General features: G+C 38.0%; 7 protein-coding genes and 1 pseudogene across 8 annotated transcripts; 2 read left to right on the forward strand and 6 right to left on the reverse strand.

Annotated features, from left to right (window-relative positions):
- Positions 1–7,075: 7,075 nt before the first annotated feature.
- Positions 7,076–11,100, forward strand: LOC103938007 (THUMP domain-containing protein 1 homolog). Its single transcript, XM_009347999.3, has 7 exons — positions 7,076–7,191; positions 7,308–7,427; positions 8,287–8,778; positions 9,778–9,917; positions 10,006–10,126; positions 10,443–10,583; positions 10,725–11,100. The coding sequence occupies exons 1-7, from the start codon at positions 7,129–7,131 to the stop codon at positions 10,806–10,808; spliced, it is 1,161 nt and encodes a 386-aa protein (XP_009346274.2). The 5' UTR covers positions 7,076–7,128; the 3' UTR covers positions 10,809–11,100.
- A 1,519-nt stretch (positions 11,101–12,619) lies between these two features.
- Positions 12,620–14,311, forward strand: LOC103964183 (ubiquitin-conjugating enzyme E2 20). Its single transcript, XM_009377082.3, has 6 exons — positions 12,620–12,850; positions 13,149–13,176; positions 13,303–13,530; positions 13,638–13,701; positions 13,809–13,868; positions 13,994–14,311. The coding sequence occupies exons 1-6, from the start codon at positions 12,735–12,737 to the stop codon at positions 14,038–14,040; spliced, it is 543 nt and encodes a 180-aa protein (XP_009375357.2). The 5' UTR covers positions 12,620–12,734; the 3' UTR covers positions 14,041–14,311.
- A 3,553-nt stretch (positions 14,312–17,864) lies between these two features.
- LOC103964184 lies at positions 17,865–21,827 on the reverse strand. Its single transcript, XM_009377083.3, has 9 exons — positions 21,516–21,827; positions 21,379–21,426; positions 20,957–21,026; positions 20,708–20,798; positions 20,542–20,603; positions 19,234–19,472; positions 19,119–19,149; positions 18,899–19,027; positions 17,865–18,230 (listed from the first exon to the last, which is right to left on the reverse strand). Exons 1-9 carry the CDS (start codon positions 21,522–21,524, stop codon positions 18,040–18,042), a joined length of 870 nt encoding a protein of 289 aa, XP_009375358.2. The 5' UTR covers positions 21,525–21,827; the 3' UTR covers positions 17,865–18,039.
- Positions 21,828–23,619: 1,792 nt separating this feature from the next.
- Positions 23,620–31,625, reverse strand: LOC103930877 (annotated as a pseudogene).
- Positions 31,626–34,362: 2,737 nt separating this feature from the next.
- On the reverse strand, positions 34,363–45,029 carry LOC103946970 (DDT domain-containing protein PTM). Its single transcript, XM_009357799.3, has 11 exons — positions 43,088–45,029; positions 42,368–42,982; positions 40,534–41,542; positions 39,995–40,259; positions 39,757–39,881; positions 38,326–38,786; positions 37,855–37,883; positions 36,487–37,137; positions 36,080–36,291; positions 35,210–35,475; positions 34,363–34,761 (listed from the first exon to the last, which is right to left on the reverse strand). Exons 1-10 carry the CDS (start codon positions 44,707–44,709, stop codon positions 35,461–35,463), a joined length of 5,004 nt encoding a protein of 1,667 aa, XP_009356074.2. The 5' UTR covers positions 44,710–45,029; the 3' UTR covers positions 34,363–34,761; positions 35,210–35,460.
- Positions 45,030–48,319: 3,290 nt separating this feature from the next.
- LOC103930869 (nuclear cap-binding protein subunit 1) lies at positions 48,320–71,095 on the reverse strand. Its single transcript, XM_048574805.1, has 19 exons — positions 70,839–71,095; positions 70,647–70,706; positions 70,092–70,148; positions 69,180–69,251; positions 60,725–60,787; positions 59,706–59,882; positions 58,729–58,860; positions 57,678–57,744; positions 57,349–57,548; positions 55,981–56,051; positions 54,982–55,066; positions 53,898–53,966; positions 53,676–53,794; positions 52,635–52,773; positions 51,966–52,466; positions 49,649–49,948; positions 49,303–49,481; positions 48,910–49,021; positions 48,320–48,728 (listed from the first exon to the last, which is right to left on the reverse strand). The coding sequence occupies exons 1-19, from the start codon at positions 70,920–70,922 to the stop codon at positions 48,621–48,623; spliced, it is 2,595 nt and encodes an 864-aa protein (XP_048430762.1). The 5' UTR covers positions 70,923–71,095; the 3' UTR covers positions 48,320–48,620.
- Positions 71,096–76,221: 5,126 nt separating this feature from the next.
- LOC103930868 (scarecrow-like protein 3) lies at positions 76,222–77,943 on the reverse strand. The gene has a single exon (XM_009340264.3). It carries the CDS (start codon positions 77,764–77,766, stop codon positions 76,411–76,413), a length of 1,356 nt encoding a protein of 451 aa, XP_009338539.2. The 5' UTR covers positions 77,767–77,943; the 3' UTR covers positions 76,222–76,410.
- A 3,607-nt stretch (positions 77,944–81,550) lies between these two features.
- LOC103946974 (pseudouridine-5'-phosphate glycosidase) lies at positions 81,551–88,294 on the reverse strand. Of its 2 annotated transcripts, XM_009357804.3 has the most exons (14): positions 87,765–88,293; positions 87,527–87,623; positions 86,887–86,997; positions 86,264–86,346; positions 85,666–85,725; positions 85,499–85,559; positions 84,453–84,559; positions 84,281–84,358; positions 83,618–83,663; positions 83,395–83,515; positions 83,228–83,313; positions 82,960–83,043; positions 81,975–82,044; positions 81,551–81,674 (listed from the first exon to the last, which is right to left on the reverse strand). In XM_009357804.3, exons 1-13 carry the CDS (start codon positions 87,849–87,851, stop codon positions 82,022–82,024), a joined length of 1,044 nt encoding a protein of 347 aa, XP_009356079.2. In that variant the 5' UTR covers positions 87,852–88,293; the 3' UTR covers positions 81,551–81,674; positions 81,975–82,021. The 2 variants fall into 2 exon arrangements, with proteins under 2 accessions (XP_009356079.2, XP_048430751.1); XM_048574794.1 differs by lacking the exon at positions 81,551–81,674 and having other exon boundaries at positions 81,722–82,044; positions 87,527–87,658; positions 87,765–88,294.
- Positions 88,295–144,179: the final 55,885 nt, after the last annotated feature.

Genomic DNA, 144,179 nt, shown 5'->3' on the forward strand with positions numbered 1-144,179 from the left:
CATATAGTTCCAAATGCTAGAACTCATGCCCATTTCATTCAAAGCATGTTAAATTGATTTACATAACACATATTCAAGAAGAAGTTGTGTAGTGACCACCACCTAAGCCAAATTGCCGTGTATCCTACTTCATTATATGTTTAAGTTAACCCCGTTGAGCCTTGTTTAGACTTTATTCTTTGTTAACCCACATTATCCTCACCTAGCCTAGTTTAGGACAGTCCACACCCTTATTCTTAAAAGATAGTGAGCATGACTTAAATGAATTCCTTTTGAGTTACATTATGAAAGAAAATGAGTGTGGGGGAGAGAATGTTTTGTTCTTAAGTGTTTATGTATGTTTTGAGATTCAAAAGAAAAGAAAAAAATTGTGAAAAACGTATGAAAAAGAAAAAACAGAAAAGAAAAGAAAGAAAGAAAGGGTCCAAAACACCAAATATGGCCCTAAATTGTCTAAATTCTCCCTTTTTGTTCAAAAGTTGAGCTTTCATTCAAAAGTGAATTCTAAATTGATTCAAGTGCTTTGCTCACTATTTCTTTAAGAACCTTTGTTTTCCATATCCCTTCTTTGTTATCCACACACCCCAAGCCCCAGTACAACCCGTGACTTCAATCTTGAGTGTTATGTGTTTCAATTTGTGGAGTTTGAACTTGGTATGAGCATATGGTGTCACTGGTTCTCGCATCTAAGTAGTAGCATTCCATTCATGAGATCATACCTAAACATGCTTATTAACTCCAGAAATTACTTTCTTTTTTATACATATATGTGAGTGTTCGTTTTCATGTTTACATCAATCTTCTCACATGTAACTAGATTAGGGTGTGTAGTTAGAAAATCTGAGTGAAGATTGAATGCATATCTTGTAAGAAATTGAGCAAATTCTCTAAGGCATGTTACTACATTCAAAACATGGTTTTAAATGCTTAATTGTGAACTAATATGTGGTGACTATGATTAAGTATGTACTTAAGTGTAAGGATGATTAAAATCTATGTGAGTAATGTTCTTGAACATGTCATGTGCATTAAGAACCCCTGAGACCATTGTTGGAAGGTTTAGGTTTTGTTTTGTTTTTCTGTTTTGCTCGAGGACTAGCAAAAGCTAAGTGTGGGGGAATTTGATAGGAGCATATTTATGCGACTTAATTGGCTTGTTCTCATGCATTTACGTTGTGTTTCTTTAGTTATTTTAGTCCTTTATGCCATTTTCGTGTGTTTCTAGGTTCATATGGCTAAGGAAGAAAAAAGGTGCATTTTGGAGCATTTTGGAGCAAAATTGGGCTTGGAATGGATAGCATATGCTTGGAGCAAAAGGAATGGACGAAATTGAAGACCTAAAGATCTTATGTTTGAGCAATATCAAGGACTCCTACATATTCTAGGCCACAGAACAATGTCCCTTGCAACATTAAAACTCTTGCCGTGTGTCCCTTGGTGTTTCCCTTCCTTGCCGTGCAAGGAATGACCTTGTTTCCTGTTTTAAACCATTTAAACACGTTCATTCATCAAACCATCTCAGCCATTCACACAAAATCACAAAACATTTCCCAACCATTGCCGTGCAAATCCATTCCATTTTCTACACCATATTCTCATTCATTCACTTCATCATTGCACCACATTTCAGCCACCATGACATTATTCCTTCATCATTGCACCACATTTCAGCCACCATGACATTATTCCTTCATCATTGCACCACATTCTAGCCTTGCCATGCATAACCCACAACATTTCCCAATCCTTGCCGTGGCCTCCCCTTGCATTTCCAGCTTTTCCCCTTCTATCATTTCAGCACATTCACTTCCATGTGCCCTCTTTAATCCACATGCATTCATCATCATTCACCCTAGCTTGCAGCCACATGCTTTCCCATTCAATAATTCAGCCACATGCACCCAAACAACATTGTGTCGTGCCTCCCATCCCATTTCCAGCATTCCCCTTTGCATTTCCAGCTTTCCACCAACCAACCTAGTTGTCATTCCACATGCATTCCCTCTTTAATCATTCCCTCCTAGTTGCCATTCACATGCTCTTCCATCCATCCTCTCCCTATAAAACCATGCAATGCATTCATACACACAATTCCCATTCACCACAGAAATTCAATCACAAAACAACACAAAACAGCCATCCTTTGTGCCGTGCATCCCCTTCCATTTTCTGCACCTTTTCTCCTCCATTGCAGCCACTCCAACCACTCTCCATCCCTCCAAAACACTACCTTACCATCACACAACCATTCCTCCATACAAATACCACCCCAAAACCTATCCTTAGACCTTGTGCCGCAACAAAGAGGAAGAGAAGAGGGCCTAAACGTTCATACAATTCAAGTTTGAGTTGTTGGAATGTTTAGGTGTTTCTTTTCCTTTGATTTCAATGTTTAATTTCAATTCTCTTTGTCTTGTACGTATGAGGAACTAAACCCCCTTTAGCTAGGGGGTGATTCGAAACCATGTTTATGCTTGCAATATGAATTGATTACCTTTGGTTGGAATTTAATAAGTTGTGGATTCAATTTGTTTAACTGTTTGATTGATAACTTATTTATGTATGTTTATTGAGAGTGCACGCTTAATTTTCATGCATGAATATGACGCTAGAATATAAGTGAGTTTCACCTAATCGTTATGAACTTATATTCACAAGTAGTGGAGGTTGCTTATAAACAATCGCGTTAAATGAATTCCTGGCAAGAGTATCATGCTTTTCATAGTTACAAATGCCTTGTCGATGCTTATGATTTCCAAAGAACGTAATGATTCTAACTTGTATCTTTATCATGCTGTTCATATAGAGAACTTGTTAGGAATAATTTGATTGCGATGCATATTCATCCAATTCAATGATTCTAGGGAAATTTGAAGGTTAATTTAAGCGGACCTAATTAACTTGGAGCGTTGAGTTTCATAATTTATCGAAAGACCAACTGAAAATCAATCTTGTATGCAAGTGTAACATGTGTGGAGAAGAACCCCTTAGCTAGCATTCATCCATATTTTCATCACATTCATCTTTACTATCTGTTTTAAATTAGAATCTGTGCATTTTAGTTAATTTCGTCAAAAACCAAATCCCCCCCCCCCCATATTTTGTTAAGTCTTAGTTTTTGTGTTTTTGAGTCATAGTAGTATTGTTAAGAGTCTTTAAGTTTAGTTTTGTGTTTTTGAGTCAATTCAAAGTAGATTAGCACCCCTAGTTAATCCCCGGATAGAACGATCCCTACTTACATCATTACTACAATTGTCACAAATAGGGTTTAATTTGTGTGTCACATAAGTTTCGCACCATAAGTCTTCCAAGTGTTAGCATTGATCATGTACTTGAAGAAACAGTCGCGTAGGCCTGCCGTGAAGGCTTTAAGGGCGGTCTTGTCATTTGCCTCAGCACAGCGAGAATACTCATGGCTGAAGCGGACGGCATACTTTCGTAGTGACTCATCCGGCTTCTGGCGAATAGTGTACAAGTCATCTGCGGAATGCAAGCGATCTGTCTGGAAGATGTGTTGAGAAACAAATAGTTTCCTCAGTTCCTCAAATGAGTCTACTGTCTCAGGTAGAAGATGGCAATACCAATTCAGAGCTCCGCCAGAGAGGGTAGAGGGGAAAAGAAGACATCGTTCTTCGTCAGTGTGCATCCGGTATGCCATGGTGGACTTAAAGAGGTTAAGGTGTTCAATCGGGTCCTCCCTTCCAGTGTAGAGTTGTAAGCCAAGTTTCTGCTTTGTCTTTGCTTGGAGGGGGGTGTCGATGATCCTCCTTGTAAGAGGGCCAGGCCTAGATTGGTTCCAGTCGGGTATTTCGGCCTGACGTTTGACCTTCAACTTGTTTACTTCCTTAAGGAGTTGTAGGACTAAGGGGTCCTGAATGAAGTCAGGTACTGCTGGATCCTTTTTCCGTAAGTCTCCATCTCCTCTTGGAAGTAGGAAAGAATGGTCAAGGGTATGGGATTTTTCTTTGGACTCACCGTACTGACTTCCAGGGCGAGCCTGTCGAAACGCCCCCGAGTCCCCTGTACTTTCATATTCTTCTAGGATATGTCGCTCATTCCTTAAATTGGCAATTGGCTTGGGGCATGGAAGAGGACCGAACCTTTCAGAAACCCTTGGATCATTGACCTTCGAGCTTATGTGGATACAGTTCTCTCGACGTTGCCTCAAGAAGTTCCGACAGTCGCAATAAACGGCTTTTGATCCTTCTACTCCTTCTGCAAGAAGGTGCCTTCCTCCACTTCTCCTACTTCGGGTTGAAGCAGCTGGGTCGAGAGAGGTCTCATGTTGATCAACACCTTGAGTAACTCACTCCCCATTAGGGATATCCATGTTGAAGGCAGGTGATCCCCCGTGTTGGGGGGCACCCAGGTGGTGGTTGACTTCCCCGGGGACGATGAGTTCGTGTGTTTGAGTATGCCTAGCTTCATGGAGCATTCCGAAGAGCTTCTCATACTGCTCCTGGAGGATCTCATTCTTTATCGCTATCTTGTTGTTCTGAGCCTCTAGCTCATCGACTTTAGCCTGAAGAGCAAACCTCTTTCATTCTTTCTTTTGTTGCTTTGCACTAAGTGCGATGGGGGTATCGTTCTGCGTGCTGTGGCTCCCTTCACTCCCCATGTTGGAGAGGGGTGCATGGTCGAAGGAAAGTGTGCGAATGGTGGAAACCAGCTTGACAAAGCTGGAGAGAGTAGGAATAAGTACGATTCCCACAGGCGACGCCAAATGTTGATGCACAAAATCGGCGAGGACTTTGGTACAACAGAAAGTGTCAAGTTTGTGACCTTCGCTAGGTTGCTCTGGTCATTAATGTGGATAAGTATGTAAATGAATAGAGACAGGGAAGCAAACAACACAAGATGTACGTGGTTCACCCAGATTGGCTACGTCCACGGAGTAGAAGAGTTCTCATTAGTTGTGAAGGGTATACACAAATACATAGGTTCAAGCTCTCTTTTAGTAAGTTCTAGTGAATAATTTAGTACAAATAACATTAGGGATTATTGTGGGAGAATGATCCTCTTTTATATAAGAGAGTTTCTAGCTTTGTTCTGACATTGACACATGTCGTGTTGTGATTAGCCTCTAATATCGACACGTGTCGCGCTGTGATTGGCTTCTGATACCGACATGTGTCGTGTTGTGATTGGCCTCCTGGTTGGAGGAAAAGTCTTGTGGGTCCTTGACGGTATGTTGTTGACCGGTGCTTAGTAGTTTCGGGATTGGTCAAGTATGGTACAAACAGACAACAACAAAGGAGACAACAGGAAAGAACTAGTTTAGAGCAAAAGACATTTGTAAGACTTCATGTTAGGAGAGAGGAAATAAATCGTATCACGCAATTAAGTGATACTAACTGTTTGTGGGAGCTGCAAATGGATAGGAATGCATTTACAGTTTTATGTGATTTACTACAAATTCGTGGTGGATTGGTAGATGATGGTCATGTTACAATAGAGGAGCAAGTAGCAACTTTTGTTAACATATTAGCCCACCACAATAAAAACAGGTCAATGCAAGTTAGATTCATTAGGTCTGGTGAAACTATTAGTCAGTATATCCGCAGAGTATTGTGTGCGTTGCTCAATTTGCAAGATGTGTTGTTTGCAAAACCAACCCCTATCCCAGAGGATTGTACGGAACCGAGATGGAAATGCTTTAAGGTAAGCATCATAGTAAAATCAGTAATAACAAAATTATTTGTAGTTGGTAATTAATATAAGTTTTTCTTTTGTCTAGGGTTGCTTAGGAGCGCTAGATGGAACATACATAAAGGTCATTGTGCCTGAGGTCGATAGACCAAGATATAGAACAAGGAAGGGTCATATAGCAACTAATGTGTTAGATGTATGCACACATGACCTCAAATTCATATATGTGTTATCCGGTTGGGAGGGATCAGCTATTGATTCGAGAGTTCTTGGTGACGCTGTTACTAAAGCTAATGGCCTCAAGGTCCCAATCGGTAAGATAGACAAGTACCTAGTATTCTTCCTTACCTTTGTTGGCCAACAACTAAAATTTATTATCAACTAATATAGGTACATACTATTTGGTTGATTCCGAATATACGAATGATGAGGGTTTTCTGGCACCGTATAGAGGCACTAGATGCCATTTGCAAGAATGGGAAGACAATTCACGTGCACCTAGGAATCATGAAGAATATTTTAATATGAAACACTCACGTACTAGGAATGTCATTGAGAGATGTTTTGGCCTCCTCAAAAGACGTTGGGCTATCTTGCGAAGTCCTTCCTACTATCCAATCAAGATTCAGGGACGAATGATCACCGCATGTAGTTTACTTCATAATTTTATCAGAATGTATGTGGTGGTTGATCCTAAGGAAAATGCAAGGCTTGCATTTGATGAATTGCCTGAAGATTTATCATAAGTATTAGCCTACATTGAAACCGTTGAGTTAAGCCAAACATAGACTCAATGGAGGGATGATCTTGCAAGAGAAATATATGATGAGTGGAAAGGAATGAGGGCTTGAAAATTGGTTGACATGGTAGTTGTTGTAATTGTCTTTTATTGTTTGATGACATTTTACTGAGATGATTGCTGTAATTGTTTTTTATTGTTTGAAGACTATTGAGATGTTTGTTTTTATTGCTCAAATTATCAGCAAGAAGAAAATACTAACAATAAAGTAAAAGACAGAGAATAAACATTTAGCAAAATAACTTGCAGCAAACCGATTGCAATGGCCTTTTCATGTCTTCATATTGTAGAATCAAGCATATGAATATAAAAGACAAAAAAACGCTGGTTATAATGGCCTTTTCATTTCTTCGTTTTAGTCCCTTTTTACTTGCCCTAAGTTGTCTTACTAGCTAATACTGATGTTTCACCTACTGATGCTTTCAGCCTATGATGCTGCATATGAAAACCAAAGAGTTGCAATACTGCCCAAAACAACAGTGAAAAGAAAACATATATATTGTTCATTAAATTTGCTTTTTAATTGATCATATATATTGTTCACTAGATTACTTTTTCCACTAAGAAGTAATTTAGCTTTGTAAAAAGTTGTAGGCATATATTAACTTAATTGCATCTTAAGGCCCAGCGTACTCGTCTTCTTCCTTCGTCTTCTCTCAAACTGCAACTGAAACTCACCTATGGCGACGGACAACAAACCCACCAAGTCCAAGAAGGGGAAGCAGCGCTATCTCCCTCACAACGTCAGCTCTCTCTCTCTCTCTCTCTCTCTCTGTGTGAGATAATTAGACAGAGTCTAATTGTTAGTTAAGTGAGAAGTTAATTTAGTTAATTGCTGTTAAATTGTAACGATGTTCAGAAAGCGGTGAAGAAGAAAGGGGCGTACCCATTACACCCAGGAGTGGAAGGATTCTTCATCACTTGCGATGGCGGAAGGGAACGCCAAGCCTCTCAGGAAGCCATTAACGTTATTGACTCTGTAAGCTCTCTCTTTTTCTCTTTTCTTCATATCCCATAATCTTTTTCCCCAATTTTCTATCTGGGTTTTTACTTTATCTAGCTATTTCATACTCAGCTTGCTATTATGTGAGGTTTTTTTCCCCAAATTTCTGCTCTTTTTGCTACTAATTTATGTGGGGTTTCTCTTTTGTTGCTACTTTTCTGCTTTCGGGTTGGATTTCTCGTCTTACTTAATTGTGATTGTACATAGATTGGCCTGACTTCGGCGTAACCGTCTTTTTAAACTGCTTCTTAGAGGCCTATTATTATCTGTGTTTCATTTTGATTGCCAAAGGGTGAATAATAATATTAATACCATGTAATGAACCGTTCTTCCACATAGCCGCAAGATTTGCGGTGGTTCCTGGAGTAGTATCTCCACATCCACTCATGGACTATCCCAGTTCATCCCTTTGGGAGAAGTAAGAGTGCAAACTGAATATGGGGAACTGATAGTGACAAGGCCAAGAGGATATCGTTTAAAATCCATTGGTTCCCCCCTATTAATTTTGTTTTCATCTTTAAATGTGCACCACCAAGTTTGAAGAATTAAAAGTTAAGGGCCATAGAAAACTCTTTGCATACGTATTGGTGCAGATAAATAAATAAGATTACAATTTTCATACGTCTTGGTTTGTGTGTATATGTATCTTCTTTTAAGAGAACTCATAACATATGGAGAAATGTATCTTAGTTTCTGCTTTTTGTTCTTCTTTCGCATAAAATCAAAACGCTGAGTGCTCTTAAACTTATGAGATGATGTTATGGACTGTTTATTTATCTCTTGGCTGTTTTAGGTGAGAAACTGATGTCTTAGGTTGTTTTGGTTTGTATTGCAGTTTTATGAAGAGCTAGTCAGTGGAAAGGGTTTGGGATTGAAGCTTTCTGAGGCACCCTGTAAACCTTCAAATAAGAAAATAGTGTTCTCATATTCTGATTCTTCCAGTGGTGAGGGTGATGACGATGATGACGATGAAAAGAAACAAGAAGGAGAGGACAAGGAAGCAGAAGAAGAGGGCGAAGTGGGTGAAGAGAGTAAAGGTGATTCTCGTAGTGATGATGCCAGTCATGATAATGCAACAAGTGAGAAATCAGAACACCAGAAGAAGGATGATGCGTGTGACGAAAATAAAACTGAGGAAAACACTGAAGACGAGAAAGAGGATAATATAAGTAGGGAAACTTGTGCAAATGAAGCTGAGGAGCCACCAGCAAAGAAACAATGTCTAGGAACAGATTCATCAAAATTTGCAATCCCATACAAAGTGGAAGAGAAGTCCATCGATAAGCTAATTGAAGCTGAGCTTCAAGAACTGGGAGATAAGAACAAGGTGAACTTCTATGATATGATAATATATAAGTTGATTGTACACACTTGTGTGTGTCACATTCTTTCCCTTTTATTTATCAAGATTGTTTGGGTACATTGTCTAAGAGAAGATTATGTGAAATTGTGGATGCTGAACCTCATTTTGTCTGAATAACAAATTTAGCTAGCAAGCTCTGCTCCTTCAGAGTTTTTTATTTTTCTGCGTCACACCTCTAATGCAGGCTTAAGATTAAATAAGCTTGCAGTTGATATGGCTATGAATCATTTTGTTTAGTAGTCATCTCGTTTGCATTACATTTGCATGTTCCGTATTTTTTTTAATAGTTTAAAAATAGATGAGTATATTGTATATAATGCCCTTGCTATTTAATTGTTTACGCATCTATTTGTTTTCTGCAAGTCGTATGTCTTGCACTACCCTATTTTCGTGTTTAGGTTTCTAATTTAGATTGTGTTTTTACCTTCTTGTGCTTGCCTTAGTTTCATCCAGTGATGCCTATTTTTGTTTTTCGTACTAGCATTACCATACTGAATTTTGACTAGCTTTAACTAGTATGACCATCTCCTCCTTCATTTCGTAGGTTTATGAATGGATACTGGAAATTTCTCACTTAAGGTTTGGTTCTTTTAAAGGGCACAAACACGTTCTTAATTAATTGAATTGAATGTCTAAGGAGTAATGTTCGGTCCCAACCCTGTCTTACAATCCCAGTTTTCTTCCCATGTCCCTCATGTTTTTTAGTAGTAACTTTAGCATACGGAATTTTAATTGTTCATTATCTTTAGTTAGCATGACCATCTCTTCCTTCATTTCCCGGTGGTTTTGAATGCGGAATAATCTTTTTCTAGCCTGTTTTAAGTTAGTTGCAGATGGGTTTTCATTAATTTTTCTTAGCGTATCTCTTCAGATATCATGGTGTGTGCGCTTTATAATCCTTTTAACTTTTGCAATCAATTTTGAGGAAATGATTTCTCATGCTGATGTTGGATTAATTTATAGAGACGCTTTTTCACCCTTGAATCGGGTTGCAACGGTGTCGTCTTTGTTCAAATGCGGAAAAGAGAGGGAGATCCTAGCCCTAGCTCAATTGTGCAGCATATGATGACATCTGCAGCTGCAACAAAGAAACACATGTCAAGGTTCATATATTACATGTTAGGTTATTTTTACAAAGAATGAGTATGGAAGAGAGATCTCAAACTGGCTGTTCTTACTTGCATATTATAGGTTTATCTTAAGAGTATTACCCATTGAAGTAGCATGCTATTCTTCAGAAGAGGAAATTTCAAGAGCAATCAAACCACTTCTTGAACAGCACTTTCCAGTGGAAACTCCGAATCCTCAGAAGGTAAGATATGCCACTAATCCTCGTCTGCCTTTTGTTCTTATTAACAAAAAGAAATCCACATCTCTCTTATCATTACAAACTGATTTTTTTTTTAATTCTGTTTTGACTGCCATCGTTCACGATAAGACACAAGGCGTTCTGTGATGGAATAGCTATCTCTATTAATGAACAGGAAATAAATCTGATGAGCTTTTCTTTATTTTTGACATAAACCTATATTTATGAGGTTACAAGTTGTTTGAGTTGAGAATAAACAAAACTTCAAACTATTAGATATCTCGAGATGGTTTCTGATTTTACTAAATCTTCCATTCAGTTTGCGGTCCTGTATGAAGCCCGTGCAAATACCGGTATAGACAGGATGAAAATCATAAATGCAGTGGCAAAATCTGTGCCTGCACCTCACAAAGTTGACCTCAACAATCCCGATAAGACCATTGTTGTTGAAATTTGCAGGGTACGAAAGTTTCCTTTCCTCATGCTCCAATTTCTCTTTCGTCACACCACCATTCAAAAGAAGAATTGTCGTAAAAAGATACTTGTGTTTGAACTGTTGATTCCTTTATAGCTTAAAATCTCATTCTTTTTTGATTGACAGACTATTTGCATGATCGGTGTTGTTGACAAGTACAAGCAGTTAGCAAAGTACAATTTGAGGCAGCTCACATCATCGAAGCCATAGGAGTTTTGTGCCTCCAATCGAGCTTGTATTTACTTTTTCTTCATATATGTAAACCCTGCCAATCTGATAGTTTTAACTCGAAGAAATAATCTGGGTTTACAAATTGAGAGCAGGCGGTGGTGGTAAAAATTTTGCGCGACACCTTAGAAGCTTAGACGCCAGTTACTTGTTGATTTCACATGGTATTTGAGATTTAGATTCCTGTTAATCATAATGACTACGTTACATGGTTTTATACATGTGATTTGTTCGATTATGGTTACTTCTATACGATTGAGAATCTTGATCGCCATAGTATTTGCTCGAATTAACGTTGGCTCTATTTTCTGCTCTGCTTCTTGACCCATAAACTTTGATATGCTGCTTGAAAAAATGTCAGGAAGCGGCGATCGGATGAAGGGAGCGAAGACGGTCCCTGTGTGTTCAGGTATACTATCACGGGTAACTTCCATCTGAGTTCTCATAGAAGTTTTATAATTGTTTCCAACTAGGAATAGGAAAATTGATACTTGGCGCCCAAGTTATAAAAATTGCAAAACCCCTACGTTTGGTATACTACGCCGGGCGGATCCAACTGTCTGGGCAGGTATGGTGGAGAAGTTGTTACCTCAATAGATACTCGAGAAGCCTTGCCTTTACCAATATCCCCAAATTAAATTTAAGAACTCCGAGCCCGGCCAAATCGCAAGACTCGCAACCTTCCAACTTTTTTTTTTTTTTTTTTTTTTTTTTTTTTGATGAACATGGGTAGGAAAAGCTCCAGTGATTGAGGACAAAAGCTCTCTAGAATCTTTAATAATAAGTCCAACATCGGGCAAATAATAAGAAGAATTTCAAAGAGCCGTCACAATCTGGAGTGAGTCGCTTTCAAGGATAATATTTTGAAATCTCCTCTGTGTCACCAAGAGCAAACCCGCACGGGCAGGGGAGAAAAACATAATCAAATTTTCTAGCAGTAGCTGCAACAAAACACACTGAGAGGGGTTTAGCTGAGTGGTCCAATTGGAGACCCACTCCAGCATCGATTGAAGACTGGATGAAGAGGGCGGGTGGCCAATAGGGGAAGCCAACCAAACACATTTGGCCTATCCTCAGGTTTTCTAAAGCTCAGCGGGAGGGAGAGAATGCAATAACTTGTATATCCGTGAAGAGGGAACGCAGCCATCTGTCTCCCCAAATGTTAACCGTCTCGCCACACCCAATCCGCCATCGAGAGCCCATTGTAATCACATTGCTAGCATTGCAGATGCTCTTCCAAGTTACCCAACCTTGATCACCACTTGCAGCGCTGCCGCCTTCAGTCGCCTAATTTTATTTTCTTTCAAATTCATATAGGTTTTTAATCCTACACTATAGTCCTAATTAATAACAACAGATGTTAAACATTTACATTGATGTGTATACAACATTGTCAAGAAAGTGGTTTGGTGGGTTTGTTAAGTTAAATGAAGAAAAGATGGTTGGTCATCTGCGTAAATATTGTGTCTTATTACTTCTTTATATTTCACTACATACATATTCTCAATTTTACAAAACAAAAAAAAAAAAAAAGTAAAAAGGTGGCTCCATTTTAGGAAAACCAAATAACTAGCCGTTGAAGAAAAATTTAAATAAGACACCAGTGGCAATTGCAACGTTCGACAATTTTTGAATACCTTACACCGCTCTGTCCGAGTCCCATCCCAACAGCGTTTTAAACCAATCTCTGCAGCCCCATCTACATCTTATACTCTCTCTCTCTCTCTCTCTCTCTCTCTCTCTCTCTCTCTCTCTCTCTCTCTCTCTTGTCATTCAGAAGAGGGAAGGAAGGAAGGAAGGAAAGCCCCCCTCTATCAACCTCTCCCTCTCTCTCTCTCAGAAAAGCGTTGGGTTTTGAGGATCCGTTGATCTCTGTTTTCGGTAAGGAAGAGAAAAAGAATTAGGATTATGGCTGCTGTGAACCAAGATAACAGTCTAGTAGTGGCCGGAGCCACTGCTCCCTCGAACTCAAAGCAATCTCGGCCTCGCACCAAGACCCTTGATTCTCAGTCCGTTCTCAAAAGGTACATCTTCATCCTAATCTACCGGTAAGAACAAATGTTATTTCTTTGGTATTTGGTTGGATTTATTTTCTTGATTTTCTGTATTCTTCTAATTCAAAGAAAACTGGTTTTTTTTTTTTCTGGGGATTTTCTTTTGCACATCAGGTATTTGATTTATTTCCTCTGAGATTCATGAAATTTATTTTATTTCTTTTGATGATTGGAAGAGATTAGGATTTAAATTCACTGAATTTGTATTGATAATTGGAGGTTTCAAGTTTTTTTTAATCTAACATTTTATTGTTGTTTAATTAAACAGGCTGCAATCTGAGTTGATGGCCTTAATGGTAAGACACCAAAGACCCAATCTTTTCTCCTTATTTTCTGTTTGAATTCTGAGAATCTTGATGTTTGTTTAATTAACATTGGATTGGATTGGATTGGATTGATTGAATTGGATTGGATTATTGTAGATGAGTGGGGATTCTGGGATATCCGCATTCCCCGAGGAAGACAACATTTTCTGCTGGAAAGGGACAATCATTGGAAGCAAAGAGACAGTGTTTGAAGGCACAGAATACAGACTCTCCCTCACCTTTCCCAATGACTATCCATTCAAACCCCCAAAGGTCAAGTTTGAGACTGTCCTCTTTCACCCCAATGTCGATCTTGTCGGCAACATTTGCCTGGATATTCTACAGGTAACTTCTCCAAACTTGTACTAGTCTCGCACTTTCTCAGTTATAATATCATTCAGAAACCAAGCACGATATCATTTGACCAATGTATCTCAATGAATTGATTGCAGGATAAATGGTCATCTGCTTATGATGTGAGAACCGTACTCTTATCCATCCAAAGTCTTCTTGGAGGTAATCACTTTTCTCTAACACTTTTACTTATCGAATTGAATAAACGCTGAATTGAAACGAATGTGGAGTGCGTATTGAATTTCAATTTTTGTTTATGTGAATTGCAGAACCAAACATCAGCTCTCCTTTGAATGCCCAAGCAGCACAATTGTGGAGCAACCAAGAAGGTAACGACACATTTGAATTGACTTCGCTTTTACTTATTATTTATTTTACTAATTTTTGGAAAATGAATTGTTACTATGAGAAATGTGTGACTGAGTAATGCTTCCTCTCTGTGTGTGTTTTGCAGAATATAGGAAGATGGTGGAGAAGTTGTACAAAGCTCCAAAGGCTTGATAATCGGGACGATGGCGACGAAGTTGTGTTAGATTAGGGGGGGTTGAGTGATTATTATAGATACCAAGCCTCTCTAACTTGGATTGGATTGGATCGGATCGGATTGGATCTGATCGGATTGGATTGTGTTCTTGTGTTTCTCTCTATTGTTTTCCCGAAGAGTATTTAGCCAATTGTCATCAAAACTCAGAGTTCAAAATTGTTCGTGTTTTTCATATTGTTGGAAATCCTACATCGGGAGTTTGACAAAACAACTTACAAGTTATAACTACATGATTTCATTTTTAATAACACTTCCAAACCTTTTTTCATATAAAATCCCACTTTTGCCACCTGAGCAAGTGATTAAGTTTTTTCGGATATGGGAAGAAACAGTAAATATTATTCAATTATGGCTTCAGATATGGTTACCGGGATATCGCGTTATTGGTGTAGTTGTGCTATGGAAGTTGCTCTTGATGTTGTGGCTTTTCTTGTGGGTAGTGAATGATAGTATAATTGCGGACAATTGTTAATGGTGACCGCAAGAACCCTAGTGTCTTTTTAAATTGATTTTCAAAACCGTTTTCTCTTAATTAGATTTTCCATTTGTCGAATCTTTTAAATTGTTTTTATTAAATTCGTTTTTATTATTTTGAAATATTTTCCAAAATCAACATTTTCCAAACTTTGTTTTAAATAATTAATTAAGAGTTGATTTTAAATACAAATTCAAACCCTGTGGAGAATGACTTTGTTTGAGCCTTGAAATTCAGGAATTTTGCCGAATATGAGAAAAAACTGTAAATATTATTCAGTTATGGCTTTGGATATGGTTATAGGGTTCTCGATTTATATTCGTCACCGAATGCACCCCGAATAATATATACTACATATAATATAATATTCATAAGTATTGAAATTATTTGATAATTTGTTTTGTTTTTCTTCCGAAGTGGTTGTTGTATTTGCTTTTGGCTTTTGTCGTCCCTCTCCTTTTTGCATGGACAAATTTGCCTTACTTTGCTATCATATTTGGCTTATCATGAACACTTCCAGAAAGTCTTGTTATGTTTTTTATGTGGATATTTAATGACAGAATTAGTATCTTGTGTTAGTTGAACAAATACTTGTTTTGTATTGACGAAGATGGATATAACCATTAAACTATGAAAAATCTGCTATTCGATGGTATGGTTATGGATAATCTCTGATGGTTAATTTGCAATTATGAATATGATTAATTTCCGTGATTATGGAGATGAAATGACATTTCTATCTCCGAACCGAACGGTTGCCAACCCTAGCTAAGTCTCAAGTTACCATGAGTTGAAAACTTGATACAGTTGCCCTAATCGCCGGTCCGGGTGAAAAAGAAGGTGACAAACAAGTTCCTCAAGATCTTAGTATGCAGTCTGTTGCTGCAAAGAAGAAGAGAAAGAAGAAGGATATGGTGAAGGAGAACAAAGCAACATCAGTAGGTGATGGTAAAGCGGCCGCGGACAAGAAAGTTCCAAAGTATGTGAGAGAGGAGCAAAAGGCCTTTGCTCGGCGGAAGGAGGAGGAAGAGAGGATGAAAAAGGAGCAAAAAGAGAGACAGAGGAAAGAAGAGGAGGAGAGGCTAAGGAAGGAGCAACTCGAGAGGAAAGAGGAGGTCAAACGTCACCAAAAGGAACAGGAAAAGCAGTTGTTTGCACCTAAAATATGCATAATTTTACTTATTTGGATTTAAAGCCAAAATATGACATATTGGGGATTAGTGTGAAAATAGACTAAAAGTTTTTACGTGGGTAAACGTCTGAAATAACTTTATTGTAAGTAAGGATATTGGCAAGCTTAGGAGATAGAGATGTGATGAAAAACCAACTTGCTTCTTTTAAATATTAATTCATTGCAAGTGAGATTAATACACATGTGGTGAAAATTCAACTTGCTTCTTTTATTATTATTTCATATGCAAGTTGGCATCTTTCCCTATTCTTGCAAGGGGAGTTGGCTATGGAACTTCTTTGCACAGATTCGATATCCTTAGCAAAGGAGCTCTCTCTCTCTCTCTCTCTCTCTCTCTCTCTCTCTCTCTCTCTCTCTCTCTCTCTCTCTCTCTCTCTCTCTCTCTCTCTCTCTCTCTCTCTCTCTCTCTCTCAGTTCTCTATATAAAGGAAACAGAGGCAAAGGACTCGAGACTCAACCAATCAATCAAACAATTCAACTCAATTCAAGCTATGCACCCTTTTTAATAATTCAATTCTGCAAAAACCTTGTATTTTCTTTTAAAACTCTACTATTCTTCCGAGCAGTATCGATTTCCTTGTATTCTCATTTACATTTCTGTTGCCATTGCATTTACTCATTTCACATATAGTATTTACATCTCCAATGCACTTGCACTTACTTTCTTTACTTTCCTCTGTCATCTACACTTCCAGCAAACTTGTCATTTACATATTGTTATATTTCTCCACATAAGTAAAATCCTTATCATTAAGGCAAAGAAAGAACCTTGATTTGAGCCACTCTCACTCAATGGCGCAATCTCTTGGTTAGAAGTCGAATTCAAACGCAATCTCAATCATTCAAATCCCGTCTACTAGTAGCAACTAGTAGTGGCACGCTCGCAATCACCAATCTCTTGTTCGAGTAAATCCTCGGCATGCCCACTGCCGCGCCCATGGCCAATTTAGGGGGCAAACAAATTGGCACGCTCGGTGGGATCCTTGTGTGGAGTTAGATCATGAACAATCTTTATGTTCATGGTTTTCCTCAACATGCTTTCGACCACTACATTCTAGATTATGAAGAGGATGACGGTGTTGAAGAACGCCCAAGCTACGGCTATGATGAAAATCACATGGAGCCAACCTATGAGCTGCCAACTTATTGGTACAAGGCTGGAGGGTTCTCAAGTCCCATGGAATATGATTGTTGGCCAACTAATGGCTATCAACTAAATAATAATAATCTTTAGGATTGGCCAACTTATGGCTACGATAAAAGTTATTATTCTTTTGATAATAATCTCATTCATGAAAACTATGATAGGCCAGGCCAACAAATGGTCTATCAAAGTTTTCATGAGGTAGCATTTTGATATTCCTGCCGGGAACATCTGCGAAAGAAGTAAGGCCAACTTATGGCTACGATAAAAGTTATTATTCTTTTGATAATAATCTCATTCATGAAAACTATGATAGGCCAGGCCAACAAATGGTCTATCAAAGTTTTCATGAGGCAGCATTTTGATATTCCTGCCGGGAACATCTGCGAAAGAAGTAAAGAATTGTGTGAAGGTCCCAGGTCCCAGGTCTATTGGTCATTGACATCCCGGGGCATAAAAGCCATTCGCTAATATCAACTCACGGGGTTCAGATTTATGTGATTTTGCAGTTTTGGTTGTTGGCATTATGGATGGCTTATAACCTCAAACAATAGAGTCGCATAATCTTTTGAAAACGAGGAATACCTCATTGTTGCACTGAATAAGGTGGACAAACTCTCTGGTGCCGTGATACACCAAGTGGACGGGAAAAACTATGTCTAAGGAGCTTGCTTACAGAGATAAAGTCAAGTGCAGGGACCTATCCTTCCTTCAATTCGAGCTTTGATGACGCCAAGACCAGGGAATGAACTTCGTATGAAGGGAACAGAATATCAAGATCGTAGTGTAATGAAGGCCCGCACGGTTCATCAAGATTGTAGTTGCGGAGGGTCTTGAACCTGTGCTATTGCCGGCACTTCTCTGTACGTGGAAGAGCCTCATGACGACTTGGAGTTTGGCTTCAACAGGTTTGACAAGAGCATTAGTGAGGTAGCACTGCTAGTGTTGGCTCATGCGGTTTGACCGTTTCTCAAATAAAATGTTCTTAATTTCAATTCAAATGCAAAGGATCGTGTTATCAATATCTGGTGTGAGACTTAGTTAAATTTCAACCGTTCACACAGAAAAAAACAAACAGAGGGAGAATTTTCAGTATACATAACCTACAATGATCCTTAAAAAGATGAATATGAGGGGCAGGGGGACTAGGAGTGCAGCTTGACAACACGAGATAACCTTTCAAAGAAGATAGGGCACATGTTTGTGCTTAAAACTATGTCATCCTTCATCCATTCTGGTGCTTCCCTCTCAAGCGTCCCCAAGGATGCGGTGCGATACAGAAGTTCTACTTCGTTACCAGCAGCTCTGTTGATCCATGTAAGATTGAAGGCGTAACCTGTTACAACCACAGATAATTATCTAATTCATAAGACGCATGAAATCCATATTAGTTGATACAGATATTAGCAAAAAATGGGATTCTGTTCTGAAAGTCCTAACAATTGAATAAGTATTAGTAATTTCCTTGTAATCATGTCTCAAGCCGAGTATTGACATATAGAGCCAAGGCCACATTCAGTGGATTAAGTTGTCAAACCCTAGAGTTTCAAGCTCAGAAACAGAAATGTAAACAGAAGTATTCAAAATTTAAACAAACTCCTGCAAAACCGAAATTAATGGGATGCAAACACCACAGGGCTGTAATTTTGATAGTGTAGGTCCGACTCCAGCCTAGCATTGACCTGTTGTTCAATTCAGTAATTTGGGCAAATGTATTAGCTAGCTCAGCATGTCAGAAATGGATTGCAATTTTAGTGCTTGCCTTGAATGTCTGACGTTTCAATTTTTTCCGATATATTTTGCATAATTTCATATGAGCTTAGGAGGCCATGCAAAAATTTGCAGCATACACATGGACCTTATCTACAAGCCTGCATCTGATACTCAACTGTAATTGTGTCAAATGACAAAAATTTCCACTTAATTGAGAAATTAAACCTACAATGTGACACATTGATGTTCATAAGTTATTAGGTTAGAATCCGCTCGAATTCTAAGAATTACCACTTGATTGATGCACAGCTGAGATGCATATTTCTTCAGCTTGACTAACAGTCGAGAACTTTAAATCCACCATATACTCAACAAGCACTTGAAACACGCAGTTAACTTGGCCAATTGGTTTTGCACAACCTGGAAACAACATACAACACATAAAATAACCCAATACCATGTGAACAAGTACCATAGCAGAAACCTCAGTTTCAGAAATGGAGATGCATACCTGGTCTTTCAATAGTTCTACACCATTGTGGCTGAAAGATTACATTAGTCAGAGAAGAAAGAGGAGCCAATAAGTTTCTGCTCAAATATATTTCTTATAGGATTATCAGAAATACCTCTTGAACAGTTACAAGAGCCACACTAGAAGGCATAACTAAATCCTCTGCCTCAGACTGGGAATTCTTTCTACGCTTACTTGTCCTTCTTCTCTTTGAGAGATTTCCTGCTTCTCCTGATACTTGACCACTAGCAGGTGTACACAGTCCATTGTCTGTGTTGCTACCTTTCGATCTGCTAAAATTTCCCTCCTGCTGCAGCTTTCGGAGCCTCTCTATTTCTTCAGAAAGTTTTTCATCTGTCAAAAATTTGAGTCATCAAAAAACAGAAAGAGGTATTAGATTACCACCACAGATTGAGCGGAGAAAAGTAAAGAAGTTCATAGTGGTAGCACATGCTAATCGCACTTGAATACTTTTAGCACGAATAGTTCCTAGTTAAAACTTGAACTGCAGGTAGCCATAGGAATTTCTTTTAATAATGCTAGTTAAGATTGTTACTGCCCGGGGGGTGGGGTGTGGGGTGTGGGCGTATGTGGGTGGGGTGTGGAATGAAGATAAAAATGAGATGTTTTTTACGTGTTGTACGTGTGTCAAAAATATACAGAAACCAGTCCCCTACTAGTTTGCATGTTCATAAAATACCCTAAAAGAGGACAAGGTAGGTTACATTTATCCCACATGGAACAATGGAAAATATATATACATATATTCAAACAATTGCCTCAGTCAATCTGAATGTTTCACAGAATCCACATTATCATATTAACCAAGGTCTTCCAAATTTAAGATCTCCTACACACAAGCGAAAAAGATTTTCCATTTTGTTTCTCTTTTAGGTGATTTGTCTTTCTTCCACATTTGATGTCCAACATCCTCTTCATTTTTATGGGATTTATAAAGACCATCGTGATTATATTCATTCCTATTGAAACATGCACTGACTTAAAATCCATGAAACTAAAAAAGGGACAGGTGAACTCTCACGATGTCACAGGAGATCTTTAAATCCATCCAGGTGATGGCAGCGTACCTGAACTAATTCGTAAGTTGCAACCACAACAAGAATTTCAGAACAATATTTCCACATGCTTAATGATAAAAATAACAAAAATCTTTATATATAACTTTTAGTAACAACATATGCAAAATCAGTCATTAAATTCCCGAAGACGTATAAATTAATTGACATTTTAGTTCCTATCAGAAAATAAATATGGAATTCACTGAGATCACAATCCATAGTGTACGTGAATAGAAAATTCCTACAAATCTCATTTAGAATAAAGAAAGAAACTCAGGATCCAGATACTTCCACATGGATAGTCGTTAAAAGCACCATAACTAAACAGAACAGTGTTCTCTTACTTTTCCTGTTCTCTTCCAACAAACGATTCTGGTACTCGGTACATTGTTCAGCTTTGGTGGACCTGCATTCAATTTGATATATGTTTCAAGAGCCCGTTACATAGGTTGTAGTAAAAATTGACTAATTGGAATTCCAATGGATCCAACAGAACTTAGAATTTCATGCCTAATAGAAGCAACTTCACTTCTCAGATCACCAACTTCCAAGTACAACCTCTCATTTTCATTTCGCAAATGTTGAATATACTCCTCCGCAACTGCAAAATAGAAAATAAACAACAAAGTTGGGTCAGAGAGAAGCAGTCAAGTCTGAGCCTCGGTCACAGTTACCACAAAAATCATGTTTTACTAAAAAAAATGCGAGAAATGAGCTCAAATACAATATTCAAACAAATCCTGACAGAGAAATAAATACCAGATACATAATGCTTGAACTTTCCTTCTTGATCTTTACCAATATCTTCCAACTCCGACCATTTCTTTGTCTGCCATGGCATAACAACCACCGCCGATTAGGAAAAACGGCCAACACAACGGGTTTAGATTATATAGAAATATCTAATTCAGAGTATTGGCGGCACGTAGGTCCTTACGAATACATTTACAATACACCCAAAATTCAGAAATACAAAAAGACAATTACTTTCTATTTCCCTAACCTTCAATTTTTTCTCGACAAATTTAACATACAATTAACTATAACAACAACAAAGCCGTATCCCACTAAGTGAGCTCTGATGTATGAATCCTAGAACGCCAGTAACACACAATTAACTGATTAAGCAAAAATTAATGCACAAATAAAATATAAAAGAAATGGGAAAGAGCAAAGAACACCTTGATTTTCGAGTACTTATCGTAGAGTTTGGAGTAGAGCGCTTCTGTCTGTGAACGAACAAAATTTCAGAAAAATGAAAATACAGAAGAAATAGTAATCTGTAATCTGGAAATACAAAACGGAGGGGAAATCCTACGGTTGACATTTGTCAGAAGCCCTGACCAACTCTTCCTTTCGATGACGAGTACGATCGCTGAGCCCTGAGGCCTCCCCCAGGTGAAAACCCTAACCCTAACCCTAATCGCCCTGCTACTTGTAAACTGAGGAGGACGACGACTCTGTGAGAGTCGGAGACTGAGTGGAGACAAGGCGGGAAAATTGGAGATTTCAAAAAGGAGAGGGAGGGGAAGAGGTTTTGCCAGTCTCCGATCGAGAAAGAAACAGAGGAACGGGAGAGACAACAAACAGGATGGCGCAGCTCCACAAGTAATGCGACGTCGTACGCGGGGATTAGCTTTTCTACAACTGAGAATATCGAACTTAAAACCTCTACTTACAACAAAAGAATATCATCAGGCTGCAAAGTACTGACTTTTAAAATTACATAAACATCCGCTGATGTTTTCAAATTGTCTCGCACGTATATGAACGCCAGCTACTTGGCTAGCAACATATATAACATCCCACGTTTCCATATTAATTTATAGAAAAGAAATGTCAAGGAGACTCTCGAAAGTATAACTCTTCGCCACTTTATGTTTTGGCATATTTTTTATGTCAATATTATAAAATATCATTCCAAAAACATAAGGGGGTGAAGAGTGCATGGAGAGTCTCACTTTTGAAAAAGTCTCTGCTCAACACCATAACTATGGTCAATGCTCATCATACGTCTAACCATTTGCCACATATCCTTTCACCTAACTCTAGTTAACTTTCACATTAAATGTTACATTTTGAATTTTGAACAAAATTAACTAAGGTTAAGTGAAAGGACACATAGCAAATAATAAGGTGTATGATAAGTATACACTATAACTTATGATGGTGAGCAAAAATGTTTCCTTTCTCTTCGTGGAAATAAATAAGTACGTTAATCAAATTTGCAAACTAAATGATGCGTCACCAATAAGAAATAAGCACATTAATTAACACTTAAGAAATAAACCAATCACTAACAACTACATCAGTTGGTTTACAAAATTTAGTTTAAAATTTGGTCTTTCTAGCATTACACAAATTCAAATTGCTATTACGACATTCCCCCTCAAGCTAAAGCAAAGATGTCGTGCTAGTCAAGTTTGGACATAATTTTGAAAGAGATGCCTTTGATTAATATGTTCGTCAACTACGTACTTCTTCAAATGAATGACATTCTAATGATATTGGAGAATATTTTTTGGCTCTAACAAAATGACAATCCACTTTAATGTGCTTTATTCTCTCATGAAATATTGGATTAGCCGCAATGTACATAGCAGCTTGATTGTCACAGAACATTTTCATAGGATGTGAAGTGTTGAACCCCAAATCATTTAAGTAGTGCTTTCAACCAAATCAATTCACTAGTTGTTGATGTCATAGCATTATATTCAGCTTTGGCACTAATGAGCCGCAACATTTTGTTTTTTTCCTTTTTAGGTCACCAAGTTTCAACCAACAAACACACGATCTCCAGTGGTGATTTGCGATCAACTTGATATCCCGCCCAACCAGCATTCGTATTTACAACTTACAGAGATAAAGTGTGTGTGTACTGTGTTGGAGATTAAGAACATTTCTCTAGAGTTGTTTGGGACAGTACTTTATTTTTTTAAGTTGATGGCATGTATTTGAGCTTGCAGGTACGTCATACCTTGTCAACATGGGCACCTTCTTGTTAAAGCCAAATTGTTTCAAGCTTCTTATGCATGTTTTCGACTTCTTGACATGAAACCTTTAGTATGTTTAGAGATTAGTTGCCTCTCTTTTTCCAATGTTACATCTTGAAAATTGACATGATCCACTACCGATGTAGTTCTTTGTATCCATATGACTTTCATTAAGCATAATAAAGTCAAAAAATAATATTCTTTAGGTAATAACTGCCTTAGAATAATAAAATTGATTGGGTCCTAATATTGTGACTATATAGAGATTTTATTTTGTCTGATGTAAGACTTTCATGACATGAGTACACCGCCACTGTGGCATTCCCTGCCAATCATATAACGATATGTGTAAGTTTTTCTCTACATTCGTTGTACGGTTGGCAGGGGATGCTACATGACAGCAGGTACATGCTACAAAAGTTGCTCTCATTGAGGTGAATTTAATTCGTTTTTCTTGTGATCTTTTTCATCCTTTGCTGCATATCAAAGAACAAATGACACCAAACTCAAGAAATATACTTTTACAGGAAACTAAGCTGTTCTCAGAGTCAAATTAGCCGAATAGAACAATATAAACAACAATTTCTAATGCTTCATGTGCTTTTCAGTGCCGATAAAGCGTCCTTCGTTGCAGCTGAGATTACAGCATCTGAGGCATTCGGCAAGTAGTAATATTTTTCTGCAGGGCAAATGTTACGATGAGATTATGATAGTCTTCACAGATGAAGAAGAACAGGCGATATACGATACAAGTTGGACAACGAACCTTGAGCAACTCTGGCAATCTCCTTAGCAAAACCAGTTGAAACAAACTTATTTTCGGTGTCAATGACGAGGAGAGACATCCCTGCTTTGTAGATTTTACCAGCAACCTCGAGAATCTCGTCCTTCATTGAGAAGCACCAGTAAGAAATACCACAAGTTAATGCAATAGAAAAAAGCCGAGGGGTAACATGTGCAACTACATAAGAAATAAGAGTGTCTGAAAAATACGTGGGTCTTGCATAAAAACCTTAGATACTAACGTATTTTTTGGAACCAAGTCTTATGCAATCTCAGACCAGGTGGTCCAGGCTACAACTAATATGCCAACAACAGCACTCAAGATTTACCTTCAACTCTTGTGACGAAGGTTTTGGAACGTCATTAGCAGCAGCAGCTTCAGGGTCAGTGGATCTCTTTAGAGGGATATTGGCTCTACCATCCGTTATTGCTACGTCCAACATCACCACTCTTCTCTGCATTTATTCCAACCGTAACAGCTAAGCAGTATAAATTTCAGAATACAGTCAGTTACGTGGGGGTGGAGATGCCAGTACTCAGGAGGGAAGCTAACATACCATGGTCAGACCATGAGCAAGGGGAGAACCTCCTCCGCATGGAAGTCTCTCAAGATGGTTTCGTGCCATTGAAATTGATCTAGAAGGAGGCAGAAGAACTTCTGCTGAATCTCCCCGGAAAGGAATGATAGAAACTTAAACGACATTACCAGTCAAACTGTTACAAGAATAATCACCAGGATCTTCTTCCATGGTTTGCTGATCAGAAGCACACATTAATCCCCTTAATTAAATTCTTATAGAAATTTGGGGAAGGATTCATGACATGTCAGAAGTAAAAATGGAAATCAGTATGTCCTTTCTGAAGTGCAATCCCCAGAATATGGTTTTGTACTATATCCTACGGAGTATCATGTCTATCATTTATTTTGATGAATATGTTCATGCAGGCGAAGAGAACAGCTCAGTTTCATGTGAAAAATAACTGTTCAATGTATTACTTTCCGTGACGTGCATATGCCATGCTAAATAAATACAAGCTCTTATACGAACAGCTCTTTTAACAATCATAACTTTTCCCTTCTCAATTCTACTTTCCGGTTGAGTTATGTTTCTTTACCACCATTGTTAAGATCTTCCATAATGCAAGCCAATCGAATATATACCAAGTTGATAACCAGCCCTATGAATGTTCTGCACTTTGGATCTGATGATTCCATACTGAAAAAACACTCTCCTTTGACACTTAAAATGACTTCGAACTTGCTGTTATTTGATTACCGATGTTTCGCACCTATTAAGTTGAATTTATTTTTTTTCCGGGTCAATGAATAAAACATTTAATTCAACACAATTACGTTTCACCATTTACTTGGCGCATACTGCTTCTCTTCTACTTTGTTTTTTCTCATTTTCTTGCCAAGAAAATGACAGAAGAAATCTTCTTGAGACTTAACCAGTGGTAGTCACATCTTTTAAATTTAGAATGAAATTTTTTGTCACCTGATATCTGCTTGTATAACTTTCTGCTAGTAACTTGAGGGCTGCACCTTTTGCATTCTGCATTCTATTCAAGGCCATGCTTCCACTTGCATCAACAACAAATATAACCTGCCATGAAGCAAATTGAAAACCGTTCAACTACTTTAAGTATTTGCATGAGCACATGAATAATTTAAGATGTCAATAGAAAAGGGTCACTATATTGGTCAAAGTTCCTCAGATTCTAAGGAAAGCTGATTATCGAATTATATGGACTATGAGCATGGCAACCTATGTCACAACTGGGGCTAAAAAATTCTTATATGAAAAATAGTGAGAGCACTTTTGCATCATCAGCCATCATGACGGCGAGAATGAATGCATGTAATTAAACCAGGGTGTTAATACCAGTGCTCCTGCTTTTCGTGCCATTCTCTTCGCCCTCATATCAGATCTTTCAACAAAAACTTTCCTACTGCTTTGAGTGTTCTTTTCCCTACGCAACTTTTGATATGGTGCAGCAGCTCTAAGAGTTGCATCAACAGCTAATCCCCTTATCGGGCCCTTTTACAAACAAAGCTTGTTCAGAAATGTCAACCACCCATTTTTAAAAAGCAAACATAATTTTTTTTAAACTTCTGAAAGTCTACAAGATGGGGTGATTAAACATTTGGTAGCATTGGTTTAATATATCGACCACTATCTTCTGAAAATATCACATTCTTTGCTCTCCCAGCCTTCCCTTTGCGTCTCTGTGCTTGTTGTTCAAAAAAAGAGAAGCTTCTCATCCACCAAACCCCCTTTCTGCATCAAAGATAAACTCTTCAGGTATTTGGTCCTGCTCTTGTTCATTTTCTTCATCATTTTCTTCATCATTTTCATCCTGGTTACATCGGGAAGTTTGCAGAATAGTTAAACATGTGATGTTTTTCCCTCTGTAAACAAAGGAATCCCTCTGCACTGATTTCTATGAGAAGATTAAATTTTAATCAATGTTAACAAACCTCTTTTTCTTCCTCTGCATTTTGCTCCTCCCCAGATTGTTCATTTTGTGGAGGAGGTGGTGGAGGTGGAGGCTGCTGATTTTTCTGTTCTGGTGGGTTCTCATTGATGATTGAACGAGGAAGAATGACCAGTTCTACCTGAAGTAGGTACTACCTCAGAACTATAATTCAAGGTATATTCCGGCAAATTGAAAAATATCATGATGTAAGTACTGATGAATGACAAAACTATTACGATGCAAAGTGCAAAAGTCCTTTCATTATTTGAGTTGGCTGATAATTCACGAAAAATGATGAACAAATCAAGTTACAATGAACAACTGCTACTTTTCTTCAACATTCTTACTGTTCTCCACAAAATCATAGCAACTTCAACTCCTGCTGTTTTTATGGGAAAATCATATGGTTCAAAGAGAATTGTGGGTGATTTGCTCCTTTTTATCAGTTGTAAGCATCTCTACTCATAACATAATAAGCAGTAGTACATAGGGTTAGCATGGTCATGAAACAAAAATTATTTAAGATTAGTACTGCCTGTGCTTATGCAGACAAAGATTTGTTTTGAATAACAATATTTTGCAACATGCAAAAATACTAGTGCATGCGCGGATGCAGGCAAAGATTTGCACAGCCTTTCAGAAGATACTTGACAACTTTATTTTCCTGTTTTTACAAGAGAGAAATATACTTAACAGCTTTTTTGAGGTTATCAACATTAACTTTTTCTCGTCCATCTAGCGCAGCTAAGCTTTTTGCAAAACGAGCAGCATATAACTCAGCTCCATGCCCCTGATATTTCACAAGGAAATTTGAAGGTTAATTTCTGGCCCAGTTATGGCAAAAAAGATAACATGTTAAAATCAGAAGCATAAGAAAAGAAACAAATATTAAGAGTTGGTCAAGTTAAGAGTTAGGAATAAAAAAATTTCTTTACTCCTTAAGTCCACATCAATAAAATGAAGAGATGAAATAGAACAGGTAAAAAAAATAGGATGGTCCCCTAGGCTCTTGAAAATACTAGGTCTGGTGATGATGACAAAACGGATGCAGCCCTACCCCGGTTTTCAAAGAGGTCTTTTATCTGACTTTATATGATCCATGGTGGCCTAGGGCAATAAATATCATGGAAACCAAATTCTGTTTCCATTGTGTTTCCCAAGTTGTAAGAATCGACACTGGTTTTTAGTTTTACTCTCGATTGTTACAGATCTCACATAAATACATTATGTCTTTGGCAATACAATTTATCACTGCAACTATTCAGCCAAGTTTCAAGTTTGACCCCCAAAATTCTGAGCCTAACAAGTTTCTTAAATGCCATTGCCAAATATGGGCACTGATAGGACATCAACAAGGACATAATAATTGTTCCCAGACTCCAAAAAGCATTTGGGTGAAAGAAGCACATTAATGTGGGGATCCAAGTTAACAAAACTGAACTCAAGCTAAGAACATGCGAACCAGAAAAATCCACAAGGGCATAACGAAAAAGCTTCCCGCAATAGTCCTTCAAACTGGCTGCATTCATCGAACAGAGTGCATACAAAAGTAAAAGTTGGGAGATTACGCAAAAATAGGTAAAGAAATTCATATGAAAACTCTATCTTCTAAAAAGCTAACGATCGTAGTTCACAATTCACTACTGCATAATAGCCAATGCTAAATGTTAATCTAGTCCCAGGTAATTTAGGTTCAGGGCTGCAATGAGGGGCAGGGAGCGCCTTAGTACACTATAAATCTTCAATTCAGTTGGAAGCTCAAGTGTCAATGCAATGGAAGCATAATCCATGGTTTCACCTGATATTGGTTAACCTAAGAGGAGAGAAAAACTCAGGCAAAATCTTTCTGATCTTAATGAGGAGTTCCACAGAAAATACCTGGCAACCACCTCGAAGAGCTTCCAAAACCAGGTTCTTTAATTGTTCTCTGCTTATAGTGACATCCTTTAGATACTCTCTTGCTAAAATGATCTGCAACATGTAAATAAAATGTAAAAAAATCAATTAAATTTCATCTCCCAACATCACAAAGTTCTGCAAGAGCAACTATCATATATATCATGATATATTCAATGAAAAAAATCTATTGCCCACAAGTTATGGGTGCACATTTTACCAAATGCCCTTGAACATATCTAAAGAGTAAAGTTAGTAATCCAGTTTCATCAACATAGTTTCTTGCCTCCTTTTTACAACATCCTTCTCATTTCTCAAATAAATAAAACTTATCAATCATATAGGGTGCAAATAAATGATGTTCAAATCTTAGTGACATTCTTCTATACTATGAGTATATGATAGTAATGTCAATACACCCAATGTCTCTCTATCTCATGAGAATAACAATGTAGCATGCAAAAAAAAACCACTAACTTTTTCCTGCCTATGTACCTGAGTTTTCACAGATTCCCTTTCTTCTTCAACCATTATAAAGACTTCAGGACTGTGCTCCTGAAATTGTGTTGCAATCGCCACAGCTGCAACACGATCATCGAAACCATTTCAAAATCTGCACTGCCAAAGAAGTGTGCATCATTAGTAGAATAAGAAGCTTATAAAAAGAGAGAACTTGTTTCACTAGGTAAATACAAGATTTGTACCTCAAATTAATTGCAATGCGATCTAGTAAGTGTTCACGAACAGCTCCCTCTTCCGGGTTATAAGTAGCAATCAAGAGAGGCTTGCATGGGTGTCTAAAGCTGATTCCCTCTCTTTCCACAATATTAACTCTATCAGTTAGTACGTTAAGAAGCAAATTACTTATACCCTCGTCCAAAAGATTAATTTGATCAACGTATAATACACCTCGATGAGCTTTGCCTGGCTGGAAAACAGTGGTTCCTGTTTTCACAGACTCTTCAACCTCAACTTAACCAATAAGTCTGTCCTCTGTGACTCCAAGTGGCTACAATGTGAAAGTAGGGTATTTACATAAACGAAAATCATATGAATATGAAAAGATCTTTCCATGAAAAGTACCTGAACAAAATGAGACCGGAAAATCTGAGTCTTGATATTACCAACTCCATGCAGTCAGATAAAGTACTTTCCCACCTTTAAGAATTACAACCGAACCCTTATCATTGAAAGAGACTTGCACAAAATCAACTGGATAGTGAAAATAGAACATCTGATCAAAAGTTCTTGCATTGGAATTTCTAGGGCATTAAAAGAGAAGTAAATATTTAAGCTTCAAATCAACAGCCACTACCCACTATTTCCGTCAAAACTGCACATGGTACTGACTGGAAGAGGATTGTTACAGGAAAGAAGGGTATGGGTCATCATAATCACATTGTGAGAAGAAATGGACTAAACGGATCTAAGCGTCATGAAAGAAAAATAATTAACATGTCCATTCTAATTTCAATTATTAACAGAAAAATTCTTGCGGACAAACTTCTTCCATTGCCGATCCAATTTAATTTTCCAAAAAGAACCTAAAGTGAACCTGCAGATGTTTCTGAAAGTCCATTATGGAACCTAATAAGCATGCATTTTTTTTTCTTTTGTGGGGGGGGGGGGGGGGGGGGGGGGGGCGGCGGGGGGTGTGGAAATATAGAAAGAAAAATGACCTGTTGTGGGAAAATTGAGATGCAAGTTGTAAATTTGTTCCATTGATGTGTTTCTGGCTCAAATCATATCAATTGTATCAAACACTCCAAAAAAAAGTTCCATACCAAAAAGTTTGCAAACTGCATTAGCAAAAATTCATTTTGCTTTAGTCAAGAAAACCAAGCGAATCATGCCAATGAACCAACGACTACTTCAAAATAACCTGTAAGCTTTCAGTACCCTTACTCTTCAGGACAGGCGGGATCAGCATTTGCCAATGAACCAACGACTACTTCAATGGGTGGTAAAATAGCATGCAACCCACTTGCCATTACTGTCTTCGCTGTTCCTCGCCTTCCAGAGATAGCAATACCTCCAATTTCACAGTCTATAGACCCAAGCAACAAAGCAGTTTTGATAGCATCCTAAAAATAAAAGAAGTATTCACAAAAATGTGCATAGATGCAGTAATTAGCCAATAGTAGAAGTTGATAGTTATCCAAGGATTTACTATATACTAAACCCTGCAAAAGTTTTATTCAGCCAGCTGATTTGGAATAGAAAAAAAAAAAGAAAAAAAGAATTCAATTGACACACTCAAAATCTGTACAGTATCTCTCAATCCACCCCTACCGTCTTATCCTGAAAATTTGGACACGCAACTAAACTCGTTATAAATGCAATTAAAAACGAATGTTTATAAATGCATAGTAATGGAAGAAAAATATATATTGAAAATAATTAACAATTACCAGTCCAAAAGATGTAAAGAGTTTCAGCGGACATGAGTGCGCAATTCCATCTATATTTTGGTCAACACTCTAAGCTACGGAAGCATCACTCTGTTTGCATCACTTTGGTTAAACATTTTAGCAATCTCACACTGAAGAAGTTATCGTTCTATAAGCTTAAAAGGTTGATAGGACACTGATCGTAGAGTCTCCGGAACAATTCATTGTTGGATGACAAGAACACTATCCATCATTTGTCAACATTTTAAACCCACCCCCACCCCTATTTTAAGACAAGACGGTATTTTAAGGTACTGTAATAAAGTAGGGGTGGAACTTGGGTGCAAAGGGGCGGGCACAATGCCGTGGCAACTGGCTAATCCACATATGCAACAGTTTAACCAAAAATACCCCCATTTATGGAAAATTCAGCTACAAGATTATTCCTGACCAAATGTATACCAAGCGCATAGCGTCCAATCCAAAAAACACCACATTTATGAAAAAAACCATCCCAACATCATAATATTAACACTTAAAAGGGGGGGAAAATATTCCTTGAAGAAATTCCGAAACCCCAATTCACATTTGATCAAGAAAATGCAGAATAAAAAATCCAATGCAGCATTATTTGGAGAGAAAGAAAGATGGGAAATAATGTGTTTTGTTCACCTGGCCAACAACAGCAGCTAAAGGAAAGAAGTGTCTTCCATAGGAAATGGAGTCGAAGCTCTTTTCTGGAGAGAGTAAGGCGCCGTTTCCAGACTCAACAGTGGTGGCAGCTGCAGAAGCAGTAATGCGAATGCGAGTAGGACGGCTCTCGAAACGTTTTGCACTGAAAGCCGTTGAATTGGAGGTGTGGGAGAGATGTACATGGTGAAGATGTTAGCGAGAAAGCCGTTGAATTGAAACTGGAGAGAAGAGAGGAGACAGCTGATGTGAGTGTGATGAACAGGTTACAGGTGTGTGTTGCTCTCTTATCTTCCTACATAATCTGATGTGAGTGTGATGAACAGGTTACAGCTGATGTGAGTATTGATTAACGTCCTTATTTTTTTATTGGTAACACATCATTTAATTTACAAGTTTAATCTAACATGATAACTTATTATCATGATAACTTGTATTTTGTTCTACATCTCCATGAATCTAGGAACTTTTGCTTGCATTGTGCCATTTGTCTACATACCATAACTGATAACATTCGAGATTATGCAAGATTATACACAAATGATCCTTTTTTAGCTCTCTCTTTAGCGCTATGTCTCTTATCCTTAGGAGGTGTTCCTCCACTAGCAAGTTCTTTCAGAAAACTTCATTTATTCTAGTGTGGACTCTCGGGAAAGGGTAGAAGAATGGGAACTATTATGGGACTTATAAGCATTACAAATGTACGATCATTACACTTCAACCGAGTTATTCTATTCCACCTCTTAGAAAGAAAAGAACTTATATCAAATTACTTAATAGCATGGCGATGCAATTTATACAAAACTTCTACCTGAGCAAACTAAATGGAGGACATTATGCACTTGTTACACAACAAACCCTTAGAGGAAGGACCAAGCAAGGGTGACAACAAGTAGGAGAAATAAAAGTTTGGGCTATAGAGGGATTTGGTGTTGCTCATATTTTACAAGAGATGATTGCTTATAAATCTGATCATATTAGAGCTCGCTAAAAAGTACTTGGTATTACAATCATTGGGAGGAACAATACCTAAACCCGAAGATGCTAATCATAATTAACCGTTTTGCGCGAAGGGGGGAGGGAGATGTTAGACTGTAATTAATCACTTGGGAATCTGCTCTGTAGTTTCCTTCTTGTAAATCAAAAATGTAATTATTGTGGACTGGAGAGGGGAAAGGGGATATTAGATAAATAAAGGGCAAATTATATTTTGCCTCCTTATATTTGAGTGTAATTGCAATCTCATATAATATCTTTAAAATATTTTAATTTAATACATTACTTGTACACTTGAATATAAATGATATTCATTCCTTGCAATTAAACATGCTTAGAGTAAGAAGATTGAGCTAAGACATACAATCGATCCAACCATAACTAGGTATTAAACTCAATACAAATATTACATGTTCTTGCCATTCATATGAGCCAAATCTCATACTACTCACTTACAAGTAAACGAAAATACAACTAACTCGTAGTACTAATTATTAAACAAAAAACCACTAACTAGCTAAGAATATGTTCACTTTTTTTTCTCATGTTCACACATTTAACCACCTCTAATAAAATAACCAAATTCCACGTGTCCGATACTTATCTTAATCCTCAAACTAAACTGGATTAATTAGCATTACAACTTTACCAAACCTCATTAAGCCATTTAAAACACGGGCCTTAATAAGGCTAAAGACTATCCAAACCAATCCTTACAATTAGTCCATGCCAATTCTGTTCAACAAGCGCCAGGTAATAAAAAAATTTCAAATGATGGGAATGAAGGATGGGAAGGTTGTGGGTGGTAGTGGCGAAGATTGTGGGTGTGGTTATAGCCATGGGAAGGTTGTGGGTGGTAGTGGCGAAGATGATGATAGTGAGATGGTGGCGGCGATGGGATTGTTCTGGAGTTGAGGAGGTGGCGGTGACGATCATGGCAGCAATGGTGGTTGTGCACAGTGAGGATTGGTTTTAGGCTAAAACTGAAACCAAACCAATCTTGTTGGTTGGGTCAAAATTGCAAACTGAAACCAACCAAACTGGGTCCAAAACCGATCAAATTGGTTAACCAACAGTGGCGGGTTGGTTTGGATTAGTTTTCGGTTTGTGTGAAGACGAAAATACATAACAAATTTCTCTCCCAAAAGCTACATAACGTAACACCAATATGAGTGATTGCTCAGAAAAGCACAAATGAAGCAGCCCAAGGAGAGCACTAGAGCAACAACTGTTGCCTTCTCCAAATGGTGCCCCTTGTTCTTCTCCAAAGAGACTTTTAAACTAATCAGGTTTTGTTTTCATGTGGTGGAAACACGGTAACTCATAACACAACTAACCATTTATAGGGAAAATTTTTGAAATGTCATATGAACTTGTTCGTATTTTTCAATTTGTCATATAAACTAAAATTTTAAGCAATTTCTCGTACCAACTTTACAAAATCATCAATTTGTCATCTCACCCTAACTCCGTTAAGTTTTCCATCCAATATATGTCATGTGCCTAGCACATGACTTGTGTTCAGGGTTATTTAAGTCATTTTAACACATTTTCACAAGTTTTTTACTTTTCTTTCGTACAAACACTTAATGTTTTTTACTTTTATTTAACACGTATGCATCTACAACTCCATTTATGGCACAAAAAATCAACATGTTTCTCATTTATAGAGCTCGTATGAAATTATGTCTTCATGACATGTTTTACTCAAAAAAATCACTCATTGTACTATTTACTTACAACACCTTTTTATCATTTTTATTAAAACTCAAAAGTTTTCAAACCCTTTTCATTAATTTTCCTCTAAGAATGTTGAGAATAGCCAAACCGATTAAGATGTGGCCGGTTTGGCCAGTTTAGTCCCTTTTTTTTTTTTTTTTTTTTTTTTTTTTTTTTTAATGCACAGGCCTAATTTCTACCACGAAAAACAGAAATCTTATGTACTTACCTGTACAATATCATTGCAAGTTGTAAGAATACAATCAAGCGGACTTGAAAATCTCAAACTTGGGAAGCTGTCTGTCACGTTCCAAGTAAGAACAATCTAAAATCTAAATGCTGTTTCTCTCGGTTACTTTGACTGAAAGAATAAATAGCATCTGCTGTCTATGAAATTAATTCTCTTCGGTCTCTACTCAAATCCAATTGAAATCTCATTAATAATTTGTTAGTATCACCTAATCATCCTGCCTCACAAATGACGGAAAATGCAGGACCTCCTACGATCAAATCTAAACATCGTCAGGAAGTAACTCCACCAGGAACGCAGCCTCGGGTGTTCCACCCGTCGTCCTCAATCGCTACAAGCAGATCACCTATAAAGATAATTAGAAACCTGCAACAAGAGAAACATTACACATGAGTATCCAGAACATATGCCCTCCCCCCTTCTATGATGAGATAAAGCAAAACCAATAGCTTTGAGATATCGAAAAACAGAACTTGGTTATGGGAATAGGCCCAACTGATTAGTACTCTAAAATGAAGATGGGAATGCTAAAAAATGATATCTTGATACAAGAAAAACAAAAAGTAACCACCGTAAGCAAAATCACATTTGCTTAAGTCCTTGCACAAGCGTTAAATGCTCACCCTAGCACTCAACCAAACCAGAGATGCGAGGTGTGGGTGCGTCTGAAGAGAGAGAAATGTGATTGTGGGTGCGGGTGTGTCTCTGAAGAGAGCAAGAGTTGAAAAATAAAAAAGTAAGCCATCATAAAGTGCACAGAACAAACATATAGAGATCTTGTAGCAAGAAAAAGACATTCTTTTCTATTTTGTACCACTTCAGCCTCTTTTGTTGGTTCATTTGCTTTTTGTAATGGTTCTTGATATATGGCACCGCTGCCACAACTTCACCACACAAGAAAGTAACTTGCCTCACGATATTCCTCTTCACCTAACTGAAAAATCTCGAGTGGAGGATCCTGAAACCCATCTGTTCTCACAACTCTGCCTTTAATAATATCAATGAAGTACCTCAAAGAACAGATAACACAATGAAGTACCCATCTTCGAATAACGCCAAAAGTGTTCAATTGCATGTGATCTGCAAATCGTAGGTAGGTAATTGGTAAGCATATCACACACTTAGAACTACCAACGACAAATATTTTCACTACTCCATCATTAACTCAAAAGTCAAAACTTCATCTTAATGACCTTTTTCATTTTTATATGAAACATAAACTTTACTTAAAAAATAAGTTGTACGAAACCATAAGATAGATAAGGGGCCCATCAGTAACTAACCAACCTCAAAACCCAAACAGATTATAACCACAAGTACAAACCCCTCCCAAACAAAAAAAAAAAGGAATAAAAGAAATAAAAGTTGCACTAGAAGGGACACCTTTTAAAATCTTTGACACAGAAGAAGCTCAAAATTTAATACCAAAGAACTTGTCAATGCTTGGAGGTTAATGTTCTTTATTATTATTATTATTTCTAAAACAAGCCAATTCTTTACAAGAATCGCCAAGGGTTAAGTGCACTGTTGACATATTAACTGTTAGAGTTAAGGAAACTGAACCAATCACAATAATACCATACAAGCCTAAATTGACAAGAGACAGATATTTGCTGTATGGATGCTATTGCATCAACACAACTGGCACAATTTATTAGAGCCAAAGTTTGACATGCATATATACCTCACTTAAAGGTGGGACGGAGTTGGGTACTTCCTCAGAACAATCAATGGTACCATCAATTTGAGCTTCGGCCAATTGGGGGACATCAGTTTTCACATCTTCCAAGTGGGGGCAGACAGGAGGGTTCCCTTCACGACACATGTGGCACTTAAATCCAATAAGCTTACCAATGTTCTCTGAATTCAGTCCAAAAGCCTCACCGTGAAACCACACTGCATGGTACAAAAGGTAATGAAGGATATGTTAAAATATGTAAATTGAAGAGGAATTGGTACAATCTGTGGAGATTAATAGCATTATGACATACTAAATCAGAGCACAATAATTCAGCTAAAACTTGCTGAATTAACAATAATGACATAAAAAGAGTTACGTTTAAAACTACAGTTGCATAACTTGTCATTTACCTCCACAGATTTCACAAGAAATATAATTTAAAGAAGACGTATATCTTGCTTCACAACAAAGGTGGCATTTGGGTTGATCAAGAATGGTCAACGCACATTCTGGATGCACAAGGAGTTTCTTATCCCTAAAATGCGTAACACATTCATCACTTGGCTTTCTAGACAATAGCAGACCATTAAGCCAGTAACTGTGATAGACTTGCGTTCTCTTCTTCTGCCAAGTAACTGTATTTGGTTCCTTATAAGTGCCCTTATTGGATTTGCCTTTCTTCCCCTTCTTGCGTTTGCTATGCTTTTTATTTTGCACTGGTAAGCTTTTAGTTTTTCTAGGAGAACGACGTAGGGGTACACTTGCTGGAACTGTTTTGCTATTTTTCAATCTTACTTGTCGTCCTCCAGCCAAAGCTTTTTTTTTGTTTTTCAAACGCATTGATCTGCGACCTGTTTGAGAATTTGTACATTTTTGTGACTGTACTTTCCCTCCTTTCGGTTTACATTTCTGTGGCTTTACTTTCCCTCCTTTTGTTTCAACTTTCCTTCTTTTTGTGTCAATCTTAGGACGCAATCCATTCTGGCATCGGTGGCATGTATATTTACACTGAGCAACCACTGCCCCAGCAGACTTTCTGGCATGCCTTTTGTGGAAAAATCCTGAAATTTATACAATAACAATCAGATACTAATGCTAAGACAACAAATGAAATCTGTATCAAGCATAAAGTTTTAGGGGCACCAATTATTCATTAGAAAGTAACAAAAAGAGCATGCTGTGTGTCAATAGGTAATGCTAGCTCCTAATGGGTCTAACTTCTATATACATTGTACACCAAAAGTCAAAATGAAAAATAACGGAAAGAAAAGATATTACTACTTCAATATAGTTGCCAAAATGCAATGGAAAGAATGCGGAATGAACCATCCCACAGAAAAAAGCTCTAACAATAAAATTCAGAACATTAACAGGAGTGTGATGTCAACCAAATAAGGTTGTCCTAGGGTCATAAATAGTTCCCATCAATGGTACATAATACATAGTTACCTTCAAGCATGAAATATAACTACAGGGTTCAGTGGAGAAGCCTGGAGCAGGGCCAAGAGGAAAGCAAAAGACCACTAATGGATAATTAAAAGACTGGGATTATAAGGCATTCATTTGTGAGGTTAATGTTAATGAGTTGATAAAATAAATACAAGCTTCAAGACTTCACAAAATATTGATACTATGTGTTCCACCAGCAATGTTTCAGAACCGCATACCAAAGGGAAAAGGGCAAAAAAAAAAAAAAAAAAAAAAACCGAGAGAGAGAGAGAGAGAGAGAGAGAGAGAGAGAGAGAGAGAGAGAGAGAGAGAGAGGAGGAAACCCACACCTTTGCAATACTGGCAGCTCACAGCTTCCCTATTATATTGAAAATAATATACAAGATGATCAGTAAAAACATAAACAATACAACATTTAACACGTAGCAGGACAATATAATCTCAAGAATTGGTCCTTTAACAAGACTAGGAAGACACAAGAGATGCCCATCTTTTCATATCATGGAACTTAATCCTCAAACATCACAGCTATTGATGTTCCCAATCCCTCCTAATTTTTCTTAACAGGAACCTCAATGTTTTGACAGATGAACCTAAGTGAAAGGCTTTAATGTCTATTTCTATCCAATATCAGGAGTAATATTTCTGAAACTGACTTAAAAAAGCAACAGTTCCAGAACAAGGATTTCCTCAGTTTACTTTAATCGAAAGAAAACAAGCTATTATGGGAAGTATAAGCAATGACAAGCACAAAAAAATACGAGATGGCAATTACATGCAGAAGAACAAATTTTTGTTACCTTATCAGGACATCTTTGTTGCAGTGTGCACATTTATAATACTCAGATCTTTCAGCTTTCGAAAACAAATACATAAATCCCTTTTCTTCCCGGGGCCTCTTTGTTACTCTGGCAACCTCAAGAACTTTCCCAGATTTCACATCAGTAGACTTTCGGGCAATCCTTCTCTCCTCAAAACTTTTCAGTAGATGCAAGGGAAGATATGATTCATCCAGCCAATACTTTTTCTTCTCACTGGACGGTTCTTCAACCAGAGAACCCCATCTCTTCACAATGTCAGGGATAGCTCTTCTCTTACCAAAATCAAGAAGATACTTAACCGTCCCCCCTTCAGAGCACTTCCTGCGGACAATAACTTTCTTGAACAACTTGATTGATTTTCTCGACTCTTTGTCCAACATGGGCAGAGGGTGTGAATTCTCAATATCATCCCATTTAATGTTTGAATCAAGCTCTCTAACCTGAAACAATAACAAATTTTAGGGACCCAAATTTCTAGACAGTAACTATTCAAGACCATGAATTATAACGGCAACCAAAAAAATGTTAAAATCACACAGTTTTGAGACCAATCAACAAAAGATAAAAACAATTGATGTAGGACAGAGATCCAGAGTCACTCTGGTCTTGGCATCACACCAAAGGTGTAATGGAATCACTCCAATACAGAAATTAGAAAAATTCCGGCATCACAAAGGCCTTCAGCTTCATACCGAAGGTGCCTTGGAAACATTCTGATGTTGTGCTTCACACACAAGCAGGAAACCCAAAATTTCTTTCACTAATAATCTTATTTCAAAAGCTTACAAAGTAGCCCCTTTTATAGGCTAATTGGTAGGGTGCATTTTTGCTCACCACCCTCAAGTAGTGGTAATGCTCACCACCATATTTATCACCGTTGGATGAGTTCAAATTTTGAGATTTGGGTCTATCTACTACACAGATCTCGAAATTTAAACTCGTTTAACGGTGATGAATAGGATAGTGAGCATAAATCACTTAAAGGCGGTGAGCAAAAATATTCCCCTAATTGGTACATGAATCTGGAAGGGTCCGCATTAATATCCTTAGGAATTCTAAAGACTAATTTATGACACCTAATGTAGAGAATGAATCCCACATTCATGGGAGGGGGGACCTTGCATTGGCTTATAACTAAGTTGGGCTACACCACAAAATGCCAATTGGTTTTATGGTGAAACCTCAACTTTCTTCACCTAATACGTTAAAACTGTAACATAGAGAGGCTCAAAACAATCAACTTGCGGACTACATGCATAAATTGCATTTATTACATAGGAAAGTACAAAGACTCTATTTATTGAAGTTTGAACTTGGCTGCCGCATCAGCTATTATTTATACCACAGCAAGCAAGAAGCCAGTAAAACATCTGAACATCACCATTTAAATGAAAAATGTATGGACAATACCTGTAAAGCAAGCTGTTCTGCACTAGTTGAGGCCTCAACAGCAGCTCGCCAGGCAATAGATTTGCTTCTCTTGGCATATTCTGAATTCTCAGGATATAAAATACCCAGTATCTTTGTACACCCAGCTGCAGAATATTACAACTTTGAATGAATTCAGAATAATTATTCAGTTGATTTAACTGTAAAAGAACTCCACAATGTAAAATTACACATAATAAATAGTAAATAATTAGCAGACCTTGTCTGGCACCCTTGGAAGTCAAGGAACGAGGCAAAACCTTCCAACTGAAAACCTGACGAGAAAGCGTACCACCCCTCCACCAAAACATTCCCAACCCACTGGCAGCATTTAAAGAGGGGTTGGACTCACTATCTGAACACTTGAGCCTTCTTCTGCTACGTAATGAAGTCACAACATGAGAAGCTGAACCCAAAGTATTAACAGAATCTACATGTTTCAACCAGTCTGCTGAAAGTGCACGATGACGCAGATTTGCCTCCAACTGTATCATGTGCGTCCACCAATGTTAAGAGATGAAATCAATGAGATACATTACAATAAAAATAAATACACACACATAAAAGCAATGATTTTTATATGAACATGGTGCAGGCAGAGATTTCCAAATGATGGCTAAAGAGTATTTTGAGAAAAAACCAGAAAAGCAGAGCATAATTAAAACAAAAGGTTGACAGGAACACCAGCTTAAAGGTTTAGCATATGTAAACTAACAAACTCTATACTACAGACAGATTAAAAATAAATAAAATCCTTACCATAAGAAGTAAATATTTAATGGAGGCAATGCCAGATGCCTGAATAAGGGTTTTACGCCACAGTTCTACGTGAAGTGGATTCAACCATGGGCCCAACAGAAGTCCCTGCAGACGATCATGAATAGATAGGATTTGACAGCTGACATCATTAAGATGACCTTTCCCATTCTTTTTCGATTGAAGGCCAACTCTATCACTATAAGAAGCATCCTGAATAGACCCCATACTCATGATAAACAAGCAATCCTTGTCATCAGCGGGAGCTTTGCAAGAAAAGCACCAACCACATTTCTCTTTCTGTGCACCTGTATTTCGGTTCTCAATATTTGGCCAGAAAAATTTGGACGATTTTTTTAAAATGGTCTTCATCTGTGCTGATATTATTTCCTCTTCTGTTATTATTTTATCTTCTTTAATTTTTTCTGATGACTTACGAGTCAACTCCTCGGTAATCGATGAAGCAATTTGGCCAAAACTGTAATAGTTCATATAACCAAATCTACAATACACTTCTGAAGTGCCCCCTTTTCTAGCAGTTATTGAAGACAAAGCATTGCCAAGATCCATATTATCTTTATTAATTCCCCTTCTAACATGTGAGCTAGTGGATGGTAAAGAAAAGTCTTCAGGCTGAAGTTTTTTCACAAAGTCAGGTCTATCTAAATCGCACGGCATGACTGACCTTTCCACTTGCATGGTTTCAGCTGGCACTTCAGAAGTTACATTTGGAATTGCTGTCACAGTCACTGAATTCTCTTGCAGTTTTTTATCTTCATCAGTCTCATTCTTAGCAGCACATGTTTCTGAAAATGCTGAAGGGTCCAGGGGTGTCAAGCAACCAATGTTACCATCTGCTTCTTTGAAACTAACAGGAATGTCCCAGTGCTTGCAGATTGCCACTAATATCCCACCATAGGAAAAACCTGAAGACCTTAGCACTTCAATAACTTTATTCAGATCATTTCTGTCATAATAGTTGAATGTGGACTCACGATCAAAAGAGTCTGATCTGCAAGAGCAACAGCCATAACAGATGAAGCCAAACACATACGAAATATGATGAGAAGTGGAACATAACCTAGAGAAATAAATACAACATTTAAATATACATTTAATCAACGAATTATTATCTCAATAAAAAAATTTTGAACATATCAATGCGCATAAGAAACTGAGAATAGCTCAATCACTAAGGGCCCATTTGGTTTTTATTTTATTTTCATTAATCATTTTTTATGCTACAATATAGCAAAGTATGTATAAGAAAGGAGGAATAAAAAAGGGTGGAGGAAGGGTGCTGCAAAGAATGTATACGGTATGCATGTGTAATGGCGCACAAAATGAAAACTAAAAACCAAGAATTGAAAACAATTTTAAGATGTTGAGATTTTAAGGAATGATAAATATACAACTTGTGCAGGGGAGGAATCAAAGGAGAAAAGATTACCTATGCTAATTGACTAGGCAAAATGGAAATAGAGCTGATTGGTCCAGCAATTAATTAATTAAGATTTAAGAACTTGTTCGGTTAGATATCCGGGTATGATGCATCTTAAAATGACTGTTTATTATAAATTCACTTGGATATGAATATGGGACAACCAACAGACTTCATGCTTCTTGATAGGTTTTTTAATATATATCAATGTAACTCAGCACAAGATTAATGTTTGTTTCTCATGAATAATGATTTTAAGCAAGATGCTTGTGTAGGCCAAAATTAAGAGCAAATTGACCTATGAATAACAAAACTAGTCATCTTGGCAATTTAAAAGAGTAACACCAGCAGTGATATAATACAAAGCCATGTAAAGATTAAAAAAGATAAACTTACACCAAAAGGTACCCACAACTTTTAAAATATAGCCGGCCACAAGGATCAATCCCTAATAACTCTGCACCTCGGAGTGACTTCTGCAATTTCATCCAAGGTCTATGCCGGTCAATCAAACACTCAGGGCAGTACCAGTCACCCTCCGGCAAAAGATCACTAGAAACTCCAACACATTTTGAATGATATGCAGCAGGACAACCATCACAGCATATTAAATTTCCATCCATCTTACAGAGGCAGCACTCATCACTATTCCAGTCGTTGGTGTCATCATCAACCTCATCATTCAAATTCGAGGTACCAGCGACCTCCACTGGAGCCTTCCTTTTCTTGCCAACCTCATAGTTCAAATTCCGGTCATTCACCATGTCAGGCTCAGCTGCCAAAGACCTTCTATTAATCTCTGACCTTATGGCTTCCACTTCTATCAAATCATCACAAAGACACCGTAGTATTTCAACTTTTACAGAAGCAGGTTGTGTGTAGTAGTCAGTTTTGTATAGCTTGAAGCAACTGAGATCAAAACCCAGTTTTAGTCCTGAACCATGGATCAAGAAATACTCCACCATAAAAATTGGCCACGTAATCAAGTCAAGAAAATCCCAATTGAGACTCCTACATTGAAGATTAACACAAAATGTTCAAAATCAATATAGGAAGTTCAAGTAACCCAAGGGGTGACATCAGATTAATCTAGTAAAAGGGGGGCAAAGAATATACCTCAGACAATTAGAAGCAGATTCGTCACCTTCATTTGCAAGCCACTCCAAGTGTTTTCTCAGTGTTTGTAAAATAGAAACATGAACATGGTCGAATAACGAGCTAGGAGTCTTGCACGTTAGTGAGGCCACAAAATCCTCCAACTTGAAGGGACTCAGAAATAATAGAGTGCTAAATGATCTTAAACAAGCATAAATAGAAAAAAGGTCAAGTACAGGAATTCCATCTAGATTTAAATGTTGTGATGAAGGAGGTAATTCCAGCTCCTGAGGAAGAACACTAGGCTTTTCAGTCTCTTTACAACCAGAAATCGCTGGTTTTTCCTCAGAAGAGGACAATGGATCACTGACAGAAACATGATTTAGAGCAGAACCTCTACGAGCACTTCTCCTCAAAACTGTCTCTGTAGTCGTAGATTTCAAATTATCCAGTAGTTTTCTCCTCTTTCTACGGCTACTTTTTTTAATGCATGGACTTCTTGAATCGCCTAGGTTTCCATGAATCCTTGGAGTGCGAGCCTCAGAGAGACTATCTTTTACCAGAACTTCCACCAATCCACTATCTTTAATGCAGCCAGTGTCAAAAATCCCAAGCGAATTATCAGCCTTCAAATCTCCACTAGAACAACGATTTTTATCATCAAGTCGTTCACCAGCTGCACAGTCAATGGGGTCATCAACGTTCATCATGGGAACATCTTCATTAATATCAATATACACTTCCTTACACGTCCCATTAGAATTACCATCTTCGGTAATCTTTTCTTCAGCATCTCCACTCCTCTCTTTTTCTAGACTTCCTTCAATCATCTCAAACTTGGGATTAACCTTAAATTTTTCTTCACAGTCACATTCTGTATCCTTAAATTCCTCATTAACTTCTAAATTGAGATCGAAATCACAGCCCCTCTTCTGGGTTCCATGGATAACCAAAGTTGAACCGCCCAAACTAATATCCCCATTCCGATTCTCAACACAGTCATCATTTGCATCCAAATTCAAATCAATACAATCTCTTTTCTCCACAACTCCCTTCATGCCAACATTTGAATTAACATTCAAGTCACATCCATCATTCAAATTCAAATTCAAATTAAACCCAGCATTCAAATCAATCCCATTTTTCAAATTATCTACTCGATTCACATCCCCATTAGTAATCAACCTAGTTCCCTGTTCTAGGGTCTTATTCACTACATTTCTAGAATCAACATTTTCATTCAAATTCCCACTAACCGCCACATTTTCCCTCAAATTCCCTCCAAACCTCTGTTCAACTTCCAATTTTCCCTCAGACCCATCACTCAAATTACAATTTTCATTCAAATCCCCATCAAACCCAGAAGCATTTCCAAGAGCAGCATTACCTCGAATTTCTAGCTTCCTTTCAATTCGCCGCCGTTTTTTGGGCTTTCGGCCCGGTTTGGCGGCGGCCTCCACGAGGTCAACCTCAGCACCGCAACCAAGGAGCAAAGAGACCTCATCGAAGCTCAACTCCTCAGTATTTCCATCTTCATAGACGACCTCGAACAACCCAGATGTGGCGGCGTACGATTTCACAGTTCCGGCGGAAAAACCGTGGCCTTTGAGCTCCTTCTTCACACTTCTTCCCACGAACTCCATTTCCTGTGATCCGCAGCCCGAACCCGGTTCAAAAATAGGAAGAAGACCCTCTGCTTTTCTCTCTCTCTCTCTCTCTCTCTCTAACTGCCTTTTCTTTTGGGGTTGGAGAGAGAGAAGTGAGAGGGAAATTTGGTAAACTTTCTCTCTCTAGAAACGCCTTCAACGTGCATAGAGATAGAGGGAGACAAAATGGATTTGGGTTCCTTTCTTCCCCCTCTATCTAAAACTCCTTGACTCTGACTCCAATTTCCGAAGAGCAGAGAGAGAGGGGAGAGAAAGTAAGCGCAACTACTCTCTATATCTCTCTAGAAAAATAAGGTTGGTGAGAAACATCGGAAATTCGTCTTCCTTTTTCAGGGTGGCATTTCCCCCTTTTTTTTTTCTTTTTTTTTTTTTTCTTTTTTTTCTTTTTTGATTGGGAATTCTTAAGAATATAAAAATTAAAACAAAAAAGTAGATGCCTTGCTCTAAAGTTTACTGTGAAATATAGTTTTAATCATGTTTGGAGACGGGTTTGATGCTTTTGGTTTCGTAAAAGGTAATTATTATCCGAGGTTTCCACTTTATAGTCTTTTTATAATTAAGTTAGAATTAAAGATAAAAATGAATGAATGAGATGAAAATGAATAATTAAGTCGAGACACGATGAGCTAAAGAAAAATGTCTTAACTATTATATTCACGTATTTCTACTTGCTTCATCTTCTTTAATAAGAGCCGTACCTAGTAGACTTGGCTCTTACATCTTACAGAAGGTTGTTAGTTGTGAGTGATTATCAAGTTTGAACTCCACAGCCTTTTACAGGAGCAGTGTATTAAGATTTAGATGGATTTTTGTTGAGTTTTTTATTGATAAACTTTTATAGATTTAAGTAGATTTTTCTGGACTATTATAAACTCCATCAAATTTCATAGACTTTGTGATATACTGTTGTGGAAAGAAAATAGTTATATGATAGACTTTTACAGAATTTTAGAGAGTTTAATTGCTAGAATTTTTTAGAATTCTATGGATTGTCAGACTTTTTAATGACCAATTTATTAATAAGCATTATTATTTTTATGTCTTTACTATTGAAATTGTGATGATGTGGCAACGTTAGTTGGTAGAAGTATCATGCGATGATTGTCAGCAAGATGGTGGTAGTAAAGTTAGTGTCTTTAGTGGCGGTGATAATAGTAGGGGTAATGATTGTAGTGGCAGGGGTGTGGTTGGGGTGGTGGAGCAGTAAGGATGGGGGCAATGGTGATGACATGGTAGAGGTGGCGGTCATGGTGATGGTGGTGTCGATGGTGATCATAGTAAATTTGGAGATGATGCTCATGGCAGTGACGATGGTGGTAGTGGTGGTTGTGGGGTGGAGGAGTGGTCATGGTAAGACGGTGTTGACGACATGATGGTAGAAGTGATAATAATAATAGTCATTACACTATGGTGGGTAGTAGAGTTTATCATTAGAGAATTGAGAAACAACGAAATCCATCAAAATCCATGACTTATTAAAATCCTTTAAAATCAATGAAAATTTGAATACACTTGGATTTTTGCAAAATCACAAAAAATTATAATTGAATACCACAATCGTCTCAAAAAATTCGTGTATATTACTTTTACAATGTAGAAAGGCAATCAAAGTCTGTTATGTGTACGTGTTGTTTGTTCATATATAAAAGAGGAGCAGAGCCTAGCACACAAACAAATTAGATAACATAACTTGCATAAAAATTAACACGAGAAACAAGATCTTCTCAAACCGATGCAGCAAGGTGATGGCGTTGGTCTCCAGGATATGAAGTTGAGCTGAACTCTTCTGAGGAACTCAATACGCACAAAATTATGTCGAGAAGCCGTGTATCTACTCCCACCCTTTTGTTGATTTATATACCATTCCAAGATGACTATGCCCTTGGTCATTTATTTAAAGAAATAAAAACAAATAATTGATATCAAAGGAACACTGCTATAAATTGACACACTGGCTTCTGGGTTTGCAGCGAGACGATACGGCGCATAGCTTCTGTGTTCCGTTGCTCGTAAACGATAATCTAGTAAAGAATAAAGGCGAAGAGATTTGCTTGCACATGCCGCTTTGTAGAATCATCCTCGTATTTGGAATCTTCATCTGCATTATTGATCACGTGAAGCTCCTCAAGCGTTAAGCCTCTAAGGGTATCCACACTAATAAACTAACAACAAATGATGGAGCGATTGATCTGAATGTGCTTTTGGCTTAGAGTATTTCTCTTTTTACTATGATGGACAAAACTGATTGCATTAACAAGGGGCATATATAGATAGACTCCTTTGCCACTTAAGATGGTCAATGTCAGGATGAATTTCCAAACGACTATGACCTTTGTCACCTCAATAAATCCTTGTATGATCTCAAATAGGCATTTCGTCAATTTCTTAAATTTACTGAGGCCATTTAGGCCACTCTCCTTCGCATGCAACTATGCAAGTGAAGTACCCTTTTTAATGTTCTCTTGATATATGCAGGTGACATACTAATTACTGGGAATGATGACAAGGTCATTTACCCATCTCAACAACTTTCGAATTGAAAAGCTCGGGAACCTGAAATTCTTATTTGGGATTGAAGTTTCTCGTTCCAAAAAAGATGGAAAACAGTTTCACAAGCAAACCTCACGTAGTTTGCTGCGCCTTCTCGAACTTCCACATCCAAAAGATACAAAAATTTATCGAGACAACAAAGCCGCTTGAGACAATTGTTAATCCTGTCTTTCACAAGCAAACCTAATGTACTCAACAAATTTTTATTTTATCCGAGACAAAATACAAGGTAGTTCAGTTGTTACAAAATATGTTCCTTCTTCTCCCACCAAAACCCCTTGGTAAAGATTTATTCTTATCTATGTTGCACGAGTTGGGAGATCTCAATCTTCGCTCTCCGACTTGTTGGAAAGAAATTAATCAACAATTTAGAAAATAGAATGAAAACGTTTATTATTTACCTTTATTTAACAGCTTAACCGTAGGATGAACGTTGAACCAAGTTGTCATACCAAGTTCAATGAAATGTGTACAGCCGTATTCTATTTTACCAGTCGCTTCACTTACTAATACTACTCTAGCAAATAGCAATGCTCTATATTTTTAACCAACATTTAGTATTTTATTTTATTTCAGATGAGATTGAAGCATTAAGAGAGAGGTGAGAATTCAATCCAAAACCGTTTGTCTAATTAATTATTACAATGAGATTTCAATGTTTCTTAGAGAACAAAGTGTTCGTTAATTTCTTGGAACTTAGTTAAATGTCTCAAATATTTCCAATTGGGCTAATATTTTGCAAGAATAATCTATGAGATGCAACTTAATAAACAGATGGTTCAGATCGTTAAAGTTCGATGCAATGTGAGCTTTTGGGAAAGTTTCAGCCAACTCTGAAATTTGATGTATTTTACACAAACCTTGGTGGTAAGCTTGCAACCAATATTCACAAAGGACTAAAAGGCTAACGTGGGACGTTTTTTGTCCATACGACACCTTTTACACGGTCGGAACTACGATTCTAAGCACCAACACTTGAACGCGGTATGAGACGTCCAACGAAAACATCCAACGCATCAACATACCGAGCGGAAAATTATCGGAGGCAAAGACAGTCCATTTCATATATGCAAAACCCAGGACAACGGGAGAAGCAGCTGAATTGTAACAAAGTGCCCCAATCCATAAGAGTTTTCAGAATACTAAGCCTCTAATTAGTTGATTTGGTTACACATCTGCAACTAGCCAAACAAATCACCTAACACTCGTTATACATGCTGTAGCTAGTCTCATCTCCTTCGAATCTATAAGGTTCCCTCATCGACGTTAACATGCATTGTTGCTTGCTTGGAAAAAAAGAAAAGGGGGAACGGGAGGGGGATAAGTTAGAAGTTTCACTACCCATCAGTTGCTCGACGAAGACCACTATAAACTGATTTACGAATAAGAGGATGCACGTCTTCGGTTAGAACCTCTGCATCCAACTTCTCCATGTGAGGCCAAATCTGCCAGGTACATATACAAGGTCAGAGATTCAGTAGCAAAGAATATTAAGCATGCCTATAAAACTTCACCCAAAAATCCGGAGAAAACAGTCAATTATACCAGAAAAGGGCGGGGGAGGGCAGAAAGGAAAACAAACAAAAATGGGAAGTCGCAAAAAGAACGAGGAGCAACACTCTTTACCTCAGAAGCATATTGCCTCGAGAAGGCCTTGAGGTAGCCTAAAGTCGATAGACACCACTGCTCTTTTTCACCTACATTATAAACATTACTCGTCTTCCCACCATTCAGTTCACTGCAAAAGTTGAGAAAACTAGTTAAATACACTTGGATATCATGTCACACGATGTCAAAACAATTTATTGATTTATGATAAAAAAAAAACAAGATATCTTATGAAAATAAAGGAGACTACACGAAAATAAAGCTAGTCAACTATGAAGGATTACGATACATAATCCGTATCCCAATTTCTCCCCTCCATAACATGCTTCATCCGCTCTAACCTTCTAGTCAACATGTTTTTCATTTACATGTAATACATGATTTTTTATTTTAGTGAGGAGAAAGAAATACCTTTTCTTGGGTATTCCATTCTCATTGTCGACATCCATTGCGGATGATTCCTCAAGGTCAACGGCCATAGAATCTGCATGAATCCCCTTTAATCCCTGCAATGTAACACATTTGGATGCTTCTGGCAGCCGTTCCGTCAACGCATTGAGGAAGTTTTTGTACAAGGAGAAGAACAATGCCTGCATGTGAGCATCATGGTTAATACAATGAAATGATTAGGAGTGCCAACAGCCTGATTAATTAAAAGTTCAGATTATAACATGTGCCTACAAGACCAAAATATATACATCATTTTTACATCTATCGTAGGAAAACGATTCAACAGATGAAAAGGACTATTCCGTACCTCAAATTCATCAAGGGATCGGGCTAGAAGAGCCTCCTTAGCCTCTAAAGATTCATGTACAGACACGGCATCCTCCTTAGCCTTTTCAGCACGTGACTTCAAACGCTTCAGCCTCACAGGATTTTCCCCCATAACAGGTTCACCATCCATGAGTGAAAGCTTTGATTCAGACGCTTCTAACTCTGCTTTCACCGTTGCTGCAGCTTCTTCAGCTGATACAACACTCTTTTTCATAGATGAAATCTCCTTCCTTAGATCACATACACGGTTATATGTCTTGCTAACTGCATTTCTTAGTATCTGTTGAGAGGATAGGGACAAAATGGTATAAGCAATCAAGAAAAACGCGTATGAAGATATAAGCATAGAAAGGATAGTCTATATGGCAACAGCTCCAGGTCAAAAAGAATAAATACATTAGTAAACAACTAATATAAAAAATTAATTTCACATTCTTACGAAAAGGGAAGATGGGAAATTGGGAATGCAGCAGAGCATATGAAGAGTGCTCAACTGACAGAAAGCCAGTACAATATTGAAGTGATACGTCCCCAGTTAATATATACAAAACAATTTTTACAATACAAGAGCGGACAACAAGTCTGCAAAAGCGCAAACAAAGCCAGGATAAATAGTAACACCACCCTGACACTTAGAAACTATGATAACACCAGAAAACTAACTACTAGCAGCATTCCAACTACGCCAAACTTCTGAAAAAGAAAAATCTCTAGATTCTGAAGTAAAAGATGCCCAAGAGATGACAATAACCGAGTTTTGTCCCAAAGATAGCTGAAACTAATGGCCCAGAAGATAGCAGTAGTCCTAAAAAATCAGCCTGTTTCTTTCCATCCAAATGGCCCAGAAGATAGCTGAAACTATAAAACCCCATAAGACCTTGGCTTTCTTCCACTTTCCTGGTAATTTATGCTTCTCTACCATAAAAGGTAACAATCCATGGGTAAAACCCAGCTGATACCAAACTCCCTAAACAATCAAGTATATATTTAAAGCTACCAGGCAGTGAAGAAAACAAATGATCAATACACAACAAATACATACGTGTGTTTCAATGATCCGAACTGTATATTTTACTCTGTAGATGGTTCAGTGAAATTATTGGCATCTCAACCATCACACTTGACCGATCTGAGAAACAAAACCCCATTTGAAAACCTTAGACGAAAATTTATGTGACAAAATGTTCTTTTACCAAATATCTTGCATGTCATGTTGCCACTTTGTCAACCATTGATCATGGGGAATCATGCTGCGTCAAGTGTCAAAGAACATTTCATAAATTTGGTAAAAGAACGTTACCCTATATATCCCTGGTAAAAGAACGCTACCCTATATAAGTATTCTAAAAAAAAAAAAACTAAATGTTTACCAGTAATTTTGTTTTAAAAGAAAACAAATTGAATTACCATAAACAAGAAATTTACAAGGACACAAGATGGCCACAACTAGTAAATCTTTACTTTGTTCAATATTGTTTAAATGTTAACCAGTAAATGTAGGTTGGTTTTGAGTTCTAACTGATACCAGAAACATTCACAATTATTCTTGAAGCCAAGTTGATGAACACGTATGTTCATTTATTTGACCCTTAGCAGGGTAAATTCCCATTATGCAAACAAAGGCCATGTATACAATAAAAATGGTAAGAAAGGTGAAGTTTGGAAATATAGCAAAGATGAATCAATCTGGTTGACTAAATCCTTTACACAAATCAAGAAGGCCACAATAAGAGAAAACAATTGCAGTGTATTAGTTATAATATCCACCATACCAACATCATGCAAGCAAGAATATGGAAAGCTCTAAAATTTGGAAGATCTCACACAAAGTAAAATTACAACAGAAAAACATTCGAGAATATAAGAATGCAGGCCAAAACAAGGGAAAACCTGCAAAGCGCTATTTCCTTTTTCTTTCTTTTTTCATTTTGATAAGTCTCCTGTTTTAACAATCATCCACATTTGCCACTAGAGTGGCATTATCTTGAATTGCCTATCTTAGCATAATGATTTTGAGTGTGACCAAATTTAAAGCTTATACTATTTCAGTTTCCATTTGTTTGAGCAAGGTAGATGCCATATTAACTTTACCATCTTACATTAGAAGCAGCTGTATAGATTTGTACAACTCTGAAGTGTTCTGTTCATGTTGTTTTCAAGGTAGATGCCAATAAGGTAAAACATGACCTTACAACTACCAAGTACACCAAAACTCAATCATGCGTTCATAACGCAAATAGTTATAACAGCAGAAAGACAAGTTTAAGTTTAATGAAATAGAAATGCTGTAAGCATACCTCCCATGGACGATCTGATATATGAAATTGCTCAATGTTTGCAGGTAAAAAGACCCATCTGACAATGGCCAGATTAGACAAAAGTCGATAGCCCATCATCCTATCTATTGCAATAGCAGTCATTTGAGAATTATTCCTCCAGTAAGAATCAACCTCATTTATCAGCATGACCTGCTTATCCTGGTCAGCACATAGTTTTGCAATGACTTGGCCATATCTCTCCAATACGGTAATCAAATGAGTAAAACTTTTAGATCCAATGTCGAGGAGAGTTTGCACAACCACATTGAGGGTAACTTCCATCCCATGAACAGGAAACACACTTTCCTCTATCCATACTATCATTTCACGGGCAGATGCCCTAGCTTTCACCATGTTTCTGAGGTCAGAAGAAAGTGCATTTAGCTCATTTCCTTCGCTGGTTTCTTCAACACTAAATTTGAAATTCGGTGCTCCCTTGGGAGGAAGCAACTCTTCTAGACCAGGGGCATGCTCAATACTCTAAAAGGAATATAATTAAAGAACTATATTAGAAAAAGAATAACCAAGGAACAAATAGTGATTGCATAACATCCTTTAAACCGAGAGTTAATTTAGTTCAAGGTGTCAAGCCTTGTGCTGTAAAAACCTCAATTCTAGTTATCAATATCCTTAAGAATGGTTAAGTACCTGCTTCACTTTATCCCAGTAAGATAAACGGACTTCTCTCTCCAGCACCTCCTGAACAAAAACACGCTGTGGGGCCCATTTTGGAAGGTCTAAGACATGAGCCCACTCTTCCCATGGCCAGATGAACTGAAAGTTTGATCTGCATGGTCAGGAAGGCATAGTATATTAGGAATTATGAAGGTTAACAAATTCAGTATATTAACTAAAATCCAGATTCTATCCATGTCTACAGAGCTAGATAGCTCCGCAGCTACGTTGCATGGATACAGTTACGGGTAATGGGACACGATACATCAGGATACAGAGACACGGAAAATCTCCAAAAGCTAGGATATGGACAAAACATGAATACAACAGTAATAAAATGAGTTTATAGCATTCATATCTTTCTTACAGCTCTTCTCTTTCTCTATGTTGCAAAATATAGTCCTAGCCCCTTAATTTGCTTTGTCACACCAGAGCAAAAAAGATCTTCTTTCATTTCCGGTTATATATCACTTATCACTTCCAAATAATACAATAGCCCAAACTTCTTTTAAAATAAATGCAAATAATCATTATGTTGAATTTAGCATGTGTGGCCGTCATGTGGATACGGGTATCCAAAAGTCAAAAGTTGGCAAAAAGTCGATGGATACAGACTTGGAGTACCATCTATGTATTCTATCTCAGAATTATCCAGCTGGTACCGCATACAATAGGGAAAAAAATATCTATAATTTTTGGAGTATCCGTGCTTCATAGCTTGGTAGTAATTCCCCTACCAAAAATTCAGGAATGTCCTTGGCTGTTATGGGACATAGGATAGAATCCCACCTTCAAATGAGATAGGAGTTAACAAAAAAAGATGCTATTTCTGTAGTGCAAGGTCCAAACATGTGTACAGCAATGAGGCTAATAACTTTTCAAGCAGTCTATCCCCTTAAAGTAAATATACTTAACAAGGTAATGTAGCAAGGTCGCAAAATGGTAAGTTAGAAAGGAGATTTGAAATATTCATCACTTAAAAATGCTAGTGGTACTGCTTATGCTGGAACTTACAAGTGGTGTGAAAACCAAAGGATGAGTCGTGTTTGACATTCCATATCTAAATCAGCTATTTTGTCAAAAAGAGCTCGTACAGCACCGGCAACTACTGCGGGAAAGGCTCCGGGAAGAGCCTAAGAATTAAACTTCATAGTCAGATTGCTTTAAATTGATGTCTACTTAAATTCAATCGGACAAAAGACAAAGACATAGACAAAATAATCGCATTCATATTACCTTACAGAGGTCGATAATAACTAGTGTGTAATATATTGGCCTGAAAGGGGGTTGTGGTAGCATAAGCAACTGCGCAAATATAAAACACATCATTTTGCTTCACATAAGAAAGTTTAAACCATACAATTTTATAAAGATATAGTCAAGGAACAAATCTGTTAATAAAAAAATAATGTCCAAGAATAAGCAGGGAAAATATGGATCTAATCCTATCTTATTCCGTTAAGCTTGCTCAGTGGAGTTAAAGTTAATGAAATCTGTAGTCAAAGGAAAAATTTATAAACTTTTTCTACTTTGGGAAGTTCATTTGTTACTCTACTCAATGAAAAATATACTCACTAAAAATATATTGAATTCTAATATGAATCTCATTCTCAAACTCCATGTTAGACTATTATATACTTTGTGACAAAAATCCGTAATTAACATGTAATTGTAAAAGAATAGTTTGCATTTTAAGCTATTTCATCATCAATAAATTCATTTACAATCTTTATAACCCTATAACATGGTATTTCCCCATAAAATATCCTTAAAGATTTGAACAATAAATCAAGATGAATTTAAACAAAAGGTACCCATATTAATTTAGAAAACAATTCCATAACCTTAAATGAAAAAAATCTTCAAGAGTTATTAATCAGCTAGCAAATTGGGATTGAAAATTAAATTCAGACTGCCAATGTTTTATGTCCATATGGATGTATACAGACCATTTCTCCAAATAAAAGAAAAAACTCTCCTTGAAATATTTCCATTGAAATGAAGATAAACTGATTGTTCCAAAACCTAAAACCTAGGCAAACTATATGCAGCTTTGGAGAATCACCCTACAAAACGATTACTTGCAAATAACACTGGAAAAACTGTAGCAACCAAACTGAAGAAACAACTCCACCCATACAGCCCATTTAACTCTTAACTCATAACTAAGCCACCAAATATTGCTACAATGTGTTAAACTCATACGATTAACAAATCATATATATTTCACATATGGATAAAGTATGACTGGAACGAGAATAAAATACCTCATCAAAATATGAACTAAAAGACTGCAAAAATGCAAAGGTTAACAACTTACCTGGGAGAAAATTGTCTCTGCCATAAGATACTCATATCTAAAGGGCACAGGTAGGCCAGCCATATATGAAGCGCATTCTTTTCGACTAGCTTTGCATGAAAGAAGAACAAATAGAATAAATGTTAAGGCCAAAAATCAAATAAAAACAGAAATAACGAAGAATTCTAAGTACAAGGAATCAGAAAGTAAAACTGCATTGTTTAATATCAATCCACCTGCATACACATTAATGAATACAAGATAGTAAGATAACACCAAGTAATCCAGATTTCAAAACACCAGTAAAATTTCAACTAGGTATCTGCTTGTTTTTCTCTTCCACACATCGAGCTAGTTTAGAAAAATCTTATAACTAAAAGTCTAAAACCACTAAAAGGAAACACCCAAATTATGCTTCTCTGCCCACAATCAATGCTTTTGGTACCATTAGCAGGACAAGACTTAAAAGCAACAAACTTCTTTGTTCACATGAACAAACAAACACAACAAATATATCGCTGCAAGCCTCCAATAGAATATCCAAAATCACAACCTCTGCTCAACCCGCACTTACACATTATTTTGCAAAGACAGACACAAATTAAGCAATACGACATGCATCAAAATTTGACTATTAGGTTTGAATGTTTAAATGCCTCAAACCAGTTTGATTTTACATAGTATCTGACTAAATTATCTAACATTTTAAAATGAAGTTCATCCTTTCCAAGAAATGCATAAACTAAGCAGTTAGCCATCACACAATTCTGCTATCATATACATTATAAAACCTTTTTGCAACAATAAAAACACAAGACACCTAACAGAATCTTTTCAAGAGAAAAATGAGTTGGTCTATTGGTTTGAACTGGTAGCATATACTCAATTCCAAAAAGAAAAAGAAAAAAGCAGAATACAAAGTGATACTGCTCATCAGAAAGTCAACAAACTAATTAAAGTGAGCAAGCTATAAGAAATTTAGTTATGTCTTCTATTACGAGTTCATTGAGAGGTACAAACCAGCCATTTAAGTAAAATAGCACATCTAGCAGATACTCTTCCACGATGAAGCGATCCATGGGTTGCACGTCCTGTCATCAACAAAAACAAAAGATTTTCATGTCATCAATAACTAAAAGAACATATTTTACAACCAATCACCAATAAAATTGATGTGCAAAATTTATTGCAGAAATGCGTTCAAACAAGCAGAAAAAAAGTATGCAATGAACATGATATAAGCTAGTAACTCAAAATCGGTAAAATAAATAATAAAGTAAAAATGACAACATATGAAGAATCCATTAAGTTTATATTGAAATCAGAACTGTGGAAAACGGTACCAGTACCAGATGCAACCAAATTCTTCTGTTGCCTATAGAGAATCCATATTTATTAATTTATCCCATATTATCGTTCTCTTCTTAACTGTGCACTATTCAAAAACTTCTTGACATAATTGGACTACTTACTGAACAGAAACTATTGTAAAAACTCTAAGAATAAAATTTTCTTTTTGCCTTTGTAGTTTGTTTAAGTTAACATAAAGTATACATCATGTAAATGTGTTACAAAATAGTTTTACAAACATCAACTTGATCTGGAGCTTCATTCTATAAAAAATTCAAGAGTGATTGCACGAAGAAATTTCTTTTCACTCTTTACCAATACAATTCCATAAATAATCCCAGAAGGATTAAAATCCTAGAAAAATACTGCTTTGAATTGAAAATCATATCTAGAAGCAGATACCTGAACAAAGAGAAGCTTTTAAATCTGGGCCATTGGTTTAATCTCAAGGCCATAAACGACATTCACAACATATATGAATTCTTTTTAGGCTTAGGAGAGAAAAACAGCCTAAAAATTAGCAAATATTTGATCCAACAAACTTCAAGAATTATGATTTTATGGATGCTTCTTAATAAAAAATAACTAAATTCCCTGGTTGGACACCTAGGGACAGGACACTCTTGTTCACCCAATGCTGAATATCATTTGATAATAAAAAAAACTCATCTTCATATGGCTAAGTGCAGATTTACAGAAAAGATCTACACTATTGTCAAAAAAATACTACGCCTTGTTTCACTGTAACAATACAACCCACTGCAAACATACACTTAACCATACAACATACAATTGAGGAGGGAACATCGTTTATCCTTTTTGTGCCGAATAGAGTGTTACGAAACAAAAAATTTTAACTTTGGATATTTTAAGCTGGTCACAGCAGTGTGGCACTCAAGTCGTACAGAAAACATTAAAAGAAAGAAAATAAAAAGGGAAAATGTAATAAGAAATCACTAGCAAGCTTAAAATTAACAAACATTAAGAACGAGAAAGTTGGTTTAGACATAGGAATTTAGTTCTCAGATAGCAAACTACCTCAGTTTTGCTTTCAGGAAATATATTCAGCCTTCGTATCCTTTGTGGATAGATAAACTCGGCATCATGCTTTTGTTTACCATAAGTTATATTAGACATTGTTGAAGGCATTGCAGGTTGGTCAGGACAGCTGATGGGTCCCAACTCGTGAGACTTTCCGGCAACTAGCTGTGCTTCAAATGATAGGTGAGGTCTAGGAACTGCCAAGTGAGTGCATAGAATTTGATCAAACAATGAAATAAAATCATGAGAAAATATAGAATAAAGAAGACTGGCAAGCCAAATATAATGTTTAAGTTTAAATGAACTCTGGGATACTTGATCATTACCACTATCAAGTTTCCATCCATTGCTAGATAAAACTTGTATTCGGCCCCACAAATCTTCCAAGAAATCCTACCAAAGTTATAAAAAAAAAAAAAAGTGTGGTTAGGATAAAATTACAAGGCAGTGTAAAACAATGAAAAGGATAACAGTCTGACTAGATAATAGAGATATGAAGCAAATTAAATGTATAGGAAAAGAACATAATATTGGGATGATATGCACAATCCACAGAAGTAGGGAAGTTAATTAAAAGATGGGAAAATAAATATAAAGTTCAAGGACCACATAAAATAGCTGTATGAGTGTAAAAAACTCTTGAATACCCAAGAATTGAGTGGCTAACAAAATCATTTAACAAGACTTTAATTCAAGGTGCAATGGTGAATGAGATCAGTTGAGGAAATTACGAAGGAATTAAATTGATGAGTCACATTATGGAAGTATGGGATTAGGTCACAACTAGTAAGAATAGAAACAGTGTCAAATATCCATTCCACATTTTGCAAGGCAAATCCAAAATGTAGACAATCAACTCACTAAGACAATTCAAGGCGAGCATGATATTCAATAACTTAGAAGATGCCTATGATAAAAGATCAAGGGATATACTTAAGGGGGCCTACAAAGAAAATGTTTTCCAGTTCGTTATAATAAAGTGATTTGAGATATATAATAACACTAAAGTTCATTGCATGTGGAGAAACCAGAGACTTTAAAAAGGATCATTCCAAGCATCAATACTAAGTCCTAATCTGTTAAAGAGTAAAGTTGTAAGATGAAATATCATGGTTATGAAAGAAGAAATTCATGGTGAATGCTATTTCTAGATGACAGTTTTGACGGACACTAATAAATTGTCACTTGCAGAAAAAACTGGAAACAGGGGGAAACACAGAGAAGCAACAATAGTTAAACCAGCTACCACCTCTAACAATCAATACAATCTATGAAATTAAAAGGCCAATATTTCTGGTAGACTACAATATACGCGAATCACCTAATGATATTTTAATCTAAAGGGAAAAGCAAATATGATGTTCAAATAACTTATACCTTATCGCTAGGTTCTCTCGCATTCTCATCATCATCCTCAAAAAAGGACAACCCAGTGTCAGAAGAACGTTTTCTTATGCTCAAATAAGCTTCAACACCGACCATAACTCTCTCGATTTCCTCAGGGACTTGCTGCAGTGAGACAACAACAAATCATGACTGAAGCATTTAAACTCATAATGAAACAGAAAACAGGAAATGTAAGCCATAGTTGAGTCAAACAGTAAACAACGACAACAACAAAGCCTTATCCCACTATGTGGGTTCGGCTGTTGAATCCTACACCACTGCGCTCAGTTTTGCGCTAAGTCTTCCGTTAGCTCTAAGCACTCCATGTCTTTTCTTACTGTCTCTTTTCAAGTCTTCCTAGGCCTTCCTCTATCCCCTTTGCCCTGGGCCTCAATCTCATAATCACATTTTACTGGAGCATCTATAGGTCTTTGTTTCACATGTCCAAACCACCTAATGGGAAAATACAATGACCCATGCCACCAACTATACTCCCATGAAGCTTCACCACAACCAAAAGGGCCACTACATCTGTGCCAGACACAGAAGCCCTCGAACATAGCTACAACATGTGATAGCGTGCATCCATTAAACTTTTCAGGTCAGACGTGGAACAGAAACATCTTGGAGACGCCGCTTAAAGCCGGGCAATAATTTTTTTTTATTTTTAAATAGTTAGTGGCCGGAACAAAAGTGAGACACAAATTCTGGAGGTCTAAATTGCTTATAGTAAGAATGCAACAAACCAAGCCTTTTATGTAACGAGTTCTCAACAAAAAACCTAGACTCCACAGGAACAGTTAGTATCGTACTTTTAGTTTAAACAGACCGAAGACTAAAAGTTTTATGAGGTTCATAAGCAGACATAGAATATCGGAATATTTTGAAAAACAATAATCAAACAAATTAAACATTGATACCATAAAAGAGAAACTTTTTCTTTTTATCAAGCACCATTATAAAAGTACCTCAATGAGTTCTGCTCCTCCCCAAGGGAGACAAGATAAAATGCATGTTATGTAAAAGTCAGCTCGTGATTGCCAGGATGGATTGCCTTTCTCCTCATCAACTGTTGTTGCAGCTGACGATAACAATGTTTCGAACACAACCACAAGAGAACTGGGATGGATAACTTTACTGCACATCTATAGAAGGAGAAAGTTACTACAAGGGAAAAAAAATTATACCTTAGTAAAATTCACGCACTCGTGTAGAAAGATATGTATATAGTAGATAAAAAAGGCGATGTTCTTTTGCCAAGACTGGGAATCTGAAACATTGATCAAGTTGGATTTTATAAAAATGTATACTCCAATTCACAGTCTTGAAACTGATGCATTCGTTGGCAATATAAGTTGGACAAAAGAACATTACTCTATGCATACACATGTATATGGATTAAAAAACTTGTTTTCATGAATATTGAAGTCTATTTTGCGATATTTATGGTTCTAAGAGGAAGGGGAAAACCAAAACTTAATATTATGGGTAGAGATAACAAAAGATATGAATAGTGTTTTGGATAACATAATTTGGTTAGTAGTAGTAGGACTGCTTTTTGTTGTATATTAAACCTGGGTAGAAGTCCAATGTCATCATTGGTAAATGTGAAAGTAAAAATTTCTTATATATGTTCTTTATATTTAATGACATGCATTTCCTTTAAATTGTACTCCTGTCAGTAGGAGATGAAACTTTAGAACTTTGTACCTTGTACATGGTCTAAATAAAAAAGCTTCTAGAAATTGCTGCAGAGATACAAACTGTATTCATATGAACAGCCAAATGTGGTAAGATATGGCCTAAAGTTTAAGTTGATGGCATATGGATGACAACATTACATTCCCAGACTCCATTAACTAAAAGATTTCCTTGGTAAATTTGAGCGAACTAAAGCATATAATGAATAACATATATCTGATTGTATTCTTGTGTTCTCAATCTGTTCCTGAATTTCATCAGTCACCAATAGCAACATGATACATACCATAACAGTCAGGAACCTCATCAAAATACGAATCTTGTTACAATTTCCGGAAGCTAAAGCATCCTGAAAATCAAACACAAACAAAGAAAAAGAAGAGTGTCAATTTTAAATCCTCACTAAAAAGAATAAAGGATATATCAAAAGGAGATGAATAATTGCTTTTACTGGTGCGCCGCTGATAGTCATCGCAGAGATGTTTTTTTAAACTATAGTCATGAAGCAGTGGAGATCAATCCGACCCGGGTTCTCAATTGGTTTCGTCTGGGTTTTTTCCAATTTGTCTAAGCTCTGAGATTTGCTGGAGAATTCCATCTCCGATCGATTATCGCTGCCGTCGAGATTGATCGTATCCGATCTCCATCGTCCGTCGGTCTCTGATTCCCTCTTGTCTCAGCGGCGGTGGATCTCCGGTTAGGCTTCGCCGTCCGATTCATAATTTCGCGGTCTCTGACAACATTGATCTGTTGGAGAATTGAATCGATTTGGGTTTATTTTCAATTGGGTGTACTGGATTCGAAGAATTAGCGATAAAGATCGATTCTTTTGATCTTAAGGTGCTTAATCCAGATCTTGGGATAGTGGAGTGGAAAAAAGTTACTGCTCGGATCTTCTTTGCATGTCGATTGGAAATGCATCGCTAGGAAATTTGGTTTTCCTGGGATTGTGAGTGAGTAGGATACGGGATGAGTTGGCTGGGTTTCAGAGTCGCCGCGCTTCTGCTCTCTTCCTCCTCCATCTTCCGTAATCTCGGTCTTCGACTCGGATTGATCACTTGATCGCTCTCTCACCGAGTCCACCCACCAACTCGGATGAACTTTTCATCTGGGTTTTTTCCAATTTGTCTAAGTTCTGAGATCTGCTGAAGAATTGGATCGATTTGGGTTTAATTTCAATTGGGTGTCCTGGATTTGAAGAATTGGTGATAAAGATCGATTCTTTTGATCTTTGGGATTTTGGAGTGGAAAAAGTTACTGTGATCTTAGACATGCATAGATCATGTAGTGCTTGAACAAGTATTTTGAGCCATTGCTCACATCTGAGCAAAGGGGAAGGCGGCAATGGAGTCAGAAGGAGAAACTGCCCTGAACCACAACAAAAACTGGTAAGGGGAGCAGCATTCTAGTGGGATAAGATGACCTACCGACATTTATCCAGGGATTACAAAGTAGAGCAAAAGGTATTCATCTTAGAGGTGGAAGATAAGTCTTTTGGTGAAAGGATTCTGTTAACAGAGAGAACTAGATACAGAGGGTACCAGATTTCTTTCGATTTGGGATGTGCTGCTTGGCTCATTGATCAGTTAAAGGAGGCGGTAGTTACAAACGGTCAGATATTTTTCAGAAAATATAGAGGTCATAATTATCAGTTTTGGGTTGAAAGATTCCACAACAAAAACGGGGATTTTCTTGTTCTGTCCAAATCAGAAAAGGATGGTTTTGTAAGGAATATCTTCGTTCCTAAAGGAAGTAACTTTTTCGGCTGGAGAAGTCTGGAGGAACTACTGTCTGAAATTCTCCGAGGGGGAAAGAGAGCCGGGGCTTCTCAGATGAATGTGAAGAGGGATGGAATTAAGCCTATGAGCAGCCACTCGGGGTTTGGCCCTCAGGTTTCGTATAGAGACGCAGTTCTTGGAGGCAAGATGTTGACAAATGGGGCATCCCTTCGAAACGTCAGAGAGGAAAGTTGGATCAAGAAAAACTGGAATATGAGAGATACTTCCACGGAATCCTATAGTTGGGGGAGTGTAATCGTTTGTGAGAGACTTGTGGTGCATCAGCCTTGGAGAGTTGTGGAGGCCTCACTTCAAAATCTGCTGGGAAAGAAAATTTGGCTTTCACCATTCCAATGCAACAAGGCTTTGTTTGTTTGTCAGAACGAAGAGGAAGCAACAAAAATTGCACAACTTGGAGTTCTAGCCATGAATAAGTTTCCAGATGTGGTGCTGTCTGGATGGTGGGACAGTATCAAATCAAATGACAGAAAGGTGGTTAGTTATGGTGGATGGGTTGCTCTGGAAGGTTTACCACCGCATCTTTGGACCAATGATTTTTTCCAAAAGATTGGCGATGCATGCGGTGGTCTGGTAGAAGTTGATCGTAGAACAGCTAACTTTGGTTTTTTGATTGAAGCAAAGTTAAAAATCAAACTCAACAACATTGGCTTTATTCCAGAGTTCGTAAATGTGGTAGATGGAGAATCAGTATTCAGGGTAAAAATACGTCAACTTTCGCCAGCAAAGAGACGTAATCTTTCGGCTGCAGATGGTGGAGTAACCACAATATCAAATGGCTCTTTGAAGACTAAATCGAAGTTACAAAGGATCACCGGAATAATTCCGGCGAAAGCAGATTTTCAACAGACTGCCCCTATTTCAGGGACACGTGTCTGTTTTCAGATTGGAGATTTTGATTGCCCTGTCAATGTTGGTTCTGAAAGAAAGCAAGGAGAAAGCATGGATGTGACAGAGAGTGTGCGGATTGAGAAGCCTGTAATTAATGACTCTACTCTTTCTGTAAGAAAGCAAGGTGAACAACAGAGAGTAGGAAAACTAACAGGAGCGGTGGAAATGACAGAAGCGGTGGTTTTCTCAGAAGGAGCAGAAAAGGCAGTTGCAGGGGATTATTTTAATAATTCAATAGAGAAAGGAAGTCAGAAAGAAGTGGTCTTTTCGGTTGTAGGCAAGGGCTTGGAGGTATGTGGGACAGTTGGTGGCGGTGGTTGGTTGACAAGAGGAAGCAGCACTTTAATGTATTCAACAGAGAACATTTCTCAATGTTCTTCGGCTATGAAAGCTCATCACAAGGGTGTTTCAAGTAAAACTCCAATGTGTTTCAATTTGAAGTTCCTTGGGAGATTTGGCGATTCTGATATTTGTGGAAAAAGACTGAAACTTGTTCTTCCTGACGAGTTCGGATCTTATCTGACTCCTTTAGAGAGGCCTAAACTGAAGGAAATTCAATCTCCCAATCTCACCTTCTTAATTAATGAGTGTGAACAGATGGATGAAAAGGAAAGGGATGTCGATGATGTTCTAATAAGGCCTTCGGGCAAGTTGATTGAAGAGGAATCATCGGAACAAAGGATGAGGTTGACAGAGGATCTTGGTCTGGATTATTCTCAATTATCAGATTTTGGTGAAGACGAATACATGTCACAATCATCAGTTTCAGAGGAGGAGTTTGGTGATTCTTCACAAGACGAAAAAGAAACCTTCGAGGTTTTAGATCGCTTTAACGATGTGTTTCACAATCTCTTCACTGATACAACAATGGAAACAAGGACAACGTTGGATGAGGTACATTCTCAGTCGCATCATTTAGCAAATTTAGACACTGAGGAACAAGTTGAATACAAAGATACTGGAAAAAACAAGAAACTGTTAAAGTATAGCAGAAGGAAAAGGTCGGCTAGGGCATCAGTCAAACGTGAAGCACAAACTCGAACTACCAAATTCATGTCAAATATGAAAGTTTCTTTGGTGCCACTGAAAAGGTCTTTATTTCTTGAGAGGAATACTGGGAAAGTCGTTGCTAGCAAGCTTGTGGGTGGAAACAAGGCAGAAAAGAAAATTCAAGGGGGCATTGTCAGATTTAATGAAGATAATTAGCTGGAATGTGAGAGGATTGGGAAGTAGGAAGAAGAGGTTGATTTTGAAACAACAATTCAGGCGACTAAAGCCCGATATTATTATCTTACAAGAAACAAAGAAAGAATCAATTGACAGATCTCTTGTGGCTAGTGTTTGGGGAAGCAGATTTAAAGAGTGGATTTACGCCCCGGCTCAAGGAAGATCTGGGGGTATAGCTGTGATTTGGAACACCAAACACATCTCGGTTATTGAATCTTTGGTTGGAGGTTTCTCTGTCTCCATAAAAATTAAAGCCCTCAATGGGTTGGACTGGTGGTTATCTGGTGTCTATGGTCCCTGCAAAAATAGAGAGCGAAAGGAGTTCTGGGAAGAAATGGCTGGCCTTTACGGTATTTGTGGATCAAGATGGTGTGTAGGAGGAGATTTTAACGTGGTGAGATTTGTAAATGAGAAATCAAATGGGGGAAGAATGACTACAAGCATGAGGAATTTTAATGATTTCATCCAAGATACAGAACTTAAGGATTTGGAGTTGCTCAATGCTCAATTTACTTGGTCAAACTTCAGAGAAGAACCTGTGTGTCGGAGGTTAGACAGATTTTTGATCTCGGTAGGCTGTGAAGAGATTTTTCCAGAGGTTAGACAAATGGCTTTGGCAAGGGTCACTTCTGACCATTGTCCAATCCAACTAGATACTAACAAGGTGAAATGGGGGCCAAGTCCTTTCAGATTTGAAAACATGTGGCTACAGCACCCAGATTTCAGGAACAAGTTCAAACAATGGTGGCAATCTGAGCAGGTGGAGGGTTGGGAAGGTTATAAATTTTTGTACAAGTTAAAAGCTATCAAAAGAAAGTTGCAAAGATGGAGTAAGGAAAGTTTTGGTGATGTTGAGAAACAAATTAAGGATGTTGAGGCTAGCATAGAGGATTTAGATAGGAGAGAAGGGTTGGAAGGGCTAGATGTTGCTGCTAAAAGAAAGAAGGAAGAGTTACTTTTCCTTGTGGAAGATCTAGCTTATAAGGAAGAAGTGAAGTGGAGACAGAGAGGTAAAGTGGAATGGGCTAAAGAAGGGGACGGAAATACTAAATTTTTCCATAGAATAGCAAGTGGAAGAAGGAAGAGAAACTATATAGAAAGGTTGGAAGTGGATAATAGGGGAGTGGTAGAGGATGCAAAAGAGATAGAAAAACATATTGTTAACTTCTTCAAGTCCCTGTTTAGTAGTAACGAAGAGGTATGTTGGGGATTGGAAGGCATCAATTGGGCCTCAATAAGTGAATCTGAGGCAGCTTGGCTTGAGAGGCCTTTTGAGGAATCGGAAGTACAAAGAGCAGTCTTTGATTGTGGAAGGGATAAATCGCCAGGACCAGATGGTTATTCCTTGCAAATGTTTCAACACTGTTGGGAATTCTTGAAAGTGGATATTTTGAAGGTCATGGAGGAGTTCTTTGAGACCGGAATAATAAATGCGGTGACAAACGAAACTTTTATTTGTCTAATTCCGAAAAAGTCAGATTCTTTGAAAGTGACGGACTATAGGCCTATAAGCCTAGTTACTGGTTTATACAAAATTGTGGCGAAAACCCTAGCTTCAAGATTAAGGGAGGTTATGGGCAGCACAATCTCTCCACATCAAGGAGCTTTTGTTAAAGGCCGACAAATTTTGGATGCCGTCCTTATTGCAAATGAGGTGGTAGAAGAGGTGAGGCAGAAGAAAGAGGAGGGATTGGTGTTTAAAATCGATTTTGAAAAGGCTTATGATCATGTAGAGTGGAGATTTTTAGACGAAGTTTTACAAAGAAAAGGCTTTGGCATTAGATGGAGAAAATGGGTGCAGGGATGTCTAAATTCTGCAAATTTCTCCGTTTTGATAAATGGGAGGCCTAGGGGAAAATTTCATGCTTCAAGAGGTTTGAGACAAGGCGACCCACTGTCACCTTTTCTTTTTACCTTAGTAGTGGATGTCTTGAGTAGATTAATGGAGAAGGCTCAAGAGAATCAGCTGATCAAAGGTTTAGGCATTGGGCAAGAAAGGGTGGAGATCTCTCATCTTCAATTTGCTGATGATACTATTTTCTTCTTGGCGGACGATGAGGAAGTTTGGAACAGCTTATTAGAGGTGCTCAATTTATTTTGTACTGTTTCAGGGTTGAAAATCAACAAAGAAAAGTGTTCTTTGGCTGGAATAAACTCAGATTGTGAGAAATTAAAAAGGTTGGCAGATTCTTGGGGTTGTGAGGTGGGTAGTTGGCCAATAAAGTATTTGGGTCTTCCTCTTGGGGGCAGGCCAAGAGCACTTACGTTTTGGGATCCAGTGGTAGAAAAAATGGAAAAAAGACTTCAAAATTGGAAGAAGGCCTTCTTATCCAGAGGAGGCAGATTAACTTTGATTCAATCTGTTTTGGGAAGCTTGCCAATCTACTACATGTCCTTGTTCAAAATTCCTTGCGGGGTGATTGGACGCCTAGAAAAACTAATGAAAGGATTTCTTTGGGAGGGGGTGGAGGAAGGAAAGAAAAACCACCTGGTGAAATGGGAGATAGTTATTAAAAGTAAGGAGGAAGGGGGTTTAGGAGTAGGGAATTTGAGGAATCAGAATGAAGCGTTATTGGCTAAGTGGTTGTGGAGATTCCCAAAGGAACCAAATTCTCTCTGGCACAAGGTGATAAGAAGCAAGTATGGGCTGCAGGATAATGGGTGGATTGCAAATCCTCCAGTGCGGGGTTCAAGTCGAAGCCCCTGGAAAGATATTTCGTGCGGTCTCCAAGCATTTCTACAATGTTGCAAGTTTAAGGTGGGCAATGGGGAAAGGGTGAGGTGTTGGGAGGATGGTTGGTTGGAAGGGGGACCATTGAAAGAACAATTTCCTAGATTATTCTTGCTATCGAGAAGGCACAACCAGAACATCGCAAGTTTTGTGGATCTTTCTATCAATTCTTTGAGCTGGAATTTTGATTTCAGGAGAAATTTGAACGAAGTGGAGATAGAAGAGGCGGCTAGATTATTACAGAAAGTGGAAAATGTTCGATTGTCGCAATCAAGAGCGGATGATAGAAGGTGGAAACTGGATTTATCAGGATTGTTTACCTGCAAATCCTATCGCTCTTTCTTGAGCAACAATGGGATTGTGCAACATTTTCCACCCTCTTCACAGATTTGGAAATCAAAAGTTCCTCCGAAGGTCAAAGTTCTTGTGTGGCTAGTGGCTATTGGGAGGCTCAACACTTGTGATCAAATTCAAAGGAGAAGTCCTTTTATTTGCATCTCTCCCCATTGGTGCGGTTTGTGTAAAGCAAAGGAGGAAAGTGTTGATCACATTTTTCTTCATTGTTCTTACACGATTCAATTGTGGTGGAAATTGTTTCAGGAGGTTAGAGTAAGTTGGGTCATCCCAAAGGGTTGTTTCGAGCTTCTAAGCACTAATTTTGAGGCTCTAGGAATTGGGAGGAAAGCTAAAGCTTTGTGGGGTTGTCTGGTGTCGGCAGTTTTTTGGAACATTTGGTTGGAGCGTAACAAAAGAATTTTTGACAATTATACTGGCGTGGGGGTAGCAGATCTGTGGGGAAGAGTAAGATATTGGGCAGCCTTATGGGCTTCAGTTTCAAATGAATTTAAGAATTACTCTCTTTCTCACATACTGTGGGATATGTTAGCAGTCGTAAAATGATTTTGGTTGAGGTTGTCCTACTTGTAATCTGATCCTTTGGAGAGATTTTCTTGTTCTGTTCTTGGTGGATTTCTTATCCACTTCTGTGTATTACATTTTTCTTTTTTAATAAACTGTTATAGTTTCTTCTCAAAAAAAAAATAATCGTCCAATAGTTTTAATCTTTCAAACATAGCCTTATAAAATCTCAACTACATAGTACATATTAATAGAACCCTCTTTGTCAACCAAAAGAGGGTGAAAAGACTATTTAGTCTTCTATTACAACATAAAAGTTAAGGGCAGTAACATAATTTCAAAAAACAAAATTTTACTGTTTTTGATTAAGCATCACCTACAGCTGATTTTAACATCTCTAATTTAAAAAAAAAAAAAAAAAAGAAAAGAGGATAAAAATAAACCTCTCTCCTCTCTTCCCATTCCCGCGTTCCCTCTCACTCTCCTCTCCTTCAATTTTAAAAACAAAAATAAAAAATTTCACACACACTTTAATTAAAAAATCAACCTTGACCACATAACTTGCATGCACCAGATATTTAAACCTCAAATACTCACTGTCGGACATCCCATGATTAACCTAAAAAGTAAATGGGCAGCTCAAATCCCACAATTCCAGTTCACTCATTCATCTCTCTCTTTCTATTTTTATTTATAAGATATCTCTTTTTATTAATAAAACCCCAAAGTACAACTTGTGAGGACAATATGTTCACTTGTTCTTATCCACTATTCCAGTTTACTTTTCTAATCTTCTATATATATATATATATATATATATATATATATATATATTTATATAATTCAAGAACACATTCATGAACTAGGAACGTCATTTCATTCACACTACCATTTAATCGAACACTGGCATGCCTCACTATTTTTATCATAGTCAAAATTCAAAGTAATTAAACCCTTTTGCCAATTTGTTGAGAGATAAAAGAACCAAGCCTTCTGAAATCATCAGCCATGGCAGCAGCAATAATAAAATCCAAATGAATATCAAACAGAACATGAAAAATATGCAAGGTGTAGGGCATTCCAGGTTGCAGAGCATCAATTAGAAACTACTTCTTGGCACATGCTCCAATTTGCTTTTAAAATAAATTAAAAACAAAATAAAAAAAGCTGGCTTTCTTCTTTTATTATAAATTATAATGCAGCAGCCCATATTTGGTCTCAACCATAGGATCACTCACCTGAAAATTAGTTTGAGTGTTCTCAACTACTTTCCTAATAAATTCCTCGTTCTCCAAATTTAATAAGCCAATCTGGAGAGAGAGAGAGAGAGAGTGTGAGTAAACAATCCCAAAGAGTCCGAAGCAGTACACAAGAAAAATGGATATTGAAGAAATTATAGCTCAAGAAGTAAGAAAATATGCATACAGTAGACTCTAGGAATATTATTAGTAGAAAAAAAAAAACACCTTTTAACACATGTGGTACGTAATATGATACTCATAAGTAATGTATATGAATCCACCATGTATGGTGCATTGCACCATCCAAGAAATATATATCTGATGGAGCTAAACCCCTTCATTTAGACTTGTGCAGCTACATGTAATGGTTAAGCTTTCCTTCTCTTTTTTTCTCCCAAACATAACTGAATACAATGCAATTAATAAAAAAAAATCTTCAAAATGCACCTCATAAGAGTCTAAATTAATTATGAAACACAAAAGACTTTAAAATCAACTTGTTATTCAACAAGCAGTAATTTCAATTACTCCATCACCAAATTCCAAAGCTTTTGGTTTTTTTCCCTTTATACTAACATTGTGATTGTGCAAATCTAATTCATGGTCTGAAAAATGTGTGAACCCTAAAGGTGCCCTAGATGAGCATTTCCAGTGATTAAATATGTGATCCTCGCTTAATCAGAAGAGAAACATTTTAGTTTGGGTCAATATTCAAGTCAGTTTGAAGAAAATGGAACCTTTTAGGTTAGGCATAGTAAGTTTGAAGGTATATAGTTATACACTTCAAAGTTCAGCAAAGCATTCATATGCATACTATATATAGGGATGAAAGGAGAAACACTGGAAGAACTGAAGAATCCAAAAAACCTAAATAAATAAAGTCAGCAGCAATGTATTTATACACCCTACCACTGTTCCATATAAAGGACTCTTGTGAGGCAACTGTTCGGCACACTGGATAAGGAACTGTCAGAAGAAAAAGTACAAAGTTAATGTGTATAACAGCAGAACAAGTATCTACGAGTATGGAATTCTTTTTCTTCCCAAATTTCTATATTAAAGAGAGAGTTTTGGTGTGTTTGAAAGGAACATCTAAAGTAATCGTCCCCATGTCTCTCTACTCTCCTTGTCTTTTCTGATCCATTATCTTAATTGAAAATGATGAAAGCCAAGAGAATTTAAAATTCTTCCCTTATTTTATCTTCCCTGGTGTTATCAGGTGCTTCAGACTTTTAGTTTTTGGTCGGAGATACTTAGATTTCGTATAAAAAGACATCCAGCAGAACCTAAAACATCGACCCAAAACATATCCTAGCTTATAATGTCAATTTTCGCGAACTAAATTTAATAACTTTTTATTTCTTTGCCTTTTCATCAACAGTCAGTAAACGAAATTACTATAACCTAAAAGTGGGGCTGGAGCTTGTATAATGTACAGCACTGGAACAAAAAAAATAGCTTTACTTGCGAAACGTCGTCGGGAGAGTGCTCCAATTCTCGGCGAAGCACGCCATAGCAAGTTTCCTGCAAATCCAAGAGAATCAATCAATAAAACATACTACACAGAAATTGAAAAGGTTGAGAAGACGAAGCAAATTAGGGTTTTAAAAATCACAACAAAGAGAGCGAGAGAGAGAGGGAGAGGGAGGTACGAACAATGTGTTCTTTGACGTCGTCGGAGGTGCCATAGTCGGAAGACTTTTCGCCAATTCGAAGAAGAAGACTCTTCCAACTGCTCATTCTCTCTCTTCTTCTCTTACTTCTTGAGAGACGAAGAACAAAATTGAACGCAGATAGAGAGACAGACTGCTTTAGCTACCAACTAAACAAGCGAAGCGTACTCGAGCTTCGCCGAGAGAGACCTGGCGGGCTTATATGCGTGGGCCTGAACCCTACTAATTCTTAATCCCCTTCGGATGCCCAGATTGCCTTGTGCCATGTCGGGTCAAAGTCTTTAAACGGATAAAAGATTGTTTTTAGGGTTGCAAGTACACCTGGCATTTTGAATCCAACCCAACAACCCAATCCAATCCATCCGTTGAAATTTACAATTGGATGGATGCTTAACGGATTGGATCGTTAACAGATGAACCCATTAATCATTCGTTAGTTTACGAGTCATTTCGAGTTTTCCATGAACTTTTTTAACACCTGTTAGTTGAAGATATTTATGTAATTTCAATAAAAGAAAAATATAACCCTTCCTTCCATTTATATCCTTGGTGATGGGACTTTGAATTTGAATGGGGTTGGGCAAGGCGATGGCTTTGAAGGAGGGTACGAAGTATGCCACAAGAAAATGATTTGCTACGGTTGAGGGAGATTCTTGGCTCACTATCCAAGCAGGCCAATGTCGGTGTGGTGTTCCTTGGAACCTGCCTTCTATCGTTGAAAGCATCAGGTGGTTGGTTACAATAATTTACTTGTATCAAGTGGAACCATAACGAATGACAAAAAATAATCATATTTATGCATTCTGGTGTAGGTTCATTCTCCACTGATTTCTCTCCCTAACTATCTATTTAACACTAACGCTATGGTTTAATTCCCGTTGTTTCTCTCCCTCTAACTAACTATTTAACACTAATGTTATCGTTCTACTAAAAAAACAAAAAAAAGAGTATGATGGAAGCTAACTAATTAACGTTTTGTGTGTCGATGTTGAGTGGACTTACAAATAATGGACTCATTGATGTCAAAGTTTGGCCTAATATAGGACTTCCCTGCAACTTGTTTTGTAGTACAATCTTCTTACATCTCTCATCTCGCAAATAAAGACATATTAGGTCTGTTTTTAGGCTGATGAGAGATGTGGAGAGGGGACAAAACATTTCAACTCAAATACTTTAGAAAACACATTTCTAACTTATCGAAGTTGAACCTCATAAAATAAAAAATAAAAAAAAATAAAAAGAGGAATTTTCAATGGAGGGTACAAAAAGAAGCTTTACACACAAAGAATTAATTAGAACATGACAAGTGACTATGTGATGAATTTTTTTCCTCCTAATTGGGTTCTTTGAGGGGTTTTGACACACCCGGACCCAGAAAGTCCACTTGGACCCTGAATCGAGTTGTGCTGGCCGACATCTGGAAGGTGACGAAGCCATAAAATGTGATAGTGTATAAAAAGTGAATAAATTTGAATCTTAAAGTGTCTAAGTACCAGAGTGCGCTACGAGTGGGAGCGAACCCATTTCACACGCGATTTCAGAGCATAAGTAAGGTACAGTAATGGGTAAGAATCATACCCTCAGAAATATCTAACAATACTAAGATTCGCCACAGATTCTTGTCGATACAAACTCAGCAACTAAAACCTGGAGGGCACCAAACAGAAGGTGTGAGTAAGCAATAAAACCAAGCTTCCCAAAGTTATTACCTCTCTAAAAGCAATGCCCCTAAATGTAAAACCCGTATCGTTTTCCATAAGACAGTACAACATATATGCATATATCCAAACCATACTCAGAAATGACTAAAACCACGGTTTGCCATCAACTCCACCATACATTAATAAGTAGGCCAAATGAACTAAATCAATACAAGGTGATATATCAGTCAGAGTCATCTAAAATGACATGTACAACTTATTCATATCTCATCAATCATGGCTAACATATAAGTCGGAGTCACCTATAGTGACCTGTACGACTTATCCATATCTCATCAATCCTGGCTAGCATATAAGTCGGAGTCACCTATAGTGACTTGTACGACTTATCCATATCTCATCAATCCTGGCTAGCATATAAGTCGGAGTCACCTATAGTGACATGTACGACTTATCCATATCTCATCAATCCTGGCTAGCCAATAGCTCAATAAGTATACCTGCACACGAGTCGGAACCACCTAAAGTGATCTGTACGACAGGACTGGGTGTAAATAAGTGCTACGATCACGTGAAGACTGGGCGAATAATCGCGGGTCACCTACGAGTCGGAACCACCTAAAGTGGTCTGTACGACAGGACTGTGCACCTACCTTGAATCCAAGGTGAGCATAAGGTGCGGGAGGTGAACATCACGTGAAGGACTGTGCCCTAGCCACGGGCAGGAGCACTAACACCGGGGTGCAGGTTTATGAGCTATGCTATATCTCAACACAATCGTACTCACTACCATCACTAACATCAACATGTACTCACCTGAAGCTTACCTGGGTGTCCCGCGTCCACCTTTGCACTTGAAAGCATTCCCAATAATTATATGCAAGTATAATACATATGGATATACCATGATGCAATCTAACACTCAACCATGTTGTAGCATTTTCAATTATAAACTATATAGTGTGAAATGTACAATCAATAACGTTCTACTCCCGAACTACTTATTTTCAAGGATAATTATCCATAATAACCCAATTAACACTAATTAACTAACTAATTCACAAAACTAAAACTTGTCTTTATCAATTTCCTTCGCATTACTCAATTTCCCAAACAAGGCTTTTGTCTCAAATATTTTATGGCTGCATCTAACGTCTCGTTAGACTGCCTACGTACCCTAAACAGGGATCAAGCCATTCGTAGTTCATAGTACTTCAAGCATTCACAATAATTATATATGAAAGTAATATGCCTAATCAATTTAAAAGTGTCGATAGAACTCTCAACAATATGTACGATAAAAAGGAAAAGATCCACTCACCAGGAGTCCACGCTATGATTCTCTAGCGCACGCATCGAGGCGTCCTGAATGATTGGTCCCTGTGACCAATTATCAAATCACATCTCAGAACTCTTATCCGTAGAATATGTAATTCACATAAAACACAACCTCGACGACATTCTAAAATAGTTTGAGACCCATTGACCACAAGTCAACCGTCGATCTTTGATCGACGGTAGGATTTACAACCCTGTATAACTTGCCCCGGAAGATCCGCATATCAGATTTCCAATCCGCAACTCCCAACGATCCACAATATGTTTCTACAATAACATATTAAAATTTCATTACGATCCAACGGTCGGATCTCCGCCACTTACCTAAAACAAGTGGCCGTGAACATTTATTTTACTAACTTACAAATCCAATTCAGGAAGATCCGTAAGTCGGATTCCCGATCCATAAATTCCTATGATATTTAAATATTACGTATTATAATGTATCCAATTTTGGTGACGATCCAACGGTCGGATCGTCGATTCACATTTTTATCAAGTAACGTATCGTAACAAATTTAGGTTCCAATGATCAACCTACGTCATTCAAATAACGAAACTGAATTCAAGACATTCAACATAGCCTAAAAATAGCATTGGCGGCCCACTGGCCACGCGCCGCCGCACGCGCCGCCGCGGGTGGCGGTCGGCCGCCCCGACTCGCCGGAAAATTCAACTATTTAAAAAAATTCTCAAACTTCACAGAAATGAACATCTCAGTGAGTGGAGCAACTTTCATACCTGCCACGAAGTCCAAAAGTGGACGGAAGATGGTCAATTTTTCCCACAAAGCCGGCGGGTGCCTAAAACTTCCCGACGTCGATTCGTCGTCTACGGTGGTCCAACGGGGTCAAGGTTGGTCGGGTTTTGCTCCTGGGATGATGGGCTACAAAGCCCAAGTGGTGGCATCGGCCATCGCTTTGCCGATTTGCCGGAAAATCGAAAAGGGTGGCCGGAGCACCATTGATTTTCATCAACTTTCGTGGCCTCAAACCACCTCATACCATGGTTAATCAAGGTGGTTCTTGGGTGGGTTTTGTAGAGGGGAATGAGAGCTTCAAGATGGTGGTGGTGGCATCGAAAAACTCCACCGGAGTTGCCCGGAATCGGCCTTGGAAAATGGATGGTCGTGCATGTCGGGTCACGGTTTGGGGGGGGGTTTTCCCTTTTTTTTTTTTTTTCTTTTTCTTTTCCTCTTTCTTTTTGATTGGCTGCCAACTTTACTTCCTTTTTCCTCCCTCCATTTTCTGATTGGGCGTCCCCCACAAAGTGGAGATTTAATTTAAATAAACATTAAATCTTGAATAACCAATTTTGAACGTCCGTAACTATACTGTTATAATCCGGACTCGCAAACGGCTTTCGCCTATACGTTCGTACCAATGAGTACTACGAGGATATGTTAAAAGAATAAGTTCCACATCTCTCAAATCGATGGTCTACGGAAGTCAAAGTCCTTGCCTCTAGGGCAATTTCGTAAATTCACGCTTTTAAAATAAAATAAAAACGTAAAATTTGGAACGGGTTGTCACAGGTTTTGTATATGTTCAAATCCAAAACTCTCGTATATGTATAAATATGCACTTACTTAAGACTCTAGATGTCTGATTTTCCACTTAATTTGCTCGTTGTTTTATTTATCTATTTATTTATTTTAACAAACGATATTATCTACACTAAGAGGGAGGGATGTAGGCTTAGTCTCATAATGAGGTAGCAATAATGTGTTCAAATTCACCTTTGGTGATAATCAAACCTAAGACCTCTCACTTACAAATGAAGAGGAATATCACTAGATTGTTAATTTGAGTGCTTAGTTAAAACTTGTGTGTGACTTGTGCACTTTTGACTAACAATGAATATTTGTTTTACAAGTATTATATTTTTTATATATTGTATACAATTATATAATATAATATATTAAAATTTTTAGGTCTCGTGAGGCTTTGTCTTACTATCTATGAAACGATTTGCCCACGCCTTTGCCTTTTAAAGCATTGGTTTAATAAATAAATAAAAAAAGGATTTTGCATAACATTTAGGGTTAGTTTGGTATTGATGTGCTTTAAAAAAAAAAAAACTGCTTCTACTATGATGTAATAATAAGCTTATTTTTACTCCTTCACGTTTTCAGATTTTTTTTTTCACCCAAAACTGTGAAAATAAATTATTTTTAAGTGTTTACCAAATACTTTTTTGAACTCAGCTTTTTTTTATAATTATTTTTTATAAAAACACCTCAGTAATAAATCAGCCTTTAATAGTGTTAGTTGTTAGGGTGTTTTTTTAAATTGGCCCATTTGCAAATATCAGCACCACCTGTGATAAATTAGATACATAGGAAAAGAAAACCAAAACACAAGAAACTCCATCAACAACTTACGCATATATAGATTCAAACACCAAACGTCAGTATCAGTATTCGTTCAATTAGATCTAAAACGAAAAATAAAAGATAAACAAATGAAATGCAGACAGATTCAGTCGGACAAAATTCTTCATGACTAGACGAGAAACTCCAACATCATTGAGATGATCAGTATCAATACTCATGTTTTACTTCCTGCATCTCCAAGCTGACACCGAAAACAGCGGTCGATCTTGCCAGGAAACCAACACGCAACCGTTCTCTTCCCTCATTCTATACCCGTTGCAACCATAGCCCTGCAGCATCCTCTTTGCCTGCAGCATTCCGTAATAGCTCAAGGGCACATTCCCAAAGCCCGCTAAATCAAGCCTTTGAATCCATTTCTCAAGCTTTTCGTGTCTTTCGATCCTCTCAGATCCCTCGCAAGCTATAATGTTTTTTATCTCCTCCCCGAACAGCATTTTCTCTACCTTCAGTCTCTCCAATGAGGTTCTCGGCATCGTAGACTCCAAGCAATCAAACAATGTAGCATACGAGTACAGAGCTTCCAGTAGTCTCTCCATAAGAGTGGATCCGTTATGGTTAGAATCTTGCTCGGTTATTACCATGACTTTCGGTGTCAAATCCCAAAATGCATTAAGAAAGCTATCCAATTTCGCCGAAGGAGTTAAAGAGAGCGGTGATGACGAGGTTGAATCAGGACTCGGGCTATTCCTGTTGCCCATCTCTTTCTCTAGCAACTCACCCAATGTGCCTTGGCTCATTTGCAATGCTCTTGGCAAGTGATTTCCATTTGAACCCTTTGATGCTAATGGGGATTTCCTTTTCAGGAGTTCATCATCCGACGCCAGAAGTGAGTGCAACTGGAGCACCGAGCTGATAGCTAGAGCCTCGCCAGTTTTGACGCGAAGTTTATCCATATCGAGATTTTCCAATTTGCTGACTATGGGACAGAACTGAAATGGGATATCCAATTTTTCGGCCACCTCAGTCAATCTATGAGCCATTTGATCAAGTACGTCTTTCTGTTGATGAACACCGGTGATTCTCAAATGCGGCGGACCTTCAGGCCTCGCACTTAGAACTTGAAGAAGAGCAATCCACTGTGCAGGTTCAGCTGCACTTAGATCAATTATATGCACCATCTTTTCCCCTTCCATGGCTTCCATAATAGCTTGGTTTGTGAGCACAACAGCGACCTTTAGGAAGGGAAGCATCTCGAAAAACACTTTCCGGACTAGAATTTCCTCCGAAACCAAAGATATTTTAGTGGAATTCAGGGCCGTGTGAAGACCGGGCCAAGCTTTGAGGATTCGATCAGCAAGAGCCTCGGTGAAGTAGGCAGCAATCCGCTGCATGGTATCACCGTCAGCAGAGGCGAGTTGGGAGATTTGCTCTAGGGCGGCATTTGCATTCTCAAGGCTTCCGGTGGCAACATGGTTTGCACAAGTGAGCAACAAGTGGATCAAATACAAACCGCGCTCCTCGGATTTTAGCTCCTTAAGCCAAGGGTACGGTGAGCCTAAACTAGGCGAAAGCGACATCGTGGAAAAGAATTGGAGAGGAGATGAAGGTGCAGACGATGACCCTTCGTCTTGAAACGTAGGTAATGAATTCGATAACAAAGTTAGCCGAATAATTCAGGGGATTTCTAAACAAGTATCCTATTCCAAGTGTTCATGCAAGAACCAAAATTGCATGAATTCCCAAGTTGAGAAAAATGTGTAACCAAAGTGCTTTCTGAACAAAATCAGGCCTTACCAATAGCACCTAATTAGCAGATTAAATTCAGAAAGAAAACTAATGAAATTCAGGAAGGAGGTCGCCGGAGAAGTGACAAACAGAACAACAGAAGCAGCTGAAGAAAGAAACTAGTTGCAGAAGAACTAACCAAGCGAAGAAAGAAGAAGGAAATCCTTACTGGGTTTTGTAATTGATCAAAAACCCAAGTAGAAGTTCGAAGCCCGTGAGAATTCAAGGAAAGCAGCCTCTTCAAATTCAATCTCTTTCTCTCTCTCTCTATCTCTCTCTCTCTCTCTCTCTCTCTCTCTGGAGCACAGAGCTGATATTCTTCTTCTGGGATTTTTTTGCTCTTTTTATCACAGTTGAAGGTTAATAAAACTAAAAGTTGGGAGCTTTGGAGGACGGACGGAACGTCATGGCTACGTTGTCGACAATGCGTGGCGGAGTCCTTTTGTCCTTATCCTTTTGTTGTCCTGCGTTCCCAAGTGGAACACGAAATTTGTGGGAAGATGAGCCTTTTCTTGCACCTTCAAATTTGTTTTTTTTTATTGTCACTATAGTTTAATGATATTAGGTGGAAGATTTTATATTTGATTTTTATAGATGGCGAAGTTCGAATCAAACTTTTTTGTTTTTTTATCAAACTATTATGGTTAGCTTATGCTTATCGTGCGATTTGGGTCAATCTCTCACCCTCTTGTCGGAAATATATTTTCAAAAAATTATGTTTACTCATTTTTGTTGAGACTGCGAGGCTAATAGAGAGAAAGGGATTTTTGTATGCGCCAATAAGAGGTTTGGTTATTTCTTAGCTAGTTGATTTTAGAATGAAATTTTAATTTCTTTCATGGTATCAAATTAGGTTATCCATTGTTGAACCCAACAATATGCCCACATTAGAAATTTAACTTTGCATGTCTTTATAAAAGTTGAGCCACTTCACACATTAATTCTATGATAAAAGTCTGAATTCCCTTCTATTTGTCTTTTTAAACCTTGCACTCACATCTCATATCAAAGAGCTGCCTCATTGTAATAGAATAAGTACACAGTACATGTCAAACTCAACACAAATATATACACATATACAGATCCTTTAATAAAAGGGGTCCCCATTTTTTTTTTTTCTTCAAAACATGGCGATTAGGTATGGAGTTCACTCCACATCGAATTTCAACGATCTGAACCGTCTATTTTTCAAGTTGCACTCATAGATCATCCTTGCAAAATATTAGCCAAATCGGAAATGTTTAAGACATCTAATTGAGTTCAAAGAAATTAACGAATACTTTGTTATATAAGAAGCAATGAAATTTTATCTTGATAATTAAATAAGCAAATGGTTTCGGATTGAATTGAATTTTTGCAAAGATGATCTATGAATCGAGACTTACAAAATAGACGGTTCGGATCGTTGAAGTTCGATATGGAGTGGGCCCCACACCTATAAATCCCTCCTGTTAAAGGATATGTGCACATATAAATAGATGGTATTTTCTCTCAAAACTCAAACTAACCTAGTTTATTGATTCTGTCTTGAGCGATCAGCGCTGGGCCAATGACTTGTTAATATGCACAAAGGTTGGAAGAATCCAAACACGCCCTAACAAAGACAAACAGCAAGAAAGCTCATTGGGTGCTGCCAAAAACAAACAAGGACTTGTTCTTATTTATTTTGTTTTGTTTTGAAATATGGCCATTTATGATAGGATGATGGCAATACAATTGGTATTTAAGTTGCAAATATTAAGACAAAGAGACAAGGAGGTTAGGCGACCCTCCATAAAGTAGATGCCGACATTTTTCTCTTTGTTTGACTGAATTAATTAACAAATTGTGTTTGAAATTTATAGTGCAAAATTTATGATGAAACTATTGTGCTCATTTCTCGTCAAAAATGAATTTGAATTATATTATTGCTAATCTATTATAAGGCTTAGTACACTCTCCACCGTTTTAGTATAGATAATATCGTTTCTTAATAAATAAATAAAACTATGTGCTCCTTTTGGGACTGGATTTTGTATTCTCATTTTGTAATTTATAGATGTTAACATCAACTTTTCATTACTTAACTTTCAAAGTACACAATCAACACCGCATCATATTGGATCAACTAAAGAATTGTAGCAGAAGGTTTCGTACAGTTGTTGAAAGTTAAGCCTTCCACCATTAACATGGGGGTCTTTCATAACTAGAATGTTACTGCTTCTTCATCTCTAAGTTGTTTGTTACGTTCCCTGCGTGGCTTAGGCTTTGGTTTTTAGGTTTTCCCTTTTGTTTGCTGGTGCTTTGAATTTTCTTCTTTGCCCAGTTCTTTGTTGTTCTATTTGGGCTTTTGTCCATTTAATATATTATTTATTTAACAAAAAAAAAAAACTTTTTATGACTTTTTATCCCTTTCTTCAAATCTTCCCCATTGAAATTTGATCCAACGGCTAAAGTTATTATAACTTTTAAAGTAGGCTCTTATTTGTAGTAGTTGGATCAAACTTTAAGGATCCAGATTAGTTGATAAAGAAAATTTGATGAAAGAAATCCGGAGATGATCCCTTTCTAAGACAGATGACGAGAAATGATGGGTTTGGTTAGGTGTATCCAAGATTTTGAAAAAATCGCAACCGCAATATAAAAATCGTTCACTCAAAGGTGAAGGTGAAGATGAGAGGTTTGTAGTAATCCCTTTAATTGCTGTAATATTTTCAACGACAAGGGATAGGAGGGCTTTGCTTGTTTATTGCAAACGATATTTTACACTTTTATATTTAGAGGGGATGAGAATTTAAACTCCAAACATAGACAATTTCACTATTTTATAGGCAAGTTTCACACTTCTTTGTTGTGGTCTAATACTATCTTTATTTACAACTGGATGGCCTTAGGCTCAACTCCTAATGAATGACAGATTTCAAATATCAAATTATTGCTAGTTATTATGTGAGTAATTGCATTTATTTATTTATTTATTTATTTTTAGTAAAGCATTAGTGTTAGTGGGTTAAATAGTAACTTGCAAGGGAGAGGAGAATTAGTGGAATTGTGTCAGGTTCCCAAGCGCAAGGGAAGAACCCAACCCAAAAGACTAGTCCAATAGGTGGGAGGACCGAAGAACTTAAAAACCCCTACACCCCTAAAAGTGTACTCGATGTGAGATCATAACATTACACCACCCTTCAAAAGCCGACGCCCACGACGGCCCTTACTTTGATGACTTTCACTCTTAACGGTAGCGCACCCTTTGGTCGTCCCGTTAAGGTAGCCCTTTCCAGGTTGCCCCCTCCGCCGCATCAGGAACCTAGGCTCTGATACCAACGTTAGGTTCTCAAGCCCAAGGGAAGAGCCCAACTCAAAAGACTAGTCTAATAGGTGGGAGGACCCCAAGGACTTAAGAACCCCTACATCCCCCTAAATGTAGTTGATGTGGGATCATAACAAATTGAACCCGTATAGAGTTCTTAGACATAATTGCTTTCCGACATTACGGTACTTAGGCATCTGTTTTTGTTTATGTTTACTTGTCTTGAATGAAAAACTTGAGGTATAAGAAATTTCAAAGTAATCGAAATTAAACTGACAAGTGGACAATTGGGGAACATTAGAAATGCATAGCAGAAGTGTTTGGAAAGGGGACACCTGATTTCTCACCGAAATTTGTAGTTTATTACAGAACAATAAGCACATTATTCACTCATTCAGCAGCTTCCATCTCCTACAAAATGTAAGCGACAAAGACTCCCAAGAAAATAAGCACATAAATTAACCATAAATGAATTTAGTGTATAGATTATTTTATCGTTTGCAAAAATAAATTGTTTTAGTTTTATTTTGTTCTTGTTTTTCGGTAGTAGGAAGGTGCTGTATTGTGTAAATACTGACATTAAAGCTTACGTAAGTACTATGGCAGTAATGTACACTAGAAACTCGCTGCTTGGCCTTTTCAACATTGCCACATTTATCATCACATAGTGAAAGTAATAAACGAATCGCCATGAAGGAAGATTAACTCAACTGGTCATAATGATCGGTTTCCAGATCCCGTTGAAAATATTTTGAGCCCTATAACGCCGACTCTGCACCACCTGTAAAAAATATATCCGGTTTTTGTTACTGAAGGCAGCTCAGTCGCATCAGTTTAGTGAAATAATCTCGTGTGTGCACAAGACACCTTAACTGTATCATTCGAATCATGTATAACTTGAGTGTTCAGTAAAATTCTCCATGTAATTCTCGACTGACTGCTTTTAAATGGAACTACTAGTGGAATACCAATAACGTGGGCACACATTTAGTGCTTGTAGCTTATACATTATCAGGAAACACCAGCAACCGATTATCCTCTCAAAAAGTACACACAGTTGATAATCAGAATGATAATAGAGTTTCTTGACTAGTTGAAAATTGAAGGCTTTTCGTTAAAAAGTTTCCAAGAGGATGTCATCCCGTGTACACAGAACATGATACAATGACTTAAAGAGGCAAAGACAAGAAAATAGTAAAAGACTCTAAAGGGTTCTAGTCTTTATGTCCAAGGAGGAGTGTTTCAATCTAAACATTGACACCAAAAGATACCAAAGAAGTTTACTTTCATTAATTTTTAAACAATCTACCTTGCTATCATGTCTTTAACCGATCTGCCCAAAAATACCACAAATTTCAAATCTAGCACCAAACTTCCCAAACTGGACAATGAATAAGTAAAAAACCTTCTTCAGCTTTCTTGTACATGTAACATTTCCACTCATAAACCCTCCCCCTAACATATGGCATTAACACCTAAAGTACGGTGCTACTTTTTGGATGCTTCTGATAACAACCATTAACAGGCTGCACTGTTCTTTTAACCAATCTCCAGCCACACTCAGCACTGCTTGGTGGCTTCCCTTTCTGACTATTATGTGAGGTCATGCTTACATACGTTGAAAAATATTTTTCTTCTATAATAAACACATGGATGTATCCTCATTATTATCGCAGAACAACAGAACATTACCTACCTTTATTTTTGCGTTCTCTAGTCTTCGCAAGTGCTACAGCAACTTTAGCTCCAACAAGTGCATTGTTCTTCACCAGTGCAATGTCTATGTTGGTTAAGAAACTGAGTTGATAAATCAAACATATGCAAAAAAATTTAAATGACATTTTATGAGAGTTTCACTTTAAGAAACCCTCCAATGTTCCTTAGGATTGGATGAGTCAACGCCATACGTTAGGAGTTAGAAATTGTATATCATTGTTGTGCAAAGAAGAATATATAAAGGATACTCGAAGCCAATGAAGCTCCTCCCGTTAGCTCATTCACTCTCTTGAGCAAGAATGGAGTTGCATCATTTCCTATTATGTTCTTATCCCTGAGAACACAACTTCAATTAGTATTGATTAAAGATAACATTTCACTGAAGATTACTCATGGCAAGAAAACAACATTTTACCTAGCTTCGTCAAGGGCTCTCTGTATTGCAGACTCAATTAAACTTCCAGAAGCTGAGTGCTCTTTAGGAATTGGAACAGCAATCAAAATCCCACCTCCAAGCTCAAGTTTCAGATTTGCATCTATAAAGAAAATATATGTGTGTGTGAGAACTGAGAAAGGAGTATTAATGTAAGTTTTACATATAATTACAAGGAAGAAAGATAAATTGATTTGTAACTTGCCTATAAGCTGAGCACAGTCTTCTGGGGTATCTACACGGCAAGGCACCTAGATTACAGGTAATGATTGAATAAAAGAAATAACAAAAAAATTAGTCATATACATATTTGAACTAAATTATGTTACCTTATGAACCTGTGGACATAATTGGTGCAACCCTTTAAAGCTGTTTTTGCACACATACTTCTTTCATTCCATGTGTTATCACCACAAAGTTTTCTATATTTGACACTTAGTTTAACAAAGTAAAATGATGATTCTCTAGTTCTAACAGTGGCCCATTTTTCAATAAGTAGAGGATTGAATCTATCCTCTTCCCATCCCTCCCATGCCAAATGGGATAAGGTTCGTGAGCCTGCAGTTTGACCATTTTGATCGCACTGATAGAGAGGCTGACACCCATTTTAATCGAGGGGCAACTTTGCATCCTACTAAGGAATATGGTAATAAGGATGATTCGATATATCTAGCTTATCATTTTCCAGCCATCAAGTGATAAAATGAAATCAACACTACTTGGATGGCCTTCATTCCACAATTAGTTGAAGCACCATTTTTGAACATGAATTTGATTAAACAGATAAAAGAAAAGAGCAAGAACATTGGACACACCATTGTTGTTATAAGGAGAAAAATAACACTTTCAAAGAGTTGACGATCAATACCTTACAACCACTCGTTTCTGTAAAAAATGCTGGAAATTCGTTGGTCCTATAAGCAGCAACGCAAACTCCCTGAGTCTCCTATCTCAGAAAAAGGTTAAAAAAAACAGTTATTTATAGCTCATAATCTGTATGACTTACTTCTAATGATATAAATGAGATACGTAGTGCTAACCAAATATTCAAGGGTCCTTGGGATATCCAATATTGATTTTACACCAGCAGAGATGACAGCTACTGGTGTCCTTCCAAGCTCAGTAAGATCAGAAGATATGTCCATTGCTGCAAAAAGGAAGAAATAAAATTTTATAACATTTCATCCCATTATCACCGTAACTTTTTGTAAGTCAGCGGTGCCAACATGTTTGTGCATGTTAAGTTGTGCAAGAATTATTTTCATTTCTACATGAGCCAAATATGCGACAGCACATGACAATCAAAGAGTCTTTAGTTTCAAAGATTATGCCTTCAACAGTATAGGGTTAGTTCAGTTTGTAATTAAGCTCTTACAGGTGGCTGTAACTGCAGGGCCAGTAGTTGAGTTTCACAAAACTTAGTCATACTTTTATATTCTCCCTTAGTCAACTCTGCACTGGGGTTTTTTCTGAATTTTAGTACTTGTGATATTTCCTTGGGAATCAAGTTAGTAACTTAGTACTGACCTTGTAGCCCTAATAGGAAAACGTAGTTTAATATTAAAATATGCTTCTTTATACCTAAAGACTTATCATTGTGATAAATGGGATATTCACTTTGCTGAGTGTGTAACATATGTGAATGGAGTCGGTATACTTTCATAAATTTGTTAATGTTCACAGCCCTACAGCCCTTAAAACTCAAAAATCGTCACCTTCCCGCACAAGCCGTACAGACAGATAACTAGAAAACCATAACCCTAAACCTCTCAACCATCTGTATAAGACCTAACTATCCCAAAAGCAAGACACATAGGTTCCTAATCTCTCCTACATTAGTTCTTTTGCCTACTGCATTGCTTACTGTGCTCCAGTATAGGTCATTTGGTGGACCATAAACCCATGTAACGCAGAAGCTATATGATTTGGCTTGCAATAAGAAGGAAAAATTGCCATTGTACACATTAGGAATATGCTGTCTGTAGTCATGACTCTGACTACTAATATCCAAAAGCATGGGTGGACATATGGACAAATTCAATTTCTCTCATGAACTGTCAGTAATTCTATGCAGCGTTAAACTTACTATGCTCGCCATGTCTATGTACTCCTCCAATTCCTCCAGTAACAAACAATGGGATGCCAACCTTCAAGACATCCAGGTTTTAAGTATTAACAAAACATACATTAATATTACAACACAAAGTAAACAACAACATAGTCCTTCAGGAAAGCTTATAAGCAACTAATTACCATGGAAGCAAAAAACATGGTTGCAGAAACAGTAGTTGCTCCATTCCCTCTGGTTGCCACCTAGACAAGAGTCAGCACATCCTCTTGTTAAATTTAGCATTAGAAATTACCATGAAAAAACTATGACGATGGTTGAGGAATTCCATTTGTCAGAAACTTCTTGAATGTACATGATAACAGAGTAGGGAACCCCTTAACTATGTGGCTATGAAGGCTATTTTATGGATGCACCAGCATAATAATAAAAGATGGCTAGCAAACACTTTTCCAGAAGTAAGTGCAACGCCACTGATTGAAGCCTACAAAAATGAATATTTTCCGCACAGTCTAGTCACTAAAAGCATAAAGGGAAAGTTAAAGAGCCAGATTTGAAAAAGCAGCATTCTTTTCTCTCTTTAATAAATGGCGGTTAGGTATTGAGGCATATTTTCATGAATTATGCTGGTGTAAATTTGCCACTTCAGGTATGTGTTCTAATATCCCCTTATATTGGTTGCAGCACAAATGAAAATATGAAACTAAAAACAGTCAACATGATGAATTGACTAGATTTGCTAAAACTAACAAACGCAGTAAGTGCAATGCATCAATTACTCACAACATGTGCAATATCCCTTCGAGCTGTCTTCTGAACTTTATGACCCAGATTGGCAAGCTTCTCCAATTCTTCCATACTCAGACCTACAAAAAGAAATAAAAAGAAAAGGCGGAATCAAGTCAGCAAGAATCCCCTACAGTAGCATTGTCTAACAAGAATTTTCTTAGCAGATGAGTCTTAACCATAGCATTAGAATACTCTACACTTTTTCCTGAATTCAAAAAGCTGAAGCGTTGATAAAAGCTTTCAATGAATTGGACTAAGAAACATACATAAAAAATGCAACCAGATACTTTATAACGACAAAGTGAAATGTATAAACTTGGGGGACTTATTTTAACTTGGTTGTGTGCTAAAACTTACAAACAGGGTAGCTTGTCAAGTTACAACTACCTTATTGGACAATATCTGTGCAAGTAAATTTGTAATCTTATTTGTTTGGAGGGTATCACCAACCGACGCAGTTAAGATCAGTGCACCAAAACTCACTCAGTAGAATTATTTTTCGATTCAGTGAGAGAAAACATAGCACAATCATAAGAAGGCATAGAATTAACATAAGCCACCTCTCCAAGCCTATAAATTCATCTAGAAAGAAGAAGAACAAAGTTGAATATAAACACCTATGCAAGGTACGCCATCCAAAATGGCAACAGTGGCAGGAACAGCTCCATTGTCCCTCACAACTGCCTCAACCTCCTTTGCTGTTTCCAAGTTCTTAGGATAAGGCATCCCTGAACACCAGAAGAAAAACAAACAATTTTGAGCAAAAAATTCACAGCGGCAGTTCCTCACATACACACAAACCATCCTTCAACATATCACACACATTCAGCTATCGATACATGGCCAATCTCCTGTTTCCGCCACTCAAAACCGCAACCATATATTTGGAGTATTGCAAACTGCCGGGTACGATGTATCGAAGGTAAAATGAAATATGATACCATATGCAAAAACCCAATTGGGTTTCGTTCAGAATGTTACTACAAACTCAATAGCAGAGGACAGTAGATCAAAAAATACTTAACTGACAGTACAATGGATTACGCAATTACCATTATTTTTAATACAAGCGAAATTACTGCTTTAACTCAGACTAGGGGAGGGGGAGGATTTGAACCAGGGACACAGTGGGTTGAAGAAGAAGAAAGGCCCCGGCACCAGGACAATCCACCACTTGCAGTACACAATTAGTTTCTGTGTGTGTGTGTGTGTAGAGAGAGAGGGAGAGAGAGGGAGAGAGAGGGAGAGAGAGATTACCATGGGAAATAATGGTAGATTCAAGAGCGACAACAGCACGGCCATTGGACAAAGCGTCAGAAACCTCTGGAGAAATCTTGATAGATCCGACGCCACCCTTAAGGAAGAAAAGGAAGGAACAAAACTCTGACTCTGTGAAATTTGGAAGACAATCTAAATAGAGAGAGAGAGAGAGAGAGAGAGAGAGAGAGGAAGAAGAAGAAGAAGAAGAAGAAGAGGAAGGAAGTTGGATTGTTACCTTGTCGAAATGCGAGGGATGGAGGTGTTTACGGAGATTAGAGAGTCTTGAGAAAGCAGCTGATGAAGAAGAAGAGGACGACGCCATACCCTGCTCCCTTTGCTGTGATGGTTTTCCCTACCGCACCACTTGATTCCTACTACCCAAACCTTACTTTTTCCCCCAACTTATTATAGTCGATCACCACCCGCCGTTGGATTTCCGAATTTTCATCCGTCTTTCTGTTCAAATCTATCACGCGGCCAAGCACACCCTCCACGGATAAGGGTAAAAGGGTAATATCAACATACCAGCTCAATTGCTCCGTTCTCCTCCTCCAATGCTCTGGCGACGGCACCCTGGCATCCACTCCACTTCTTCTCCCTCTCGACCCCTTCCGTAGTGACATCTGCCTCGGCCCTTGCGCCAAGGTCAAAGGTGCCTTTCTCATTTTATTCACCTCCGTCGACGGCAATGCCCTCGTCACCGTCTACGGTATGGACGTACATTGCCCTTGGAGTGAGAGTTTGTCCTTTCGATTGGCTAGGGTCACCTCCACCGCGTTTTCAAATGGTCTTCCGCCACACCATTGCGATTACGCTCATGGGGGCCAAAAATCTCACCAAATACTAATACGTGCCAACAATGGTGAAGCTAGGAATTAACAGGAAGGGGCGAAGTTAAAAGAGTCCAATGTTCAAAAGAATAAAAATAACCAAATGCTTTTATATAGTAATGTCTTCCATAATTTATCAATACAAATAAATTACAATTGTTGCTGACGAGATTTCATATCATGAAAACGCCGCATAATGGACTTATTATCAATAAAAGCAATACATCTCTTTCAATGTAAACAAGCATGTTATCACTCAACCATTGATCTCCCATATTGTTACGCAATGGTGTTTTCACAATCTTCATAGCAGAAAAAGCTCTCTCCATCGAAATGGCTGTAACCGGTAACACCAAAGCCAATTTAAAAAGCTTATACACTAACATATAGTTTGCACACCTCCCAGTCTTCACCAACTCCTTTGCAAGATCACCAATTCCTCTCATTGATGAAAACTCACTATGCATCTTCATATTGTTAATGTAATTGTCAAGTTGAATTGGAAGATTCATAAGTTTCATATAATCAAAATCTTGAAGATAAAGTTAGGCTAGACGAACAATTTTTGCTTTGTCAAAAGATGTAAAATCAAGGACGTATAAGACTAATCTCTTGATTTAATCCTCTACCCATTTCAAGATCACCAATATCAAGAGCTTTCTTAATTTGTTCTAGTTGTTTCTCTTTAAATGAATCACGACGCTTACACGATGATCCAATAGTATTGACCAAAATACTAGCATTGTTAAAGAAAATGGCGACACCCTGATGCGATATTTATACGCACACAAACTAAACCCTATTTGTGACAATTGTAGTAATGATGTAAGTAGGGATCGTTCTAACCGGGGATTAACTAGGGATGCTAAATACTTGACTCAAATAAATAAAACTAACTTTTAAAACACTAAGACAAACTAAAAGACTCAAAACAAGTTTAAAAGACTCCAAATACTCAAAAACATAAAATAAGACAAATCAAATCAATAAGACTTAACAAAATAAGGGGGGTGATTGTGGTTGGACGAGATTAAATTAAACGGACAGATTATAATTTAAAACAGATAGTAAAGATGAATGTGATGAAAATATGGATGATGGAATAGCCAAGGGGTTCTTCTCCACACATGTTACACTTGCATAAAATATTGATTCTCAGTTGGTCTTTCAATAAGTTGTGAAACTCAATGCTCCAAGTTAATTAGGTCCGCTTAAATTAACTTTCAGATTTCCCTAAATTCATTGGATTGAATGGAATACGCATTACAACCAAATTATTCTTAATCAAAGTCCCTAACTATGGAATACGCATGATAGAGACATTCAACAAAGATCATTAAGTTCAATGAAAATTATAAGTGTTGACGAGGCATTCGTTACTATGGAATACGCATGAAACTTATGCCAAGAATTCGTTTAACGCGATTGTTTATAAGCAACCTCCACTACTTGTGAATATAAGTTCATAACGATTAGGTGAAACTCACTTATATTCTAGCGTCATATTCATGCATGAAAATTAAGCTTGCAATCTCAATGAACATACATAAATACGTTATCCATCAAACAGTTAAACGAATTGAATCCACAACTTATGAAATTCCAACCAAAAGTAATTAATTCATATTGCAAATATAAACATAGTTTCGAATCACCCCCTAGCTAAAGGGGGTTTAGTTCCTCATATCTTTGAAATCAAAGAAACACCTAAACATTCCAACAACTCAAAATTTGAATTGTATGAACGTTTAGGCACTCTTCTCTTCCTCGTTGTTGTAGCACAAGGTTTAAGGATAGGTTGGTTGATGGGATGGAAGTGTGGAATGGAGTGGAAATGGAGAAAATGGAGAAGGGGAAATGTTTGTGTATTACAATGGAAAATGAGATTATGGTGCGGATTCCTCTCCTCTTAAACATGAATGAGTGATAGGTATATATAGGTGGAAGTGCATGGATTGATGAAGATTAGTGGGAGATAATGGCAATGCATGGATAATGGATAATGAGAAGTGGACGATTAATGGGAAGTGGAGAGATGGTTTGCACGGTTTTGGGTGGATTAAATGGATGGCTATGGATTAAAGGGAATTAAGGGGTGGTGCGGCTGAATGAATAATGGGAGTATTATAATGGAGTGAATGGCTTAATGGTTGAATAATGGGAGTGTTAGGTTTTTATTAATAATGGGAGGTCACGGCTTGAAACTTTTCTTTTGTTAAATGGGGGGGGGGGGGTTTAGTGGGAAGGTATAATGGCATATTAGGGTGATGGAATAGATAATAAAATGGCATGAATGGGTGCTCCGAATTAGGGAATAGAATATTAGGGTTATGGAATTATGGTGGCTGATTAATGCACGGTTTTGGATTAAAGGGAATTAGGGTTTATGGATGATGGATAGGAATGGTGGGATGCACGGCTTAGGAGGAAGATTGTGTGATGCATAGTTTTGGACGTTCATTCCTCGTGCTCTATTTGCGTACACCACATTCCAGCTCAGTTTTGCTCCAAAAGCTCCAAATTGCATCATTTCATGTAATATGTCCTTTAAACCTGAAAACATATGAAAGTAGCTTAAAAGACTACTTTAACGAAGAAAACATAACAAAAATGCATAAGAACTAGCTAACTAAGGCGCATAAATATGCTCCTATCAAATTCCCCCACACTTAACTTTTGCTAGTCCTCGAGCAAAACAAAACAACTAAAGTAAACAAAACGAAACAAAACAAAGAAAACAACCTAAACCTTCCAACGTTTGCCTCAGGGATTTCCAATGAAACATGACATGTCAAAGATCATTACTCACATAGCTTTTAGTCCTACTTCCCCTTAAGCACATACTTTAATCATAGTCACCATTCACTAGTTCGCATTTAATCAATTAAAACATATTTTGAATGTAGTAACATGCCTTAGAGAATTCCCTCAATTCCTCACTCGTTATGCACTCAATTTTCACTCAAATTTTCTGACTACACACCCTACACTAGTTATATGTGAGAAGATTGATGTAAACATGAAAGACTAGTACTCACATACGTTATACAAAGAAAGCAATTTCGGGAGTAATTAAACGTGTATGGATATGATCTCATGAATGGGATTCTACTACTTAGATGCGAGAACCAGTGATACCATATGCTCATACCAAATTCAAACTCCACAATTGAAATGCACAACACTCAAGATAGAAGTCAAGGGTTGTAACGGGGCTTGGGGTATTGGCTCACAAGGGAAGGTAGGGATAAACAAAAGTTCTTTAAGCAATAGCAAGTAAAGCAATGAAATTAAGACCTAGAATTCCCTTAGAATGCAAAAATCAACTTTTAGACAAATAGGGGAAACACAAACAACTCTTAGGGCCTAATTCATTGTTTTGGGCCCTTACTTCAACAACCAATACTTTTCAATTTTTTTTTTTTTTTTTTTTTTTTTTTTTTTTTTTTTTTAACCGTGCCTATGGCATAAAAAAAAAAACTCACATAAATACACTTTCCCCCACACTTATTTCCTGCAACACATTAATCAAAAGGAATTCATTGCTTACTATGCTTCAAGAACAAGGGTAAGGATGGTCCTAATCTAGGCTAGGTGAGGATAATGCGGGTTAACAAAGAAAGTAGGCTAGACAAGGCTCAACGGGGTTAAATCCTATAAAACAAATGAAAAGGGAAATATGGCAATTTGGCTATGGTGTTCACTACACAACTTCATCTTGAATACGTGTTATGCAAATCAATGACATGCTTTGAATGAAATGGGCATGAGTTCTAGCATTTGGAACTAAGTGATGAAACGCCTTCTAAGTAGCAACCAAGCAAAGAATAATGAGATCATGCAACGACTTTAGAAAACAAAGAATGCACAGATTTTAACTCTCCAAATAAACATTTAAGCTCAAGTCTCACAGGGATGTAGTGTTAGTTTGAGCTCATTCCTTCAAGCATGTTATAAAAACTAATTTTTTTCTTTGTGATTGCATGTGAATTCGTGAACTATAACTACAACCAAGCATAAACCAAAGAGTATATCAAACGTCCATCCATGTTTGTAACTTTCTTTAACCGTCATGCAATTAAAAACCAAATCCTCATCATTGTGTTGGAAGGTAACCTACGACACAAACACACAAAAACAACTCTTTTTGGTTTTTCAAAACAATTTTTCAAATTTTTATGGGATTTTCGAATTTTTAAGTCAAAACACATTAAAACAGTTTAAAAACATTTTAAAACAGCAAGGATCAATACTTGAAGTTATGGGTGATAAAATCCAACAAATTTGCATCAACATACTTAGTTACCCCCCCACACTTAAATCAAACATTGTCCTCAATGTTTTAAGCTTAAAACACACCAAACAAAAGAAAACATATAAAACAGCAACTAAACATACTAAACATGGCAGAATGTAATTAACAAAGAGAAGAGTTTAGGTACGCAAATCTGGTTATGGAGTGTAAATTCCCTCTTCTCCTTGGTGATTGCATTGAGACTTGATGTTGTTGATTCCACAGGGGTTCTCTCGAACTGGTTGCCACCCATCGTTGATTTTCCTTTGTGCTACTCTTGATCTGGGCAGCAGGATTCCCTTTAGGGTCTCCCCCGAAGGTCTGAGCTTTCCCCCTTTATCTGTTTCTTTGTTCAATCTTTGCAGGAGTGGTCCCTTCTCTGGAAGTGTATCAACCGTTGAAGATGACTACTCGAGAGCAACGCTAGGTAAGCAATCAGGAATAGGTTCCAGGCAGTTGGCTCCAGATCGGAAGACTGACTCCAAGTGCCGGCTGATTGCTTCTTTCACTTTGCCATGCGAGTAAGAACAAGGACAAAGAAAAAGACAGGGAAAGAGCATGATATGAGATACTTTTGCTTTTGACCTTTATGATATGAGATACCTTTGCTTTTGAAGAAGCGGTGCATGAATCAGCATATGCATTTCCTCCTGGGTCATCTTTACTCCAGGCGTCTGGTATCATCTTTGGGGAAGAAGAAAATTTTGAGTAATTCAAAAGGCTTTGCTGGGAGTGCGCCCTCAGAGGTGAGAGAGAGTTGGTGGGCATTTTCTTCAAGTCTGCCTTGCCATAAGAGATGAAGGTCGACAAATATAGGGATTTTCTGAATAGAAAGTGGTGGTACTGCTCTTTTACCCTTTGTCGACAGACGTCTCTTCGATTTCTGAACGAACGGCTCTTCGATTTCTGCATGGCAAAAGTAGTCACGGGTGCGGCTCTTTTGACAAAGCTGCACGCGTTTTCTGAAAAGCAGAGAAAGCGTCGCCGAACTTTGCGCTTGTCGGCTAAAGACGTGTAATTGAGATGATGGCCTCCACGTGTTATCAGCTTTGTCAGATATCTTTTGACAAAGCTGAGCGCGTTTTCTGAAAAGCCGCGAATGCGTCGTCGAAATTTGCGGAGGAAAATCCGGATCTCTGAATCGGTGGACGCGTCGCCATGGCTTTTTATGGAGCTATCGATCACCACAACAAACACACTCTGAAGACTTCCCATTCTTGAAAATCGACTCCGACCCTTTGAAATTTAACTCCATCCCTTCTCTTTGAACACTTTTGAAAAATGGCAAACTCATCGAACCTTAGCTTGGAATTGAGCCTTAGCAGTGATACGGGCGCGCCGCGTCAAGGTAACGTATGGCGCCCTTCTTTCTTTTCTTCTAACGGTCCTCTCACAGGTGAAGACTCCGTGATGCAGGACGCCACAACAGCTACAATAGTAGCTAAGAACCTCCTCACTCCAAAAGATAGTAGGCTGCTGTCAGGACGGTCCGATGAGTTGGCCGTTCAAGAGTCCCTCGCACTTAGTGTTCAGTGTGCGAGCTCTGTGTCCAATATGGGCCAACGCCTGCTTGCCCGCTCCCGTCAGGTGGAATCATTGATGGCAGAGGTGGAAAGTCTCAAGCAAGAGATCAAGCAGCTGAAGTATGAGAATAGAAGTTTGCATGTGCTTGCAAACAACTATTCAACGGGCATGAAGAGGAAGCTTGATGAGCTGCAAGAATCCAATGTTCGAATGCAAAGTGACCGTCAAAGTGACCGTCAAAGGCTTTCGGCTTACTTCCAGAGGCACATTTTTCCTGGCTCGTCCAGCGTTTGGCCAAGTATTGGGGCCTGGAATGCTCCCGCTCCGATGCCTTCCGCTCCGATGCCTTCTGCTCCGATGTCTTCTGCTCCGATGCCTCCTGCTCCGATGCCTCCTGCTCCGAGAGTTTTGCCCAGTAGTGGGGCTTCAAGTAAACGCCCTTTGTGAAGGCTCCATCTTTCTTTGTTTAGCAGTGCCTATCAATAAACAAAACATTTTCTTAATGTTACAATCATAGACTCACAGAATTAATAAACAAACAAACAATAACAACTAAACAACCTAACAAGTCAAAAACGAAATAGCAACAAAGAAAAGAATTTTAATAATTTATTTATTTATTTATTTATTTATTTATTTATTTATTTATTTATTTATTTATTTTTTTTTTAATTTTCGGAGTTTTATACCAAGACACTATAAAACACACTAAAACACTCTAAAAACGCTTAAAACAGCAAGAAACAACATTCTAAGTGATAGGTGAATAAATCCCACGAAATTCATGCAAATACAAATTGTTTACCCCCCCACACTTAAATCAAACTTTGTCCTCAATGTTTTAAGCAGAAAGTCACAACAGAGCAAGCAAATAAACAAATACGAGAAAGAAAGCAAAGTAAAGGCCGTAAAGAAAAAGAAAGGAATAAAAATAAGTTTCTTAAAGGGGTTTCCAAGTTCTTCTCTATTCGGATGCATGGGTTGCCTCCCACGAAGCGCTTTCTTTTACGTCTTGCAGCCGGACGGTACCTCCGTTTAAGCTTGACTAGGTTCCACGGCATGGAGGGGTACCTCCTCCACTGCCGTGAGACTTGATGAAATGATGACGGGCAATGTTTCGCCTTCTCCCAAAAACACATACTTCAAATGGTCCGGCAACGGCTTAAGTTCAAGCGATGGTGCCTGAACAACAGAAGGTAGCATCTTAGTGGAAACCGAATTTGAAAGTGAGAGTGGAACCTTACCATATTGTTGTGGCAATGACTCAAGGGCTGCCACAACCTCAATTATTTCTTCACTAGAACCTATGGCAAAGAATTCCTCCTCCTTGCCGTGGCCTTGCATTGGCCCAAATCCTTCATTTTTGCGCTCTATGGCCTTAGTGATGGTTGTTTCTAGGGCGTCCTCATTCAATTCTTCAAGGTATACCTGCGCCAAAGAATCGATAACATCAATGGAAAAACAAGAATGGTCATCAACGGGATATCTCATAGTTTCAGAAATATTAAAATCAATCACTTCCCCATCGAATTCCATTGTCAAGGTGCCTTTGTATACATCAATCTTCGTTCGGGCCGTCTTCATGAATGGCCTACCAAGGAGAATCGGCAAAGATGTAGAATGGGCTGAATCCTCCATGTCTAGGACGTAGAAATCAGCCGGAAAAATTAAATGGTTCACCTGCACAAGCACATCTTCCAAAACTCCTTTTGGATACGCGTTAGAACGATCGGCCAATTGTATAATTACACCATCTTGTTTTAATTCACCCAAATTCATAGATGCATAAATAGAATAAGGCATGACATTTATGGATGCACCTAAATCAAGCATGGCATGTTCAAAACGATTATGTCCAATCACACAAGGAATCGTGAAACTACCGGGGTCTTTGCACTTGGTAGGCAGTTTACGTTGCAAAACAGCGGACACATTCTCGCTTACCTTCACTACCTCTTTGTTTGCCCTTCTTCTCTTTGTATTGCATAGGTCCTTGAGGAATTTAGCATACTTTGGAACCTGTTTGATTGCATCGAGAAGCGGTATGTTCACTTGCACCTTCCGGAACGTTTCAAGAATGTCCTTCTCGCTTTCCTCCTTTTTTTCTTGCATGAACCTGCGAGGAAAAGGTACATTGGGCAGATTAGGACGTGAAGTACATGAATTTGAACTTAAATTACCTGATTTGGCCGAGTTAGGGTGATCTGCCTCAGGTTGTGTCGTCTCTTCATCTACTTTCTGGGCAGATTTGGGATTGTTTGGCTCGGTCCCAACTTCTTTTCCACCCCTTAGGGTGATGGCCTTGGCGGATTCGAATCCTCCCTTTGGATTGACTGTGGTTGAGCTAGGAAGCTTTCCTTGCTCTCTAATCTGTCCAAGGAACTCAGAAATCTGCCCTATTTGTTTCTTCATATCCATCATCTCCTTCTCGTTATTTTCTATCCGGTTGTTTTGATTTTGCAACCCCTGTGAAATAGAGGTTAGTAATTGCATAGCTTGATTACTTTCCAAAGACGTACCTGAATGAGATGATGCCGAAGGTTGTTGGGATTGTTGGGGTGCATACGGCTTGGAATAAAAACCAGGGGGGTTTGGCCTAAATCCTCCTTGTTGGGCAGTTTGTTGTGGCTCCCTCCATTTGAAGTTTGGATGGTCCCTCCATCCGGCATTGTAAGTGTTCGAGTATGGGTTGTTTTGATTTTGTCCTTGGAAACCAATTGCATTGGCAGATTCCCACCCACCATTCTCGATTAGTTGAGGGCACTTGTCAGATGGATGCCCTTGAATTGAGCATACGCCACAAACTTGGTGTTCTTGTGCTTTTGGACCAATCACAACCTGAGAAACAAGAGAAGTAAGATTAGCAAGTTGTGATTGAATTTCAGAAATAACACTCACCTCATTTACACTTTGTTGCCGTGGGGCTTCCCTTTGGCCCACTCCTTCATATTGTTGAGCGTTGAGCGCTCGGTTGGCTATGAGCATCTTGGCATCCCTTGGTGTTTTGTCCACCAATGCTCCTCCCGCTGATGCATCAAGCATTTGACGTTCGATAGGAAGGAGGCCCTCATAGAAATATTGAAGGAGAAGTTCCTCCTTCATTTGATGTTGAGGACATGAAGCTACAAGGCCCTTAAAGCGCTCATAATAAGCTGGGAATGTCTCACCATGATTCTGTTGAATACCACTAATTTTCTTCCGTAGGAGAATCACTCTCGAAGTAGGGAAGAATTTCTCCAAGAAAGCACGCTTCATACTCTCCCACGAAGTCACAGTTCCTGGGGCTAGTTCGTAGAGCCAATCTTTGGCCTTGTCCATAAGTGAAAATGGAAAGGCCTTCATCTTCAATACACTCCCATCCACATTGACGGGGGTCATGCTCGAACAAACCACCTCGAACTCCTTCAAGTGTTTGTTGGGGTCTTCCATAGACAAGCCATGGAACTTCGGAATATGGTGTAACAAACTGGATTTGAGTTCAAATTCATCGGTCTTGCCTTGGGCAGCCGTGGGGTATTGGATACAAAGAGGCAATGCATTATCCAAACCCGAGGCCGAAAGCTCCTTGATGGTTCTATTATCTGCTGCCATGGCTTGTTCTTCTTCAAAAATCTGATCCGTGGGCTTTTCTTCTACACTTACTTCGTCTTCTTCAAGCCCAGGTTGTGGTGGAGGTTGTGGTGGCTCTTGTTGACTCCTCGTTCTCCTCAAAGTGCGTTCAAAATCACCGTCAAAGTCGGAGATGTTCTCTATAATAGGCCGAGAGCTACGAGTCATACACAGTACCTAAAAAAAAAAAAAAAAAAAAAAAAAAAAAAAAAAAAAAAAAAAAACAAGGAAACAAACAAACTAAGAATCTGAAATAAGAATGCACGAAAAACAAAATATAAAAATAAAGACAAGGGATTAGCAACTTTGCCAATCCCCGGCAACGGCGCCAAAATTTGATGCGATATTTATACGCACACAAACTAAACCCTATTTGTGACAATTGTAGTAATGATGTAAGTAGGGATCGTTCTAACCGGGGATTAACTAGGGATGCTAAATACTTGACTCAAATAAATAAAACTAACTTTTAAAACACTAAGACAAACTAAAAGACTCAAAACAAGTTTAAAAGACTCCAAATACTCAAAAACATAAAATAAGACAAATCAAATCAATAAGACTTAACAAAATAAGGGGGGTGATTGTGGTTGGACGAGATTAAATTACACGGACAGATTATAATTTAAAACAGATAGTAAAGATGAATGTGATGAAAATATGGATGATGGAATAGCCAAGGGGTTCTTCTCCACACATGTTACACTTGCATAAAATATTGATTCTCAGTTGGTCTTTCAATAAGTTGTGAAACTCAATGCTCCAAGTTAATTAGGTCCGCTTAAATTAACTTTCAGATTTCCCTAAATTCATTGGATTGAATGGAATACGCATTACAACCAAATTATTCTTAATCAAAGTCCCTAACTATGGAATACGCATGATAGAGACATTCAACAAAGATCATTAAGTTCAATGAAAATTATAAGTGTTGACGAGGCATTCGTTACTATGGAATACGCATGAAACTTATGCCAAGAATTCGTTTAACGCGATTGTTTATAAGCAACCTCCACTACTTGTGAATATAAGTTCATAACGATTAGGTGAAACTCACTTATATTCTAGCGTCATATTCATGCATGAAAATTAAGCTTGCAATCTCAATGAACATACATAAATACGTTATCCATCAAACAGTTAAACGAATTGAATCCACAACTTATGAAATTCCAACCAAAAGTAATCAATTCATATTGCAAATATAAACATAGTTTCGAATCACCCCCTAGCTAAAGGGGGTTTAGTTCCTCATATCTTTGAAATCAAAGAAACACCTAAACATTCCAACAACTCAAAATTTGAATTGTATGAACGTTTAGGCACTCTTCTCTTCCTCGTTGTTGTAGCACAAGGTTTAAGGATAGGTTGGTTGATGGGATGGAAGTGTGGAATGGAGTGGAAATGGAGAAAATGGAGAAGGGGAAATGTTTGTGTATTACAATGGAAAATGAGATTATGGTGCGGATTCCTCTCCTCTTAAACATGAATGAGTGATAGGTATATATAGGTGGAAGTGCATGGATTGATGAAGATTAGTGGGAGATAATGGCAATGCATGGATAATGGATAATGAGAAGTGGACGATTAATGGGAAGTGGAGAGATGGTTTGCACGGTTTTGGGTGGATTAAATGGATGGCTATGGATTAAAGGGAATTAAGGGGTGGTGCGGCTGAATGAATAATGGGAGTATTATAATGGAGTGAATGGCTTAATGGTTGAATAATGGGAGTGTTAGGTTTTTATTAATAATGGGAGGTCACGGCTTGAAACTTTTCTTTTGTTAAATGGGGGGGGGGGGTTTAGTGGGAAGGTATAATGGCATATTAGGGTGATGGAATAGATAATAAAATGGCATGAATGGGTGCTCCGAATTAGGGAATAGAATATTAGGGTTATGGAATTATGGTGGCTGATTAATGCACGGTTTTGGATTAAAGGGAATTAGGGTTTATGGATGATGGATAGGAATGGTGGGATGCACGGCTTAGGAGGAAGATTGTGTGATGCATAGTTTTGGACGTTCATTCCTCGTGCTCTATTTGCGTACACCACATTCCAGCTCAGTTTTGCTCCAAAAGCTCCAAATTGCATCATTTCATGTAATATGTCCTTTAAACCTGAAAACATATGAAAGTAGCTTAAAAGACTACTTTAACGAAGAAAACATAACAAAAATGCATAAGAACTAGCTAACTAAGGCGCATAAATATGCTCCTATCACACCCTCAATTCCCTTTGCAACGGCTACAAGAGCTAATTGAAGTTGGTGTGCAAAACAATGAACATAAAATGCTTGAAAATACTAGTTCAAAATCTTTGTTTTAAGGCCATTTAGTTCTCCTTTCATATTACTAGCTTCATCATAGCCTTGTCCCCATAACTTAGACATACTCAAATTTGTTGAAGCAAATAATCTCTCAATGACCTCTTCAAGCGAGCTACTAATTGTAGAGGAGACATGTTGCACATCCAAAAACCTTTCAATTACTTCTCCTTCCCCGTTCACATAACGCAATACCACCGCCATTTGCTCTTTAGTTGAAGAATCACGTGATCCATCAACCAAAAGAGAGAAAAAATGTACATTCCATATCTTTAGTAATTGCACTAATAGTTTCAATGGCACAAGTACGGACAAGATCATTTTGAATATCAAAAGAAGTACACTTGAGATTCTTCGGAGCATTATCAAACACAACATTCCTAACTTTATCATTATGATCGGCAAGAAATTGCATAAACTCCAAATAATTACCCTTTCAGTCCCTCTGTAGTTTCGCCACTGCGTGCCAATCACCCTCATGGTTGGATGGGCAAATCCCCAAATTTCAATGTTTGATTTTGATTCCTGTTCAATTTCAATCATCTTTAATCCAAATTCTAGGGTTTTTTTATTTTTATTTTTCTCTCCTATATTTTAATCATCTTCAATCCTTTTTGTGTGTGAATATCTTATGAAATGATGGCGCTTTAGAGCGGTCAAGATTGGATTTTGGGATTTGGGTGTGTGACTTGTTTGAGGTGGGTGTGGCTTCTAGTGGAGGAGACAATTCCAAGAAGGATTGTGGTGACCTCCTAACTTTCTCTAGAGATGATGAATGTTATAAACTGTTTTACCCTAATTCGTGTAGCATGTGCTTGGCACTGTGATAAATTCTAACAGAAAACCAGATGATAATTTTGAAAATGTAAAGTTAGGGTGGTAATCAAGTATTAGTAAAAGTTCAAGGGCATAGTTCACTAAAATAAAAGTTCAAAAAGTTAATAGGCAGTGGAATACAAGTTTAGGGGGAATCGACAAATACCTCTTGTCAAATTAATAAGAGGTTTCTAATGTAAAAGTCCTATTACTATTCAATAAGGCTGTTTTTAGTTACACCATATGAAACTTCATTTTTATCTCACTTTACCCACTATAACTCAAAAGTCATCACTTTACTCATTAAAACATAAAATTCGTTTTACTTTGACTTGCGAACTTTCTCCTCCCTGAAACTTCGCATTCTTAAACATATGTTGGACTCAACACCCAAGAAGATTCTACCATATGTGTAATAAATTTGATTATAAATTTTCATTATGTGTTAGTATTCAACAATTGAAGAATATTAAGTTTAAAAGAAATTGAAGAGATGAAAAAAAAATTTAAAAAGGAATTGATTAGCCTAACTCATCCAAATCAAACCCACATAAGAAATTAATAAATCTAAAGCAATGTGGAGTGAATTTTAAGAGATGACTTTCAAGTTTCAAAGGGCAAACTAGGACCAAAATGTAGTTCTAGGGGTAAAGTGAAGCGAATTTTGATTTTCAGGGAGTAAAGTGGTGACTTTTGAGTTACATGGAACAAAGTGAGATGAAAAGAGTTCCATAAGGCGTAGCTAAAAATAAGTCATTCAATAATTATAAGGATATTTTTGGTGTGAAAAGTCTATAAAGGGTTAAACCTTTTTCTTGATTTCTCTTATGTCACTATTCCATTCATCATGACAAGGTCCACAATGATAAACATTTTTATTCTAAAGCTTGAATTATTATATTTCATTTTGCATGATGCTACACTGAAATATACTTATATTACTTTTTGATAGGAGCATATTTAGGCGACTTACTTAGCTTGTTTTCGTGCATTTATGTTGTTGTTTCTTAGTTCTTTAAGTGTTTTAAGTCATTTTCGTATGATTTCAGGTTCTAAGGGCTAAAGGAGCAAAGAAGTGCATTTTGGAGCCTTTTGGAGCATTTTTGGGCCAAGAATGGATAGCTTATGCTTGGAGCCAAAGTGTTGGACAAAATTGAAGCTTTGTGTGCACTTTAGAACATAAAACAAAGGGCCTAGCCCAAGCAAACAAAGCCTTAGAACCAGAAATTCCCATACCAACACATAAACAAAGCCCTTTGCCATGCATCACATGCATTTTCATCACATTCACACACCTGCACTCCCATTTCACATCCACTTCACCCTTTGCCGTGACTTCACATTGCATTTCCAGCATGCATTCACATGCATTTTCAGCTACATATTCACCCACATACACTTTAATCATTCAACACATGCATTCACACACCAACAACCATTCTATGCCGTGCATTTCATCACCTTTCCAGCTTTCCCTTTCAATTCCAGCATGCATTCACATACAAAAACAGCACCATTCATTCTATGCCGTGCATTTCATCACCTTTCCAGCTTTCCCTTTCAATTCCAGCATGCATTCACATACAAAAACAGCACCATTCATTCTATGCCGTGCATTTCATTTACCTTTCCAGTTTTCCCTTTTATTTCCAGCTCTAACTCTTCATCATTGCAGCCACAAACACCTTAAACAAACAGCCATATACATCTCCACTCCTCCTATAAATACCCTTGCATTTCATTCACCAAAGAATCATTCCATTCACAACACAACACACAACACAAACACACATCCATAGCCGTGCATATCCTTCCATTTCTGTGCAGTTTTCCTCCTCCATTGCAGCCACTATCCAACCACTTCCCATCCCTCCAAAACACTTCACATAATCCCCAAAGCTCACCTTAGACCTTGTGCTACAACAACGAGGAAGAGAAGAGTGCCTAAACGTTCATACAATTCAAGTTTGAGTTGTTGGAATGTTTAGGTGTTTCTTTGATTTCAAAGTTTAAATTCAATTTTCTTTGTTTTGTAATGGAAGAGAAGAGTGCCTAAACGTTCATACAATTCAAGTTTGAGTTGTTGGAATGTTTAGTTGTCTCTTTGATTTCAAGGTTATGAGGAACTAAACCCCCTTTAGCTAGGGGGTGATTCGAAACTATGTTTAAATTTGCAATATGAATTGATTACTTTTGGTTGGAATTTCATAAGTTGTGGATTCAATTCGTTTAACTATTTGATTGATAACGTATTTATGTATGTTCATTGAGATTGCAAGCTTAATTTTCATGCATGAATATGACACTTATAAACAATCGCGTTAAAACGAATTCTTGGCATAAGTTTCATGCGTATTCCATAGTAACGAATGCCTCGTCAATGTTTATGATTTCCGTTGGACTTAATGATCTTTGTTGAATGTCTCTATCATGCGTATTCCATAGTTAGGGACTTTGATTAAGAATAATTTGGTTGTAATGCGTATTCCATTCAATCCAATGAATCTAGGGAAATCTGAAAGTTAATTTAAGCGAACCTAATTAACTTGGAGCATTGAGTTTCATAATTTATCGAAAGACCAACCGAAAATCAATCTTGTATTGCAAGTGTAACATGTGTGGAGAAGAACCCCTTGGCTATTCCATCATCCATATTTTCATCACATTCATATTTACGTTTATTCGTTTTACAATTTGCTTAGTTTATTAACTTGTTTTGTTATTTCAATTTTCGTCAAATCAAACTTCTTCCCCCCTTATTTTGTTAAGTCTTAATCATTTGATTTGTCTTATTTTATGTTTTTAAGTATTTGGAGTCTTTTGAACTTGTTTTGAGTCTTTTAAGTTTGTCTTAATGTTTTAAAAGTTAGTTTTATTTATTTGAGTCAAAGTGTTTAGCATCCCTAGTTAATCCCCGGTTAGAACGATCCCTACTTACATCATTACTACAATTGTCACAAATAGGGTTTAGTTTGTGTGCGTATAAATGTCGTACCAAATTTTGGCGCCGTTGCCGGGGATTGGCAAATTTGCTAATCCCTTATCTTGAGTCTAGTTTAAATTGTTTAGTTTCTGTTTTGTTTTAATTTTATTTTATTTTATTTTTGCACCGTGTGTATGTGTTTCGTTTTTTTTTTTTTGTGCCATGTCTATTAAGTTGGTTATTTATCTTGTTTACTATTGTGTGTAGGTACTAGTTTATGACCCGTAAATCACAACCTGTTCGTGAGCATATCTCCGACTTTGACGGTGATTTTGAGAGAACTTTGAGAAGGAACAAGAAATTGCAAGAGTCTAATCCTCCTAGTCCCGAACCTGAAGTAGAAGAGGAAGCCTCGGATTGGGTTAAAGAAGAAGTACCAACCATGGCCATGGACAATCGAACCATCAAAGAGCTTTCTGCCTCGGGTTTGGCCAATGCAGCCCCTCTTTACATTCAATACCCCGAGGCTACCCAAGGCAAGACTGATGAATTCGAGTTGAAGTCAAGCTTGTTGCACCACATTCCGAAATACCATGGGCTTTCCATGGAAGATCCCAACAAGCATCTCAAGGAGTTCGAGGTTGTTTGTTCGAGCATGACACCCATAAATGTTGATGGGAACATTCTGATGATAAAGGCTTTTCCATTCTCTCTTGTGGAAAAGGCTAAGGATTGGCTTTATGAATTAGCACCCGGGACCGTTACTTCTTGGGAGAGCATGAAGAGAGTGTTCTTGGAGAAGTTCTTCCCTACTTCAAAAGTCATTCTCTTAAGGAAGAAAATTAGCGGAATCCAACAAAGTCAAGGAGAATCTTTTCCGGCATACTACGAGCGTTTTAAAGCCCTTGTTGCATCATGTCCTCAACATCAAATGAAGGAGGAGCTTCTCCTTCAATACTTCTATGAGGGCCTTCTTCCCATTGAAAGGCAAATGCTCGATGCTTCGGCAGGAGGTGCATTGGTGGACAAAACACCTATGGCAGCCAAGACACTAATTGCAAACCGTGCTCTAAATGCACAACAATATGAAGGTGTTGGGCAGAGAGACGCCCCACGGCCACATCATGTAAATGAGGTAAGTTCTACTTCTGAATTACAATCCCAAATGGTTAACCTTACATCTATGTTGTCGCAGTTTGTGGAGGGCCCCAAAGCGCAAGGAGCTACAATCTGTGGTGTATGCTCCATTCAAGGGCATCCATCCGAGACATGCCCTCAATTAATTGAGAACGGAGGGTGGGAATCTGCCAATGCCATGGGCTATGGGAATCAAAACCAACCAAGGAACGACCCATATTCTAACACATATAATCCAGGTTGGAGAGATCACCCAAATTTCAGATGGAGAGATGCACAACAACCTGCCCAACAAAGTGGATTCCGACAACCTCCGGGTTTCTTTCCAAGGCCAATGGCACCACAACCACCTCCTCAAGCACAATCATCCCAAACCAACTCAGGTACGTCTATGAATGATGATAAAACATATCAATTATTAACCACAATGGCGCAGGGAATGCAGAACCAAGCAAAGGAGGTGAATGAACTAAAGAAACAAATGGGACAAATGGCCGAATTTTTGGGACAATTTCGTGAGAATGGTAAGTTACCAAGCACTACGGTGGTCAATCCAAAGGATGGCTTCGAATCTGCAAAGGCCATCACCCTAAGGAGTGGAAAAGAAGTTGGGACCGAGCCAAACAATCCCAAATCTGCCCAGAAAGTAGATGAAGAGACGACACAACCTGAGGCAGTGTCTAGCTCACCCACGAAAAGGGTGAAAAACCCAATGCCGCAGGCCCCCAATCACCCTAACTCGGCCAAATCAGGTAATATAAGTTCAAATTCATGTACTTCACATCCTAATCTGCCCAATGTACCTTTTCCTCGCAGGTTCATGCAAGAAAAAAAGGAAGAAAGCGAGAAGAACATTCTTGAAACGTTCCGGAAGGTGCAAGTGAACATGCCGCTTCTCGATGCAATCAAACAGGTTCCAAAGTATGCTAAATTCCTCAAGGACCTATGCAATACAAAGAGAAGAAGGGCAAACAAAGAGGTAGTGAAGGTAAGCGAGAATGTGTCCGCTGTTTTGCAACGTAAACTGCCCACCAAGTGCAAAGACCCCGGTAGTTTCACGATTCCTTGTATGATTGGACATAATCGTTTTGAACATGCCATGCTTGATTTAGGTGCATCCATAAATGTCATGCCTTATTCTATTTATGCATCTATGGATTTGGGTGAATTAAAACAAGATGGTGTAATTATACAATTGGCCGATAGATCTAATGCCTATCCAAAGGGCGTATTGGAAGATGTCTTAGTGCAGGTGAATGATTTGATCTTCCCGGCGGATTTCTACGTCCTAGACATGGAGGATTCAGCCCATTCTACATCTTTGCCGATTCTCCTTGGGAGGCCATTCATGAAGACGGCCCGGACGAAGATTGATGTATACAAAGGCACCTTGACAATGGAATTCGATGGGGAAGTGATTGATTTTAATATTTCTGAAACTATGAGATATCCCGTTGATGACCATTCTTGTTTTTCCATTGATGTTATCGATTCTTTGGCGCAGGTATACCTTGAAGAATTGAACGAGGACGCCCTGGAAACAACCATCACTAAGGCCATAGAGCGCAAAAATGAAGGATTTGGGCCAATGCAAGGCCACGACAAGGAGGAGGAATTCTTTGCAATGGGTTCTAGTGAAGAAATAATTGAGGTTGTGGCAGCCCTTGAGTCATTGCCACCACAATATGGTAAGGTTCCACTCTCACTTTCAAATTCAGTTTCCACTAAGATGCTACCTTCTGTTGTTCAGGCACCATCGCTTGAACTTAAGCCGTTGCCGGACCATTTGAAGTATGTGTTTTTAGGAGAAGGCGAAACATTGCCCGTCATCATTTCATCAAGTCTCACGGCAATGGAGGAGGAGAAGCTTGTGAGGGTGCTGCGAGAGCACAAAACGGCCATAGGGTGGACTTTGGCCGACATTAAAGGAATAAGCCCTACCACATGCATGCACCGTATACTTCTTGAGGAGGGGACTAAGCCATCCCGAGAGGCTCAACGCCGTCTCAACCCTCCGATGATGGAAGTGGTGAAGAAGGAAATAATCAAGCTTTTGGATTGCGGAGTGATCTACCCTATCTCCGATAGCCGTTGGGTCTCTCCAGTTCAAGTCGTTCCCAAGAAGTCCGGAGTAACTGTTATCAAGAATGATGAGAATGAGCTCGTGCCTACACGCATTCAGACTGGATGGCGAGTATGTATCGATTACCGGAAGCTAAATGCCATGACTAGGAAAGATCACTTTCCTTTGCCATTCATCGACCAGATGCTCGAAAGGTTAGCCGGTCAGGCTTTTTACTGTTTTCTTGATGGATACTCTGGATATAACCAAATTATGATAGCCCCGGATGATCAAGAGAAGACCACATTCACATGTCCCTTTGGAACATTTGCTTATCGTCGCATGCCATTTGGCTTATGCAACGCACCGGCCACTTTCCAAAGGTGTATGGTAAGTATATTTTCCGATTTTGTTGAAAAGATCATTGAGGTTTTCATGGATGATTTCAGTGTATTTGGGAGTTCATTTGATAATTGCTTGGATAATCTAACCTTAATTTTGAAACGATGTGTTGAAACTAACCTTGTCTTGAATTGGGAGAAATGTCACTTTATGGTGAAACAAGGTATAGTTTTAGGACATATTGTTTCAGAAAAAGGAATTAAAGTAGATAAATCGAAAATAGACCTTGTACGTCACTTACCCTCTCCTACTTCGGTTAGAGAGGTACGTTCGTTTCTTGGCCATGCAGGGTTCTATAGGCGTTTTATCAAGGACTTCTCCAAGATGTCCAACCCTCTTTGCCGATTGCTTCAAAAAGATGTGCCATTCAAGTTTGATGAAGAGTGTAATTCGGCATTTAACCAACTGAAGGAGAAGCTAGTCTCGGCCCCCATTATTGTACCTCCAGATTGGAGCCTTCCGTTCGAGCTCATGTGCGATGCATCCGACTATGCATTAGGAGCTGTTCTAGGACAAAGAAGAGACAAGAGGCCGCATGTCATATACTATGCCTCTCGGACTCTCAATGATGCCCAATTGAACTACTCCACGACGGAAAAAGAACTTCTAGCTGTGGTTTTTGCTTTAGATAAATTCCGTTCATATTTAATTGGTACTAAAGTAATCGTTTATTCTGATCATGCAGCTTTGAGGTACTTGCTCACGAAAAAGGAAGCAAAGCCGAGGCTTATCCGTTGGATTCTTCTTCTTCAAGAATTTGATATTGAAATCCGGGATAAGAAAGGAAGCGAGAATGTAGTGGCTGACCATTTAAGCCGAATGATCCACGAGGAGCATGAACATGCCGTACCTATCCCTGAAACTTTCCCCGATGAGCAGCTGCTATCCATTAAGGTAAGTGAACCATGGTATGCAGATTTAGTGAATTACTTGGTGGCTAAACAATTTCCAAATGAACTAAACAAGCACCAACGTGATAAGCTTAAAAATGATGCACGTTTCTATGTTTGGGATGACCCTTATTTGTGGAAGTATTGCTCAGATCAAATTGTACGTAGATGTGTGCATGATTCTGAATTTCACTCAATTCTAAGCTTTTGTCACACATATGCATGTGGTGGTCATTTTGGCACACAACGCACTGCCCTCAAGGTTCTAGAGTGTGGTTTTTATTGGCCGACTATATTTAAGGATGCTAGAACCTTTTGTATGTCTTGTGATCGTTGCCAACGAATGGGTAACATAGGTACCAAGGACCAAATGCCGCAAACCCCTGTCTTTAATGTTGAAATTTTTGATGTTTGGGGCATTGATTTCATGGGCCCTTTCCCTCCATCTTATGGTTTCACGTATATCTTGCTAGCCGTTGATTATGTTTCTAAATGGGTGGAAGCAAAAGCCACCCGTACTAACGATTCTAAGGTGGTTGCAGATTTCGTGAAAACTAACATTTTTGCTAGGTTTGGAATGCCGAGAGTAATCATAAGTGATGGAGGGTCTCACTTTTGCAATCGGACCATTGAGGCGTTGCTAAGAAAGTACCATGTCAACCATAAGGTCTCCACACCTTACCATCCTCAAACAAATGGCCAAGCCGAGGTGTCTAACCGAGAAATCAAACAAATTTTGGAGAAGACCGTTGGACCAACAAGGAAGGATTGGAGCTTACGTTTAGATGATGCACTGTGGGCATATCGTACGGCATACAAAACACCCATTGGGATGTCACCTTTTCGGCTCGTCTATGGTAAGCCATGTCATTTGCCCGTAGAGTTAGAGCACAAGGCACATTGGGCCGTGAAGACTTTCAACATGGACATAGATGAAGCGGGAGTTCATAGGAAGCTCCAATTGAATGAACTTGAGGAGATTCGGAATGAAGCCTATGAGAATGCCCGGGTGTACAAAGCCAAGACCAAAGCATTCCATGATAACATGATTCGAACCAAGACCTTCACAGTTGGGCAGAAAGTGTTACTTTTCAACTCTCGCCTACGTTTGTTTCCTGGTAAGTTGCGTTCTAAATGGATTGGCCCGTTTGTTGTTACTAATGTTTTACCTTATGGTGCAGTACAAATCAAAAGTTCAAGGACGCAGCAAGAATTCAAAGTGAATGGGCATCGATTGAAGCTCTATTACGAGACGTTTGAAGAGCATGTCGTGGAGGAGGTACCCCTTCATGCCGTGGAACCTAGTCAAGCTTAAACGGAGGTACCGTCCGGCTGTAAGACGTAAAAGAAAGCGCTACTTGGGAGGCAACCCATGCATTCAACAAAGGAAGACTTAGAAAGCACTCCAATTCCAGATTCCAAAAAAAAAAAAAAAAAAAAAAAAACTCTTCTCTTTGTTGATATTTCGTTTCTGCCTTGTTAGGTTGTTTAGTTGTTATTGTTTGTTTATTAATTGTGTGAGTCTATGATTGTAACATTAAGAAAATGTTTTGTTTATTGATAGGCACTGCTAAACAAAGAAAGATGGAGCCTTCACAAAGGGCGTTTACTTGAAGCCCCACTACTGGGCAAAACTCTCGGAGAGGAAGGCATCGGAGTGGAAGGCATCGGAGCGGAAGGCATCGGAGAGGAAGGCATCGGAGCGGGAGCATTCCAGGCCCCAATACTTGGCCAAACGCTGGACGAGCCAGGAAAAATGTGCCGCTGGAAGTAAGCCGAAAGCCTTTGACGGTCACTTTGACGGTCACTTTGCATTCGAACATTGGATTCTTGCAGCTCATCAAGCTTCCTCTTCATGCCTGTTGAATAGTTGTTTGCAAGCACATGCAAACTTCTATTCTCATACTTCAGCTGCTTGATCTCTTGCTTGAGACTTTCCACCTCTGCCATCAATGATTCCACCTGACGGGAGCGGGCAAGCAGGCGTTGGCCCATGTTGGACACAGAACTCGCACACTGAACACTAAGTGCGAGGGATTCTTGAACGGCCAACTCATCGGACCGTCCTGACAGCAGCCTACTATCTTTTGGAGTGAGGAGGTTCCTAGCTACTATTGTAGCTGTTGTGGCGTCCTGCATCACGGAGTCTTCACCTGTGAGAGGACCGTTAGAAGAAAAGAAAGAAGGGCGCCATACGTTACCTTGACGCGGCTCGCCCGTATCACTGCTAAGGCTCAATTCCAAGCTAAGGTTCAATGAGTTTGCCATTTTTCAAAAGTGTTCAAAGAGAAGGGATGGAGTTAAATTTCAAAGGGTCGGAGTCGATTTTCAAGAATGGGAAATCTTCAGAGTGTGTTTGTTGTGGTGATCGATAGCTCTATAAAAAGCCAAGGCGACGCGTCCACCGATTCAAGAAGCCGGAATTTCAGGCGTAATTTAGGCGTTGCTTTCTCGGCTTTTCAGAAGACGCACGTGGAGGCCATCATCGCAACTACACCTCTTTAGCCGACAAGCGCAAAGTTCGGTGACGCTTTTTCTGCTTTTCAGAAAACGCGTGCAGCTTTGTCAAAAGGAGCCGCATCTGCACTACCACATGTCGTTCAGAAATCGAAGGGGCGTCGTTCAGAAATCGAAGAGGCACCACTATCTCTATATATGTCGACCTTCGTCTCTTATGGCAAGGCAAACTTGAAGAAAATGCCCAACTCTTCCTCACCTCTGAGGTCGCACTCCCAGCAAAGCCTTTCGAAATACTCAATTCTTCCTTCTTCCCCAATGATGATACCAGATGCCTGGAGGACATATGACCCAGGTGGAAACAGCACAACAAATACATGTGCTGATTCATTCACCGCTTCTTCAAAAGCAAAGGTATCTCATATCATCAAGGTCTAAAGCAAAAGTATCTCATATCATGCTCTTTCCCTATCTTTTCCTTTGCCCTTGTTATTACTCGTATGGCAAAGTAAACAAAAGCAATCAGAGGCACTTGGAGTCAGTCTTCTGTTCTAGAACCGACTTCCTGGAATCCATTCCTGATTGCTTACCTAGAGTTGCTCTCGAGTAGTCATCTTCAACGGTTGACACACTTCCAGAGAAGGGACCACTTCTGCAAGGGGAGCGAGTAAGGCAAGTGAAAATGATACATTGAAGCATGTGGAGACAAACTTAGGCTGAGTTATCCTCCAACCCTTTTCAATACGAATTGGAAAGATTGAACAAAGAAACAGACCAAAGGAGTAAGCTCAGACCTTCGGGGGAGACCAAAAGAAGCCTGCTGCCCAGTTCAAGAGTAGCACAAAGGAAAATCAACGATGGGAGCAGCGCAGTTCAAGAGTAAGCCTGTGGAATCACAAAGATCAAAGCCTCAATGCAATCACCAAGGAGAAGATGGAATTTACATTCCACAACCAGATTTGCGTCTCTAAACTCTTCTCTTTGTTATTTACATTCTGCCATGTTGAGTATGTTTAAATGCTTTTTGTGTGTTTACTTATGCTTTGTATGATTTTAAGCTTAAAACATTGAGGACAATGTTTGATTTAAGTGTGGGGGGGTAACTAATGTTGTTAATCCAAATTCGTGGGATTTTATCGCCCATATCTTCAAATGTTGTTCCTTACTGTTTTAAGGTGTTTTTAAGTTGTTTTAGAGTGTTTTAGTATGTTTTGTTTTTATAACTCCGAAAATACCATAAAAATTTGAAAAAATTGTTTTGAAAAGCCTAAAAAGAGTGTTTTGAGTCGTTTTTGTGTGTTTGTGTCTTAGGGTACCTTCCAACACAATAAATGAGGATTTGGTTTGTAATTGCATGACTGTTAAAAAGAGTTATAAACATGGATGAAAGTTTGATTTACTCTTGGTATATGCTTGGTTATGGTTATAATGTATGACTTCACATGCAATCATAAAAGAAAAATTCGTTTTTGTAACATGCTTAAAGGAAGGAACTCAAACAAACGCTACAACCCTGAGAGACTTGAGCCTATAACCTTCTTTGGAGAGTATAATCTGTGATTTCTTGTTTTCTAAAGTCGTTGCATGATCTCATTAGTCTTTGCTTGGTTACTACTTAGAAGGCGTTTCATCATATAGTTCCAAATGCTAGAACTCATGCCCATTTCATTCAAAGCATGTTATTGATTTGCATAACACATATTCAAGAAGAAGTTGTGTAGTGACCACCACCATAGCCAAATAGCCTTACTTCCCATATTTCGTATATGTTGTAAGTTTTAACCCCGTTGAGCCTTGTTTAGCCTTTATTCTTTGTTAACCCACATTATCCTCACCTAGCCTAGTTTAGGACAATCCACACCCTTGTTCTTAAAAGATAGTGAGCATGACTTAAATGAATTCCTTTTGAGTTACATTATGCAAGAAAATGAGTGTGGGGGAAAGAATGCTTGTTCTTAAGTATGTTTTGAAATTCAAAAGAAAAGAAAAATAGAAAAGAACAGAAAGAAAGAAAGAAGAAAAAAAAAAAAAAAAAATGAAAGAATGAGTGATTGAAGAAAGGGTTCAAAACACCAATTCTGGCCCTAAATTGTCTAAATTCTCCCTTTTTGTTCAAAAGTTGATGTTTTCATTCAAAAGAGAATTCTAAGTTGATTCAATTGCCTTGCTCACTATTTCTTTAAGAACCTTTGTTTTCCATATCCCTTCATTGTTATCCACACACTCCGAACCCCAATACAACCCGTGACTTCAATCTTGAGTGTTATGTGTTTCAATTTGTGGAGTTTGAACTTGGTATGAGCATATGGTGTCACTGGTTCTCGCGTCTAAGTAGTAGCATTCCATTCATGAGATCATATCTAAACATGCTTATTAACTCCAGAAATTGCGTTCTTTGTGATACATATATGTGAGTGTTCGTTTTCATGTTTACATCAATCTTCTCACATATACTTAGTGTAGGGTGTGTAGTCAGAAAATCTGAGTGAAATTGAGTGCATATCTTGTGAGGAATTAAGCAAATTCTCTAAGGCATGTTACTACATTCAAAATATGGTTTTAAATGCTTAATTGTGAAATAGTATGTGGTGACGATGATTAAGAATGTACTTAAGTGCGAAGATGACTAAAATCTGTGGGAATGATGATTTTTAATATGTCATGTGCATTGGAAATCCCTAAGACGATTGTTGGAAGGTTTAGGTTGTGTTTTACTTGTTTAGTGTCGTTTGTTTGTATGTTATCGTTTTGTTTTGCTCGAGGACTAGCAAAAGCTAATGTGGGGGAATCTGATAGGAGCATATTTAGGCGACTTACTTAGCTTGTTTTCGTGCATTTATGTTGTTGTTTCTTAGTTCTTTAAGTGTTTTAAGTCATTTTCGTATGATTTCAGGTTCTAAGGGCTAAAGGAGCAAAGAAGTGCATTTTGGAGCCTTTTGGAGCATTTTTGGGCCAAGAATGGATAGCTTATGCTTGGAGCCAAAGTGTTGGACAAAATTGAAGCTTTGTGTGCACTTTAGAACATAAAACAAAGGGCCTAGCCCAAGCAAACAAAGCCTTAGAACCAGAAATTCCCATACCAACACATAAACAAAGCCCTTTGCCATGCATCACATGCATTTTCATCACATTCACACACCTGCACTCCCATTTCACATCCACTTCACCCTTTGCCGTGACTTCACATTGCATTTCCAGCATGCATTCACATGCATTTTCAGCTACATATTCACCCACATACACTTTAATCATTCAACACATGCATTCACACACCAACAACCATTCTATGCCGTGCATTTCATCACCTTTCCAGCTTTCCCTTTCAATTCCAGCATGCATTCACATACAAAAACAGCACCATTCATTCTATGCCGTGCATTTCATCACCTTTCCAGCTTTCCCTTTCAATTCCAGCATGCATTCACATACAAAAACAGCACCATTCATTCTATGCCGTGCATTTCATTTACCTTTCCAGTTTTCCCTTTTATTTCCAGCTCTAACTCTTCATCATTGCAGCCACAAACACCTTAAACAAACAGCCATATACATCTCCACTCCTCCTATAAATACCCTTGCATTTCATTCACCAAAGAATCATTCCATTCACAACACAACACACAACACAAACACACATCCATAGCCGTGCATATCCTTCCATTTCTGTGCAGTTTTCCTCCTCCATTGCAGCCACTATCCAACCACTTCCCATCCCTCCAAAACACTTCACATAATCCCCAAAGCTCACCTTAGACCTTGTGCTACAACAACGAGGAAGAGAAGAGTGCCTAAACGTTCATACAATTCAAGTTTGAGTTGTTGGAATGTTTAGGTGTTTCTTTGATTTCAAAGTTTAAATTCAATTTTCTTTGTTTTGTAATGGAAGAGAAGAGTGCCTAAACGTTCATACAATTCAAGTTTGAGTTGTTGGAATGTTTAGTTGTCTCTTTGATTTCAAGGTTATGAGGAACTAAACCCCCTTTAGCTAGGGGGTGATTCGAAACTATGTTTAAATTTGCAATATGAATTGATTACTTTTGGTTGGAATTTCATAAGTTGTGGATTCAATTCGTTTAACTATTTGATTGATAACGTATTTATGTATGTTCATTGAGATTGCAAGCTTAATTTTCATGCATGAATATGACACTTATAAACAATCGCGTTTAAAACGAATTCTTGGCATAAGTTTCATGCGTATTCCATAGTAACGAATGCCTCGTCAATGTTTATGATTTCCGTTGGACTTAATGATCTTTGTTGAATGTCTCTATCATGCGTATTCCATAGTTAGGGACTTTGATTAAGAATAATTTGGTTGTAATGCGTATTCCATTCAATCCAATGAATCTAGGGAAATCTGAAAGTTAATTTAAGCGAACCTAATTAACTTGGAGCATTGAGTTTCATAATTTATCGAAAGACCAACCGAAAATCAATCTTGTATTGCAAGTGTAACATGTGTGGAGAAGAACCCCTTGGCTATTCCATCATCCATATTTTCATCACATTCATATTTACGTTTATTCGTTTTACAATTTGCTTAGTTTATTAACTTGTTTTGTTATTTCAATTTTCGTCAAATCAAACTTCTTCCCCCCTTATTTTGTTAAGTCTTAATCATTTGATTTGTCTTATTTTATGTTTTTAAGTATTTGGAGTCTTTTGAACTTGTTTTGAGTCTTTTAAGTTTGTCTTAATGTTTTAAAAGTTAGTTTTATTTATTTGAGTCAAAGTGTTTAGCATCCCTAGTTAATCCCCGGTTAGAACGATCCCTACTTACATCATTACTACAATTGTCACAAATAGGGTTTAGTTTGTGTGCGTATAAATGTCGTACCACTTTTCATATTTTGCTTATCTGATGCCATATCTTCTATGCTTCCATCACATTGTTGATGTTATGCAGTTCTTCTATCAAATGTTCAAATATTGTTCATTTCCTTCTTCTAGTTCTGCCTCCATTTCTCTATCTTATTTTATCTTGTAATAAGTATTTGATGTTTCTCGTTTGCAATTTTGAGACTTCTAGTATAGCTGATGAGGGACATTTGTCTTGATGTAGATATACATTTCTCCTTCTTCTGCTACTAATACTATATCATACTTAAAAATCTTCAAACTAATGTATAGATAACATCAAGATTTCTCGATATCTAAGAATATTTTGGTGTGAATGAGTTTCATCTATATTGTGATATAAAGTACAGTCTAAAAGATTATTCATTAATCATGGTTATATGCCTAACTTTTTCCTTATATGAGATATACCAATCTGGTAGACTGCTAATAAAGCTTATACAAATTTCTTACCAAACTTCTAAGTACTCTTCTACTACTTTTTTAAGCTTAACATGGAATAATTCTAATTGGGAACTATGATTAATAAATATTTTATCAAGATAACCAAACTCTAATAGTAAGGCTTGAGAAACTTCTACTATATTATGTTTTTCTTTATGTTCATAACTAAAATACTATGATCTAAAGTATCTCATATTAATCCTGGCCAAAGTTATACTAAATTCTGGTCTACAAGAACAACTCTATACAGTATCACAAAGATATGATCAATATATCTTTGTAGTAATATCCATCTCTAGTTTTGGATCAAAGATTAGAATTGATATGAAGCACATTGTAATTGTAATTGTAGTTCCTGAATAAACTGTGATGCTTTGTTTAGGATCTCAAATTGCATATCCATTGACAATATTCTTAATTTTGCTTTTGATATTTCTTTTAATAAGATATCATCGTCTATTATATGTAATGATATAGTTCTAATAAATTTGTCAGACTTTTGTTGTTTTGTGCTAATGTTTTCTTCTTTAGTTTGATGTTGCTTCATCTTAATATCTTTTTTCTAAAAGTTCAATCCTAACTTCTCTATCTTCAATGGGCTAATTAGCTTTTTTTTCTTTATTGGTGGGTTCAATAACCTCTTTTTCTTTACTTGTGGGTTCAATAACCTCTTTATTCTTATGCTGATTAGTTTCTAGGCTAATTTTCAATTCTCTTTTAGGGTGTTACTTGCCCTCTACTGCAATCTAAGAGGTTGAAGTTCTTGGTTCATCTTGGTGAATTGGTTAATCAATGCCTCATAATCTCCAGAAAGGGCTTTGAGGTTGTGTTCAAGGGAATGAATATGATGTTGGCTTCGATGAAAATTAAAATTAAAACTATTAAACTCTTATTCTAAAGCTCTAATTATTTTCTCATGTTATAGCCTTATGCTTAGCTGACACACCCCGACCAAAATCAAGGCATGCTGGCCGTCACGCGAGGGTGACGTAGTCATATGCGCAGTGCGAAAATGATAATGGTATAAAGAAATGTGAATAACTAAGAACCAAGCAAGCTAATTTACACCAAGCAAACATAAGTACAAATCCCGATATTTAAGTGTGATATACCATAATCAGAGCATAGGTAGCCAAAGTGCAGTCCAACAGGACAAGTACTAATTATACAATATCAGAGGTGGTCCTACATTAGTGATAATCTGTCAGAACTGCCGTCAATTCCTCGTAAGCCACCAACAAGCTCTCCTACCTAAAACCTGGAGGGGTGTAAAACAGAAAGTGTAAGTGAGCAAAAACAAAGCTTTTCAAAACCATATCAATTATCAAAGGTAGTAACCCTTCGCCGTAAAACTTGTATAATTTCCCAGAAATTAGAATACATATCTATATCAGAACCATGCTCAGAATAGCAAAATCCACATCTATGCCATGTCAAATATCTCAACATAAAATATGTAAGCCAGGTGATATAAATCAATGCAAATGATATGTCAGCCGGAGTCACTTAGTATGACCTATACGGTTGAATTTATAGCTCATCCATCTAGCCAGAGTCACTTAATATGACTTGTGCGACTCAACCAATAGCTCAACAGGTATGCCTGCACACGAGTCGGGACCACTTAAAGTGGTCTGTACTATAGGACTGGGTTTAAATAAATACACTCAAGTGCTATGATCACATGAAGACTGTGCGAATGATCGCGGGTCACCTACGAGTTGGAATCACCTAAAGTGGTCTGTACGACAGGACTGTGCACCTAACTTGGATCCAAGGTGAGCGTATGATGTGTGAGGACTAACACCTGGGTGTAGATATATAAGCTCAAAATACATCTCAACATAATTATGCAACTCACATCCATAATCTATAAACTCACCTGGTACTTACATGAGCATCCACATCGTCAAACATAAGTATGTGCAACTACTAAATGAATATCCTAAGTATAAAATATTTGGCATGACATTTTAAAACACAAATCCGTTTAAACACATTTTCTGGGAAAATACTAAGCATATATATATATATATATATACACCAAAAGCCCACTCATTGATATGTGGAAGGGTCGTAGCCTCCGAGTCTTGCTTGATTGCACTCGTCATCTGGAAAAGTCTCACCTATATGCGAAACAATTATTTTAACATTATTTTAAGCACATAACCAAAACTAGGTAATAACTTCTCATACGTTGCTCAATTGGGGTATTTGAATATACCAACATGATCTACTTAACCCCATGAACATCCCCATATTTTTAGAAAAATTTCCTAAGTTCCCACGCATCCTCACACGCCGACCACGTGCAGGCACGTGCTTGGCACACAGACGGAATCTTTAACACCGTTAAAGAATATTCCACTAAAAACTAGAATATTCCGTTAAAGATACCTGATGCCGTTAGGTATATTTTGTCAACTTTGACAGAATATTCTCTCTTCTTCTTCGTTGAATCACCGGAGTCCGGCGCCGTCCACCACTGCTATCACTAGTTTCTGGAAAAACTTAGAGCTTCAATATCTCATCCACTTCTCAACAAAATTCGTGAAATTTGTACCAAAATGAAGCTCTCAACTAGGAGAGTAAAATCTTATGACTTTGGAGACCTAAAACCAACAAAATCTCGCCGGAAAAATCCTGAAAATTTGGCCACCTCTGTAACTTGATGAACTCAAGTGTCCCGACATCGAAAACCTTCCAAAAATCATCTCTAAGCTTCGTGAAGAATTTTTAAGACTTCCTAGGATGCTAAAACTCTACAAAACCTCTGCGATCACGATGGATGAACAATGCACTTCGTCGGAGCTCCCTGGTTCTAGAGTTTCCGAAGTTCTCATGTCTAACCAAAGGTATAATTGAGTTCGTAAGGTTACAAGGAAGGTGATGATGGTGTCCACAAGCTTGATCCGTGAATGGAGCGCTAGATTAGGAGTTGTCTGTATAGGTTGTACGGATGAATGAAAACGATCGAGAGGGAGAGATAGAAAGAAGGGTCAATGAGTAAGTGTGTGTGTTTGTGGTCCGGATTTGGGCAACCAACCAAAAACAAATAAAGCAAAATTCTAATTGGGTCCATTTACTTAGGGAAAAAAAATGAATTGGTCCAAATCCTTAGCCCATCCACACACACCACTACTAAATGCTCAAGGGCAAATTAGTCATTTCACGCCATCGAGAATAAAATATATTATATTTCGAGACGGGTTGTCACATCGGCTGTTTAATTTGAACATTCCAAAAGTCATCTAAAAGAACCTGTTGCCTATCAGTGAGACTTAGTACTCTTGTCATGTACCTTAGAGTGAAAATTTTTATTTCTTCAACGATAATGCTATTAAAGTTGAAGGATACTGGCGATGATGTTATATTACTGAAAGGTACTATTTTCCTTGTGCTCTTGTATTGTTTGAGGATGATGGTCTATGATATTGTACTCATGTTTAATGAATAAGTCTTGATAAGATATCAGCTAAAGTATTATCACTACTTTTGTTATGTTCAAAAATTGGTTTAAAATCATTCCCCTGTAATTGAAAATGAAGTTAACTTATCTTCGGATTGTCTGTTTGTTAGTATTATCATATTGTAATGAGATACTATAATTTGACAACATGTTCTTATTGTAAATACTTCATTATGTAAAATAAAGAAAATGTTTCAATTGAATTCAGAATTCCTAAAATTTCCAAATTTGTTGCCGGTAATCTTGACTATATATCCCTAAACTTCATAATGAATATCCACAAACTTATTCATCATACTCTGGTGATTACTTATGCTTTTCTGGTGTACTATTCCTGCCCATCTTAATGATGAAGCATTTGTTTCAACTGTCTTCTAACTATCATCTAATGACAATATTAACGGCTTAACCTTAATAATTTTTTGCTTTATACTTTAAACTAATTTAATATCCTCACTATGAAAATACTTTTGTCCAGTTTTACTACGTAATATTGTTATTTTTCTTCCTAAATCAGGAATAAAATTCCTTGCATAATTTAATATCCTAAAAATGCTTGTAATTGTCTTTTGTCTTCTAATTTATCAAGAAATTCTAAAACTTTCTTAACTATATGATCTTAAAACTATATAGAGCATGACTTAATATACATTTCTAAAAATTCTATATCTTGCTTTTCTAATGCTACTTTATTTTTGCTAATAACAATTCTATTATTGATAAATTCTTGTAAAACTATATCTATGTGTTTCCTATGTTCTTTTCTATTTTTACTATAACTAAAATATCATCTATATAAACACTAAAAAAAATTATCATATTTCTTGAAAATTTGGTTCATCATTCTTTGGAAGATCGATGAAGCTTTTTTTAGTCCAAATAGCATAACTAGCCAATTAAAATATCCTTCTAAACAAGTAAAAGTTGTATATTCAATTTATAATACCCCCAAACTTAAAAATAACTAAAAAAAATACCACAAATTTAAAATTTGACACCACTATTCTCCAAATTGGTCATGGGACTAAGCGATATATCTTATAAGAGCTCGTACCAAAGATTAAATTGAGTTAGAATTAATTATTTCTTGACCTTTAGGACACAAACAACCAAATTACCCATAGAAGTATTTTGAACTACGTATTTATCTACACCTTAAATACTTGACGCTAATCTATTAGACGTTACTGATGACGTTAATTTAGGAATAAATAAGAATTTGGTTGAAAGGAAAGATGCAATCAAATAGCTTATTTAGTCATACAAATGATGTGCATAATTCATGAAAGATTTCAATTTTTTGTTCATTTCAAAGTTTCTTTAAAATATTAGTCATTTGTATTTGCAAGTTGATGTCAAAGTATTAAGATAAAGGGACTAAAACAACTCTTAATTCTAGCAAACGATCATAGCCAAAACTTACAAAAGTATCCAAGTTTAAGTTTTGAGCCATTTGAGTGATCAATTACTGTTCATAAGCTGATTTTTGTGGCTAAAAAATGTCCATCCGTTTCACCCGTTATCATAGCAAGCCTAGGTCGTTAGCTTGGAAGACTTTTGTGTACAACATTTATTAAGGTACCTAGAGAAACAATCTACAATAAATGGTAGTCCCTCTAAAACTCTCATATAAAAGAATACACATACAAGGTACTATTGTACACACACAAAACTACACACCAAATTTGTAAAACAAAGATGATAGGATAACCAGAAAATGGAGCAAACAATATGTTAACTTCTTGTCTCTACAACTATCACTTTCAAGCTTCAAATCCTCTCTTTCAATACTCATTTTTCACTACAAGTACAATAAATCTATCTTATACTTCTTTGCCTAAAAGAATGATCATGTTGTTAAAACTAACTCAACAATAATGAAAGCTCGTCACTTTTGTAACTCTGAGAGAATTGTATTGAATCAATGGATGTAGATTAATGAAATGTATAATCTCAAAAACATATGCTAAAAACACAGGGAAGACCTTGTGACTTTTGTCAAGTATTGTCGGGGTCTCACCCTTGACTATTACAACCAAAAGGATGAGGAAACACTTGTGGAGATTTGTATCAACAACATTGTCCCTGACTACATGATATACTTGGAGAACAATTGCAGTGCCCAGTTCTTAAGACTTCTGGAAGCAGTGGGAGAAACCAGCATGTGAGTCAAGCCTTCCACTTGGAGGTCCTGGAAAACCAACAAGAAAGAAGCTTATCATGCCCTAGCCGTGGACTACAGATCTGACCACAATCCCTAGAAAAGGAAAGAAAGAGATGAAGATAGGAAAACTTATCCTTCCCTAGCATGCAGTGACGCAGAATTACAGGCCACCCTAGATACCATGTTTGCAGGTAGAGCTATCAGACCACCCAGGCCCTACAAAGTCTCTTCTAGGGAAGATAAGAAAGATCCCAGGTACTGTCATTATCACTAGTGTGTGGGACACCCCTCTATAGCTTGCCAAACTCTAAGAAAGATTCTCCATGTAAAGATTTGCGAAAGAACTTTAGAGTGGCCACATGAAATGCATGCTATTGACACCGACCCTTTACCAAAATGCTGAGGGAAAAAGACGATATCTATCGCAACATGCTTTGGAGTGACGACGTATACCACCAATAGAGCAACGACCCAAACCACGAGAGGCAGTTTGCGAGCCTTCCAGAAGCATGGAAAAGGCTTTCTGGTGCAAGTACTCAAAGCCACAAAACTATAACACACTAGGGCCCTAAGCTGAAGAATGAGGAAATGAGAGTGAAGACATCATGAATTTTGCCCCAGGCTACGATAACAAGGCCTTCACCATCGAGATGTCGAAAGAATACAACTCGATGACCCTAGAAGGACAACAAATCAATAAGTAAATAGTGGCTGTGACTTTACACAATCTCTCCGACATGGAAACTGATGTAGTAGATCGCTACCTTTCCCAAGGAAAGGACCTATTACAACACAGGTTTTCTAAGGAAATACGAAATTCAAATATTTTCGATTAGCTTAGATATGGCCTAGAGGCAATGGCCACTACTGCTGAAACACTCATGCATGTTTCCAAGGGCTATGGCCCTTAATGCTACACTACCCAACCATGGAAGGCTTTCTTAGAGAACAACAACGTCATTATCTTCACTGATAAAAAAAATTAGAAGTGGTTATCCCTGATCATCGAAAACCGTTGTGCTTGGAAGGACAAATCAACGATGCCTTTATTAAGCAAGCCTTGGTTAATACCATAGTCTACAGTTTATAACGGGTCAAGGGGCTTAACCATATTGTGTGGCAAAGCCCAGAGTATGTAGGTACGGCACGCCACTCAAGTGAAGCCTTTGAGGAAACTGAAGGTGTACCTACACCCATTACCAAAGACGAATCCACATTAGCGAAGAAGAAACTTGAAGAGAAAGAGTCAGTTAACCTACTAAAGGAGCATCAAATAAAGAAGAAGTTACACAAATAATTGCTAAGCTTGGGGTATTATTATCCTACTATGAGGGAAGATATCCACAACATGGTTAAAAGATGTCATGCATGCCAAGTTCACGAGAGCTTGACCCACAAGCCTGTAGCATTGCTGCAAGACGTGCATACTCTATGATTGTTCTATACGTTGGGGGTTCGACTTGGTTGGAACAATCAACCTGGCTTCCGAAGGCAACATATAGATCCTGGTCGCCACTATGTAGTTCACGAAGTGGGTGAAAGTAATCTCTCTCTAGAAAGCAACAAGAGCTGCAATACCTAACTTCATCATGAAAAATAAGCAGATAAGTATCACACTCAATGGTTACAAGATCAAGCACGGCCATTCTATGTCGTACTACCCCAGAAAAACGGTCAAGTCGAAACCACAAATAAGGCACTATTAAGGATCCTAAGCGACACTATGCATAATCACTTTGGGGGCTAGAGCATACATCTCCCAAATGTTTTGTGGGTTTATCACATGTCTCTAAGGAATACCACAACTTATGGAGAATGAAGGTGTAGAGATCTCGAGTCACTCAAGGAAAGAATAGTGGAAATAGCTAGGAAAGCAACCCTACACCACCAGCAGGTTATTAGAGCCTACAATTACACAGTCAAGCCGTGCGGCTTCAAAGAAAAAGGTCTTATCCTCAGACCTTCAAAGTTTTCCCTACCTTGGGAAAAACCTTTTGCAGTCAAGAAAGTCTACGTAAGCAAGTGCTACTACTTGAACTTCGGTCAGTGATATCATACTAATAGAACCTGCTGATGGGAAGTGGCTTAAGCCTTATTGTTGGTAAGACTCTTCTGGTATTTCCTTACACTCATTATGAAGAACAAACTCATTCTATGCAATGATCATTTTGTTTACTCTATGAATCTTTGTAAAGGCTTGCACCGATTTATGTACCTCGAATTTTAATGAAATGAATGGAGCATTTTGTCAAATTCATGGTACATTTATCTCTTTACATTGATAAGAGTAAATGGAATGACTTATTCTAATGAACATGCAAAATCAATGCCAAGCCTAACAATGCGAATCAATGCTAAGCTTAACAATTAAAAATCAATGCAAGCCTAACAATGAAAAATCAATGCCAAGCCTAACAATGCAAATCAATGGCAAGCCTAACAATGCAAAATCAATGCCAAGCATAACAATGAAAAATCAATTCCAAGCCTAACAATGCAAATCACTGCCAAGCCTAGCAATGCAAATCAATGCCAATGCCAAACCTAATAATGCAAAATCAATGTCAAGCCTAACGATGAAAAATAAATGCCAAGCCTAACAATGCAAATCAATGCCAAGCCTAACAATGTAAAATCAATGCCAAGCCTAATAATGCAAAATTGAGCCATACAAGGAAAGCTTTTAAAACAATCAAACCAATCAATGCTAAGCAAGTCAAGCCTTCCTAGCACAATCTGTTTCCTTAGGGAAACTGGCCTAAGTGTTCCCACCTTCCCTAAGGAAACTCACAGACAGAACGCAAAGTGCCGGAATTAGCCATTTTTGCCCAGGAAACAAGCAAAAGCTTAAGCCTGTATCCTAAAGCTTAACAAGGTTTTACTTAACAAAATCCCACATATTCAAAGTAAATACCAATGTCATTCCAAGAGAAAAACATCCCAAACATCATGCCAAGTTTAAAGCCGAAACAAGCGGAGAAATAAAAGTAAGACAAAATGTAGAAGGCCCATGCCATTGAAAGAGTAACTAACCCTTCAAAAAAAAAAAAAAAAAAAAAAAAAAAAAAAAAAAAAAAGAGATACTACAAAAGATCATGCTCCACCAAGAAAAGGGAAGTGAAGGTCAAGCAAAGCAAACAACCAAGTTACATGCATTGCTTGGGAAAAGCAAAAGATTGACCACAGTAGGCTAGCTTTCTAAATGAATGCTGGAAGCATCAACCTGCATTTGATCTACCACAAGCTGAAGGCAATTCACCATCTCTTTTGAACTCCTATGACACATCTTCTTCAACTTGGACCTCTCATGCTCCAACTTCTTACCCTTAAGCTCGAAGGCATGCTTTATTTCCCTTATTTTGGCGAATTGCCTCACGATGCCTTTATCATTCTCGAGGCGAAAGCCAAACATTATGTCGCGAAGCTTTTTTAATCTATCATCCAATGAGAATATAGGCATGCCCAAGGTCGCCAAATCACTAATCATATCACGCCAGCATTACATCTTATGATCTGTAAGCTCTAAGCAGGGCACACACTCCATGTCTAACAGCAGGATCCCTAGTTTCTCAAGCACCATGCTTTGTAGATAGGGTGACATGTACCTCAAGTTTCCATCGGCGTCCCTCACCTTCTCAAAGAACATGCCTGGGATGTCGAGCAACCTTGAGCAAACCATTACATCCCTGAAGTCAACGCAAGAGATGAAAATCTCGTCTTGAGGAAGCAATTCTTCAATCAAATTTAGCACCCACACACCATTTAGAATTCATCCTTGAGAGCACCAAAAACCTTGTGCCATGGTGTCCACTCCTCGATTAAAGTCTGCTTTTTCGAGAGAAGAGTCTTTGAAGAAAGTACAATAGTTGAAGCCTAGGCACAACTAGGCAAAACTACATCATTCACTGCCATTTCCTTGAGGAAAACCAACGTAGTGCTAGCATTGGCAGGAGAGACATCCGCCCCAACACTCTCTACATGCACGAATAAGGGAATCACCACATCCGGACCATTAACATTCACCTGTGAGGAAAACAAAAAATGTGCATCATGAAGGGATAGATTAGCAATCAGAAACATGAAATATCACTAGCCACTAAGCCTATCCAAATTAAAGCCTCAACAAGCTAACATGTCTATACATGCACATATGCAACACGAAGAATGACATGTCGATGATGGACGGAGATTAGTCACATCATGATGCATAGAAAAATCCATGTGAGCAACAGAGAATAGGCAAGCAGTTGCAAAATTCACACAAAGTTGTCCATGAGGAAAATAAAATACATCTACAGTCGTTGCAGCCATAATGCTTGTCATTGTGGGAGAACATACTATATTCGCTCAGGCATAATCATTGTGGAAAACATTGACCTCATCAAAATTATAACCACTAATCACCTTGTTGTCACTTCTGTCACTTGAACCTACATCATTATCCACGACGACCTCACCTTCCCCAAGGGAAGCCCTGATGATGCCTTTTATTTCCCAGCTTAGAATTGACACTTGAATTGCTACTCTCTGTAGCTTTCAAATCCTCACTAGACTCTTTGTCGTTAGCAACATCATTGGTACTATGATCCTCCTCACTTGAACTAGAAATATCAAGATACTTCATATGCTTAGGGGCACTAGATGATGCAAAAGCCTAAAAACTCTTAGTTCTACAAGCGGGACCGGTAAAGGCAACTTCTTTATCAAATGTTACAATGAAGAAACACGATTAGCATGTAATCGCGAAAGTGTTAGGGATCAAGCAAGAAAAAGGAAGACGATGTTAGAAAATCCATTACTTGTCTTTGACTTTGTCGAAACATTCTTACTTTGTGGTTCCTTGGAAGTACCAAAAGCGAAAAATTTCCTACTGTTGGGAGGACCGTCTTTTGTCACCTTAGGCCTGAAGTGCTTTACCTTGCCACCTAAGTCACAAAATACAAGATTCCTGAAACATGGGCTAAGTAGATAAAGAAAAGCAAAAGGTGTTATGATAAGAAACATACATGAAGCTACCTTCTCATTATGCCTGCTAAACATTCCCCTATCGTCACAAGATGCCTTGCTTTTCTTGATGCTTTGAGAATAATCAGCAAGAACGTTAATGTCCTTAGCTGCAGAAAAACATTGTCGTTTCAAGCCAAAAACGACATTGCATTATCCAATGCTAGCCTCGAATGACCAAGATTCCTTGGCATCTACGTGTTCATTGGATTAATTGCCTTGTTTTTCTCTCCCGTATGCATATTCGTGTCACTCATATTTTTTGAGAGGGTAATGCAGTTGCCGATTGTATGGCTAACTTCGGTGTGGATCATTCTAAGAGTTTATATTGGGACTCTTGTCCTCCTTGTGCAATTCCTGCTTACATTCATAACCTTTCATTGAGGTGGTTTGTGTTAGATTTTGCGCCTGCCGCCATACTCGTGACTTTAAGTTTCATCCTGTTGTTTGTTTTCATTGATGTTTCTTTGTTTTTCCCTTAGCGGGTTTTGGCTCCGTCCCCTAATTTGTATTGTTTACTTTTCTTATTTAATAAATTCGGACACAGGGGACCTAAAGGGGTCGTTCTATCAAGAAGTTAGCCTTTTCTCATCACTCTGAGCGAGAACAAAGTAGCCTACTTGTAGTTGACGGCTAATCCTGGGGTTCGGTTCTTTCTTTCCGCATTGTGCACATTTAGAGAGTAAGGTTTCTACTGTTGTAGTTCGACGACCAAGTTTTATGTGTAACTCGACTCGCCTAATCCATTATCATCCTTATTAAAAAAAAAAAAAATACCAGCCTCGAATGACTAAGATACGATAATGTAGCCTCGGTTGCTTGCAACCATTGAACTTGGTGATAGCCTTAAAGCACTTCATCTAGTACGTCATATATGCCTTGGAGATGCAACCCACTTGGGTCCTTTTGGCAATACAGTGGGAATGTCGAAAGTTCTCGAGCAGCAAATAGATGGAGCAGTAAAATAGCCAATTGACGAAAACGCTATCTTCAGCTAGGAAAGACCACGGTACCTGTGGTCAAAATCGAACCGTTGTCTTACTTGGAAATGAGCATAAACTGTATTCCTTTCCTTGCCATTCTCTCCAATGGACAATACTGATAAAGCCAATAAAGCCAACGATTTCTCATAAAGGGATTGGAAATCCAACTTCTTAAACAGGGGAATTTGGGCCATGCTACTATCTCCCCCATAAACGACATCAGTATAAAACATCACCAACTTAAAGCCTTCAGGGACCGTTGTTTAAGGGCAAAAAATGAAATTGCTCATGTCGTCAAGAAGCTCTAGGAAATCTCACATTTCCCGGGAACCTTCTTCAAACCAACGACATGTCAATGATAGTTTCTCAGGAATATAAGATGATGAATCGATAACAAAATGGCTTTTAGCGGCCTTGCAAACGTTATGATTAATCTTTAAGCCTCAAATCCTTTTTCCAAAGGAAGATTTGTAGGAAGCCAACACACAAGAAACTCTTGATTGGGCCACCGCTAGCAACTTGCTCATCAAGAGCATGAATCTCGTCTAACTCTCAATACAATAAACTAAGGAATGGCAGAGCCAATGGAATCACATAGCCTATCACAATCACCAAACCCAAAGGAATCACTCAGCGGTGGAAGGTGTTTTACTGTCGCAAAATATAAAACGACCAAGCTACAAGCACAACATGGCCTCGAACCTACAATTTGGCTTTGACTTTTCTGCCAAAAATGCTTTATCTATTCTTTGAACTTGAGGGCTTTGCCCAGTGATGTGGGAGTACATTTGTTCAAGATATTATACACTTCAGTATCCGCATGAGGAATGTTGTAGTGAAACATGTCCACATTCCTTACAATGGGAAGATGTATGATGTTGGCTACGTCTTGCAACGTGGGGGTGAACTCTCTCCAAGCACAAATAAAGGTATGAGTTTATGTGCTCCATCTTCTAACCACATGCCGGAGGAAAGTAGACTCCACATAGACGACTTGCTTCTTAGTCAAGAATACAACATCCAAGACTTTTGCCCTATTCAAGGTGGCGCACTGGTTAGTAAATCCTAATTCGGTATCAACCCAATTAGCCCAGTCGGTGGCTTCACCGCAGGAAAACTCAAAGTGGATTGGAACCACTGAGAACCGTCCACTCTCTATGCGGTATCTTAAAATGCACTTGGGACCTATAAGAGGAACCGAGTCCAGGGAAGGCTCTACTTCCCTGAAGGCCTTGTTTCGAAAGCTAAGAGGAGGCGGTGGTCTACCTCGATGGAGTCAATCAGTAGTTGAAAATGGCTAATCTACCATGCTTATGTATTTTGGAAAAATCGAAGCCATAAAATGCCTATAGGAAACGAGCAACGAACAATAAGGGTCGTAATACATCATATCATGCAAGGCAAGATATATAAACACAAGGAGGAAAAACATGGCAGTACAAGAAACAAAAATCTACCCTAGCTAAACGAGTAAATGCACCAAGGAAAACAAAGATTCCAAGAATTCATGTCATCATGCAAAAGCCTAAGGCTTTATCATCAGATTAACTACCCTACATGCTCATGCCATCACGCCAAAGCCTATAGCTTTAACATGGGACTAGCTTCCCTGCATGCCATCACGCAAAACATATATGTCTTTCCCTACACATGTCATGCTAATGATACTTAAAACGTAAGAAACCTCGTTAGGGAAAACGTGTTATACATGCCAAGCCAAGCCAAACAATGCACCAAGACTAATCATACTCGAATGTACACCAACAAGCAATCAAGTTGGGCCATGAGGCAATCACACAATGCACATGAAAAGCAACAAGAAATCTACAAAGGGCAAGCATACAGAAACCCAAGATTAAAAGCCACACAGGAGCATAAGTTTGATTTCCCGAGGGAAAGATCACGCCCTCCCCTCCCCCCCCTCCCCGGCCTATAAAGATCAAAACTCTAAAGTTCCTCAACTGCAAGCAAAAAACCAAAGAAGGTTTCGATTCACCAGCAAAATCGTCAGTGAAGACAAGGAAACAAGAAAAAAAAATTTGAAAATGAAAGTCAATGAATTCTTCCCTATCTGAAAGACGGTTTTGATGCAGAACACTAGAGAACTCAAAAGCAAAGAATGAAGCAAATAGGAGGCGTGATGAATAATAAAGAACGAGCAAAAGAAAAAAAAAAAAAAAAACTAAGAATGAGAAGAAGAAGAAAATACAAATACATGTTCTAGAGAAGGGAGGTGTTCAAAGCGATTACCAAAAAAAGATGAGAGGTCACAAAATTCTTTTTAGATCATGAAACGTGCACAAGAAGCAAGGAAGCACATCATCACTAGATCACCAGCAGCCACGCTAGAAAGGGATTAATCCTATCAATAAGGCCACGTTCAAAAATCTCATGGGCTTGGGTTTGATTATTTAGCCTGCTCAAAGTCTTCCATAACCCAAATGATCAAAGGGGTTAATGTTGAGGCCCAAAAATGTCACGCGTAAGCCCAACCAAGCCTTGAAGCCCAATTGTCATAAAATCTTCTCTTCAAGCCCAGATACATGCAAATGTGCAAGATTGGGAAAGAAATATATTTACGAACATGACATGCTAATGTAATTAGACCAGATCGTGCCATGCCTATTATCACGCTAGTCATTATTCATGTTAAGCCCAAGTCGTATACCGGGGCTCGTCAAGTGAGTTGTGGTATTGTTGGTTACGGAAGTTCATTAGGCCTACTTGGAGTTAAGATTGTAAAGACTTTGGGTTGCTTAGGAGCCCAAAAGTCCAAGCCATAACCTTTGTATTCCATGTGGGTAAGATTGAGAGAGAACTAGCATAGTTTGCCTATTTCCCTAGCAAGCCAACCTTCTTAGTTAGGACCAAACTAGGTTCTTGCACTAAATATATGCTAAACCCAGCAAGTCAGACATTTAATGTTAACTTTCCCTTCTCAGCTTGCACAAATAACCAACGTGCGAAAGCCATGAGGTGCTACTAGAAGTAGCGCCTGCAAGCTGGCTTAGGAAAATCGGCCTGGGAAAGTCGTTCCTCGAGAAGAAGCATAATACAGGTTTCAACAGTGTGGCTATGTTACATTAAAAGGGAAATAGTAAAAGAGCTAGGGAGAAAGGGAAGGGAAGACTAAGCCACAAAATAAGATTCCTTTGAAGCCTAGAGAATAACCTTTCATTTACAAAATGAAGGAGAAACCATTGAGCAGGGGGAGGATAGGGGGAACGCAGAGAGAAACAAAACCAAGAAGCATCACCCAAGAAATAAACCCAGAAAGCTCCATTAGCCAAGAAACATCATTTAAGCCTCAAGTATCATCATCCATGCAACCTTAGTATTTCTCACAGTCTTCCACTAAAAATCCCAACCATCTTGAGCCTTGCTAGCAACCAGGGAGACCTAGATTATCCAACAGAGAACACCAAACAACCATGCCAACTCTCTCTTTCTCTCTCAACATGCTAAATTGATGAACTTATAGCTTCCACATGACACTTCTCTTTGATCAAGTCATTATTTGCCTAAATCATGCTATCTTTGAGTCGTTGATCTTACCAGGAAATATCCTAAGACAAGATAACTCTTTCGAGATATTCCAAGACTTGGTAGGAAAGTGAACCAAGGGAGACAAGAGGACGTTCTTAAAGCTCAAGTCCACCTCGACCTAAAAGTCCACCAATAGTATTATAATATTTATTTGCAACTAACTTACTACACTTATGACACTTTTTTGGCCAATCTAAATTAATGTATTATATTCTTTTTATGTTCTTCTTCTATAAATGCATACATATACTCTTCTCAGTCACTATCTGAATTTCTCAATTTTTCTGAGTCTGAATCTATTATATTAATAATCTCTATACTATAAATATTCTCATTATCACTTAAATCATCTAAGCTATATATTGACTAGATATCTTCATCTTCTTCTCATTTAAATAACTTCATAAAATATATTTATCTCTTGGTTGTTTACCTAATTTTGTACACTTATGTCCAATATGTCCAATTTCTCCACATAAATAACACTTATAACTACGTTTATCTTTTGATGCTTTATATTTCCAAATCCAAGGTTTACCACTTATTTTCCTAAATTGCTTGGAAATATATTTACACTTTCTATATGTTCTCGAAGGTCTTATTCTAAAATTCTTACGTTATTTATAGGGTTTGTATGACTTGTATTTCTTTTTGTATATTTTCTTATGCTTATTCTTTTTATAACAACCAACTGTTGTGATAAATCTATATTTCTACAACTCATATAAAATAGCTTCATAATTTGTCTTTTTGCTTTTATTTGACTACATTCTTGCATAAGTATATAATGTCGAATTCTAGGTCCTATTGCAATATCATTTTTCTTGGGATGCTTTTGCTATTCATTCCAATTTTTTTTCTCTTATTGGTCCTTTTATTTTTATCATATAAGTATCTAATAAATTAATGTTATTAATTCTACCTCTTCTTCCTAAATATGTAAAGAAATTTTAAGTATACTCAGTTATGTATTGTAAATCACAAATTTGTAATTTTCTAAATTCCTTATAACTCTTCTTTGCTCTTGCTCACTTCTGTCATCTAACTATTACGATCTAAAAATTCTTATTTAATTAAAATAACAAAATTATCTACATTAAAATGTGTTTTAGATACTAATGCTGTTCTGGATTATGGACTTTTTGTAATATACTTCTCCTTATTCAGTATATTGTTATCTTGTTTCTCTAAAACATTGTTGGTCTGTTTTGGTAGTGTATCCTAGGTTATTTTCTACTCCTGATGTTCCACTTTCTTCTGTTGGGTTACATTCAACATTTAATTTTTTACTCATAAATCATACGTCTTATATGTTTTAAAATATTGTTTATCATCTAAATTATCAATATCTTCTATGAACTTGTTTATAATATAATCAAAAATTTTCTTTGTAAACACGAAAAATTCCTGAAACAAGAAACAAGAATAACGTGTACAAAATATATTTTTGTATTAATGATTTTGGGGTTACAATCTCTTTGTAATTTGATCCTCTGATTCTATCTTCGTAGGGTGTAGGTTTGTGGATGAGTTGTTGATCCAAAGGGTCGTCGGGGCTTGATCTAAGGATGAACAGTTGATGAATGGATCTTTAAGGGGCGTTGGGCTTGATCTTGAAGAATGGGTGTATGAGTTTGTTGAGGTTGTTGATCCAAAGGGCCGTTGGGGCTTGATCTTAGGATGAACGGATGATGAATGATGAACACTTTCTTCAAGGGGCCGTCGGGGCTTGATCTTGAGTTGGTGGAAGTTCTTTAAGGGCCGTTGGGGCTTGATCTTGAAGGTTGATGGATGAGCGGATCTTCAAGGGCTTTTGGGCTTAATCTTGAAGAACGATTGGATGTGTGGATTTGTTGAGGTTGTTGATCCAAAGGGCCGTTGGGGCTTGATCTTAGGATGAACGGATGATGAACGATGAACACTTTCCTCAAGGGCCGTCGGGGCTTGATCTTGAGTTGGTGGAAGTTCTTCAAGGGCTGTTGGGGCTTGATCTTGAAGGAGGATTTGACGAAGAACGAAGAGTGCTTTCTTGACCCTTCGGGATTTGCTTGAGAGCTTTAAAGTTTCAAGGCTTGAAGGTTTTGGTGTAATGTAAATTCCTCTTCCTTTCTTCCTTTCTTTTCTTTCTCAAAATGAATGCATTGGCTTCCTATTTATAGAATTCCAAAACTTGATTTTTGGATTTAAATAATCAGATGAAATAAATTATTTCTGCCAGGTATTGACACGTGTCCTATTTGATGACTTTTCCAATTTATTTTGATTTTTCGTTGAGTCACACGCTACATGTAAAATTTATGTGACACGTGAGCGTTGAAATTTTAATTATTGGTCAACATTCATTTCACCGAAATTTTGATGTCTACAAATGCCCCCACTTCAAGGCGCGTCGTAGACATGTGTTTGTCACGTGTAGAAGATGCGTTTTGAAGTCCCTTAATGTAGATGTCAACCCAAGGGCCGTCGAGGCTTGATCTTGAATTGGGCTGGAAATTTCTTCAAGGGCCATCGAGGCTTGATCTTGAGTTCGACTGGAAGATTTTCTGGTTTCCTCCAATCGTTGATTTTCCACAGGCTTAATCTTGAACTGGGCTGGAGGATTCTTTTGGTTTCCTCCAATCGTTGATTTTCCTTTGTGCTACTCTTGAACTGGGCAGCAGGATTCTTTTGGTCTCCCCCGAAGGTCTGAGCTTACTCCTTTTATCTGTTTCTTTGTTCAATCTCTCCAATTCGTATTGAAGAGGGTTAGAGGATAGCTCAGCATATACAGTTGTTGCTTGTCTCCACATGCTTCAATGCATCATTTTCACTTGCCTTACTTGCTCCCCTTTGCAGAAGTGGTCCCTTATCTGGAAGTGTATCAACCGTTGAAGATGACCACTCGAGAGCAACGCTAGGTAAGCAACCAGGGAATAGCTTCCAGGCAGTCGGCTCCAGATCGGAAGACTGACTCCAAGTGACGGCTGATTGCTTCTTTCACTTTGCCATGCGAGTAAGAACAAGGACAAAGAAAAAGACAGGGAAAGAGCATGATATGAGATACTTTTGCTTTTGACCTTGATGATATGAGATACCTTTGCTTTTGAAGAAGCGGTGAATGAATCAGCACAAGCTTCAATCTATCATTTCCTCCTGGGTCATATGTACTCCAGGCATCTGGTATCATCTTTGGGGGAGAAAAAAAAATTGAGTATTTCAAGAGGCTTTGCTGGGAGTGCGCCCTCAGAGGTGAGGAAGAGTTGGGCATTTTCTTCAGGTCTGCCTTGCCATAAAAGATGAAGGTCGACATATATAGGGATTTCCCAATAGCAAGTGGTGGTACTGTTCTTTTACCCTTGTCGACAAACGTCTCTTCGATTTTTGAACAAGCGTCTCTTCGATTTCTGAGTGAGCGCCTCTTCGAAAAAGTAGTCACGGGTGCGGCTCTGTCACCACGCTTGTTGGCAAAGGCGCGTAGTTGGGATGATAACCTTCACGTGTTTTCAACTTTGTCAGAGATCTTTTGACAAAGTTGAACGCGTTATCTGAAAAGCCGCGAAAGCGTCGCCGAACTTCACGCAGGAAAATCCGGTTTTTTGAATCGGTGGTCGTGTCGCCTTGGCTTTTTATAGAGGTATCGATCACCTCCAACATGCACACTTTGAAGATCGCCCGTTTGTGAAAATCGTCTTCGGCCCTTTCTGATCTTACTCCATCCACCTTTCTCTTTTAACCCTTTGACAATGGCTAATCCGTATAACATTTGCTTAGATTTGAGTCTCAGCAGTGATCCGAGTGCGCCACGTCAGGTAAATGTATGGTGCCCTTCTTTCTTATCTTCTAATGGCCCTTTGACAGGTGAAGACTCTGTGATGAAGGACGCAACAACAGCTACGATAGTAGCTAGGAACCTCCTCACTCCAAAAGATAGTAGGCTGCTTTCAGAACAGTCCGATGAGTTGGCCGTTCAAGAGTCCCTAACTCTCAGTGTTCAGTGCGCAGGCTCTGTGTCCAACATGGGCCAACGCCTACTTGCTCGATCCCGCCAAGTGGAATCATTGATGGCGGAAGTGGAAACTCTTAAGCAAGAGATCAAACAGCTTAAGCACGAGAATAGAAGTTTGCATGTGCTTGCAAATAACTATTCGACGGGCATGAAGAGGAAGCTTGATGAACTGCAAGAATCCAGTGGTCGAATTCAAAGTGACCGTCAAAGGCTTGCTGCTTTCTTCCAGAGGCACCTTTTTCCTGGCTCATCTAGCGTTCCACCAAGTATTGAGGCATCTTCTTCGATGCCTCCCGCTTCTGTAGTTTTCCCAAGTAGTGGGGCTTCACGTGAACATCCTTTGTGAAAGCTTCATCTTTTTTTTTTTTTTTTTTTTACGCACTTGTAATTTCTCGGAGATCAATGGACATGCTTTATTTTATTCAGTGTATTGTGCTAAATACAGATAAAACATATATATCACCAAGATTTTTTTTTTTTTTTTTTTTTTTTTTTTGCTTTCGGTGGCAAATTTTTTTTTATTTTATTTTTTTATTTATATTTTATTTATTTATATTTTTTTATTCTTTACTTTCATCATTACTTCCCAACATCATCATTTCCTTTTACTTTATTTTATTATTTTTATTATTTTATTTTTTTTTATTTTTTTTTGCTTTCGGTGGCACTGATCCACCAAAGATGTTTTTATTTTTATTTTTATTTTTTATTCTTTACTTTCATCATTACTTCCCAACATCATCATTTCCTTTTACTTTATTTTATTATTTTTTATTCTACATCGTCATTTTTTTTTTCTTTATAAGAAGGTTGAGGCTGCAAGGTTGAGGCTGTCAAACCAACGAAGAACCCAGGAACGCATAAATTGGTGGTGTAAAAAGAGTGGTGTTGTGCAAAGATTGCAAAGGGATTTTGCTGTGTAATGCCTTTTGGTCACAGTCTTCCCCTGGTAGTGACGTTGCCGTGCCTCTTGCCGCTGCTTGGAGCTTGTTGCAGTGTGTCACTTTTACTGTGTGGGGTTATGCAAAAGACTGCAGCGAGTTTATGTTGTGTAGTGCCTTTTGATCATAATTTTCCTCGGTGGTGACGTTGTTGTGCCTCTTGCTGCTGCTTGCTGCACCGTCATCGCTGCACTGTTCGCTGCACACCATTGCACTGTCTGTTGTCCTGCTGTTCAAGTTTTGTGGCTTTTTTTTTTTTTTTTTTTTTTTTTTGCTTTTTTTTTTTTTGCTTTGTTGCGGTCATGGTATTTTTCAAATGTTTTAAGAGCAACACCATCACCATTCTCGCGAAGGAAAATGATTCGCAAGATAGGGGAACAACGCTGAAGATTTACGCCCCACTGACTGGCCTTAAGGCGCTTGCTCTTCCTACAAAAGACAACTCCATGCATATTAAGTCGTGGTCTTCTGAAGTATCTTGGAAGGTGGCAGACTTTGTGAATTTGCAATTGGTGACGGAGTGAGCAGGACGTGGGTACAACCGTGTTCTTTGCCTGGTGCTTGTTGCAGTACGTCGCTTTTACCGTGTGAGGTTATGCAAAAGACTGCAGCGAGTTTATGTTGTGTAGTGCCTTTTGGTCACAACTTCCCTTGGTGGTGGCGTTGCCGTGCACATTGACCTTGCTGCTTGTCGTGGGCTCTTTGTCGTTGCTACTTGGAGCTTGTTCCAGTGCGTCACTTTTACCGTGTGGCGTTGTGCAAAAGACTGCAGCGAGTTTATGCTGTGTAGTGCCTTTTGGTCATAACTTTCCTCGGTGGTGACATTGCTGTGCACATTGACCTTACTACTTACCCGGAGCTTGTTCTAGTGTGTCACTTTTACCGTGTGGGGTTGTGCAAAAGACTGCAGCGAGTTTATGCTGTGTAGTGCCTTTTGGTCACGGTTTTCCCTCGGTGGTGACGTTGGTGTGATGCTCACCATTGTAATACGGTTTTGTAACCAAATCATTCCTTTAAAGAAATAAAGTGTTTGCATTCCTGAATTTGCTCTTTATTCTTCAAAGTGTTTGTGTTTTTTTTTTTTTTTTTTTTTTTTTTTTTTTTTTTTTTGATGTGACTGTACTTGAAGTTTTGAAGTTTCAAGTTGCCTACGTACCCTTGGTTGAGGAGGGATCAAGTCATGACGTAGTTCAAATGAGTGATGGTTTTGATGATGATTTTGGTGATGATTTTGCCGTACACAGTTTATGCTCTTGCGGGCCAGGAGCGTTTGTTGTCACCTTTTAGGCTCGTGCAGACCAGGAGCTTTTGGTGCCGTTTGCAGTTTCAGCTCATGCAGGCAAGGAGCGTTTGTTGTCGCCTTTTAGGCTCGTGCGAACGAGGAGCTTTTGGTTGTTGATTTTTGTCAAACGATCTTAGAGAGGCATTCCTTGCAATCTTCATAGCAAGGAGTCTTGACTGAGTGATTGAAGAAGTCTTTGGGGAAGAAATCAAGCATCGTGATGGCAACGGACGATCTTTGTGTCATAATTTCATCATCCTCAACATTTTCATGTAGCTTTGAAGGTTGACGGTAGCTGCTTTGCCCCCTTTCCGATTGGTGAACTTGTGGAGGAGACCTATGTTTCTTGTGCATTTTCTTTGGAGTGACATAAGTCCATCCTTCAACTTCACTTGACTTGACTGACATGGTTTTGGAGCATGCCCCCAGCGGTTGAGGTGAAGATTTTGAGTTCAAAGAGCCAGAAGTGGCGGTGGTATAGTTTGACTTCACCATATCATTAAGATCTAGCTCGATGATCCCTTTCTGAGCCAACTTCATGATGAGATCTTTTAGCACAAAGCACTTTTCCGTCGGATGACCAATGAAGCGGTGGAATTTACAGTACCTTGGACTGTCAGTACGGTTCATATCTTCCGGTCGTTTACACTCAGGTAGGTCGATCACCTTTTTTTCCAGCAAGTCATCTAACATGGCAACCACGTCAGAGTCGGGGAATGGATAAGTCTTCTCCTCAAGCTCCTTCAAAGTGCGTCTACGTATCTCTTGATCACGAAAAGCTTCGGTTTGAATCGCCTTGCCTCGTGTATGGATTTTGACTGGAGTTGTGTTGACCGTCATTGCTTCCTTGGTGGGTTTCCACGCAGCCTTATCCACCTTTGGCCCCAAAACTTTGTCATTCTTGTAGTCGGCGATCTGTTCTTTCTTCCCATGACGGGTGATGCTTAACTCCATATCATGGGCGCGGGTGGCTAACTCCTCAAATGTTCGTGGTTTGATGCCTTGAAGGATGTAGTGTAGTCCCCACTGCATGCCTTGAACGCACATCTCAATGGCGGAGGTTTCAGAAAGTCGATCTTTGCAATCCAGGCTTAATGAACGCCATCTATTTATGTAGTCGACGACAGGTTCATCTCTCCACTGTTTCGTACTGGTCAGCTCTAGCATGCTTACAGTACGACGAGTGCTGTAGAAACGGTTGAGGAATTCCCTTTCTAGCTGGTCCCAACTATTGATAGACTCAGGTTCGAGGTCAGTGTACCAGTCAAAAGCGTTACTTTTCAGCGAACGCACGAACTGTTTGACGAGGTAGTCTCCCTCTGTCCCAGCATTGTTGCAAGTTTCAACGAAATGGGCGACATGTTGCTTCGGGTTGCCTTTTCCATCGAACTGCATGAATTTTGGGGGCTGATAACCCCTTGGCATCTTCAAAACATCAATCTTCTTGGAGTAAGGTTTTGAGTACAGTACGGAGTCATGCGAGCTTCCTTCGTACTGTGTCTTGACAGTGCTTGCGATCATCTCCTGTAGCTGCTGGATAGAGAGAAATCCCATGAATGCCGTTGCTTGGTCTAGCTTCGGCTTCTCTTCCACTTTCTCCGCTGGTGGCTCCTCTTCTTCGTCGTCTTCTTTCTTTATTAGGCCAACATTTGGGTCGACTTTCACGTCGGGCAGCGCATCCAGTTGGTTGACAAGTGCGGCAATCTGCAAGTCATTCTCTTCCACAGTCCGTGTGAGCTTTGCGATTGCTTCATTCATCTGAGCTAGCTGCTCCTCGATTGAAGTTGCTCCAGTGGTCATGACTTGCATGGTTGTACTGCCGTTCGAATCAGCGTCGGAGAGTAGGGACTCTGAGTATTTCCTCGGGCTTTCGTCTTCTTTACCTTCTTGAACCGTGATGTAGAAAACATCTTGGATCTCCTCTTCAGTGTCGTTCTCTTGGGTTTGTTGGCATGAAGATTTGCCAGTGTGGACGATGATGCGCCTCCTTACCTTCAGTGGTCCTTTTGTGTCGACCTCTAGGATTGCTTGGCGCTTCATCCTTGAAGGAATCAAGCTTCGAGCGTCGTCTTTTTCTCCTAACCCATCGAGCTTTTCTTCCTTTGGTGTTGTCTTCCTCTTTCCAAAAGGCTTACCATCATCTTCAAATCTTTCTGAAGCTGATCGTCGCAGAGGAGAGATAGCTGTGTTGCTTTGTTTCTTAGGCTTTAACAACCTTTCAAAAACAGAGCTTTGGGATGTCGGCGCGTTAAGCCTTTTGAAGACAGAGGTTCGGTCTTGACCACCAATGCGATTAAGCACTGAAGTTCTGGAGCTTGAATGGCTCATCCTATCGAAGACCAACGTCCGAGGGGAGGGTTTAGGCTCTTCTTGGTCTTGTTCAATGCTCACGCTGATGTGTTGAGCGCTAGCTTTCTTCACTTTGCTTGAAATCTTCACGGGTGCATTTGGTGTGAAGCCAAGTCCAGCTTTGTTGTTGTCAACTCCATAATCATGCTCCTTCAACTTCTTTTGAGTCTCGGTGAGGTCGCGATCTTTGTCGTTGACGGTGTTTGAAACCTTCTTTCCAAGATTTGAAGAGGAAGCAAAGTCATGCCTAGCCTTTGACATGAGTTCGTAGGCATTTGGGTTGAAGCCTTCTTCGGTCCTCTTAGTTGGAAGAGAGCTTGGTTTCACTATGACACCATGTTGCGCCTCCAGACGGTTGATGAGTCCGGCGGTTTGCAAGTTTTTCTCCTCTGCAGTCTTTATCAGCCTTGCAATTGTTTCCTTCATCTGAATCAGCTGTTTTTCAATGGAGGTAGTGCCGATAGTCATGACTTGTTCTTTGTTTGAAGCCATGGACTGTGCTTGAATATCTTGAACGGAGACAGAGATGAGAGGTAGAGATCGTCCCACCGGGCGTGCCAAATTTGTAAACACGAAAAATTCCTGAAATAAGAAACAAGAATAACGTGTACAAAATATATTTTTGTATTAATGATTTTGGGGTTACAATCTCTTTGTAATTTGATCCTCTGATTCTATCTTCGTAGGGTGTAGGTTTGTGGATGAGTTGTTGATCCAAATGGTCGTCGGGGCTTGATCTAAGGATGAACAGTTGATGAATGGATCTTCAAGGGGCGTTGGGCTTGATCTTGAAGAATGGGTGTATGAGTTTGTTGAGGTTGTTGATCCAAAGGGCCGTTGGGGCTTGATCTTAGGATGAACGGATGATGAATGATGAACACTTTCTTCAAGGGGCCGTCGGGGCTTGATCTTGAGTTGGTGGAAGTTCTTCAAGGGCCGTTGGGGCTTGATATTGAAGGTTGATGGATGAGCGGATCTTCAAGGGCTTTTGGGCTTAATCTTGAAGAACGATTGGATGTGTGGATTTGTTGAGGTTGTTGATCCAAAGGGCCGTTGGGGCTTGATCTTAGGATGAACGGATGATGAACGATGAACACTTTCCTCAAGGGCCGTCGGGGCTTGATCTTGAGTTGGTGGAAGTTCTTCAAGGGCCGTTGGGGCTTGATCTTGAAGGAGGATTTGACGAAGAACGAAGAGTGCTTTCTTGACCCTTTGGGATTTGCTTGAGAGCTTTAAAGTTTCAAGGCTTGAAGGTTTTGGTGTAATGTAAATTCCTCTTCCTTTCTTCCTTTCTTTTCTTTCTCAAAATGAATGCCTTGGCTTCCTATTTATAGAATTCCAAAACTTGATTTTTGGATTTAAATAATCAGATGAAATAAATCATTTCTGCCAGGTATTGACACGTGTCCTATTTGATGACTTTTCCAATTTATTTCGATTTTTCGTTGAGTCACACGCTACATGTAAAATTTATGTGACACGTGAACGTTGAAATTTTAATTATTGGTCAACATTCATTTCACCAAAATTTTGATGTCTACATTCTTAACTAAATTAATGTCTAAATTATCAAAAGTCATGTGAATACTTTCACGAATACTCTCAATTTCACTCTCATCATCTTCTAAATTTTTTAATTTGTTATAATTGCTAAATCTAATTGTTGCTTCTCATGTCCTAGTTTCATATATTTGTACTTGGTCTGGCTGCCTATTTCTTATTACTTGTAGATTAGGTAATGTCCATTGAATTCCTTTTAAAAAGATATTATCTATGGATTTTGCTTCTATCATATTTACATGTTTACTACCAAATGTTTGACCTAAATTTTGAAATTCTATATTAACTTCATGATTATATTTATCAGACACTTTTCTTATGTACAATAAACTAATACAAAATTTTTTATATTCTCCTTTCATATTATAATTTTTTATTTATTCTTATGCTTACTTTAATACACTTACTAAATTCATTATTTTAATAACATAATTTAGAATACAACTTATGACTGCTAAATTTGATCAAAATCTACTTCAGTTGTTGCTATTGATACTTGATGGTGATTATCCCCATCTATCATCATTTATGTATACTAAACCTTTTGTGCCTACTCGTTCTCTAGTTATTCTTGTTATTCTAATTAATATTATACCTATGTGAATTTGACTAAAATGTGATTTTCTCAAATAATTTACTGTTTTTTTTACTAAGTAAATTAAGTGTTACTTCTTTAGTAATACATTTAACTTCATGTTGAATACAAATTCTACTTTTATTTTCATATAAACCTAATTGATACATATTACACTTATTTTGCAGAGTTCTTTCAAATTTTCTTCTAATAAATTCTTGTGCTTCATTTTCACTAGAATAAATGTCTTCGGCTCTAACTATTTCTTTTCATTTTCTCATGAAAAGTTCCATTTTGTATTGTTAAGGATTGTCCTTAGGTCTTCTTATATGATTATTTGTGCTCAAAGTTAAACTTTCTAATTTTGTAACAAAGATGGTGGTAGTGATGAAGATGTATTATGTAAAACTTGATAAACTGCTGCTATTTATTCTTCAACGTGATCTAATTTCACAGCTAAATTTAAAACTAATTAGATGATTAAATTATTTTTTCTGATTGGAATATTACTACTAACAGCTTGTGTTGAAAAATGTGTTAAACCAACTAGTTCCTTATATAACTTACTAATTTCTTTCAAAGCTTGAATATATTTTCTATTAGTTCATGAATTTAGTCGTTTAACTAATAATCTATCTATTTTATTATGCAATTTATCTACTTGCTCAGTTAAATCTTTTGTACTAATTGAATTTTTTGAACTAATTTTAATTGCTTAACTATTTTTAATAATCTAATTTCTACTTGTTAGGTTTACTGTCTATAAGCTCAATGAGCTCTTTTATCTCTCTTTTGCAAGCAAACCTTTGAATATTTTTATTATTATCTTCTTATTAAGATGTAATATAATCTAAATTCTGGTTAATGGTTTTTATGAATTTTTTTTGAAAATCATCTAACAATTGGTTTAATAAATAATTATGCTTATTGTTTTATAATTTTATATTTTTTACTTGATTAATAATATGATCTACAACACTATTTGCTTGGAGATTTTCTTCACTATGTAAAATATGATTATGTTTTCTTAATGGAAAATAACAAACTAAACTATTCTGGTTTAGGGTGATTTTTCGTTTTAGTTGTTCACTAATTTATAAATTAAGGTAATATGTCATATACTACAGTCTGCCTTTTTCTAAGGTTATTGCTAATTGAATTCTCAAAAACTCTCTTTCTTCTCTTAAAGTCTCTAAAAGTATCATCAGTTACTCTTTTTGCTACCGATATGTTATGATGTACTTCTTTGTTTTTATATTTACTAATATATGAAAGGTGTTCAAGATAACTAAGATAAAACATTTCTTTTTTCAGAGTCTTGTTAGTCTCTTAGATACGTATTTAACCTTCTCTTTATGTTAGTTATAGTTGGATGTCTAAGACAATAAATTTCTAGTGGTTGTCGTTGACAGGGTTTACAAGGACAATAATATACAATATTCATACAAGATTAAACGAGTGATATCAATTGTGTTGATGACTTCCGTCCTCAAGGTACTTTACTATTATAATTACACTATTAAAATGCTAAACTTGGCTCTTATATTAAATTTGAGACAGAAAGCCTTGTTAAATAGTCAGATGATCATTATAACAGCTAGACATAAAACCTTGGCACATGGAACTCGACATGTTTCAACATGTAGGCCACTCACAATGATGTATAAGGCAATAAAGGCTGAAGTCAGAGGTACTAAGACTAAGAAGTACTCTGGTTAATGTCTAGTTATTTGTATGACAAACATTCAACTATAACAGAGTGTTTGAACAAAGTATGATCGTCAGTTTAACAAGATAACAATATAACTATAATTGTGTTTTCCTGTTTTGGACCAGATGTCTGATTGAAAGAACATGTCGAAAAAAGAAAGAAAAACTTAAGACTGGAGAATTTCTTGAATATGTACACTTGCTCTTTTATTGATTTACAAAAGAAGATTACAAACGATAGATGTTTACAAGAATGAAAGTTTACAAAAGATGGGAGAAGCCTTTGGATGCTCAATGTGTGGGTTTTTACATATGTGTGAATTGTGGTGTTTTTGTGAATGAAAGCAAGCCTTCATTTATACAGATATGAGGCTGTAAGATTACAAAAATTCCATTACAAAAATCTACAATTATTGGGCACGATCTTACAAATCTCATTTACAAAAGGTTACAATTATTGTACTATTTTTGGAAATTAATGATACTTGGCACTCTGTTTTTAGAATT

The sequence above is a fragment of a genome, unplaced genomic scaffold (assembly GCF_019419815.1).
Source record: "Pyrus x bretschneideri cultivar Hongxiangsu unplaced genomic scaffold, Pyrus_bretschneideri_v1 Contig75, whole genome shotgun sequence".
Lineage (NCBI taxonomy): Eukaryota > Viridiplantae > Streptophyta > Magnoliopsida > Rosales > Rosaceae > Pyrus > Pyrus x bretschneideri.

Bases quoted from the DNA above. Each gene is read 5' to 3' on its own strand.
- LOC103938007 (XM_009347999.3), top strand. From the start codon at position 7,129: ATGGCGACGGACAACAAACCCACCAAGTCCAAGAAGGGGAAGCAGCGC. The intron at 7,428-8,286 runs GTAAGCTCTCTC...TTTGTATTGCAG, and splicing joins CCATTAACGTTATTGACTCT to TTTTATGAAGAGCTAGTCAG. The intron at 9,918-10,005 runs GTTCATATATTA...TGCATATTATAG, and splicing joins ACAAAGAAACACATGTCAAG to GTTTATCTTAAGAGTATTAC.
- LOC103964183 (XM_009377082.3), top strand. From the start codon at position 12,735: ATGGCTGCTGTGAACCAAGATAACAGTCTAGTAGTGGCCGGAGCCACT. The intron at 13,531-13,637 runs GTAACTTCTCCA...AATTGATTGCAG, and splicing joins TTTGCCTGGATATTCTACAG to GATAAATGGTCATCTGCTTA. The intron at 13,702-13,808 runs GTAATCACTTTT...TGTGAATTGCAG, and splicing joins CATCCAAAGTCTTCTTGGAG to AACCAAACATCAGCTCTCCT.
- LOC103964184 (XM_009377083.3), bottom strand. The intron at 19,028-19,118 runs GTATGCATCTCC...TGTTGTTTCCAG, and splicing joins TAGAACTATTGAAAGACCAG to GTTGTGCAAAACCAATTGGC. The intron at 18,231-18,898 runs GTAATTCTTAGA...TGGTTGTAACAG, and splicing joins AGCTGTGCATCAATCAAGTG to GTTACGCCTTCAATCTTACA.
- LOC103946970 (XM_009357799.3), bottom strand. From the start codon at position 44,709: ATGGAGTTCGTGGGAAGAAGTGTGAAGAAGGAGCTCAAAGGCCACGGT. The intron at 39,882-39,994 runs GTCTGCTAATTA...AATATTCTGCAG, and splicing joins TTCCAAGGGTGCCAGACAAG to CTGGGTGTACAAAGATACTG. The intron at 38,787-39,756 runs GTATTGTCCATA...TTATTGTTTCAG, and splicing joins CAGAACAGCTTGCTTTACAG to GTTAGAGAGCTTGATTCAAA.
- LOC103930869 (XM_048574805.1), bottom strand. From the start codon at position 70,922: ATGAGCAGTTGGAAGAGTCTTCTTCTTCGAATTGGCGAAAAGTCTTCC. The intron at 57,549-57,677 runs GTAATGATCAAG...CTCACTTGGCAG, and splicing joins TGGATGGAAACTTGATAGTG to TTCCTAGACCTCACCTATCA. The intron at 49,022-49,302 runs GTATTTCTTTCT...CAACTTTTGCAG, and splicing joins AATGGAATACCCAAGAAAAG to TGAACTGAATGGTGGGAAGA.
- LOC103930868 (XM_009340264.3), bottom strand. From the start codon at position 77,766: ATGTCGCTTTCGCCTAGTTTAGGCTCACCGTACCCTTGGCTTAAGGAG.
- LOC103946974 (XM_009357804.3), bottom strand. From the start codon at position 87,851: ATGGCGTCGTCCTCTTCTTCTTCATCAGCTGCTTTCTCAAGACTCTCT. The intron at 85,560-85,665 runs GTAATTAGTTGC...GATGTCTTGAAG, and splicing joins CCATGTTTTTTGCTTCCATG to GTTGGCATCCCATTGTTTGT. The intron at 84,560-85,498 runs GTAAGTTTAACG...TCCTTTTTGCAG, and splicing joins ACATAGACATGGCGAGCATA to CAATGGACATATCTTCTGAT.